The sequence below is a fragment of the Pseudorca crassidens genome, chromosome 15 (assembly GCF_039906515.1).
Source record: "Pseudorca crassidens isolate mPseCra1 chromosome 15, mPseCra1.hap1, whole genome shotgun sequence".
NCBI lineage: Eukaryota > Metazoa > Chordata > Mammalia > Artiodactyla > Delphinidae > Pseudorca > Pseudorca crassidens.
In genome coordinates, this window is record NC_090310.1 from 73,238,126 (window position 1) to 73,355,890 (window position 117,765).

At 48.4% G+C, this 117,765-nt stretch overlaps 3 protein-coding genes and 1 long non-coding RNA gene across 10 annotated transcripts; 2 read left to right on the forward strand and 2 right to left on the reverse strand.

The window, feature by feature from the left end:
• Window positions 1-276: 276 nt before the first annotated feature.
• Window positions 277-61,486, reverse strand: JPH2 (junctophilin 2). Of its 3 annotated transcripts, XM_067708198.1 has the most exons (6): window positions 60,042-61,484; window positions 35,636-36,425; window positions 6,023-6,141; window positions 4,266-4,972; window positions 3,521-3,614; window positions 277-2,088 (listed from the first exon to the last, which is right to left on the reverse strand). In XM_067708198.1, exons 1-5 carry the CDS (start codon window positions 60,418-60,420, stop codon window positions 3,534-3,536), a joined length of 2,076 nt encoding a protein of 691 aa, XP_067564299.1. In that variant the 5' UTR covers window positions 60,421-61,484; the 3' UTR covers window positions 277-2,088; window positions 3,521-3,533. The 3 variants fall into 3 exon arrangements, with proteins under 3 accessions (XP_067564299.1, XP_067564300.1, XP_067564301.1); XM_067708199.1 differs by lacking the exons at window positions 277-2,088; window positions 3,521-3,614; window positions 35,636-36,425 and having other exon boundaries at window positions 4,600-4,972; window positions 60,042-61,485; XM_067708200.1 differs by lacking the exons at window positions 277-2,088; window positions 3,521-3,614; window positions 4,266-4,972; window positions 6,023-6,141; window positions 35,636-36,425 and adding an exon at window positions 48,788-52,924 and having other exon boundaries at window positions 60,042-61,486.
• Window positions 61,487-67,588: 6,102 nt separating this feature from the next.
• On the reverse strand, window positions 67,589-78,154 carry OSER1 (oxidative stress responsive serine rich 1). Its single transcript, XM_067708206.1, has 4 exons — window positions 77,998-78,154; window positions 74,232-74,347; window positions 71,178-71,291; window positions 67,589-68,890 (listed from the first exon to the last, which is right to left on the reverse strand). Exons 2-4 carry the CDS (start codon window positions 74,306-74,308, stop codon window positions 68,203-68,205), a joined length of 879 nt encoding a protein of 292 aa, XP_067564307.1. The 5' UTR covers window positions 74,309-74,347; window positions 77,998-78,154; the 3' UTR covers window positions 67,589-68,202.
• Window positions 78,155-78,293: 139 nt separating this feature from the next.
• Window positions 78,294-80,568, forward strand: LOC137207867 (uncharacterized). Its single transcript, XR_010935339.1, has 2 exons — window positions 78,294-78,845; window positions 79,397-80,568. It is a non-coding gene; the product is annotated as an uncharacterized lncRNA (long non-coding RNA).
• Window positions 80,569-82,429: 1,861 nt separating this feature from the next.
• GDAP1L1 (ganglioside induced differentiation associated protein 1 like 1) lies at window positions 82,430-115,379 on the forward strand. 5 transcript variants are annotated; one of them, XM_067708203.1, is made up of 10 exons: window positions 82,430-82,529; window positions 92,645-92,826; window positions 93,868-94,009; window positions 94,254-94,293; window positions 99,428-99,620; window positions 100,653-100,826; window positions 103,600-103,697; window positions 104,480-104,612; window positions 113,961-114,632; window positions 114,730-115,379. In XM_067708203.1, the coding sequence occupies exons 3-9, from the start codon at window positions 93,897-93,899 to the stop codon at window positions 114,302-114,304; spliced, it is 1,095 nt and encodes a 364-aa protein (XP_067564304.1). In that variant the 5' UTR covers window positions 82,430-82,529; window positions 92,645-92,826; window positions 93,868-93,896; the 3' UTR covers window positions 114,305-114,632; window positions 114,730-115,379. The 5 variants fall into 5 exon arrangements, with proteins under 5 accessions (XP_067564304.1, XP_067564306.1, XP_067564302.1 ...); XM_067708205.1 differs by lacking the exons at window positions 82,430-82,529; window positions 92,645-92,826 and adding an exon at window positions 93,553-93,691; XM_067708201.1 differs by lacking the exons at window positions 82,430-82,529; window positions 92,645-92,826; window positions 94,254-94,293 and having other exon boundaries at window positions 93,730-94,009.
• The last annotated feature ends 2,386 nt before the right edge of the window (window positions 115,380-117,765 follow it).

Below are 117,765 nucleotides of genomic sequence, written 5' to 3' on the forward strand. Positions count from 1 at the left end.
AAAAAAAAAAGGCAGGCTCTTTCTTCTACTATATGCTGCTTAGGGAATCTTCTGGAAGTCTGCTTTAGAAACCCAGGGTCTGCCTTAGAAGGTCTGTGGCCTTTGGGGCATCCCTCCAGAACTGAAGCCCTTCAGCCACCCCTCAGGAGGTATTATGGGAACTGTAAGAGAGAGACAGGGCCTGGACCAGCATGACCCAGGGTCCCGGGCCTCTCTTCTCCTTCAGCCAGTCCCTCGTCCTGAGCCCACAAGCAGACACTGCAGCCCAGCCAGAGCCTGTGAGCAGATGCAAGTTTATTATGGCACAGACGGCAGCTTCCTGAACCCTCACCCCAAACACCAGCCCCCAAACAAGGCCCCGGGAGGGAGCTCTGGCAGCCAAAGGCTTATCCCTGGCCCCGAGCCAGACCAGAAACCCTCGACAGTGACCTCAGAGCGGAGGCCTGGAGGCCGTCAGCCCTGAGCAGTGCCCCCAGCCCACCCCCCTCATTCCCTAGCTGTCCAGAAAAGCCCACACACAGAGGCAGAGCCCTTGGAGGATGGGAGAACCCACGGGCTCCTCTCCGCGGAAATGCAGTCCAAGGTTCCAACCACGCCTCGAGACCCCAGCGGTGCTTGAAACAGCAAGTGTGAAGCTGGAGGGAAGGTTCCCAAGTATTGAGGGAGGAGGGGAAAGCCGACCCCATCAGAAGCAAACTCCAGGTCAAAGAGCTGCCCCGGAGAGGCCAGACCACAACGCCCCAGCCCCCAGGGGGCAGACAAACAAAGACGAGCAGCTGCCCCCTCCAGCTCTGCTTAGGTGCCGTGGCCGCATCCTTTCCCCCGGCTCAGCTTGGAGGGGCCTGGAAGACCTGCCCTCCATCCTCCCCGGGGCAGAGGCCACAGCCCTCAGCCTCCCCCCAGCTGCAGCCAACACCAAGGCCCAGAAGGATCAGCATGGTACAAAACATCTGTTAACGGGCTACATGCAAATACCATCTTCTGCCAAGCAAGCCGCGGGGCTTATTATCACAGACTGTGCCCAGTGGGAGGCCCAGACTTGCTCCCCTCTCCCTGGGAAACGCTGGCTGACAAGCACCTGTCTTCACACCTGCCCGAGAGTCAGCCCCAGTGAAATCTGCCTGGGCTTCCATGCTCACGCTTCCCCGAGCCTGCGGTGGCCCCTGGGAGCGGAAGCGGACAAATCAACTCACGGGGCATCCCCGGAGGTTTGCACCAGCCCCACGGCTCCTGCAGGGCGACCCCTTCTCCCCCCTCAGCATCCTGGAAGCCCCACATGCAATGCCAGCCCCAGGCTCAGGTGCACTCAGAGACAGGGCCATCCTCACCACCCCTTAGCCCTTCTCCCCACCCCCACCCCCTGGCCACCTGCTCAGTGGCTTCCCAGCCAAAGGCCCCAATTCCTCCCGTCTCTCCCTCTTCTACTGGTCCAGAGGGAAGCTAACTGGACCAGTGGGAGGAGACAGAAGCACTGTATCCTGGGATATTCAAATGGAACATGTCCATTTCCTCTACTGTCACCCAGAACATCTGTAAGCAAGGGACAGAGTGTGGACGGGGTCCGGACTGCGATGGGAAGGGCCACTGGGCTGTCGGAGCGTCTCCCTCGCTGGCCCACCGCAAGGATCTTGTCACTCCCTCCACTTGCCCGAGAGGCTTCAGCCCAGCAGCCAGAGGATAAAAGAAAGCAAGGGAGGGTAGAAAGAAGGCGACTGGGATTTTAACATCCTGGTTTGGTGACTTCTCCCAAAACACAGAAAAGCCCGGGGAGGGGGTGACCCAGGGGTGAGGCGAGGGAGTGGATGAGGATGGGGGACGGAGCAGATCAGGGTGCTCAAGACCAAGGCTCTGCCTTCAGGGCTTTCCCTGCCACTGGGCAGAGAGCTCCCGGAGGGTGCTCGGCCCTTTCTCTCCCTCTGGGCACCGCCTGCGTCGGGCATGGGCGCCACGGGAAACCTCCTTAAATGTCTGTGGTGTGGATGCGAGCTGGACCCCCGGCATCCAGGTCCAGAGTCCAGTCCTCCTCGGCTGCCCTGCGGGGCACTGCAGAAAGATGGGTCCACGCGTCCTCAGCAGGAACTCCTGGCTCTGCAAAGATACGGCAGAGGGTCAGGCGAGGGAAGGAGGGAGCGGGGAGAAGGGCAGGGAGGCTGGGGCTCAGCCAGGCTCCAGGCAGGGTTCAAGCCTCAGGCCTGATGCTCTCTGGGGCAACATCTCCATCACCACCACCAGCCCCACCTCCCCAAGCCCCCAGGGCAGCCTTGCCCCTTGGCTCTGACTCAGTGGGACCAGATACAAGTCCCGGAGGCCTCGCCTGGCCCTTGCAAGGCCCCCCGCTGGCTGCTGCCTCTGCCTATTTGCTGTCTCTGCCTGTTCCCTTTACCTGGGACACTCTTCCCTTTCTTCCTCCTCCCCCACTGCCATCTGGCTCGCCCCTCTCCATCCTTCAGGTCAGGAAGTTGGCAGTCCCCACCGCAATCATTCCCAGATCCCCTATGAGACATGGACCCTGCCTAGCTCAGCATCCACCCGCACGCCAGCACCTACCAGGCTAATATTGTCACTGGCTATTTACCCAGTGACAGGACAAGGATTCCTTCTCCTTCTCCTCTGGGACTGAGTAGGAACCTCCAGCCCACACTAAGCTAGGATCAAGGGAGGGGGTCTCTGGTGGAGTGGGGGAGGGCAAGAGGCAGAAACTCTGTTAGCATCACCAAGCACAGGAATTATAGTGTAAAGGCTGGTCCCGGCAGGAGAAAGATTTTATTTGCCTTGTAGCTATTTCACCCTGAGACCAACCAGGGCCTTTTTCCTTCACCCCAGCCCAGCCCACTTCCTTTTCCCCCCCGGATCTTACCCAGCCCCTGAGCTCCATCACAGGGAGAAAACCAATTGATGGAACCAACTGACTGACAGCAGGGTCTCAGGAAGAGAGGACTGAGGGCGGGGGCGGGGGGTGGGCAGGTAGAGGGTGGGAGCAAGAGAGAATTGGAGGACAGAGAGAAGAGGACCCGGCCATGCCAGGTGGCCTCAGTCTAGACCTGCGGGGGTCTGGGGGGATGGAGTCAAGAACGGTTTTGCTTGACCTTTAAACTGCAAGACTTACATAATGAGCTGTAAGTTAAAGGTTTACTCTCATGTTCACCCCCATTCTTAGGGCAGGAGTGAGTCCCTGCTGAATCCTTAGATCCCAGCGAGCAGGTGCTCAGTAAACGGTGCTTAAATTAATGATGTGTTAGTGAATGACTGAATGAATGAAGCCCCCAGTGCTCACCTGACAGAGATCCGGTGCTCTGCGAACGTTGAGCTAATGAGGGGGTGTATGTGTGTGTGTGTCTGTGTGAGGGTGTGTGTGTGTGTGTATTGTGTACTGGGAAGAGGTGATCTCTCAAATCCACACTCTAGGTCCCTGCCTCTGCTGGGGGACGGGCCTCAGTTAACCACAGGATGGTCCGCTCAGCAGGCAGCTGGCCCTTACTCTCCTCCCCCAGGGGCTCCCATCCCCTCCTCCCAGCCGCACCTGGTGGATGAGGTCAGGTCAGGAGGTGAACGAAGAGGATGGCCAGGCCAATGTTAAGCAGAATCACCATGCAGATGAGGACGGTGTTGGGGACCTGGGAACAGTGGAGAGAGGCTGCCTGAGTCCCCGGGAGAGCACACCCCCACCCTCTTGCTCACTGCTGTGCCCAGCACCGGGACACACCATCAGCGCTGGAAGGATTCTTGGAAATAACCAAACTGCTCAGGGTCCTGAGAGGGGCAAGAACATATCCCAGAGCACACAGTGGGCAGAGCTGGGCCTGGAACCCAAGAACACGGCCTTCCCCACTGCTAATTCCTCTGGGGCCACAGCTGTCAGTCCCTCAGAGCCCAGCTTCAGTCTTTGGCGCTGCAGTTCCTAGCTCCCAGCCTCCTGTAGCAAGCCCAGCGGTCCAGGACCCAGGCCCCCCACTGGGCCCCTTGCTGCCACACCTTGCAGCTGAGGCTGGGAGCCTGATGGACAGGGGCATCCCACCCCAGCCGCTTAGGACCCCCAGCCACCTCCTTCTCCAAAGAACTGCCCAGACAGCGGGCACAAAGCCCAGCCCCCTGCCCCAAGGTGGGGGGCTGTGTTGCATAACCGTGGATCAGGCTGCACTTAACTAAGGCCACATCCCGCCTGCCCTGTCCTGCACCATCACCCTCTCCACCCGGCCATCTGCCCCCGAATCCCACTCCCAGCTCCCCCACGCCTGGGGAACCCGACTTCCCACCGACAGCCTCACCTCCTCCACCTCCACCTCCGCCGCCGTCGCCGCCTCCTTCCGAGCCTTCTTCTTGGCCCCGGCCTTGGTCAGCCGGGCCTCCGTCTTGCGGGCCTTGGCCTTGGGCTCGGCCTTGGGGACGATGGGCTTGGGTTCCAGCTTGGCGGGGCTCTCGGGCGCGGAGCCTCGGGGCGGGGCCGCCGTGCCGGGGGCGGCCGGGGACGGGGGCGCCGAGTCGGCCGCGGGGACCTCGGGCTCGGGATCGTCCTCGAAGGGCGGCGGCGCGGGCGGCGCGGTGCGCACGGCGTAGCTGTGGTAGCCCTGGTAGAGCGCCACCTCGGGCTCCTGCGACCGCACGGACGGCGCCTGCAGCGCCTCGATGGCTATGCGCTCGCTGGCGGGACGCGCGGGGCTGCGACGGCCAGCGGCCTCGGACGGCGTGACCGGCCGGCTGCCCTCGCCGCCGGGCTCGCCGTTCCAGGCGCCCGAGCTCAGCAGGCCGTCCTTGGACGCCGCGGCCGGCCGGGGCCGCTTGGGCTGAGGGGGCGTCCCGGCCGGCGACGGGGGGCCACCCTCGGGCGCAGGGGTCTCGCGCTCGTGCAGCTCCGGGCTCTCGCGGGGCCGCTCCGAGAGGCCTGCGGCGCCAGGGCCCCGGTGGGGGGAATCCAGCAGGCTCTCCGAGTTCTCCAGGATCTCCTGGAGCAGCCGGCGCTTCTGATACTCCGGACCTGCCGGGGACCACACGGGGAGGCTGCAATCGAACCCCGGTCCCAGCACTGGATGACCCAGGGCAAGCCGCTCTGAGTCTCATTTATGTACTCAGCCAGCCTTAACCTACGGCCACCAAGTGCCAAGTACTGTTTTAAGCAATTCCCCAATACTAACTCATTTAATCATTTTAATAACCCTATGCGGTGTATGCTATTATTTAGCCTCCATTGTACAGATGAAGAAAAGGAGGCTCAAGAGAGGTAAAAAATCACTTGCCCAGAGTCACTCCGCTGACCAAGGGCAGAGCCAGGACTGGCACTCAGGCTAGTCTGGCTCCAGAGTTTATGCTCTGTATGGTCACACTGGTCTCTTTCCATTCTCTTATCTGAAAAACGGGCCCAATCATACCTATTTCATAAATACTAACGGAAGGATTAATCGGGTGAAAAAAAAAAATGCCTGTAATATGCTGAGCTCAGTGCCTGGCACGTGGTGACAGCTGTTGCTATGACCACCCAAGGGCGGAGGCAGCCAGCCAGGGTCGCTCTTCCTTGGACCAGCAGGGGGCGCACTGTGATGGGAAGCGACTTAACCTCCCAGGCACAGATCTGCGCTCCGCGGTCTTCCATCTAGTCTCCCTTTGGTCTTCCGGCCGCAGCCAGAATGTTTAGAAAATACAAATCTAATCGTGCCACTCACCTTAAAACCCTCAGTGCAGGCAGCACCAGTCCCCCACCCTGATGGGCTCCCACCGCTCTATCCAAATGCAAAGTCTGTATCAGAGCCAGGGGGTCCTCCTTACTCTGCAGCCCCATTTCCCAGAGAGAAGAGACGGGCTGGAGTGGGGGGAGCCTCTGATACCCCGCCACAATCTCAGCATGAGTCCCCTTGTGCCATGCTTGCACCCATCCCATGCTTGCACCACGCTCCACAGATTCTGGAACTCAAAGGCATGCGTGGACCCACTTGAGCATCTCAGCTTTCCAACAAGCAAAGAAAAGGTGTCCACCCCCCCCCAGGACCTCCCCCTACCCCGTCCTGCCCCTCCCCTCCCTGGTTGGCCCTACCTGGCTGGTAGAAGTCTGGAGCCAGTTCCCTGGCCAAAGTGCGGGCAATGTTGGACTCTTGGTTGGCAGCCAGGGCAGCCTGTTCTGCTGCCTCAGCTTTGGCCTTGGCGTGACTTGTCCTAAGGAGACAACATAGTGGAGACTCAGGATCCCTCCAGAGAACTAGTCCTCTGCCCTTCCTCCCCAACCCACAAAGAGACACTCTGGACAGAATTTTCATTCACTCCAGCTGTCAATGAATATTTATTGAGCCCTGTGGTCCAGACTGCTGTGCATTCCCCAGACCACTTCCTCTTCATTCTGGACACACAGATGGACTACATTTCCCAGCCTCCCCTGCAGTTAGGTGTGGTCAGGTGACTGGCCAAAGCATTGTGGGAAGACAGGATTATGCCATTTCCAGACCTGGCCCACAGAAACCCCCCCTGTAATCCTCTTCATCCTCTCTTTTCCCACTGTTGCTGGTAGAATGCAGAGGCCAAGGCCCAGAACAGGGAATTTAACCTCATTTGTGTCACAGATCTTCCTGGCATCTGGTGACACCGCTGGACCCCTTCTTGGAATGTTTTAAAATGCACAAATTACACAGGATTACAAAGGGATGCAATTATATTGACACACTGTTACCAAAATATTTAAAGGGACAAATTTGTAATATAATAATGTATATTCTTCTTTATTAACACTTTAAACAAAATATCTAGCAGGTCTATTAACTACCATAATTTAAAAGTATAGATTAACATAAAGAATATTTCAAGGATACGTGCAACAACAGTAATGTGACATGAAAATATATGAGATTTCTATTAGTGACAAAGTCAGAGATACTGCTAATACTACTGTTGATTTATTGCCAACTTCCATAATTGAAGAAAATACTAAATTTCAGTTAGAGGTTAGTAAAAATAAAGATGTATGGGATCAGGCTGAAGCTGGACTCCAGGTAAGACCACATCCCTGCTTGGCTACTTCCCTGTCTGATTCTGTGTCTCTCACTCCCCCTGGAGCTGCTGTGAAAACTACTGAGAGGCAACACATAAAAGTGTTTAGCCCGGGATGGGGCTTAGTGATGATGATGATGGTTACGATGGTGGTGATGGTGGTGGAGAAGGAGAAGGAGGAAGATGACATTTGTGACATCAAAATCCAGTGTGGAGCCAACAAGGAACCTACTGTAGAGCACAGGGAACTATACTCAGTATTTTGTAATAACCTATAAGGGAAAAGAATCTGGAAAAGAATATATATATATATATAATATGTATATACATACCTAGATATATGAATATATATACACATACATATATATACGTATAACTGAATCGCTGTGCTGTACACCTGAAACTTACATGATATTGTAAATCAACTATACTTTAAAAAATTTTAAAACCGAGTGTGGTACATGCATATCCCCAGACTCGTATTTGCCTGTACATGGGTATGTGTGATTCAAAGATCTAAATTTTCAGAGACACTTCCCTGGAAACCTGAAACCCCAGGTTGGGGGAGGAGGGAAAGGGCTGGGCAAACCCTCAAACTGTGAAAATGTCCTTTTTTGGTAACGTGAGCTGGATGAGGCTTGTTTCCCGGTGCCCTGGGAAGCTGTGTTGCAGGACTCCTCAGGCCAGAATGGCAGCCTCCACACTGAGCCCTGGAAGATTCTGGGGGATCAACGGTGGACCCTCCAGGGCAGCCAGAACAGGGGTCAGAGGGGAGTGGCCACACAGCCCAAGGCAATAAGGGCTGCTGGGTTTAAAGGAAGCACGCTCCTCTGTCCACATCCATCAGTCTGACCAACTGAATACCTTATTAGCTCCCCACGCAAAATGCTTCTGATTTCAGGAATAGCTCCCCAGCTCCCCAGCCTTCAAGCCAGGAATCCCAGCGTCTCCCACACCCCCCTTCCTCATCTTTCAATATTCACAGACAACAACCACCAACTCCTGTCTCTCCTGCTCCCCCTACAGCTCTTGAATCTGCCCATTCTCCTTCCTTCTATCACTCCTCCTGCAAGGTCCCCCACTCCCATCTGTAGCCTCCAGGCTCGCTTCCTACAACCAATGACATGCAGCTTGCTTAACCCATACATCTCCTGGCCTCACCTCTTGCTGAAAATCTTTGCAAGGCTTCCTATTGTGCTGAAAATAAAGTCCAAACTACTTAGGGTGGCCTTCAAGGCTCTCCAAATTCTCGGCCCGAGGCAGCCTTGATGGGGTATATCTGGCAGCTTACCAGGGCAGGCTGAACTGCTGTGGTCCAAAGGCTATCTTCTGGTCCAGTGGCACTCACAGTGTGGTCCATTCACCAACCCCCCAGCCCCTCATCGTCCAGGCACTTGTTGAAAATGCAGCTTTGGGGGCTCCACCCCAGATCTATTGAATTAGAATTTCTTAGGAGGAGCCCAGGAATCTGTATTTTATAAACCTCCAGCTGCTTCCACTGCTCATTAAAATTTGAGAAGCATGCACTAGTCAGAGAGAGAGAAAATCCAGTCTTCTCTTGGGCAGTTCCCGGCCTGCTCAACCCCCCGGGAGCCTTGAGTGGCTCTCTTCAAGCACCAGGATCCCTCCCTGAGTCCAGGTCCTGCTAGGGAAGCGCAGGAACCATCTCTTTTCCTATGACCACTTTGATGTTTCTTGGGGAGGGTCTCCTAGGATGGCTCTGCCCCTAATGGGGAGAAGGGAAGGAGAGTAACTGGGGCACAGGGTGGGGCAGGGATCAGTCACCCTTCTTGATTTCAACAGATTTTCTTTCGTCAGCAGGGTTAAAAATAGGGCTGGTGGTGGTTCAGGGATGGGGCAGGGCAATAACCCAGTGGAAGCACGTCTGAGAGTATCCAGCCCCACCCCTGACTCCTTTGCCCACCCCAGACCCCTAACCGCCCCATTAGATCTGGCCTTGTTGCCCAGGTGTCTCCATCAGGCCACCGATGGCTTCATTGGGCCAAAGGGAGACACCCACAGGATGTACCCCTGACTCCTTTGTTCTGGTTGTTCTCCCCTCTGGAATGTTCCTTCTCAGTCCTTCCACCTCCCAGCCTTAAAGGGCCAGCTCAAGACCCACTTCAACAACCAGATTCATTCATTTCATACAACTTTATGGACTGCCTACAATGTGCTGGGCACTATTCTGGGCACTGTGACTACAGCAAACCCAGTATCCAAAAATCCCTTGTAGAGCTCACATTCTACTGCAGGGGTCAGCAAGTCAGGGCAACAGGCCAGATTTAGCCCGCTGCCTCTGTCCCACCTGTGAGCTAATGACGCTCTTTATATTTTTAAAGGTGTGGGAAAAAACCCAAAAGAGTAATTTTATGACGTGAAAATTATATGGCCTTGAGATTTGCGTCCATATCAAGTTTTATTGGAACAGAGCCACACCCATTTGTTTACTATTATCTAGGGTTAAGTAGTTGCCACCGAAGTCCGTGACCTGCAAGGCCAAAAATATTTACCGTCTGGTGCTTTACAGGAAAAGTTTGCCCACCTCTGTTCTAATGCATCCACTCAACAACGGTCTCTTCTACTACTCTGATTAATAATATTCATCTGTTATTGGTTGAGCACTTTGTGCCCAGCTCTGTGCTATGGCCACAATTACACGTGACTTCAGTGAGGTGAAGTCACTTTCTCAAGGTCACACAGCTAGAAAGTGCACCTGCCCAAGCTCTTCCCCATTACACTGAGCCGCGGCCTTCCTGGCACTAACTAACTGGGCCAGGTGTTCCACGTGCTGGGACCAGGGATGGGGCAAAATCAGACCCAGCAGCCGCCTGAGGAGCTCACAGCTTAATGCAGCCCTGCCAGGTCAACTACGCCACATCTCTGAAAATCAGTGGATGGACAGGGGCGCAGAGCAAAGCCTTGAACTGCATGGGGGTGTGGCTAAGAGGGGGCAGCTCTGGCTAGGTTGTCTGGGGTCAGGTCTTGGCTCTGCTCCTTATACCCTTGGGCAAGTCTGAGCCCCCTGAGCCTCAGTCTCCTCATCTGTAAAATGGGGATAATAACAGCACCTGCCTCAGAGAAACAGTATAAGGAGTAAATGAATAAACAGTCATATGGCCCTTAGAACAGTAGCCAGGACACAGAAAGTGCTATCTAGGTGCTTGTTAATAAAATATATAAGAAGCACAGTTGTTTTTAGACGACTGAAACAAAAAACCTGAATGTACTTAATGTCACTAATTTGTTCACTTAAAAATTTTTCAGAAATCCATCAGAACAAGGAGCCCATGGTAGGTTTGGAGGACAGAGGCAGATAATCAGAGCCCCCAACTCAGGCCGCTGCTAGCCTCTCTGAAGCTGCAGAGGTGGTTGATAAGGGCAGTGCAGCCAAGTCTTCCTGAGGGGATGCTTCAGATGCCACCGCCCTGTCTTCTCCCAAAATAGCCCCTCACCCCTAGCTCTGGCTGGCTGTAGCCGTTTCCCCCCAGAACAATCATGGTCAGAGTAAACTCGAGGAGGAACCACAGGTGGGATGTCCAGCCGCCTGCCCAGATAGCTCCCTGGGAGAAAGTTCCCCTGTCCTCCAACAAGGATGGAGACAAGGGTCCAGTCTTGCCTGGACTGCATTCATTTGGCAAACATGTGCTAAGCCCTGCTGGGAAACTCTTCACCAGAGAGATTAAGGGTACAGGTTCACATCCATCATATTCTGGGTACCTGACCTTTGCTCTCTGGCCTCAGTTTCCTCAACTGCGAAATGGGGTTAATAACATTTAACTCACAAAATTACTGGGAGCCTGAAATAAGATTGCGCAAAAGTGCTTAGCATAAACTGAGCACTTAACAAATATTAGCTATCATTATTGTTACCGTTTTTGTTATTATAATGATGTTTACCAGCAACTCCCTTCCAAAATGCTAAGGACTGCCAAAAAATTGGGATTTAAGTATGCATTTATAGAAGGATATGTCATGAAAACATTGTTTCAAGGTTCACCCACGTTGTAGCATAAATAATACTTCATTCCTTTCTATTGCCAAATAATGGTCCACTGTGTGGATAAACCATATTTAGTTTATCTGTTCAACAGCTGATGGACATTTGGGTTGTTTCCACCTTTTGGTTACTATGAATAATGCTTCTATGGATATTCATGTAGAAGTTTTTGGGTGGATGTATGTTTGCATTTCTCTTGGGTATACGCCTAGGAGTGGAATTGCTGGGTCATGTGATAAGTCTTTTTAACCTTTTGAGGAACTGCCAGACTGGTTCTGAATTGAGTGCAACATTTTACCTTCTTCCAATAACATATGAGGATTCCAATTTCTCCACCTCCTTGCCAACACTTACTATTATCCATTTTTAAATTTTAGTCACACTAGTGGTTTGTGAGGTGCATTTCATCGTGGTTTTGATTTGCATTTCCCTGATGGCTAATGCTGTTGAGTGTGTTTTTATGTGCTTAATGACCATTTATGAATCTTCTTAGGAGAAATGTTTATTTAGATTCTTTGCCTGTTTTCAAATTTTTTGTCTTATTATTGAGTTGTAAAAGTTCTTTATATATTCTAGATACAAGTCCCTTATCAAATATATGATTTGAAAATATTTTTCCCATTCTGTTGTCTTTTCACTTTCTTAATGGTGTCCTTTGAAGCATAGAAGTCTTTAAGTTTAATGATATCCAATTTATCTATTTTTCTTTTGTTGCCTGTGCTTTTGGTGTCATATCTAAGAAAGCTTTGCCTAGCTCAACATCCAAAGATTTACTACTATATTTTATCCCCAGGGTTTTATAGTTTATTTCTTACATTTAGATCTAGAAACATTACTTCTAATAAGAAAAAATGGGAAATAAACTAAGGGTTCGTACCTCCCTAGGAGATAGGCACCACAACCATTTTACAGATGAAGAAACTGAGGTACAGAGAGGTTAAGTCACTTGCCCATTATTATTATAATGAACATTAAGCCAGACATGGCCCCTGCTCTGGAAGGATGTAGAGTCTGGTCAGAGATAAGACAAGGTGAAAAGTTTTGAGAACAAACAGAAGGCTACAGGGCAGGAGAAAGCCCATGTGGTGGGTTACATGTTCATAATTTGTATTTTGTTATTTTTATATTATATATTATAAATATATAAAATATGTAGTAAAAATAATATGGTTTCATCATCAAAATTTGGAAAATAAGCAGATGTTTTTGAAAAAAGAAAAATTGCTGTTAATATTTTGGTATTTTGAGGTGGTTAAGAACACTGTTTTTGACTGTGGGTGGCTTACATAATTCTCTGTACTTTGATTTTTTTCCATCTGTAAAATGGGGTTATGAATAGCCCCTGCCTCATAGAGTTGTTGGGATTATAGAGTGAATGTACATAAGGCATTTAGAACAGGACGTGGCACATAGAAAGCTCTATGCAAGTGTTTGAAAATTTTAGAAAGTGAATTTGTTTTAGCTGAAGTGGAGGGGCATGGGTTTTGAGTCTAGGGGGCTGTGCCCCCCTTCAGGCCCTAGGTAGGACCTCCCGACCTTGGAAGCCCAGCCTGAAATCCCCAGGCCATGGCGGTGACCTGTTCCAGATCATGTTTTACAGAAACCTTCCTCCCCTTCTTGAAAAAGAGCTGCCAGCCCAGCTGGGAAGGGGGCTCACACTCACCATGTGTGGGTGGGTGACACCCCTTCCCCCCCTCAGCCTCTAAGGGGGAGGCAAAGTAATGAGCTGCTGTTTACTAACTATGTGCCAGACACCTGATCTTTGTGGTCGGCTGAATAATGGCCCCAGAGATATCCAGGTTCTAATCCCTGCAACCAATGAATGTTACCTTATATGGCAAAAAGGGCTTTGCAGATGTGATTAAATTGAGGATCTTGAGGTGCAGGAATTATCCTGGATTATACAAGCAGGTTCTAAATGTAACCACAAGTGTCCTTATAAGACGGAGGCAGGGGCAGATGGGACCACAGGAGAGGAGATGATGTGATGTTGGAGCAGAGACTGGAGTGATGCCCTTTGAAGATGCAGATAGGGCCCCAAACCAAGGAGTGGGGGCAGCCACCAGGAAGTTGAAAAGTCAAGGAACTGGATTCTCCTGTCAGCCTCCAGAAGGAACCAGCCCTGTCAACACCCTGACTCTATTAGCCCACGGAGACTGATTTCAGACTTTTGACCTCCAGAACTGTAAGACAATAAATCTGTGTTGTAAGCCCCCAAGTTTGTGGTAATTTGTCACAGCAGCAACAGGAAATTACAACCACCTCTGTGATCTCATGTCATCCTCAAGACAACCCACTGTACAGGAGAAGAAAGGAAGGCTCAGGAAATTATTTGCCCACGGCTCATAGCTAGTGAGATCCAGAGCCGGCTGGAACATGATTCCAGATCTGTCTGGCATCAGAGCCTTTGCTGACCCACGCATCTGCTACACACTTCAGTTAAGCCAGAAGAGCCCAGCAGCTGGGACTGGCCACAACCACGCCTCTTCCCCCCGGGGCGTGGGCATCCCTAGCGTTCATCCTGCCTATCATAGAGCCCAGGGCTAGTAGTTACCAGCAGTGATACCCTCAACTTCTCCAAAGAAAGGTTAGTCAGTTGGAACCTGGGAATTGCCTGGCTGTGTGACTAAAGTCTGGCTGTATTTCGGCAGCCAGTGAAGTGACAGGGAGGGGACCTCAGGCCTTGCTCCTGCCGCCGCCCACATAGGACTGGGCCCTGCAGTCCAATCTGGAACCCAGGTCTCAGAAGTGAGGCCTTTTCTGGATGAGTTGGCTGCACAGGGAAACTTCCTTTTTAAAAAGTCTACACCAGGGACTTCCCTGGTGGGCCAGTGGTTAAAAAATCCTCCTTCCAATGCAGGGGACGCGGTTCGACCCCTGGTCGGGGAACTAAGATCCCACATGCTGCGGGACAGCTAAGCCCACGCAACGCAACTACTGAGCCTGTGCGCACTAGAGAGAAGCCCGTGCGCCACAACTAGAGAGAAGCCCGCACGCTGCAACAAAAGACCCTGCATGCAGCAACGAAGATCCCATGTGCCACAACTAAGACCCGATGCAGCCAAATAAATAAATAAATATTTAAAAGTCTACACCAGATTTTAAAATCACATTTTATGAATTATGAAAAGAGTAACAGTAAAGCAACAGCGCTGGGAACCCACTGTGCTAAAACGATAGCTATGTTAGCTTTTGAGCCTTCTTTTCTAATCTTTCCACGTGTACATCTATTTTTTAACAGAGCTGTGAACACAATAAAGAGTCAATTTTGAGGGCCAGTTTTTAAGAGCATGGAATCTGAAGTTATGCTACCCAGGTCTGAAAACCCTGACTCAGACATTAGCTGTGTGACCTGGGCAAATCACTTAACCTCTCTGTGCATCCATTTCTTCTTCTGAAAAGTGAGTGTGGCAGGAAGATTTTTCAGATGCCTCCTGGTATTCATACCCTTATGGGATCCCCTCCCCTTGAGTATGGGCTGAACTCAGTGACAGGCTTCTAACAAAAAGACTATGGCAGTGGTGATAGGATATCCCTTCCATGACTAGTTTACAAAAGATGGTGACTTTGCTCTTGCTAGCAGACTCCTGCTGGCTTTGACGAAGCAAGCTCCCACGTTGGGGAGGCTCACGTGGCAAGGAACTGAAGGCAGCCTCCCGCCAACGTCAGCAAGGAGCTCAGGGCCTCAGTCCAATGGCCCACGAGAAACTGGATCCTGCCAACAGCCATGTGCGTGAGTGTGGAGTGGATCCTTCCCCAGGGGAGCCTTCAGATGGGACCAAAGCCCCGGCCGACACCTTGACTGCAGCCTCATGGGAGACCCTGAGCCAGAGGACACAGCTCAGCCACGTCCTGATACCTGACCCACAGCAACTGCGAGATAAGAAAAATGTGTCGTTTCGTGCTGCTATGTTTGGGGATAATTTTTTAGGCAGTGATAGACAACTATTACAAATTTGGATAATAATAATGCCTACCTCATAGGGTTGTTATGAAATTTAAAGGAATTAATATACAGAAAGGGCTTAGAACAGTGCCTTTTGCACTGAGTGTGCACTAGAGAAGTTTAGCTTTCACTATTATACATTTTTCACTCACATAATTTTTCACGTTTCCATAGATTGATGTTTATCACTTCAGACTGCTCAACCTTTTTTTCTTTAGAAATTTAACATCTACATATTTTTGTGCTATAGCGCTTCCCCTCCTGGGAATCTGGCCAACTGACATACTCAAATTGTGCAAAATGACACACGTACAAGGGTATTTACTGCCATCCTGTTTGTAATAGCAAAAGATTGGAAATGAAGCCAAAGCAAGAAGTGGGGAAGTAGTTGATTAAATTATGGTGTAGTCATTTGAAGAACAATTCTTGTTGAGTGCCTACTGTGTGCCAGCACTGTGCTCAGATATTGGCATGTATTATTTCATTGAATCCTCACAGTGTTCTCTAAGGTAGACATCACTACCAATTCCCATTTTACAGGTGAGAAAACTAAGGATGAGAAGGTTAGATAAGCCACCCAGCTCACACAGTCAATAGACGGGGAAAGCCAGGAATTCCAGTGTGGTGAACACCAAAATAAGATTAATGTTAAATAATTTTTAATATGAATGTTGGAGTTTTCATTAATATTGGTGTCAGATGACCTGGTTTCAAACCCCAGCTCCTCCATGTCCAAGTTGTGTGACCTTTTCCAAGTCGTGGAACCTCTCCAAGTCTCAGTTTCACCATCTGTAACTTGGGTTAATAATAGCACTTAGCTGCCCCTAGAATTATTCTGAGGATCAAGTGAACTGCGGCATGTGAAGGGTACACTCATTTGATCGTGACAAGTATTTACTAAGCACCTACCGTGTGCCGGGTCCCGGGCTAGATCTAGGGGTACAGCAGTGAACAGAAGAAACTCACCTCCTAGAACTTACAGACTAGCCTAGCATGCCTCCCTGTGCATAGTGGGAACCCCATCAATGGCAGCTGCTACTTTTGTTACTATTACTTAGAGAGTGATTCTTCCCCCCAAGGGGTGGACTTCCCACCTGGGTCTACTGGGATCGCCCGCAGAGAGCCCACTGACCTGGCTCTGGGTGTGCTCTGCTCCCCGCCTCAGCCCACCCCGCCCACCCGGTGAGCCAGCCGGCCGTGGCATCCCACAAGGCCCAAGTCAGCAGACATCTCCTGTCTAAATAAGGACAAGGCGCACAGGAGAGCTTTCTGTGAGCTGGAGGAATGTTGACAGCTGAGCCCTCCCGGCCCAGCACCCTCCCCAGCCTCTGGCCCCTCCCCAGGTGGTACTCCGCTGCGGCATTCCAGTTTTTCCCAGAGCAGCCCCCAAGGTCCCTGACACCCCCCTTCACCCCCCAGGCTGCTCTGAAAACCGATAAGGAGCCTTAGGAAGGAATTCCAGGCAGCTCCATCTGCTCCTGAGGGCTGGCACCCCTGCTGCCACACGGGGAGGAAGAAACCGCGGGGAGGGGCCAAGCCCGGCCCCAGCCCTGGAAAATCACATCCCTTGCTTCGAAAAGCATTTCCAGAGATTTTATTTGGCCTCAGGCGCTGTGTCAGGTGTGAGGGCCCCAGAGGAGATTCCGACCACGTTGCTGTCTTCCTCTATCCCCAAACCATGTCACAGCAGTCACGACTGAGACAAGTCCATGGCTCCTGGTGGGGTGGGAAGGGGGAGACACATCTAGCCCAGAGCACGGGCTCAGGGGAGACCTCTTAGAGAAGTTCTTGCTGAGGCAGTGGCTGAACGGGGGAGCTCTGGCACCAGGTGACTGGGGTTCCCATCCTAGCCCTGCTTCTTCCTAGCTGTGTGACCTTGAGGAAGTTGCTTTACAGTTCTGTGCCTCCGTTTCCCCATCTGTGAAATGGGAGAATAACAGCACCAACCTCACAGAGTTGGGAGAACTAAACGCGTGGGTATTTGCAAAGTGCTTAGAGCAGTAAGGGCGGGGGGTGGGGGGTCACGTCCTCAGGATTTGTTTAGGGTGACCGGAGAGCTTATCATTCAAACCAGGGCATCTGAGGGTGAAAGGGGGTCTGTTTATAATTATACCCAGCATGATCCAGGGCGATCTCAGGCACACGAGGCAACGTGGTCATCCCAGCTTTGACCACAACTAAGGTGCCAACTGTCACCGACAGCGACTGTCTGTCACCTTTGTGAGCCAGCCCTGCAAGAGATGAACACCATACTCAACACACAGCAGGTGCACACGAGAGCTGCTGAGGTTTTGTTTCCAACAGATCTGACTCTCAGATTTCCCAGGAAGAAAAAATTACCCTTACGATGAAGACATGTAAAAACGAGACTTGAGCTAGAGTCCAAGGAAGAAATTAAGGATTTCAATGCATTAGTTAAGAGATATTTATTGAGCTCTTTATGTGGGTCCATGCCTAGGCCCCGGGGTGGTGGGGTGAAGGGGGAGGGGAAAGAGGTGTCATAAGGAAGCAAAATAAAGAAGTAAAGGATTCCATGCCTGGTGACCAACCATGGTTGGTCGGGTAACAAGGAAGCATTTGGAGACAAGATTCAAGATAGAACAGACACCATCAGGGAGGGGTCAGGTCTTGGGTGGGCCTGAGGGATGTGCCAAAGGGAACCGACCAAACGCAGAGCAAAGGCAGAGAGGTGGGCAGGAAGGGGGCCTGGGGCTTGGGAAGGGCATGTCCTGATGGCTAAGAACCAGGTCTTGGACCAGAATCAAGGGTCCAAGTCCCATCTCCACCCCTTATGCACTGGCTTACCCGTGGCAACTCACACGATCTACTTCGCCTCACTTTCTGCAGCACTAAAATAGAGCAAAGGATACCTTCGCTCTTCAGGGCTGCCCGGAGACCAAATGAGATGCCTGTGAAATTCCGTTCAGTTAATGGCACATTGCAAATGTAGAACGCTAAATGTAGGACGTACTACAAACGTAGTACGCTCCACAAGGAACAGATTCTTGTCTGTTTTGTTCATTGATGAATTCCCAGCACCAAGAACAGGGCCTGGCCCACAGCAAGTGCTTATTAAAAATTTGCTGAATGAATAAATGGCAGCCATTATGACTATTATTATCATAATTATTATTCAGTGATAGGCCTGGCTGAGCTGGAGCAGAGGAAAATAAAGGAGCTTTTTACAGATGTGGAAGCAGGCCGAGACAGGTGAAGGGATTTGCCTGAGGTCACACTGCCAACAAGTCACAGAGTGGGATCTGCCTCCGTGGCCGGGCTCTTCAACTCTACCTCCTCCCATCTTCCCTGCCTGCCTGCCTTCTATAGGCATTCCCTGGGTGCCTACTAAGTGCAGGCATCTGATAACATAACAGGGATATGAAGAAACTTAAAATCAGAGTTCTGGCCATAAGGCGCTTATAGACCAGTAGAGAAAACCTATAGGAAAATAATCTAGCTGGGAAAGTTCAGACTTTTTAAAATGGGAAACCCAGAAGAAGAACAGACATGGTAAACTTGCCTGCAGAGGAGACCTCTGAGCTACAGCCTGAAGCAAAGCGGGGATGGAGAATCAAGGCTGATACTAAACATGACTGGAGATGGCCCAGGCAAGCTCTTGACAGGACACGGGTAGCTGGAGATCAGCCACTGTGGCAGTGTCTACACCATGGAAACTGGCAAACTCAAGGAAGCAGGGTTCTCCATCTCCACCCGCCACCCACCAGACCCTCCAAGAGCTGTTGAATCAGCACATCACTTCACAGAATAGACATGAGCTAGAAAAAAGCTAACTGTCTCAGCAGATTCAGATCCTTATGTTTTATCTCCTACCTGGGCAATTTCTCTCCCCTCCCCCTTTGAAACACAGATTACTAGCTTTTTTGACAAAAAGCACTTGAAGTCTGCCATCTCTGATCTCAGGATCTCCCCTCCCTATTTATCACAGGACAATTCTCGGAGTGGGTCTCAGGCGGCATCTGTGGAAACCTGCGCTTTGCTCTGTGAAGGAGTTAGGGGAGCTGAAGGGGACCCCCTCCACGCTGTGCACAGGCATCCTCTCTTCTTCCTGCATGTAGTCCTGGGAAAATGACAAAGTCTTATTTTAAATTCTGAGGCTGTGGGCTTATTTCCATGTCTGTATGAGCTAGTCAGATGGAGAAGAGAAGAAAGAAGCGAGGAAAGGGTGGTCTGAATAGAGGGAACTGCAGGAACCAAGGCACAAAAAGGTGTTAAAACACACACAGACACACAGACAGACACACACCAAGTGTTTACGAAGCTGAGAAAAGTTTAGCCTGACAATGTCATGAGTGAATGAAGAATTAGGACGGAGGCAAATGATAAAGAGCCTCGAAGGCCACGTTCACTAAACATTGCTGAGACTAGATAGCAGTTCACCAAACCCCTTTCCTCTGCTTCCTGGGCACACACCCGGACTGTTTCCCAGCCTCCTTTGCAGGAAGGTGTGGCCACATGACTAGATTCTGGCCAATGGAATGTGAGAAGACATGATGTGCCCTACTTCCTGGCCAATAAGAACCTTCCACTGCCTCTTTGCGGGTGTTTTTCCTTTTCGTTGGCTTGATGCAGAGAGCACTATGATCTTGGAAGCCGTATGTTGAAGATGGCAGAGCCACAAGATGGAAGGAGCCTGGGTCTCTGAATCATGGCTTGGAGGAGAGCTGCCCGCTGAGAAGGGTACCCATTTTGGATTTTACATGCGTGAGAAATAAACCTGTGCCTGATCTGTTCTGTGTCTGTGTGTTTAAATGAAGGGATGGAAGAGGATGAGGAGAGTAGCAACGGTACTCCTGTGCTCTTCCTCTCCAGTCTGGGGGACTCCTGTTCCAATGTTCCACCAGCAAGCTTCAGCCCTGAGGTAAACCGTCTGCCACAGGAGAGGAGAGTGAGAGCAGGACATCTGCTTTCCTTGGACAAGATCCAGGAAGGCACTGTTAGTCTCAATGTCCATCCCGCTTTCGTAAGAGCCCCTCAGGCCCACTAATGAATCAGTCACTGCCGAGCATTTAGTGAGTGCCTACTGTGTACAAGGTCTAAGCTTGGGGTCCTCCCATGCAGAACTCCAGAGTCCAGTTGCCCTTCTAAAGACTGGCTTTCCCTCCCTTTCAGGCTCTGGAAAGAGGGAGAGGAGAAATCTGTCCTTCAGGCCAATGACTCAAAAGCTTACTACTGACAGGACGGAAAATGAAAGGTGGTACCAGGACATTCATCAGATAACATTGTTCCTTTAAGATTCAAAGTCAACCATCCTGATTCCTTCAACGAGAAAGTCTCATTTAATGTTTATATACCTTTAGTGAGTCTTATATTCCATTTTTTTTTAACAGAGAGAGAGCAGAGCAGCAATCAGCCTTGATCTGAGCTTTTAGTAGGCAACCGCACTGGGGATGGTTTAACGATGTTTTGCTTCACTGTATTTTTCTCTTTTTCTTGTGCGTATGTTTTTCTGGTTTTCTTTTGGTATTGTCTGGTTGTGTTTTTGTTTTTTCCGCTAACTTCTCTTTACATAACACTGCATTTCTATCTATGGTAATGACCTAAAGACGCTTTATAAAAATAAATTTAGGGAATTCCCTGGTGGTCCAGTGGTTAAGACTCGGCGCTTTCACTGCTGTGGGCCCAGGTTCGATCCCTGGTCGGGGAGCTAAGATCTTGCAAGCCGCGAGGTGCAGCCAATAAATAAATAAATTTAGGCTTAAGAAAGTTAAGGTTTTTTTAAATAGTAAGGAAATAATAATCCAGAGGGTACATGGCTGTGGCACAGCTCGGGAAGGTACATCAGTGACTGGCATTTGGGAAACGCTGCCTTACCCCACGTGGTCACGCATCTGTCCTTTGCCCATGCTGGTCCCTCTGCCTGCTCTTCCGTGCTGACCGCACTAGGCTGCCCTGGCCTTGGTCCAGGCTGAAGTCATCTCCCAAAGAAGCCGTGGTAACAATGTGCATGTGGCTGGGGTGTGGGAAAGGCCAAGCAAAAACCCAATTCTGGGTCTCTGTTTTTCCCCAAAACAAGGCAAGGATGGTTCAGTGTCCCAGGACACGGAGACCAACAGAGGGCAGGGACTTGCACAGGATCATTCAGCACGTCGGGGCAGCCTTCTCACCCTCCTACAATGTGGATGGGAAGATAAGAAGGGACAACCACTACAGAGAGACTTTGACCACTAATTGCACTTGGGGGAATTTATTCTACAGATATACTGATCCATGGGTGAAATAATGAATGTACAGCTTTATCTCACATGGCAAAGTTCTAGAAACTACCTAAACAATCATGTGCAACAACAGGGGCCTGATTAAATAAATGATGATTCAGCTATATAATGGAATACTATGTGGGAGTTAAAATGGATAAAGTTCTTTGGGCTTCCCTGGTGGCGCAGTGGTTGAGAGTCCGCCTGCCAATGCAGGGGACGCGGGTTCGTGCCCGGGTCCGGGAGGATCCCGCGTGCCGCGGAGCGGCTGGGCCCGTGAGCCATGGCCGCTGAGCCTGCGCGTCCGGAGCCTGTGCTCCGCAGCGGGAGAGGCCACAACAGTGAGAGGCCTGCGTACCGCAAAAAAAAAAAGAAAAAAAAAAAATGGATAAAGTTCTTTATTTGGAAAGATCTGGAAAGCTCTCTGATATATACATACAGCAAAGAGAAAAAAGCAAGGTTCAGGTGAATATGTATAATATGCTACCTTTTGTGGCAGAAAGAGGAAAACAGGAATCTCTGCATTCGCTTACATTAGGTGGAACCATGCGAAATTGCTGTTTTGTAGGTCAAACGTTAAGTTTCACCTTAATATAAGCATAAAGTAACTCTGGAAGGAAAAGAAAAAACTGCAGGTAACAGTTGACCAGGGGTGGAGGTGGCAACCAGAGGGGAACAGGGAAAGAAGATAAACTTCACATTTTTGTCTAACTGTGAGGACCTTTTAAAAATGTAAAGGAAGAACTAATGAGGGCTGCTGGTCTCTATTTCCACCCCAGCTGGGGTGCCCAGGGAAAAACTATCTATGCCTGGGCCCTACAGGCGTGGAGGGCTGCCCGGGTGAACCTCTGACCAATTCTCACCGGAAGGACCCACCCTGTGGCATTTCTGACCCTACCTGGTGGGTCAGAGCTCAGAGGACCCTGTCCTTGGCCAGGCTTCTGGCAAGGCTACCTCAAGTCCTGTGGGGTTACGGGGTTGGCAGTGGGCTGCCGTGACCTTGGGGTAATACCCCCTTCCCAGATAGGGTTGCGCGGAGCCGGGGCTGATGGGACGAGCCCATGGGCAGTAATGCGATAGCCCTCACGAGGGATGTGCTTGGCCAAAGGTGGCTTTAGAGACGGATCCTCACTGCAGCCCCTTCCTCCTCTCTGTGGTCCCACTCTACACCCCTCTGGAGACGAGAGGAGACAGGCTCTCCCTGGGGTGACTGCTGGGACAATGGAAACACCCAGGGGACCCGGCAGAGAGCTCCCACCATCTGCGGTCTCTGGTTCCTCATTCATCAACACCGGAAGGAATCACTGAAGCAAGAGGAAGCATAGTTATAATAATAAAAATGACAACTGCCACTACTGAGTGATGGCTGTGTGCCAGGCACTGTGGCTAGTACTTGACGGGACTATCTCATCTTACCCTCACAACACCCTCACCAGTAAGTACTCTATTAATTTCCACCATATTCCACAGTTGGGGAAACTGAGCCTCAGGGAAGTGACCTGTTGAAAGAAACAATGTTATATGACCCTAAAACCCATGCTCTCAATCACTAAATGATGTCTGTGCCTCTGTTTCTCCACCTGGAAAATGGAGGAAGTGATGAGATTTGAAAACAGGGGCTGAGGAAAGGGGCTGGAGACGTTTAGGCCGGTGAAGACTCTCAGAGGCACTAAGATCACAATCTTTACATCTCCGCAGGGACGTCCAGGGCAGGCATTGCTAACCGCTCACGAAATATCCATTCTCTCCTTCTTTCCTCCTAACAGAAGCCTACTCTTGTTCAGGGAAGGCCATGTGACCCACTCTGGAGAAGGAGATGTTGCATTCCGACCTCTGCCCTGGATGTGGAGGTGAAGCTAGGGGCGCTGTGACCACCTTTGAGGACAAGGACAGAAACTACATTCTAAGCAGAGCAGGAGGGAAAGACAGAGGGGGGCGTCCCCCGGGGCATCTTGGAGCTGCCGCGTCAGCCTGGCACTGCCTCTCTGATCTTCTTCTGTGAGAAGATATAAGCCTAGTGCTCAAGACAGGTTCTGTGACCTGCAGCTGAACACGTTTCTAACCCACAGAGTCCCCGAGGGCAGAACTGGGACCAACGAAACAAGAGACAGAGCAGCAGAGCATTCTCCTAGTTTGAGCAAATCTAAAAGCCAAAGCTGTCCAGAGTTGGCCTGGACTGGCTCAAGAGGTGGTGAGTTTCTTACGCCTGGAGACACAGAAGCAGTGACCGAAGGGCCATTCGGCAAGGATGATGGGGAAGGCATTCTGACCTTGGCCGGCGCTGAACCAGATGGCCTTGCGTACTTTTATCATACCCACTTTGAGAGGTGAGGAAAGGACCCCAGGATGTGTGCCCAGTTATGTATGGCAAGGTTGATGCCCTACAGTGACCTGCAAGGCCCCAGCGAGGCAGGGTTTACAACACTTTCAACAAGGAGGGAAACCGTCTACCTCTGTGCCGTCCGACACGGTAGCCATGGGGCCCTTGCCATGTGGCTACTGTGACTGAAGAAGAGCACTTTTAATTTATTTAATTTCAATTTATTTCCATTTAAATTGCCACATGTGTCGGGACTTCCCTGGTGGCGCAGTGGGTAAGACTCTGTGCTCCCAATGCAGGGGGCCTGGGTTCGATCCCTGGTCAGGGAACTAGATCCCACATGCATGCTGCAACTAAGAGTTCGTGTGCCACAACTAAGAAGCTGGTGAGCCGCAACTAAGTTACCTGCCTGCTGTAACTAAGACCCTGCGCAACCAAATAAATATTAAAAAAATAATAATAATAAAAAAATAAATTGCCACATGTAGCTAGTGGCTCCCACATTGGCAGCGACCTGTCCCCTTCCCACCCATGCACTCTCTCCGGCCTTTTATACTACCGTCTTCTCTCAGTCCACGTCAGCCACGCTGGTCTCCTTGCTGCTTCTAGAACATTCCAGGCACATGCCAACCTTGGAGATTTTTCCTGACTCTGCCCTCTACTGGGCTGCTCTTCCCCCAGGTACCCGGTTGGCTAACTGATTCAACTCCTTCATGTCACATATTTAGAAAGGCAATCTGCCCCCTCCCATGTGCTCTAAAATTTATTTATTATGTCTGCTGTGCTGTCTCCCCAGATAGAATGTAAACTCCATGCAGGCCAGGATCTTGAAGTTTTCCTCCCTAAGTGCCTAGAACACTCCCTGGCACACAGTAGGTGCTCAGTACATATTTGTTGAATGTGATTGAAAGCTTAACTGAGTCAAATGGAGGGTGCCTCCCCTTATGAGATGTTGGAGACCTAACATCAGTCATTCAGCAATGCTTCCTGAGCCCCACATACGTGCTGGGTGCCGTGCTGGGTGCTGCCACCTGGCAGTGAACGCAGCCGACAGGGTTGCCATCCTCTGGGAGTATACAAAGTAGTCGGGAAGACAGAATGAGCAGGGACAATTGTCGGGGTGGCAGGTGAGGCCAGGGCACACAGGAAACATATAACCGGGAGCCCAGACTAGGAAAGAGCTCAGAGCTTCCCTGAGGAAGAAACATTTGAGCGGGGTGAGGCCTGATAAACGAGGTGCTAGCAAGATCAAGAGTAAGGGAAAAGCATTTTAGGCACATGGAATAGCACGTGCAAAGGACCATGGGCAGGAAAGAGAACGGCCCTTTGGAGGAACTGAGGCTGGAGGTGAGTGATGGGGAGACTGGCGTGAGATGGGGCTGTTGTGGTAAGCTTGAGCCAGACAGGAAGGGTCTTGGGGGCCAAGGCAGGGGAATCTGAAATTTCTCCTAAGGGCAGACACCCCTGCTGCCCACATCACAGCCCCTCAGTCTACCCCCACTTTCACCCATTGCTTTGCAGGACAGTTCCACGTACAGGAAGATGCCCCTGGTACTGCCAGGGTCCCACCCAAGCTTCCCGAGTTCTACCCAGAGCCTGCTTTCAATGCTGCAAGAGGCCCCTTCACCCCGACCCCAAGTGCAAGCACACCCGGAAGTGCAGTGGATTTATGCCCCTGGGGGAAATCTTCAGTGAACAGGGGACTGGAGCCAGTGGATAATGCTTTGCCCACCTACCACCCCCACCCCTGCCCCATCCTCCAGGTTCACAATCTCGGGTGTGTTCTTTACCGAGGTCCCAGCCCAGCCCAGTCCCTGTGGCTGCCGCGATGCCTCGATAACACACATTTATATTGGCTTTTCCTTCTTCCCTGTCTCACTCTACCCATCCACTTCCTCTCACCTCCTCCTTCCTGGAGTCACTTCCCAAATCAACTTCCTGCACCCAAATCCTTGTCTCAGGCTCTGCTTTCAGGGGAAACCAAACTGAAGACGCCATGAAGGTTTTGCTTACTAGAGTGGCGTGGTCACGCTTAACATTTTAAAATCTCACTCCAGCTGTTGCATGGAGAGTTTAGGGCAGAAAGAGCTGATAAGGGGCGCTTACAGTGGGGCAGTGAGAGGTACTGGTGGCCAGCTCTGGGCTGGAGAGAAGAGGCTGGAGATTCTAAGGGATCCTTGGTTGCCCCTCAAGCCCAGACGCTCGGCAGCAAGGCGGGGTGATGTAGAGGCTTGGCCCCCGCCAACCTGTCAGCAAGAACCAGCCTCGCCAATTTCCATCCCGCAATCCCCACCTGGCTCCAGAGACCGGTTACAAAGGCGCTATTTTTAGAGAGCTGGGTGTTTACTTGAAGGATTTAAAGACTGGGCTTTATTTTTAACTCCTCTCCCAATGGCAGGGACTCACTGGTGTGGACTTAGGAAGTCAAGCGGAAGTTGGACTGGGCTGTGGAAACCCAGGGGAGGGAAACAGCCTGCAGTTGGGGAAGGACGAAGCTTGGAGGAAATGCCTGCTGTCCTCTCCGAGTTCCACCCGCCTGACTCTCTGGGTAAGAAGAACGATGATAAAACTGGCCTCTCCTTACCGAGCACCGAGACCACATAAAGTCCTCTACACACATCATCTCATTTAGTCCTCATCACGACAGTGAGCCAGGCTGTTACTGTCCCCATTCTACAGACGAGGAAAGTGAGGCTTAGGAAGGCCCAAGGACACAAGGCCGGCAAGAAACAGCGGGATTCGAACTTCAATTTCTCCACCTCCCCATGCTTTCAACCACTCTGCCATACAAAAGCATGGCCAGACACCAAGGTCAAGGCACAGAATATCAGACTGGCAGGATAGTAACCTAAAATGTTGGAGCTCAAAGACTTTCTCTTCCAGCAGTGGTTAACGGGGTAGAGTCCAGATCAGAGAATTTGAAGCCCTGCTGTGTCAGTTACTCGGGGACTTTGGGCTAGTTTCCTCATCTGTGAAATGGGTTAATATAATAGGTAGCACCTCCCTCATGAGGACTAAATGAGATGATGCATATAAAGGGAATCAGCACAGAGCCCGGTACCCAGCAGTGAGAACAGGGCCCTGACCTGTGCCCGGCCCCCCAAGTGCTTGATCCTCTCATATGCCCAAGACTGGACCTCTCATGATCCCCATCTTAGAGATGAAGAAATGGAGGGACAGGAAGTTTGTGGGGAAGTCACTTGCCTGCAAGGCTAGCAAGTGTCCAGGACCAGAACGCAGGCAGCCTGACCCTGAGTCTGAGGCCTCAAGCGCTTACCCTATGGTCCCCACCGTTATTCTCACTGTTACCGTTATCCCAACACCCTGTGTCCAGGCCCTTCTGGTGATGACCCCTGAGTCCCTGGCACTGCTGGGGCTCAGCTCAGGTGCCACGGTCAGGGCCAAGCACTGGCTTCACATGGTCAGACCTTCCACTGGGACATGGGGAAACCCTGGCATTGGAGGAAAGGGGAATTTTTCTCCCAAAGGTGCAGGCTGTTTGCCTGTCTGTTCTCTGACTGCTGTTTAGGCTGAAGTATCAAGCTGGAAAGGTTCCAGAGTCAGACTGAAAGCACAGTTTACAGGGCTGGGGGTGGGGAGACAAAACGCTCCTTTCTGCCTCCCAGAGACCTGTCCTCTTCCTGGATGACCTATTAAATGTGACCCCGAAACCAACTGAGGTTTCAGAAGAGCCTCCCACACTCTGCCCCCTGGCCACGCTCCTCTCACTGGGTTGCTGTCCCTGTCTAGGCCTCAGTTTCTCCATCTGTAAAATGAGCACATTGGGCCATGTCCTTTGACCGGCTTTTTCTGAGGACTGATGGGAGTGATGCTGTCTTTTCTCTGCTTCTCCCCTCTCCAAGCTTGGAAGGCCTGCCTCCCCCAAAAACACTGCCTCACAGTTTGAATATCTCCCGCTGCCAGGGACCCAGGCAAGATCTTCCCTCTCCATAGACCACTCGGCTCAGAGTCACAGCCTTAGAGTCACAGCTGCCTCATGTATATCATGAGAATCCAGCTCTGACAACTCAGGAAATTCCATTCATCCCAGTCTTCGGTCTCTGGGAGCAAAGGGATTTTGTCCATCTGGCAGTTCTTGAAGGACAGATGTGATGGGCGGCAGGAATCCGGGGCTGGGGGCCTTCCCAACATTTTGAGGCCACCCCCTGAGAGTTTAATCCCCCCGGTGGAACCGCATATTCAAGAACCTCTGGAGGTGAGCCAGAAACAGAACAAGGGAAAACTTTTGCCCCTGTGGGCCTGGGCAGTGGACGGTGTTCACGGAACACCTGACTGTCCTCAAACAATTTGGCAAAGATGCAAAAGAAAGATAATCGTGGTGTTGGTGATGGTGTGAGGAAAACCGCCCTCACACAACTGTACATTGTTGATGGGGGTTATGAATTTGGTACAGCCCTTTCGGAGATTAACTGGGGTTCTGCTAATAATTAAAATGCACGTTCTTTTTGACTCAGCAATTCCGCTTCTAGGAATTTAATCCATAAAAGTATATCTGTGCAAGCAGGGACAGGCAGAGACATGGGGACACTGCAGCAGGCTAATGACTTGACACGCCTTGCAACGACTATTCTTAAATTTCTATTTAAAAAAATATGGAGGGGCAGTGGGACCTTTGACAGGGGTGATTTGGAGTTTTGCTTGTTTGTGTTAATCCACTCAAGAGTACCATAGACCTTGTCAGGGGAGAACACAGAATTTACATTTTGACCGTGAACGTCAAGAGTCAGTCCCTTGCCAAGACCTGGGCTAACGGCATTATATTTCCAATGCATTCTGCTGATGCTCAAATATCTCTGATAGGATAAGGTACCTGGCTGAGCCATCCCTTTAACCAGCTTCACGAGCAAGAATATGGGCCAAGGATGTTCACTGCAGCCTCGTTTGTAATTGTAAAAACATGAGATGGTTTCAGTCTCCATCAAGAGAGATCTGGCTAAATAAATCATGGTACATCCGAACTGTGGAATATAATGCAGTCGTTAAAAAGATTAAGGCAGTACGTGCATAAGATGAAAAGATCTCAAAACATGTTAAGTTTAAAAGCAAGCTGAAAGGCTTCCCTGGTGGCACAGTGGTTGAGAGTCCACCTGCTGATGCAGGGGACACGGGTTCGTGCCCCGGTTCGGGAAGATCCCACATGCCGCGGAGCGGCTGGGCCCGCGAGCCATGGCCGCTAAGCCTGCACGTCCGGAGCCTGTGCTCTGCAACGGGAGAGGCCACAACAGTGAGAGGCCCGCGTACCGCAAAAAAAAAAAAAAAAAAAAGAAAAGAGAAAAACACAAACCAGAATAGGTAAATGGAAGGATGCTATAAGTGAACTGTTAACAATGGTTACTTCAGAGGTGCAACAGAGGTAGAAGTAGAAAAAGGGTTTTATTGCTTTTTATCTTCTATTATTCTGAATTTCCTTAAATTTTAGCAAGTATGTTTTTCTGAACAATGTAAAAAAAGAAAAAGAAAAAAAAGAGGAAAGAGAGAAGTTCACTGTATCTCAAGTGGCAGAAACTGTCCTGGATAAGATCAGACTCTGGGGCCAGAATTATAGTTCTATCACTTACTAGCTATGTGACTTGGAGCATGTTTTAACAACCTCTGTGTGCCACAGTTAGAATTAGATGAGTGAATTTAGCTAAGCATTTAGAACAACGCCTGCTGCATAGTAAGTTCGAAACTCCTTAACCTGGCATTCAAAGCCATCCTCACCTGGTGCTAGGCTGCCTTCCCGGGCTCATCTCTAATCTCTTTCCCCACCCACACCAGCCCTGCCAATGACTCATGGCTTCCCAAACAAACCACACACATTCCTACCTCTGTGGCTTTACCTGGAATGACCTTTCTCTCCCTCGTCTCCATCTGCAAACTCCTAAGCAGAGTCACCTATCACCTGCAGGGAATCTCCCAGACCACCTCTGGGGCAGTTAGTAACTCTTTGCTCACTTGTCCCTCTAACCCACCACTGACTGTGTCAAATCCCATTCTGTCTTGGCCACTAGGCTGTGAGTCGAAAGTCTTTCTTTTCAATAATTGTACATATTTTGAAGTAAGTTGATTTAAAGATAGAGATTAAATTGAAAAGCAGAGGTGATACATGGATATAGCAAAAATTGGGACTCTGGCATGCACAAGATGCAAGTTTGGGAAACAGTTGTAGGGACTGTGAGAGAAGACAGAGGCTTCCCTTGGGGTGATATGATTCTCAGGGAGACTCAGATCAGTACAAAATGATTCATCATAACCGGATTCATTGTAACAGCGTATATCTCCTTGCATGCCTTCAAAGCAAAATCCATTTACATGGGCTATCTCTTTTACTCTCTGCAACAGTACTTTGAAAGAGAATTAACATAATTCCCATTTGACTGAAAGGGAAAGTGAGACACAGGAAGGTGAGGTAACTTGCTTAAGGTCACACAGCTTGTAAGTAGCTGAACCCAGATTCAAACCTGGGTCAGTTCAATGCCATAACCCAAGCTCTTAGCTACTTACCCGAGAAATTCACCTCCCGGCAACTCACAAAGCCAACTCTAACCCTGCATTCAACTTGGGAATTTCCAGGGTCAATCTGGGTGTGTGTCTGTGTGGGGGGGGGTAGTTTGAAATGGGGGTGGGGAGGTGTTGGAGCAGAGGACAGACCAATTCAGGGGGCCCTGTTTTCAGGGCCACACTGATGCCACCCTGGTCAAAAACCTGAGATGTTCCAAGCCTCACACCCTGGGGCAGCTGAGATCTCCTGCAGGCCAGCCCCTGCCTCTGCTGCAGGGGCACAATGACAACAATAACAACAAGAATCCTAGACAATGACAAGAGAAGCTAACATTCATTGAGTCCTGCTTCCAGCCCTGTGCTGAGTGCTGCATATGCAGTCTCTGATTTAACCCTTGTGAAAACGTTTTGAGGTAGATACCATTATTCTCCTTTTAGACATGAAAGAATTAAAGTCTGGAGAGAAGATGAAATTGAGCCAGCAAGAGGCAGAGCCGGAGCCCCACTCTGAACCACTCCCTGTGCTCCTTCCAGAAGGGAGCCATTTATCAGGGTGTTGTCATGACAACCAGAAAAGTTTAGCCACCTCCCCAAATATCCCAGCTTCCCTCCACAGCCCAGTATCCACGACCTTAAGAGGCATTACAAAAAGAGTTCGTAGTCACAAAATCAGGAACCATGAAGCTAGCTCCCCCCTTGATCACTCAGTGACTATGGGTATCTCTTTATCCTTTTCTGTACCTCAGTTTCCCCATCTGGTCAGTGAAGGAGTTGGACTATCTCCTTAGGGCCCTGAATGGGTCTAGAGCAACACTGTCCGAGAAAAATATAACGTGAGACACACATGTAATTTTTTTTACTTTTCTAGTAGCCACATTCAAAAAATTTAAAAGAAATAAGTGAAATTAATTACAATGATACATTTTCTCTAACCCACTATATCTATTTATTATTACTATTATTATTATTTGCGGTACGCGGGACTCTCACTGTTGTGGCCTCTCCCGTTGCGGAGCACAGGCTCCAGATGCACAGGCTCAGCGGCCATGGCTCACGGGCCCAGCCGCTCCGCAGCATGTGGGATCTTCCCGGACTGGGGCACGAACCCGTGTCCCCTGCATCGGCAGGCAGACTCTCAACCACTGCGCCACCAGGGAAGCCCATAACCCACTATATCTAAAATATAATCATTTCAACCTGTAATCAATATAAAAAATTATTACTAGGTTACTTTACATTCTTTTCTTACTAAGTCTTTTTTTTTTTTTTTTTTTTTTTGGCTGTGTTGGGTCTTTGTTGCTGCGCACGGGCTTTCTCTAGTTGCGGCAAGTGGGGACTGCTCTTCATTCAAGCCTGCCGGTATGCAGGCTCCTCTTGTTGCAGAGCACGGGCTCTAGGCATGCTGGCTTCAGTAGTTGTGGCGCACGGGCTTAGCTGCTCTGCGGCATGTGGGATCTTCCTGGACCAGGGCTCGAACCCTTGTCCCCTGTATTGGCAGGCAGATTCTTAACCACCGCACCACCAGGGAAGCCCCTCTTACTAAGTCTTTGAAAGCCAGTGTGTATTTCACATTTGCAGCACATTTCAATTCACATGAGCCACATTTCAAGAGCTCGACACACACATATGCCTAGTGGCTACCATATTGGACAGCACAGATCTAGAATCATTTTCAATCCATCGCCCACTTTAGAGGATGAGACTTCTCAGCTTTCCCCTCCTCCCTGGGAAAGCTGTCCTGATCCTAGACTTTGAGCTGATAGCTTCCATGTAAGCCCAGGACAGGGAGCCTGAGGCCACAATAGACAGAAACCCTAGGCCTGCCTGGGCCTGAAGGCTGCTGGGAAGGCTTTCTGTTCTCTGCAGCCCGAATACTCACCAAAGCCCCCAGGAGAAAGACAACCCTGCTTTTCCTCCTAACCCCAAGATGACCTTAATTGGAAATTCAATCTGAGTTTAAAACCGAGTAAGGCAGCTGCCCCCCACATGCCACCAGCCCCGCGGGCATCCAGGATGAGGAATCCAAATCTCCCCTACACTCCCCTCCCAGTGGCACCGCGCGGAGGAAGCTGGTACCACCTTCTCACTCCAGAGACTCAGTGCCCAGCTGTGGGCCTGGCAGCCTTCTTGGAGGCAGCTCAACACCTTCATGTTCAAGGGCACAGCCTTGGCAGGAAGGACCGGGAAAGCAAAGGGGCAGAGAGGGTCAAGAGTTTGCCCCCAGCAGTGGAGAGCTTGGGGGAATCCCTCCTTCTCTCCAAGCTTCCACTTCCTCACTTTTAAAAGCAAACATGTTAAATGCTGGCAATGACTGCTTTTATTGCTGGCTGCTCTGTGCCAGGCGTTTAACAGGCGTTAGCTCATCTACTCCCCCAAAAAACCCTAGGAAGAAAGAAGATCCAGGGTTCAGAGTGGTGAGGCAACTTGGGCAAGGTCACATAGCAATTCAGTAGAAGAGCCAGAATGCTAACTCTTGGTCTTCCAAATCAAGAGCTTCAGCTCTTACGTAATCTAAGCTCTGCTGTGTCCCAGGGTGGCCCCAGACAGTGCTGGCTTACACCTGTCGTAACTATATACACTTGGCATAATAATTTTAAATGTTCCATTTGGAAGAAGAGACAAATCTTCCGTACAGAAGGATTCCAAATAATGTATGTGGATGCTTCCCCCTCCAAAAGGTAGAGCTTAATTCCAGACCCTTCTCCGTCCTGAATATGGGCTGAACTTGATGTCTGTGTTCCAAAGATTAAATTAGGGAAAGGGGAAAATGGTGACTTTATAGTAGAAGAAGCTGGCAGACACCACCTTAAAGTCTGGAGTTTAGGTAACAGTGAGGTATGAATGTTGGCTTTGATGAATGTATTACTGTAATGAAAGAAGTTAACACTAGAGGAATCTGGGCGGAGAGTATATGGGAACTCTCTGTACTATCTTTGCAACTTTTCTGTAAATCTAAAATCAGTACAACATAAAAGTGTTATGTTTTAAAAGTGCCCCCTTTTACTCATAAAAGTGTCCAAGTTTGGACAATAAATTATATGATCGCCTGGTCACAAGCCTGGCTCTGCCCCTAACCAAGAAGTCTTAAGAAAATTACCCACACCTTCTTTCTGCCTTAATGATACTACCTACGCATACGTTCATGACAATTTAAAGTTTACCAAGTTTAGAGTGGGAAAATGTGCTGGTTAAAGCTTTGGAATCAGAAAGCCAGGGGCTGAAGCCCTGCTTCTCTCACTCGCTTGTCAGGTGGGCTAAATCATATTGTCTTCCTTCTCTGAGCCTCAGTTTCCACATCTGTAGAATGAATTCATCGAAGGACGACAATGACTAGTAATATTGATGAAGTCCTTGCTAGGTGGCCAGCACTGTAGTAGACAATGGGATCTGCTACCCAGTCTCCCCTTCAGAACCAAGGATTTCTTTCTCCCCTCCCCCTGCCCCCAACCCAGCTGCTCAGACTGCTGCCCGCTGTCAGTCCTGTCCAGGGATTGCCCTTGGCTGAGAAGAGCCATCCAGCCCCAGGTCACACCCCTTTCTGGACGTTAGCCTGCATCCAGTGCAGAGGGTGTAAAGATCCAGCTCCCTCACTTCAACTTGGGATAACTTTGAAGGTCATCTGCACTGCAGGCTGCCCCTTGCGGTCGGCTGATGCGTTGTGGAGACTGCACGGCAGCCCGGCATCTCCCTCCGCCCAATCCTGCCGCCTTCCCTTCGCCACAGGTGTTGATCCTGAGAGCGCTCCTGTATAAACTTCCTGCACGCTAATCTCCATCTCAAAGTTGGCTTCCAAGCGAACTCATGCCATGACAGGGCTGTGAACCACTGGACTTGCACTATGTTTCTTAACTCTCAGACCAACCCCATTTTTATAAATGAGACAACTGAGGTTGACTTAGCCAAGAACATACAACTAAGCAATGGCGGCACCACAGATGGGGAAATGGAAGTTCAGACGGGCAAACTGATTTGCCCAGGTCTGAGCTAAAAGATGGTAGGGCCAAGATTTGGCCCTCGGTCTGCTTAATCCTGAAGACCGCAGTGCGAAAGCCTCCAGCCCGCTTCATTCTGAGCCGCCAGCAGGATGGCTACAGGCACTGGGACAGGCTAGTACCTGTCACCACTGTCCCGCCGCCCCCTCTGCTGTCCCCGCAGCTCAGCCACATTTGCAAAATGGGAATAATAATAGTACCTACCCCCTCACGATCTTGTAAAGATTAAATGAGTTAATGTATGTGAAGACCTCAGAATGGTGACTGGCTCATAGGAAGCTCCTTATAAGTATTAGGTTAAAAGAAAATCACATAAACAGCATAAAGTTGCAGCTGTGAGATGTTCTAAGAAGACATCCACGCAGCTGAGTGAGAGGTGGCCTGTGACGGGGGGTTGGGCCTCATCAGCTCTCTATGGGGGTCAAGCTTGACCTGAGCTCTGAAGGAGGAATAGACACTAAGGGGGCAGCAAGAGAAAGGAAGAGCAGTCCAGGCAAAGGAACCAGGAGGAAAAAAAGCCTTCTGACAGGAAGAACCAGAGAAGGATAATAAAAGGCCAGTGTGACTGGTACAGAGAAAAAAATCCAGGTCCAAGGAAAGGGTGGTAGAAAAGGAGGCTGGATAGGAGGGGAGGAACCACCTACGACCTGGCCACTAGCTACCTGGGTGATTTGGGACAAGTCACCTTATCTCTCAATGCCTCATTTAGCTCATCTGTAAAATGGAAATAAAAATAGTACCAATACTATAAAACTGTTAAGGAGACTGAATGAGTCAATACCTGTAACCACTTAAAATAGTGCCATGCACACAGTAGGTGTTATAAATCTTTGAAGGCAACATTGGAACTTTTTCTGAAGTACAATAAAAAGACATAGAGGGGCTTGAATATGGATGAAAGGGTAGGTACTGAATGGATGGAGGGCGGATGGACGCAGGGCTGGCGGATGGGTGGGTGGAGGTGGTTTAGTGAATGGAAGGGTGGATGGATTGTGGGATCTAAGTATGGTTGGGTGATGAAGGCGGTTGGATGGATGCATAAAGGATGGAGAGTTGGATGGCTGGCTAGGTGGGTGGGAGTGGATGTTGTTTCGGTGAATGGAAACATGACTGGGTAATGGGGTGATTGGATAAATGGAGGTAACTGGGTGAATGAAGGTGGCTGGGTGAATGGACGTATGGTTGAATAGGATGGCTGGTGGTTCAGTGGATGGGAGAAGTTGAGTGAAAGTGGGTGCTGGGGATGAGGGGATGGATGGGTGGTTGAATGGGTGCCTGGGTGGTTGGATGAATGGCTGGTGGCTGGATGGGTGACTGGGTGGTTGAATGAGTAAGCAGGAAGTTAAGGGGCTGGGTGGATAGGTGGGTAGACAGATGGTTGTTCACGTTGATATTGTAACGGTTGGGTGAATGTAAGGTTTAAAAGTGAAGGTAGGGGTTGGGTGAATGGGCGGATGGGAGTCACTGAGTGGATGGATGGATGATGGATGGATGTCTGGACAATAGATGAACAGGTGACATGAGATCCCGAAGCACCTCCAATGAACCCTCTATATAGAGTCCTCTATACAGAGTCATGAAGGAGCCCCTGATGGAGAAAGAAGCCGAAACAGGGCCTCCTAGGTTGCCCTGGCTCGGGATTTCTTCCCCAAGCGGGGCACAACCCATCTGCGCCCGCCCCCGGGGTCCTACCTGGAGGCGGCGATCTCGGCCTTCTGGCGCGCGATGGCGGCGGCGCGCTGGGCGCCCTCCACGCTGTGCTCCACCTTCTGGCGGACCTTGCTGCTCTTGAGCGGCAGCACGCGGCGCTTGGTGCCCTTGACCAGCACGTTGTGGCGGTACTTGCCCTCCTCGCGATGGCCGTCAGGCAGCGTGGTGCAGCCGTAGCCGTGGCGCAGGTTGTCCAGCCACTCGCCCTCGTAGCGGAGGCCGCTGGAGCGCTCGCTCACGCCGAAGCCCGAGCGCTTGTCGTTCTTCCACTCGCCCATGTAGGTCTCTGTGGTGGTGGCGTCGATGTCGGCCTCGAAGGGCGCGGCCTCGTCGGCGCCCTCGGCGCCCTCGCCCAGGCTGGCGGTGGACGCGGCGTCGCTGGCGCCCGAGCTGAGGTCGCTCTTGAGGAAACTGACGCGGCTGCGCTGGCTGCCCAGGGACGCGCGCGACTCGGCGCGGCGCATCTTCCCCAGCAGCGCGCCCCGCTGGAACAGGCCGCCGCCCTTGGCCGCCCGCGCCGCCGCCTCGGCGTTGGCCAGGAGGCTGAGCGCGAAGCCACCACGCGGGATGGCGGGCGCGGGCAGCGTGGGGCCGTCGGTGGCCGGCGAGGCGGGCGAGTCCGGGGCCACCGTGCCGTTGCTGTGCTCGCTGCGCAGGGACGAGAGCGACGTGCGCAGCGGCGAGCGCACCACCACGGCCATCCCGTAGGGCACGCTCTGGCGCACGCCGTAGCCATGGCGCATGCCGTTGGTGAACTGGCCTTGGTACGTCCCTGCGGGCGAGGAGAGGGCGGTCAGTGGGGCGGCCGGACGGGGTCCCCGGGGGCGCCGGGGCGGGGGCGGGCCAGGCCCTTGCGGGGCAGGGAGGGTGGAGTGACCGAAGCCTGTGAGGCTCCGAGCGTGTGAGGTTGCGTGAATGAGTGTGGGAGAACAAACGCGTGCAGCCAGAAGTCTGCGGAGTGCTGTGAATATTTCCGTCGGTGGGAACGTGGCGAGGCCACGAGCGTGCAAGATGGAGTGAGGTGGTGTGATGCCGAGTGTCGGTGTGTGAAGTTGTGCGGGAAGGCAGGGCCCCGGGAGTGCGTGCCAGGACACGAGCAGACAGGCCGGAAGGAGTTTGCATGACCGGTGTGAGTATTTCTGTTGGTGGGAATGCGCCAGGATCTTTACTGTGCGAAATCGGGTGAGGTTGGGTGAGTCCGTCTTAAGTGTGAGGTTGTGTGAGCAGATGAGGCTCTGTGAGTGTGCACAGATTTGGAATCACACAGAGCAAATGAATGTGCCAGAGCACGAGTGGTACAACAGTGAGTTTGTGCAGTAGTGTGAATATCGCATTTGTGTGAGTGTAGAAGCTTGAGTGTGCAAGGCAGTGTGTGCACAGAGGGTGACCGAGATCACGTGAGCATGGGACGTATATAAGGTTATGAGAGCATTTGAGGTCTTAAGTATGCAGGAAAGGCAAAGTTGAGTGAGGGTGCAAGACTACTAGAGGATCAAAGAGTGCAAACTTGTGAGCAGGCAAGGCTCTGTCGGTGTGTGAGGTTGAATGCGTGTGCATGGTTGTCCTAGTGTGCAAGGTGACGTGAAAGTCCAAGGTCATGAATGCATAAGATGGTGAGTTTGCATAGCGGTGTGAATGTTGCAGGGCACAGGCGAGTGTGTATTTGTGCAAGGCCATGGGTAGAGGAGACTGTTAGGAACATGCCTATCGGTGTCCTTTGCCTCTGTGAGCTCACGAGTGTATGATGCAGTGTGTACACACTGGAGTGAGTGCCCAGTGGAGGTGACATTATGGGTATGTGTGAGGTCTGAGTACACAAGGCCATCTGAGTGTCAAAGCACAAAGTAATCTGAGACACTCGAGGCTGAGTGAGTGTGTGAAGTTGTGCGCATTAATGAAACTGAGACCGTGTAAGACGACGTGTACGCAAGATGGCGTGTACAGGAAGCTGGTAACAAGAAGGCCTTGCATGTCCATGAGTATGAATACCTGATCTCCTGGGAAATAGAATCTGTGCATGTGGCCACGACGTGAATAGAGAGGCAGCACAGAGTAATGGTTAGGAGCACAGACTGCGGAGCCAGGCTGCTGGGTCCAAACCCTGCCTCTGCCCTTGCTAGCTGTGTAACCTTGGGCAAGTGACTTAACCTCTCTGAGGCTCAGCTTTCTCACCCGTCAAACAGGTAACCATTGCCTCTTACCTCATAGGGTTGTTGGAGGTTTAAATGAGTTAATATTGCTGAAGAACTAAGAAAGAAAAGATATGTGTGATGTGATTTTTACAAAGTTATGCTAGCGTGTGAGGTCACCTGAGTTGTATGAACAAGCTGATACAAAGGTGACAAAATATCGTCGTATCCCACCCCCATCCTAACAGGCTGTGCTCCCCGGGGCTCCGTCCAAAGCCTCCTCCCCACCGTCCCTGGGTGACTGCATCATCTGGTGTTTTTATAACTGCCATCTGTGTCCTGCAGATTCTCCTGAATATATCCCCAACTTCTTCCCCTCTGCAGCTCCACATGTTGCCTTGGAGATGGATGCCCCCAGATGTTACACAGCATCTCCAACTCAACACCTCCCTCACCCCCACACACAGCTGTTCTACCTCCTTGGTCTCTCCGCAGCAGCACCACTGAAAGCCATCTCTCTGCCTTCGTCTTTGTGCCTTTTGTATGTAGAACAGTGCCTGACACATCGTGTTCACTGAAGGGAGGGGGAAATTCAGAGCCGCTGTTTTAAACACAAGCTGATGTGCTGCCCTGGTTAACCAAAAGAACCAAATGGCTTAACAACAAATACCCAGGATGGCTGGTAAGGGACTCTTAAGGTCAACCTGACAGGCATGTTCCCATTCTGACCTTTGCACTGGCTGTTCCCTCTGCCAGGAACTCTTTTCCTACCTATATCCTTCAAGTGTTTGCTCACTGAGGACTACCTGACCACCCTATTTAAAACTACAGTCTGCCTGTGTCCCCACAAGCACCAAGATATCCATGATCTCCTTTTTCTTTTTTTTCTATAGCATTTATCACCTTCTGACATACCATATGACTTATTTATTTATATTTATTGCTTTATTGCTTTTCCTCCCCTGCTAGAATGGAAGCCTTGTGGGTGCAGGGATCTTTCCTGTTTTCTGTTCTGATGTATCCCCAGCATCTGGGACAGTGCCTGGCACATAGAGGTGCTCCAGAAATATTTGCTGATTGATTGGCTTGAACCTGTCCAGAGACGCCATCTCACTGTGTGACCTTGGGTGACTCTCTTCCTTTCTTACAGGCTCAATTGCCCCGTCAGTCAATGACGTGTTGGTGATGAGGCTCTAAGGTTTGGCCTCACTTTGAGATGCTGGGCTTCTAGGAATCGGGGCACTGTGACTCTGGAGGCAAAGGACAGTGAGTCCCCATGACTCCACGCGGCCCGGCCCCTCCCAGCACAGACTGCTCCGGCTCAGGGTCCCACGCCTACCCAGCCCCAGCCCTTTGTGTATGAAGAGACCTCATCAAGGATCACGTACAGTGCGGGGGGTTCACTTACACCTCCCAGCAACCCTGTGAGGTGGGTCTCATGCAGATGCTTATTTACAGGAGAGGAAGTTGGTGATCTGAGAAGTTACTAGACTTGACCAAGGAAGCAGGATCAAAACCCAAGTCTATCTGATGCCCAAAACTCATGCGCTGAGCCCACAGCTCTCAATCCTGGCTGCATGTGAGAAGCTAAAGATAAAATACAGATCCCCGGGCCTTGCCACCTGAAATTCTGCTTTAATTTGTTGGGGAGGGTGTCTGGTGCTTCTGGCCCCTCAGTACGGCAGGCAGGAACAGCCAGGGGTGAGAGGACAGCAGGGCTCACCTCCCTTCAGTGACCAGCCACGAAAAACCAACGATCAGAGAACGTCAACTGTAACAGGGCCAAAGAGAAATGGAGAGAGACAGAGAGAGATGAGAGCGTTGGGCATGACCTCGCAAAGGAAGATGCAAATATGGTCTCCATTTCTTAGGTGGATTGATGTTCAGAGAGGTTATGTGACTTGCCCAAATTCACACAGTGAGGAAGAAGCAGAACTGGGATTTGAACTGAGGTCTGACTCAAGGGGGGAAGTGGGATTATGTGGCAAGTGTAGAGAATAAAGAAATGAGAGTGTGGTACAAAGGATGAAAATGTGAGGAGACAGATAGAAAACTATTATGCTCCATTTTCCAAGTTCATCCACATGGGGACACGTTGTGTGGGAAGCAGGGGGACAGAAAGAAACACAGAGAGAGACAAACTGGTTTCAAACACCATCTAAGTTGGGGAACCTTGACCAAGCTACTTCTTCTGATCCTCAAATTTCCTTACCTGGAAAGTAGAAAAATAATACCTGTTTTCCGGCTTCTTTGGGAGACAACAAAAGATGGAAACAACCCAAATGTCCATTAACTGGAAAAATGGATAAACTGCGCTCAACCACACGATGGAATACTAGTCCGCAATAAAAAGTAGCATGTTACTGAAACACACACCAACATGGGTGGATCTCAAAAACATGCCAAGGGAATGAAGCCGGAGACAAATCATATGATTCCAATGACATGAAAGCCTGGAGAAAACTAAACTATGGTGATAGAAAGCAGATCGGTGGTTACCAGAGGGGTAAGGGGGATCCACTGTGCAGGGGCACAAGGGAACTTGCTGAGTTGATGCAAATGTTCTGTATCTTGACTATGCTGGTGGTTACACAGGTGTAGACGTTTGTCAAGACTGTGCACCTCGGGGAGGTGGGGGTGGGGGTGTGATGAATTGGGCAATTGGGATTGACATGTATACACTGATGTGTATAAAATTGATGACTAATAAGAACCTGCTGTATAAAAAAATAAATAAAATAAAATTCAAAACAAAAAGACTGTGCACTTAAAATGTGTTTTATCGCATGGAAATTATCCCTCAATAAAGTTGATTTGATAAATGAATAATTTGTAAATAAATTTTTAAGGAAAAAAAAAACCCTACCCAGTACAGTGTCCTGCAAATATCCATCAGGAAATCCTGTCCACTCTACTTTCCAAGTGAATCTAGAATCTCGCCACGTCTCACCACCCCCATTGCTGCTAGATGGTAGCCCGAGCCACCATTATCTCCCTAACGCACCTATCAGAGGGGATTCTGTTCAAATATAATAAGCCAGATCACGACACTGCTCTGCTCCTTCTTACTCAGAAAAAAAGTTGAAGTCCTTAGTGACCCACAAGGCCCTACCTGATCTCATCCCCATCACTCCTCCATCCTTACCGCCTCCCATTCTCCCCTTTCCCTCACTTCACTCTAGCCACAGAGGCCTCCTTGCTGTTCTTCCCACACACTAGCCATGGTCCTGCCTCAGGGCCTTTGCATTTGCTGTTTGCTCTGCCTAGAATGTTCTTCCTCCAGATATCTGCATGGCTCACTCCCTCACCATCTTCAAGCCTTTACTCAAATGTCATCTCCCTGAAGACTCCCTCACCACCCTATTTAAAATTATAACCCCCACCCAAGGTTTTTTCTTTTTATCTCCCTTCTTTGCTTACTTTTTTCCTTCATAGCGTATCTAATATTACATATATTTTGCTTTTTCTTTTGTGTATTAACCATCTCTCCTACTGGAATGTAAGTTCCACAAAGGCAGGGATTCCATTCTTTTTTGCTCACTGTTGTATCCTTAGTACCTAGAACAGTATCAAATAGGTACTCAATAAATATTTGCTGAATGAGTGAGTGAGTGAGTGAATAGCATGCACTTTCCAACTATTTTCTTTTCTTTCTGCTCTATCCATCTGAAAACAGGTCTGCGAAATGACCAGAGAGATATTTAATAGTTCCTATAAGGCTCACCGAAGATGACACAGCTAATAAACGCACAGAGTCAAAACTCACACCCATGTCTGGCTGTGCTCCTTCCAGAAGTCTCAGAAGAAAGAAGAAAAAAATATATAAATCAAAGTGGGAAGTGAGTGAGAAAAGAGCAGAGAAGATGGTAAACCAGAGAAAAGAAGGAAGACATCTAATCTCGAGATTGGACAAGTTTGTGAAATTAAACCAACCAGTCTACCTTTGGCTTAAATTTGGCATGAGATGGGCTGACGTGGCCACTTTAAGCCCAGGAAAAACTGAGATTGCAACAGGAGAAGGGCTCTTGGCCTCCAGTTGGGGAGGAAATGGCCAGGCTATATTAGGAAACTTACGAGCAAGTGGCAAGAGGCACAAACACCCAGGGGAGGCTGGGAGTGATGGGGCCCTGGGAAGGGGGAAGAGCCAAGTGCTGGAGCCATCCCCTGCCTGACTCTCTAAGGCAGGACAGTTCTCTCTGGGGACAGGAAGAATGCATCCAAAGAGGGAGAGGAGGACCCACCCACAGCCATCTGGCTGAGAGGAAGCGCTTCCTAATACCCTTGGGGATGATCCCCTCACTGGGACTTGTAGACATTACAGGGCTTCCCACTGACCGCAGGGTAAGGACCAAGGTTCTCAGCAGCCTACAAAGCCCGGAGTGGGCTGCCCCTGCCCACGTTTCCTGACTCTTTTTGAACGGCTCTCCAGTCACACTCGCCTTCCTACCTCAGGGCCTTTGCACATGCTTCCCTTCTTTTTCTTGGTGTGCTCTTCTCTCTCCTCCCCTGGCCAGCTTCTAGTGATATTTCAAGATTCAGCTTAAACCTGACTACATCCAGGATGATTTCCTGAGCCCTTCCCCCTGAGTACTACCACATGATGTCAGTACTTCTTCTGGGCATTGTGTGTAGTAGCAGCTAACTGATTATTATGATCATTTATTCACCTTAAGCCTTCCCTACCAAACTGTGGCTTCCAAGAGGGAAGGCATCATATCTAGCTTATTTGCTGTGATCTCAGCAACTAGCACAGTTCCCAGGCCTGAGGAAGCCGTGAGTTAACATCTGATGAATCTGAGAGGATTTTCTCCTGAATGACACCCTGCTGTTCTTTCAAGGGCAGGAACTGCATTTTTCTTTCCCCTCATGACTCAGCGCATGGTAAGTGCTCAGTAGGGACTGGCAGTGGCTACCGAGAATACTCACATCTAACTCTGGGAGTTACTGGGATATTTGTAAAAGGCTGGTGAAGTCTGTAACCATGGTAAATGTAGTCCTAATATACAGACCAGGCTCCCAAGTTTAATAAAACCTGAATATCGCCTTCTCCCTGCAATTCCCCTTCAGGTTTAGTATAGAATAACCTGGGTTTTAACCTTAACTCTGACACTGGATAGTTCTACAACATGCATAAGTTATTGAAACCCGGTAAGCCTCAGCTGTCCTATAACATGGAGGTAATGATACCTACTTTATATGGTTTTTCATTCATTCCTTTGAATCAGCGAGTATTTGCAGTGCACCCTGCATTCACTGGGCTAGGTGCTGGCGATGCAGTGTGAATAAATAGACGTGGTCCCTGCCCTCGAGGGGCTTGGAGTCTAGTGCCAGCAATAGACTGGATTTAATCAATCATCAGAAATAAACGTTAAGCAGCCCCAGCAGTGTGGTCCAGAGAGATGACGATCCAGATCCTGGTTGGCAGTGGAGTGGGGAGGGTTGGTTGACCAAAGATTAAGTGAACTCTATGTGAGGCAGCTAGCACATAGCAAGTGCTCAATAAAGGCTAGCTTTTTGGCAGGTCAGAGTCTTTGCTCAGAAAAGCTGGCAAAGGATTAACTGGGATTAACTGGGAAGATGAAGAGGAGCCAGGGAGGACAGAGAGAACTCAGAGGGAGAGAATGAGACCAGCTCTGGTTTTCTGCCTAGGTGTGTGTGCTGGTAAGAGAGCGGGCTGGTGGCCTGGAATGCCCGGCTTTCGCTGGTTTGGGAACACCCCTGAGTCGGGCCTCAGAACTTCTGTCCTTGAGAAGAACATTTGGGGGTCTGCTCATCAGTGAGACCTGCCTCCACACCCTCTAAACACACAGGATGGAGGAGTTTCTGGAAGCCACATCTATAGTTTAAGATCCACTTCCCAGGGCCAGAGATTATGACTTTGTTGATGTGGATACTGGAAAGCATCTCAGATGATTCTAATATGAATTCTGTAAAAGTTTTCCACTGACCTACAGTTAGCCACCATGCTCTGTTCCTCTGTTGTAAAACCTGCTAGCTGATGCCCTTAGCACCCTGATGTGCCTGGCCAGCAGCCTATGACCTAGCAAATCCACGCCTCTGTTCCCACATGTGGAACTGTGTGTTTATTTAAGACTGTTCCTAAACCTGTTTACCTCCATTGTACTCATTATTGAAATTTTGTTATTTATTAATATTTGTTCCCTAAACCAATGGACTATGAGTGTACAGAAGAAGAGTCTTACTTCTCCAAACACAAGCTGAATGTTTTTGGATGTTCACAGGGAGACAGTTCCTTAAAAATCGCTCCCAAATTTGGCATGAATGGGATAACTATAAAAGGTTGGAACAAAATTATAGAAATCTAGATGTTTTCTACACTCGGACTACGTTGCAGTGTCTTTAATTTCTTGCTCCATTTTAAAGAAACCAACAGAAACTGGAAATTATAGATGATACGTTACAGGAATGGAAGACAGACAATGGGAAACTCCACTGCCATCATAAAAAAGGCTTTGCCGGGAATTCCCTGGTGGTCCAGTGGTCAGGAGTCTGTGCTTTCACTGCCTAGGGCCCGGGTTCGATCCCTGGTCGGGGAATTAAGATCCCACAAGCCGCGAAGCACAGTCTCTCTCTCCCCCCAAAAAAAGCTTTGCCATCAAAAGATTAGTGAATGAAAAAGACTGAATATCTATACACTATACGTAAATGTGATATAAATGAAAATAAATGTCATAAGATATATAAATCATTTTAAAAATCTTTCTCTGATCTTACTAACATTCAGTTAACCAGCTTGCATTTGGTATTGATGACATCAGATAAGAGGGCTTCTGCAGTTTTAAACGTCAGTGTGAATACATTTGCTTTAACAAAGAGAAAGCAAGGGAAGGAAGACACCGAAAGGGTAATCAAAACTAAGTCTAGGAAAATAAGCAAGTAACCACACGCCAGCACCCTGACGTGCGACTTCCCCATAGGGTCTGAATCCAAGTTTTGGATGAGTTTAGTTAGGGCAAAACTGCACTTTTCATTCCTTCTCAGGAAAAGGATGCCTGTGGCCTGAGTCACTGGGGCCTCTATCCACTACCTGGTCTGCAGGAATCTTCCCAACGTGGTGGGTACTGCTCATCCAGTTCTGACCATAAGAGGCCAAACTGGAGGTGTATAGCCTGCAGAAAATTTTCCTGGCTGTATAACTTAATCATCCATTAAGGCAGGATCTCCAAAACATGTGTTTCATGAAACTGGTGTTAATGTATTTTATCATGGAAAAAAAGAAAAACAATTCTGAAGTCAAGACAGTTTGAGGAGGTTAAATGAAATGAGAGTTTTCCTGCCTGTGGGAGTTTGTCAGAACTCCTAAAGTGCTCCTGGGGACCATGAGTCTCCGTGAGGAGATGCTCGTTAATCAGAAGACCCTTCTTGCAGAACACCTGTCAGGGTTAGTATTCCTTGGAACCCACTTTGGGAAATGACCATAAGGCTCACATCAGTTTAACCTGGTCGGGTCAGGGGAGCAGGTATTATTGTACAGCTACTGTTGGTTGTTGCTTACCCAACAACAATTGTCCTCTTTGCTAATAGAGCCTTAATTTTTGTCCCAGGGTCCAGTATTCCTCCCATGTGACTCAGAGTAAGGTCTCCAATCCAGGGGCAAATCCTGATTGCTCTAAGCCAGGCATTCGGGAATTCTCTGGTGGTCCAGTGGTTAGGACTTGGTGCTTTCACTGCCAGGGCCCAGGTTCAGTCCCTGGTAGGGGAACTAAGATCCTGCAAGCTGCAAGGCACAGCCAAAAAAAAAAGGCCAGGCATTCAAGTCTATCCACCTTGCCAGTGATTGGATTAGACATGAGCATATGAACATGTGATGAACTCTGGCATTGAGACCTGAGGTAAGTCAGCAAAATGTGTGGGGCAAGGGAGACAAGAAAGAGTTCTTAGTTCTTCTGAAGAGATACTTGTGGAGAAACATACCCTCTTTTTCTGCTGGATGTTGTCGCATGTGGACATGACTCCTGGAGCTGTGGCAGCCATATTGGGACCATGAGGGGAACTAGCTGAGAACAAAACTGACACTCTGTGGATGGCAGAGCAAAAAGGTAGCAGGAACCTGGGTTATTGCTGATGCTGTTGTGCCTCCAAATTAACCAGTCCTGAGGCTTGCCTACCTCTGGATTCTTGTTTATGTGTGATTAGAAATATCCTTATTAAACAAGGTCTGTGCTGTCCAATACGGTAGCCATTAGATGCATGTGGTTATTGAGCACTGAATTTAAAAGTTTTAGTACAGGGACTTCCCTGGTAGCGCAGTGGTTAAGAATCCGCCTCCCAATGCAGGCAACACAGGTTTGAGCCCTAGTCTGGGAAGATCCCACGAGCCTCAGAGCAACTAAGCCCACGTGCCACAACTACTGAGCCTGCGCTCTAGAGCCTGCGCACCTCAACAAAGAGTAGCCCCTGCTCGCCGCAACTAGGAAAGCCAGCGCACAGCAACGAAGACCCAGTGCAGCCAATGAATAAATAAATAAATGAATAAAAATAAAAAGATTTAGTACAACAAAGAATGTAAAATATCTCACTAATAATTACATATTGATTACATGTGGAAATTATAATATTTGGGGTAATGGGTTAAATAAAAGATGTGATTAAAATTCATTTCACCTTTTTAAATGTGGCTACTGGAAAATTTTAAATTATGTTTGGAGCCCATGTCATATTTTTGTTGGAAAGGGCTAGTTTAGGTCATCTGGAGTTAGGGTTTTCTGTTACTTGCAGACAGAAAAAAATATCCAAAGAGATACAAGTATTAGCATTCTGATTTTACAGTGGGAAAAACTGGCACTAAAAATGTAAATAGGGCTTCCCTGGTGGCACAGTGGTTGAGAGTCTGCCTGCCGATGCAGGGGACGCGGGTTCGTGCCCCGGTCCAGGAAGATCCCACATGCCACGGAGCGGCTGGGCCCGTGAGCCATGGCCGCTGGGCCTGCACGTCCGGAGCTTGTGCTCCACAGCAGGAGAGGCCACAACAGTGAGAGGCCCACATACCGCAAAAAAAAAAAAAAAATGTAAATAACTTGCTCATGATCACACCAGTGTAGCCGTTGTTGGTGATCACAGTCAAGCATCCTGGCCAGTGCTTTCTCCTCTGTACCTCTAAGAACCTCAGAATACCTCTTACAAGTGAAAGGTTCAGAAACCCTCACCCAAACCTCAGCTTGGAAGAAAGCATGACCGTTTCGGAAACCCAAGGGGAGACAGAGAAGAGACCTGTGGGTCAGACCATGGATTCCGCCTCCAAATACAGAATGAATACTGAGAACACCATCCCCTCTGGCCGGTGACACCTGCCTATTTCTAGGAAACTGTCCAACTGTCAGTGTCCAACTGTCAGTGTCCCTAGGGGACTGAACAGAGATGGAGAGAAAGTAATCAGGAGTAGCTCCTCTCCAGAGGTCCCCACTGCCCATGGAAGTCCTTACCTGACAGTTCAGTGTCTTCATGACCTGGTCCCAGCTCACCTTCTCAGTTTTCCTCCCCAAATCCCCCAAAGCCTACTTTCAAAGCCACCTGCTTCAGAAGCCTACCCAGGCCACCTTCCTTCCTCCAAACTCTCATCACTTCTTCCCACCCATGGCCGCTATCTTGTCTATATATTGTCTATTTTGTCCAACAGCCATCTCTGATCCTTCTCCAAGTCCTCTCACGTAGTCTTAGAAGTTAGTTCAACATCTTTGGGCAGGACCATGGAAGTGTCAACAATAGATTTCAGACAGGGTTTAAGATAGAGCATGGCAGGTAGGGGAGTGAGCGCCAGAAGAGTCCAAGGGTCACGGCTCTTGTCCAGGCACCCTAAATCAGATGAGGTAAACCAGGAATGCACATTGTGGTGAACACACGTGCCCATGCCATGGACAGCCACATAGATGCTCTTGACTATAGGGGACCCATCCCACCTTGATGAAGACCATGGATTCTGTGTCCCAGAGAGAGCAAGTCAAACCTGAGACATCTTTGGGAGCAGCAAAGAATAATGGAAATTGCTTGGGTTTTGGAAACAGACCTGACTCTGAATATCTCTTTAATCTCTCCCCACTTCCCTTTATCTCCACTCCATCCATCTAGAGCAGGGCTGTGCCAATATTCCCTGGTTAACTACAGTAGCATCTGCCCTGGTCTTTGCCTCCCCAGATACCCACTTCAATCCATGCTTCGCTGCCGCCAGAGTCATCTCCTTTGTAAGATGCAGATGTGATCAGGTTATCCCCACGTAAAACTTTGTGACGGCTTCCCAGTACCTTGAGGGAGGATTGTCCCCTAGGAAACATATTCTGAGACTGAGCTTGCATGTGGGTGATTCTGGGGAGAGGGCTCTCAGGGCAAACAGCCGTAAGGAAGGAAGCAGGCTTCAATGAGTGGAAGAAGTCGAACAGCTGCAGCTAAAGCCTCACTGGATCCCGTGGGGATCTCTGGAGCTGGTATGGCCCTCCAGAGTTGTCCAAAATCAAAGCAAGGAGGCTGGGTCTTTGTACGCCTGTATCAACTAGTCCTTAACTGTGGGTTACCCCCAGAGGGAGGTACCTCCTTTTGACAGAGGGCAATGGCCAGCTATGAGCCATCAGCAGCCCAAACTTCCGGCGGCTGGCGAAAAGAGGACCCTGCTCCCGCGGCGTGACTGAGGGTGTCCCACAGCATCTGCTGTAAGGATGAAATTCAAACTCTTCGTTGTGACCCACGAAGCCCTCTTGGCTTGGGCCCTGCCAACCCTCCAGCCTCATGTATCCCACTCTCTCCCCCAGTCTCTGTGCTCCCACCTTTTCTTTTTTTATTTATTTATTTATTTTTTCAGTACGCGGCCCTCTCACTGTTGTGGCCTCTCCCATTGCGGAGCACAGGCTCCGGACGTGCAGGCTCAGCGGCCACGGCTCACGGGCCCAGCCGCTCCGCGGCACATGGGATCTTCCTGGACCGGGGCACGAACCCGCGTCCCCTGCATCGGCAGTCGGACTCTCAACCACTGCGCCACCAGGGAAGCCCCCACATTTTCTTGAACACAGCATGCTCCGTTCCCACCTCCAAGCCTTTGCACTCAATATTCCTTTTGTCTGGCACCATGTGGTCCTCCCATCACCCATCCTTAAGATCTCAGCCTCAAGGCTAAGATCATTTCCTCAAGGAAGCCTTCTCTGATTACCCAACCAGACTAGGCTCACCCATTATCAGCTCATAAACCCTTCTACTTGCCCTTCAAATTATTTATCCCATGTTGTAATTAAATAACTGTCCAATGCTGGTCTCTGCTGTTAGAATGCACGCTCTTGAGGGCAGGGACCCAATGCCTTGCTCACCACAGCATCTCCAGCCCTCAATGTGATGCCCAGAGAAGGCATCCAGCAGATACTGTCAAATGAGTACATGAGTACCTGGCCCTGGTCAAGTTCTTTTTGAGTCTATCTCTGCTCAGCAAAGGAAGCAAAGCAATTTTCCTTGCAGGGTTGCTGTGAGTGTCCTGTGAGTTATCTAGCAGAGACCTCAGACTCTCGATAAATGTTGGCTCCCTTCACTTCGTGGGAAAGGATTGCAGGGTGACCAGTCATCCCCGTTTGCCTGAGATTGAGGGGTTTCCCGAGAAACTTTAATACTTTCAGTACTAAAACCAGGACAGTTCCCAGGCAAACCGGGAGGGTTGGAAACTGGGAGCGTTGGTTGCCCTAAATTTGGGTGGGAAGGAGAGAAGTGCATTTCATATTAGCACATTGTTCCTGGTATGCTGGTAAAACAGCCCTTTGGAAAAACAAACAACCCTGATTCGTGTCGGCCAATTTCCATCATCTAAATATTCCCACCCTGGCCAGTGAAGCTACCAGCGGTCGAACAGCCAGCTTGCAAAATTCCTGAAAACTTAACAATGGGCCGTCATGCACCAGTAGGAGCTGATGCCAGCGCCCCGTAGCTAATACAGACTGTCGCGTTCCTGATATCCACACATGCACAACAGGGTCATAGACAACCTCAACTCGGGGGTAAGTGAGAATATTTCAATCCCAAGAAAGGCACAGCTGGGGTGGACCTTGAAGACCATCTAGTCCAAGGCAACAAGTCATCTGTCACATGGGCTACCACTTCCCCATCCTGTGTCCACAACAGACATTGTTAATCGATCATGATGCTGAATCCTAATAAGGCGGAGCAGTCTCCCCTCACCACCTCTCCGGGCAGCCACAGTCAAGTAGCTGATGTTGCATGTGCGAGAAATCGACTTACCTCCAGGAGTAAGTGTGCTTCAGCCCCTCATTATACAGGGTAGGAAACTTAGGCACAGAGTGGTACAGGGAGCTACCCAAAGCCACACAGCCAGGCAGTAGCTCAGCTGGGACTAAAGAACAGATCACCTGCTTTCCTTGCCCTTTCAATCCTGCTTTGCCTTGAAGAGTTGAATACCCCAGAGTGGGGCAGAATGAAGGGAACTCATTTGGGATCTGAGCCTAGATTCTGGGGGACTCTCCTTAGAGCCCCCAAACTCTCTTTGTACCCTGAAGGCTTCTTAGCATGTCAGCATATAAACGTTTATGTGTTGCGGGGAGAGCACTTCTGAAAAACTTACAAAGTTGCACATGCCCATTGCATAAAATTCAAACAACAGAGGAGTATTTAAAATAAAAAACTCTTGTATTGTCTCCCCAGAGGTAATCACTGTTAACAATTTCAGTCCTTCCAGGACTTTTTCTACTTATTTACAAGCCTGTATATATCACAAGTGAACTAAAAGATTAGCTGCTCCCCACCCTAACACCTTCCCCCCGCAATAAATATTTGTCCAGTGGCTCTTGTTTGCTTAAAATGTCTTAGGTTCCTTTCCATATGAGTATAGGTGGGTCTGTCTCTGTCCTTCCCCCCTCCCCCCGGCTGCGCCGTGCAGCATACTGGAATCTTAGTTCCCCGACCAGGGTTCGAACCCACGCCCCCTGCAGTGGAAGCTCAGAGTCTTAACCACTGGACCACCAGGGAAGTCCCTGTCTCTGTCTTGTTTTTTTTTTTCTCTCTCTCTCTCTTTTTAAACTTTTTTTTTTTTTATTGAGGTGTAGTTCTGCCTCGGTCTTTTTAATAGTTTTCGTACTTCCTGGCATGGTCTTATGAATTAACTGAACAGTCCCTTTGGGTGAGCATATAGATGCTCTTCCGTTTTTCCTGTAACAATCCCAAGGCCTTGCTCTCTGGCTCGCCTGCGAGGTGGTCCCGAAGTCCCTTCCTGTGGCCCCCAAATGCTACCTCCCATCAAAGCCCCACTGTCTCTAGTTTCGCAGGATCACCAACAGGGGATTAATCAGGTGACACTGAGCGGATGCTGACAGTCCTGGGGCCTCGGGGGAAGCATCTTTGCCAGGCCCTGGGTCAGCTCAACAACGCTGAGGGCCTTGGAAGCCAGAAATAATTGAGTGTGGGGGAGGAAAGGGATCAAGGGGAGACGGCCTGGGCTCAGACCCCCCACTGGTTGCTCAGGGCTCCGACCCCCCACTGGTTGCTCAGGGCTCCCTGTCTGTGTGCACGCCCGCCCACAACCCTCACGCCCACGTGCCGTGTTTAACGGGCTTTGCTGACTCTCAGTACACAGCACCGAGCTCCTGACCTTCCCTCTTCAAACCCTCACCCTAGCTGAGCTCAGGGCAACGCCATCCTTTGTGGCTCAGGCCAAAGCCTTGGAAGCTTCCTTGACTCTTCTTTCTCTCACTCCCCCTATGCAATCTATCAGCCCAATCTTTCGGCTCCAGGTTCAAAACAGACCCAGAGTTCGACCACTTCTCCCCACCTCTGCTGATCCAGGTTGAAGGTCCAAACCATCGTCATGTCTCATTGCAATAGACACACTAATTGATCTCCCTGCTTCTACCCTTTCTGCACCACATCCTTGCCTCCAAACCGTCTCTGAACACAGTAGCCAAAGGAAGCCCTCTAAGCAAAGTCAGAGCATGTCACTTTTATAGCCCGCATTTTTCTCAGGGTAAAAGCCAGATACTTACAATGGCCTACCAGGCCCTGCGTGAACTACCCTGTACCACACCTTCCCGGCAGGAGTATTATATAGGGGATGCTGTGTCCTTCTCTGTACATCCCAACAAAGGCCCCTATTTTCTGGTTGTCCTGTCATCAATGATGTGAAATTTGATCACTTTGTTAAGACGGTATTCACAAAGGATTCAAATTTAATTAAAAATAAAAGTAAGAAAAACATTGTGCGTGCCACACAGAGCATTTCCTGCAGGTTGCGGCCCCCCCTCAGGCCTCAGGGTGCGGCCCCCATTCTACACGGTTCAAACAATGGTCAGCTGCACATGCTTGAATACCTCCAGGCACAAGGTGCTCACTACTCGCCTAGGGGGAGAGGCTTCTGGAGTTCCCACTGCCCCTGGATCGCCCTCTCGATTCTGCCAGGCGGGTCCGGGTCAGTCGACTCCCAGTTATGCAGGAGTAAGTAGGGGCCTTGGTCTTGACCAGACCCAAAGCCCACCTACTCTGTGGCTCTGGCTTGGGAAAGGAAAGGAGAGAACAGGGGCGGCCCTCTGGTCTATGGCAGGAAGCAAGTCTGTCTCCCTCACCCCACACCCCGCCCTCAACCAGGGACCTTAGAAAATGAGACTGGACATTCCTCACAAAGGTGTGGCAGCCAGGGCTGGTCCAAGCAACAGCTGCTGAGGACATGAAATTAGCAGGCCCTGGAAGCAAGCCAGCTCGATGAATGCCAAGGGCCTGGCCTTGGACAGGGGTACGTCTGGGGAGATTTGGCCAACTGGACACATGCATCCCAGAAAACAAGGCTGCAGAGAGGACTAGTGACATCCACTTCCCTGTCTCACTGAGGGTCCACTCTGCTCCCCTGGAGTGCCGGATAAATGCTAAGAAGCTGCTGTGACAGCAGCCCAGATGACTATCATGCTGACCCCCTGGCTGTGAACTGGGACATGAGATTTTCAAGATGAGGTTAAATTATGCTGATCCTACATTCGAAATGGAATCATGCCTGACTTGGGTTCCATCTACACTGGCAGGACCCAAGGCAGAACTAAGCAAAGTCTTGGCTTATTTAAGTGCTCCAAAATCAAAAGCTAGGTTTTGTACTGAAATATTCTTCCCCAAACGGAGGCAGGTGTGGTTCAGGCCATCCTGAATTAGTTCGTCCTTTGGACTGTGAAAGAAACACAGAAAAGAGAATATATGTCTCAGCATTTCCTCTGTGCCAGGCATCCTGCTAAGTCCTTTTTATGTATTATCTCATTTCATTGTTTCAATCGCATTTTGAGGGAGATTTTGACATCCCTAATGGAAAAAAGGAAATGGAAGGTGAAAGAGATCACATGATACGCTTATGTTTGTAGACTTAAGAAGTGGTCCCACTGGGATTTGGACCCAGATCTGGCTACTCTAAGCCCCAAGTGTTTAAGTAACACAGGCTTCCTTTAGTCCCATCAGATTCTCTTAGGACTTCTACACTTGAGTTTTAATAGCAATCAAGAAATTCTAAATTAAAAGACATTCTTTTTAAATCTGAAAAACAACCCCCCCAAAAAAAATCCCACCAAAACTAAGAAATTAATTTAGCAAGGTGAAAGGATTGAAAAAGCAGTGAACAATTGGAACAATGAAATTTTAAATGCCATTTATAATATCATAAAAAAGTAAAATACTTGTTAATTTTATCAAAAAAAAAGTGCAAGACATTGAAAACTCTAAAACTTTGCCGAACAAAATTAAAGAAGACCTAAATAAATAGGAATATATACCATGTCCATGATTGGAAGGCTCACCGCTGTTCAGGTGTCCATTCTCTCCAAATTGATGTGTAGATCAAATGCATTTTTTCTGTAATTATTTTACTCATAATCACACAATAAATGAATGGAACGAATGCATCAGTATGAACAATGCAGCACATTTTTAGAAAACTAACTAGGATCCAAGAAAATGGAAAAAAAGAATTTAAAAAGCAACATGACACTTTCCATAGATGGGTCTCTTAAATTCTCTAGTGAAGAGATAATACAGTCACTCCTTTACAAATTGCCTTTGGTTCTTATGCTTATCTTAATTGTGAAGTTGTGCTGAATATACTTCAGCAAACTCCATCAACTGCATTTTTAATCAAATTTCCATCAGGCATTTTTAGTAGAAATTGACAACCTGATTTTATCATCTATATAGAAATGGAAATGATCTAGAATAACCGACACGGTCTTGAACAAGGAGAGCAAAGTTGGAGGATTTACTCTGATTTAAAAACTTGTTTTAAAGCTCCACGAACCAAGGCAGTGTGATATTGGCACAAAGATAGACACATAGATCAATAGAAACGATATTCCTTTGCAGAGCAAATATGTAAAGAAATATGGGGGTTAAGTTGCTTCGTGGAACCCATATCACAGGCCCAGATAATGTGACATCAGGTATTATTCAGGCCTCTAGCCTGGCAAATTCATTTAGCTCCCGTGTTCAGAGTCAATTGGGCTAAAATGAGCTTAAGTCATCAGCTTTGGGAAGGATAAAGAAATCTGTATCCAGAGCATAGAAGGTTGTGTTTTTGACCCAGGTCTCATACTTAAACATAAAAATATCAGTGTTTCAGTATGTAATAATAATAATAAGAGCACTAACCACATGCCTAAAACTGTTCTAAGTATTTTAAGTATTTCAGTGCATCATTTAATTCTCTCAACAAGAGAGAACAATAATTCTATCAATAATATCTCATAAAAGAGAAAAGAGCAAGTACAGCATATAGGAAGAGAAATATTGTTTCATGATGATTTGCTTCAGTTTTATGTTTCTGTGTGTGTGTGCATAGAATTACAGTGGGAAATACATATCTTAAGGTGGGCTGTGGTCATAAAAATTTGAAAGCCGCTAGTGTAGTAGATGAGAGAGTTGTTAAGAAGCCTCAATAATAAATTGGGAGACTGGGATTGACATATACACACTACTATATATAAAAGAGATAACTAATAAGAACCTGCTATAAAGCACAGGGAACTCTACTCTGTATTACAGATTATGTATAGTCTGTAATGGACTATATGGGAAAGGAATCTCTAAAAAAAAGGGTGGATATATGTATATGTATAACTGATTCACTTTGCTGTACACCTAAAACTAACACAACATTATAAATCAACTATACTCCAATAAATATTTTTTTAAAAGACCCACTACTGGGCATATACCCAGAGAAAACCATAATTCAAAAAGACACATGCACCCCAATGTTCATTGCAGCACTGTTTACAATAGCCAGGTCGTGGAAGCAAACTAAATGCCCATCGACAGACGAATGGATAAAGAAGATGTGGTACATATATACAATGGAATATTACTCAGCCATAAAAATGAACGAAATTGGGTCATTTGTAGAGACGTGGATGGACCTAGAGTCTGTCATACAGAGTGAAGTAAGTCAGAAAGAGAAAACCAAACATCATATATTAATGCATATATGTAGAATCTAGAAAAATGGTACAGATGAACCGGTTTGCAGGGCCGAAATAGAGACACAGATGTAGAGAACAAACACGTGGACACCAAGGGGGGGAAAGCCGGGGTGGCAGGGTGGGGTGGTGGTGGGATGAACTGGGAGATTGGGATTGACATGTATACACTAATATGTATAAAATAGATAGCTAGTAAAAATATATATATATAAAATTATGTTAAGGAAAAATAAAAAATAAACCTCACTAATATAATGAACGTATGATTCTTAGCACAGAGCCTGAGAGATAAAGACTAGTAAAGACTCCATAAATGGTAGAGACAGTTATTACTATTGTCACAGAGCCTGATAAAAACTAGTAAACACTCAACAAATGGTCAAGACCATTGCTACTACTGTCACGGCCAGCTTCATGGGCATTTAACCGGTGTAGTCACACAGGACCCTGCTCAGAAGGGTCCTGAACATGGCTTAATGCTCTCTTGTCACCATCTTGAAATTCTTACTGATTTTGAAGAAGGGGCCCACGTTTTCATTTTGCACTGTGTCCCTCAAATTATGTAGCCAGTCCTGATTATTTTGTATAGTTGTCTGTCATTTATTAAAATACTGATTCATCATATGTATAAAATATTTAATTATCACTTACAACGATCAAATGCCATCTCTGCCTCTTATCAGCTAGAGGACCATGAGAGAATACTTACTATCTGTCTCAGTTTCCTCTTCTATAAAAGAGGGGTAACAATAGTACTTCCCCGTAAGGTTACTGTGAAAGTTTAAATAACATAACACATGCCACGTATCAAGATCAGCACCTGGCACACCCTTCCTACTCCGAAAATGTTAACTATTATTATTATTAACTTCATGAAAAAAAGGCAACCTTGGGCTTGGTTTTTCCTACTGCACATTTTGGGGAGGGGATTATTGAACTAGACCCATGGTTCTGGAATTTATCTGAGCACCAGATTACTTGGAGAATCTGATGGCTCTTTGAGGAAATACCTCCCAGAAAAACACAGAGAGTCCACGCACATATGCACACATCTTGCCTGCAGTTTCAGGCCATTTATGGGCCTCTGAGGCCAAGGCTCAGGCCCAGGTCAAGATCCGAGGAAAGCAAAGATCACTAGTTGCCCTTCTAGTCCTGGAGTCTGTGGGTCTCTGGGGAGGAAACTGCCAGGCAGCACGTTACTACTTAAGGACCTGGTGTATGCAGGCTTTGGGCTTTTAAGTCAGCAGCTATTTTTAGCTTTGCTATATATGGCCAGGGGAGGAATGTGGGGCTATAGGCAGGGGAGGGGGTGCCAGGAGGCTGAGGGCAGAGTTTGGGAGGCTGGAGCTCCTTTGCCTTGACCACCTTACCCTTCCCACCAAAGAATTGGAGCTTAACTTCCAGCCAAAGCAACAAGCATGGAGAAGAGAGAAGGTCTGTGGATTTAGGAGTGGCAGGGGCTTCCGTGAAGATGCCAGGTCAAGTCACTTTAGAACAGTGATATTCATACTTTTTTGACCGTGACCTGCAGTAAAAAATATATATGTTTGAATCATGACACAATCATAAACACAATTTTTTGCCCATGATGAATAATTGATTAATCTACCATGAAATCATGAAAATAATAATGTGCGAATTTTCTATATTGTTGAATTTAATTTAAAGGGTCATCTTTTATTCCTGATTAAGTACTTTGTGTGGAGATATTAGTAGACGGTAATCATCAATGTAGAAACACAGACATTTTAATACACACACAATATATATACATATATCCATATATGTATATATATACATATATCTCCAACTGAACAAACATTTCAGGAAACAATACTTTATCTCATTCTCTATGAAACACTTTGATATTTTCTATTCTGTTCTGTTCTATTCTATTCTTTCATTTTTTAAAATGCAGGTCATGACCCAATAAATTGATTTTGCCAATGAGTCAACATCTCCAGTTTGGGTTTGGAGCAGGCAGACACCTGTAACATTGGACTGCAAGGTAAGGTAGGGAGTGGAGGAAAGGGGACATATTATCGCTTAGCTCAGTACTTCTCAAAACTGGGGATAAGATGAAGGTTTCAGCTTGATATCCGCTGGATGGCAAGCTTTGGACCTCAGAGTCTTTGTACACTGTTCTCTCCACCTGGAGCACGCGTCCTCCACCCTTGTCACCTGGTTCACTCTGGTACTTCAGAGCTCCACTTGTCACTTATTCCAGGAAGCCTCCCTGATTGCCTCAGTCTGGTTAGCTGCCTGCTTCTTGCTCCCTTAGTCCCTGGCACATCCCTGCTTGGCACCCAACACAATTTTTTCTTAGATTCTCTGGAAGGCAGGAACCTTTCCCATCCTGTTCATTTCTACACCCTCCTCACCAGCCGCCCACCACCCACCCAGTGTAGCGTAGCACTGGCTTCCTAATAATCACTCAGTAAATATTTATTGAATGAACTGATGATAATTAATAGTAATAATGGCAACTACACATTTATCGCATGAGAAATCTTAGGAGAGATCAGTATAAATCCATTTTAGGGATGAGGAAACTAAAGCTCCAAGAGATCAAATAATATGATGGGGGAGGGGAATAATCCAGCGTTGCCTGACTACCAATGGTACCTAATTACAGGATCTTATTTGTCCACATTCCCCTCAACACTGTCCAGGATGGGGCAAAGGGCAGGTCCTTAACAACCCCTGGGAGACCTGATGACAGGTTGATTAAAGAGATTTTCCGAAGCAGTGGCCACATCTAATTTTGGAGGGTTGCACTCGTAGGAGAGGATCTATGAGGTTTCCAGGCCCCCTGGATGTGGGGCTGTCTCATTCGGGAGGAGAGTCTGGGCTTCTGACAAACCAGGGAGGCAGGCCTTCCAATGACACACCTTTCTAGGCTCCTGGACACACTTAGGCTAAAACCCAAGGCCCTGCAAGTGTGTGTTACCTGGCCCATGCCTGCCACTCCAGCGGCAGCCCCATCAGCCCGGCCTGTTCCGCTCAGTCACGCGGATCCCGCCGCTCCGGTGTTCTTGCTGTCCTCACCCATGCCGAGCCCAGTCCTGCCTCAGAGCCTTTGCAGTCGCCATTCCCTCTGCCTGGGATCTTCCCTCCCTCTCTAGTCCTCTCCACCCTACTTCTCAGGAACTCCCCATCCAAAAACATCACCCTCTTCCTTCTCTGCTATTTTTTCATAACACTAGTAACTTCTGGAAATTGCATATATGTTTGTTTTCCGGTTTATTTCTGTCTTCTTCACCAGACAGGGAAGTCCCTGAGGACTATGTTTGCTCACTGCCTTGGCCCCTAGGACTCACTGTGGGAGGGCGCCTGACACATAGTTGGTGATCCATGAATGAATGAATGGGTTTCCCCCGTTTTAGACATCTTGGGACATCGGCCTCTAGTTTCCCAGAAATGTGTGTCCCTGCGACTCACATCCAGGCCCGCAACACACACAAACCGTGGTTTGGGGAGGGGAAAGAAGGAACTTTCAGCACGTGCGTACTTGCACCATTTTGCATGGATAACTGATGTCCAGCAAGCATGCAAGGATTATCTCCATCTGGTAATTGGAGAATCTGAAGCTTGCTCTCTGCTTGTCCCCAGTGTGTAGTGTAGTGTCCGGCATAAACATCTGGTGAACTTAATTGCACTGAATTGCAGAGGTTCCGCAAACTGCTCAAGGTCACCAAATTAGGAAATGTGGAGCCAGATTTTGTTCAATTCCAGCCAGGGTTGCGTGGCCGCCATAGTGCCATAGAAACTCCAGGGACACAACCTGTTAACATCCAGAGGCATTCGAGGGTGGGCCCTCAGACATTCACCAGTTGGGAGCCCAGTCAGGAGCCCATCCTGCACCTGAGGCCATTCTCTATCTGCTTCTCAAACATAATTTTCCCATCAAGGTTCAGTTCAGATGTCACCTCCTCGAAAGCATCCCCTGATCTCCTCAAATCTAACTTCTCTTTTCTGCCTCAGCACTCTGTGAATACTTGTGTATAATTGTTTGTCCACAAGCCTATCTTTGAACCCATGGGATGTATCTTGTTCCTCTTTATATCGAACCCTTTTTACAGTGCCTGGTGAATAGGTGGTACTACAGGAATATGCACTGAATGAAAGGATGCTTGGATGGATGGGTGGATGGATGGATGGATGGATGGATGGATGGACAAATGGGTGGATGAATGAATGACTGGAAGAACAGATAAATGGATGGATGGATGGATAACTGGGTGGATGGAAGGATGAATGGATATGTGGACGGATGAATGGGTGGATGGATGGATGGATAGATAGATGAATGGTTGGAAGAACAGATAAATGGGTGGATGGATGGATGAATGGATGAGTGGGTGGATAGATGGATGAATGGGTATGTGGGTGGATGGGTGAGTGGGTGGGGGGATGGATGGATGAATGAATGAATGAATACTTCATGATCTATTGATTGAAAATAATTTTCATGGCAAAGTTGACATTAGACACCAATTCTTCTGGAGCATATTCCACACCTGATGGTACACCCAGCATGCAACAGTAGCAGTAGTGTCTTACTGAACGTGTATTTCTATGGCAGGCCTTGCATTAGAAGCACTTCTGCCAATCCTCTCAATAGCTCCGTTATTGACCCCACTTTACTAACAAGGAAATAGATGCAGACAGAGGCGGAGCCGCTTGCCCGAAGCCACACAGCAGATAACGTCCTGGCACCTCTGATCTGGTGCTGTACTGACCCTGGATCTTCCCACCCACCACCCATCTTCCTCACCCTGCCTGGCCCCTCCCCCAGGTCCGCAGGCCCCAGGCTGGGCTCACCTCCGTCTGCATAGGTCTCCGTGCCGTAGCCGTCCTGCAGGCCATTGTTCCAAGTGCCCTCATACTTGGCACCGCTGCTGCTGCTCTGCCGGGTTCCGTAGCGTCCCTTGAAGCCGTGCGTCCACTCGCCCTTGTACAGCCAGCGTCCCTTGGTCTCTATGCCCAGCCCATGCCGTTTGCCCTGGCTCCAGTATCCCTCGAAGGTGTTTCCGCTGGGCCAGGTATACACACCCGCCACTTCAAAGCCAAAGTTCCAGGAGCCCGAGTATTCGCCCTGGCCCTTGGGGCCCGTGCACAGTCCGTGCCCGTGGGCCTTTCCCCCCTCCCAGCCCCCGCAGTACGCCCCGCCATCATCAAAGTCAAAGCGGCCCCCGCTCATCTCATCGTAGCCCCTGACCACCTCACCGTCCTCCAGCTTCGGGGGAGAGGGCAATGCGGGGGGGGGCAACGACTCTCTCCAAGCAGCTCAGGGCCGCCCCCGCCCCGACTCACTGCGCCCCTGGAGGGGGTAAGCAAGATGCCACCCGAGGCTGAAGGAACCCAGGAGCCAAGTCAGCACTGGGTCGGCTGGTCAGTGCCATGCCTGGGAGGCCCCCACTCACTCAGCCAGAGGAAGGCTGCCAGCTGGGAAGGAAGTGGGAAGGAGAGGTTCAAAGTGTCCACGGAGTGTCCCAAACCTGGCTTCCATGGAGTCAAAGGAAAAACGGTGTGATCCCTTTAAGAAGTGCAGTGAAAGGGGTGGGGTGGAGGGGTCCCCAGTCCGTTTTCAAAGAGGAGAAATTCCCCCTCGGTGACAACCCCCAGCCCGAGGCTGAATTCCTGCAGCCGGCTGGCCCCCTTCTCCTCCACCCCCGGTGGGTGTGCAGGGCTGTGATTCTCCCACCCCTGCCCCGCCCCTCTCCAATCCTGCCCTCCTCCTGGGATGGAAAGGTCAGTGTTGCCCTAACAAGGCCATTGGAGCTCAGAAGCTGCTCCCAAAATAACCCCCTGGCCCGCCCAGCCTCCTTCAAAGTGGGAGGGGTATTTCAAACTGGGCTAGCGCTCCAGACTCAGGGAGTGGTTGGAGGGATGAGGACGGGAAGCTGAGAACTAAGCGTGGGCAGCTGGGGAGCTTTGGTGGCTTTTCCTCTCTTGGGTAAGAGCTCCCTTCCACCTTCCTGGTCCCCTGAGTCTGCAGGCAGGGAGAGGAGAGGAAGACCGGCAGAACACCCGGTCCCGGAGCACTTAGAATCCCCCAGAGCATAGAAGTTAGCATATCTCAGCCCCAGCACCACTCACATGCCCCCGCAGGACCTGGGGCTGTTCTAGCACCACTGCCAACCCCATAAAGGAATCTGGTGACCTAAAGAGAAAGGAACAGGGCGTGGGTTCACGTATGCTTTTGAGAGTGGAGGAGAGAACTCAGGAAGAGAGGTGAGGTTCTGGAGACAAGAGTTGGGAAGATAAAGCGAGTCTGAGTCTAGTACAACCCCAAATTCCCTCCCTTCCCCCCAACCCTGGGAAAACCCTGGAAAGAACACAGTGCAAGAAGCATGGGCCACGGATCACTCCCTTTCTCTCTTCTGACGGGCAGGGAGACTGCCCTCCTCTCTCTAGTTCTGAGACAGTGTTTCTGGTTGTATTGGAATGAGGTCGTCTCAGAAATACTCAAGGATTGTGATTCTTTTTTTTTTTAATTCCCTTTCCAAGCTCTCTTTTGCTGTGCTGTCCTAAGAGCCTGGGAGGCCAGACTTCAGAAAGCTCTTGGGGCAGGGTCAAGAGCAAAGGGACTGACCAGCACTCAGGTTCCCACCAAAATCCAGTGAAAGGGACAAATAAATCTCCAAGACGAGAGGCAGTGGCCAAGGCTAGAGACTGAAAATTCCAACTGAGCCCAGGGTTACCAGGAACACGGAGTAATTCTGGAAAAGGTAGGAGCCACCAAGCACAGGAAGCTGTGTGTGTGTGAGATGGGGGAGGAGGAGGATAGAAATCACCAAAAAAGCAAGCACAGAAGTGACCTGAGAACATTCAACTATTATTATCTGACTTCAGACTAATCCGTCATACTCCAAATCCCATGATGACTTAGGCCACTTAAAGTCACTGTAGAAGATGTGTTCTTGTCTAAGGAATGGATAGAAAAGCCTCTCTCCCTTCACCCCAGCTGATCCTGGTTCTTACCACTTGGTTCCTTCCTCGTTCACAACCCTGTCTTAAAGAGCCCTTCTCTGCCCACATTTCACCCCCAGGTAGAAACACCCAGCCTCAGAGCTCTCTACTGCTGGTTCTTTGCCAAGCTGACATGCAGCAAAAAGCAGTAGATAAAGACTGTATCATCTGGGTTTTGACTCACTCCTCCCGCGGGTTGACCGACAGCCTGCTTGCACAGTTCACAGCTGAGAGCACCTCAGTGCTGCCCCTAGAGAGTTCTGCTGTTGCCACTTCTGCTGGGTCTTTGGAAAATCACACGTTTCTTTCCAGCTCTGCTCTCCAGGGGAGAGGAAAGAGCATCTCAAACTGGAAGCCAGAGGGAGTTCAATACCCTTTGTAGTTCAATGCCAGCCAAATCACCAAAATCCTGTTCTAAGGCTGGTGGCTACTGTGTTCTAGGGAGCTGTTCAGCCTGCATAAGTGTAGCCACCGTACAGCTCCCTACGGTGGTTCCCTACCAAGGGTGGGTACATGTAAGAATCACCTGTAGAACTTAAAAACATGAACAGAGTCCCACCCCATCTCCAACCTACTGAGTTAGATTGTCCTAGGAGAAGGCTTGGGCACTTGCATTCTTTTTAAAAGCTCCTCAGATGAATCTGACTCTCATCCCTGGTTAAGAACCACTGTGGGGGGAATGGGGGGTGAGGATGAATTGGGAGATTGGGATTGACATATATACACTAATATGTAAAAAATAGATAACTAAAAAGAACCTGCTTATAAAAATAAATAAATAAAATTTAAAAAAAAAAACCCACACACAAATGGGGAGGGGTTTAAAAGTCATCTTGTCCAATCCCTATCAATATATCCAGGAGATTTTTCACAGAACTAGAGCAAATAATCCTAACATTTATGTGGAACTGCAAAGGAGCCCGAATTGCCATAGCAATCCTGAGGAAAAAGAACAAAGCTGGAAATAGAACCCGCCCAGATTTCAGACTATACTACAAAGCTACGGTGATCAAAACAGTGTGGTACTGGCACAAAAACAGACACATAGATCAATGCAACAGAATAGAGAGCCCAGAAATAAACCTACGTACCTATGATTGATTAATCTATGACCAAAGAGGCAAGAATACACAATGGAGAAAAGACAGTCTATTCAACAAGTAATGCTGGGAAAACTGGACAGACACACATAAAAAAAAAAAAAGAACCACTGTATGTTTTCAAATTAAAAAACAGTTTCTTAATGATGTACAAATTCATGCATCCACTTACTTACCATCGGCTGTGTCAGGTAGATAGTTGTGGAGTTAGATTTGTGTTCAGATCCCAGTTCTGCCCCTCACAAGCTGTGTGACCTTGGACAAATTGTTAATTTCTCTAAGCCACAAATTCTTCATCTGTAAAAGTACCTATCTCAAAGGATTCTTGGTATGAAGGATAATAGTATCTACCTTATATGGCTGGGTATTATGTGAGTTAATGCTGTAAAAAGGCTTATAACAGACTAAACACCTAATATCAATATTAGGTATCAATATCAAATATCAATATTATCCTCACATGACAAGTTGCTTTTCAAACTATCATGATTAATAAAATAGTCACCAAAGAGGGAAGAATCACCCCCTAAATATTAAGTATATTGACACTGAAGCACTCCTTACTCTTCCCAGTACATGTTTACTCAACGTTACCCTGTGGTTTTTCCTTTTTTAAACTGATAAACTGTGTTATTGGTAAAGGGACACTTTGATTTCTTAAAAGTTTAAGTAAATTCTTTGCCAAATTTGGTACTGGCCTTACGTGACCAGCCATCCCTTTTTTGCATCTCCCTTTAAACCAGTGAGTTTCAAGGAAAGGGAGACCCCTTGTGGCCACATGTGCATTACAACAGATTTTTCTTAGGAATACCAAGTTCTTTCAAACCAAAGAGAATGGTCTTGGGATGAATTTTAAACTGTTTTTATAGGTAGCTATCCCATTCTCTCTTTTTCACAGGGTTTTTCTCACTCCATGGTTCTGTTCTTTGGTCGGAGGGGGCAGTCACTTGCTTCCTCTATTTCTTTCTCAACTTCTCAAGCATGGCTTCTTCCTAGGGAAGGTGGAGAGGAGAGAACTGAAAATGCAGAACAGAGAAGAAATGCACACAGGTATCCGCTTGAGTTTCTTCTCAGCCATCAAAGACTTAGCTGAAGAAGGCTCACCTCCCAGACAAGTTACCTGGCTGGGTTATGTGCCTTCCCACATACTGGCTCCTCCCTCAAACTATGAGCTGTTTGAAGCAAAGATTACCTTGATTCCAAAAAAAAAAAAGTGCATGAACACCTCCTAAGTGCCTGCCTGGCACTCTGGCTCCTCTTTGCGTGCGTGGCACCCGCACATACTGGGTGTCCTCATCTTCCCTTCCGCGCATTATTTGGCAACTGACCACTCCCTTCTTGAGATGCTTTTTCATTCGACTTCTAGGGCTCGTCTCTTGGTTCTGCTCCTGCCTCACTGGCTGCTACCACTCAAGTCTTCTGCTGGTTCCTCCTCATTCCCCTGATCTCTATACCTTGGAAATGGCCCAGAGTTTGGTCCTCTGACTGATTATCATTTACTTCCTAGGTGATCTCCTTCAGTTGCAGAGCTTTCATTAACAGCCACATTCTGATGGCTCCTAACTTTGTATCTCCACCCTGTACCTCTCTCGATCTTCAGTCACATAACCAACCTCCAACTCAGCATCTCTACATGATATCTCATAAGCATCTCAGACTTGAGAAGATCAAAATCAAACTCCCAAGGTCTCCTCCCAGATCTGCCCCTCCAGCCAACTCCCAGGGTATGAAAACCTTTGGAGTCATCCTTAATACCAACGCTTCTCTCACACCTTATATCCATCATCTCTACCTTCAAAATAATCCCGGGATACGTCTTTTCTCCCGCACTGCCAAGCGTCCGAGCCACTAGAAAGCACTGCCTACTGCAGGAGCCTCCTGACGGCCTCCTTCTCTTCCTTCTCCTGGTTTCCCTCTTAGTCTACAGAGCAGCCAGTGCTCTTTCTAAAAGACAAGTCTGATATGCCTCTCCTCTCCTCCAAACCCCCTCAAAAGCTCCCTATCTCTTTAGGAGTCAAAGCCTTTAGAATGGCCTCTGAGGGCCTCCACGATCTGCCCCTAACTCACACTTCTGGACCTCGCCTGCTTCAGGCCACAGATATCCTTGCTGTCCTCTGCCAGGAATGCTCTTCCCCCAAACATCCACATGGCTCACTCCCTCACTTTCTTCTGGTCTCTGCTCAAATGTCACCTCACAGAAGCTTCTCTGATCACCCCAATTAAAATGGCAACACCCCCCTCCCCCCCCACCCCAGCCCTTACTCTCTCCTAATCCTTCTCTCTCCGTTAACATTTTCTGCACTGAGGACATGATGCTGTTCTAGTCCCAGCACCTAGTATAGTGTGCCTGGTGTGTTGTCAGCACTCGATAAATATTTGTTGAATGAATGTTCAATAAACAGTTATTAAGTAAAGGGACATGTCAGGATGCCACCTTCCAAAACATCAGAGTAAAAATTCCTCAAGCCACGATCTGAATCCATTTTTCAGGATGCATTTGACAAACACTGGTCCCATAAGTTGCACTCACAAAAGGTCAAATGTTCTAATCAGGGACACATTAAAGCTGGCCCATCTGGGTGTGAGCAGAGTAACTGAGGGCTTCAAGATTCATGTTTTGAGGAAGATTTTGACTGAGATGTAAATGCTTACAACTCCTTCCTGCAAATCTGGAATGCCTAAGCTTTCATCCAAGTTTGGATTTCTTCAACAGGTTACTCGGCCATTGGAACTTGGTACTTTTCAATCCTGACACCCCTCCTAACAACCTTGTATAAAAGGAATGTGCATGATTCATCATTCTCTGGTGACTGTTCTGTTAATATACAGAATTAAGTAAATAACCAGATCACTGGTTTGATAAGTAAACTAAAAAGGACTTAAGAGACTTAGGAACAATTTTCATTCAAGTAACATGTTCAGCCCAATTTGCTCCACTTCTCTCTAGTAAAAAAGGTGAAGCAAAACACTAGTTGTGGAGGTCAGGGCTGGGGAGGTAGGTAGTTTTACAACCAGAAGCTCTAATAGCCTAGGATCAGTGGTTCTCAAAGAGTGGTCCGGGAATCCACTCCACCAGGCTATCTGTGCAGTCAAAACTATTTTCATAATATTAACACAGCATTTGTCTTTTTCATGCTCATTCGCTCACAAGTGTAGAGTTTTCCAGAAGTCATACGACATGGGATGTCACAAGAGATTGCAGAAGCAAATATGAGAATATAGCTGTTTTCCATTAAGCCCAACATTAAAGAGATTTGCAAAAACATAAAACACTGTCACTCTTCTTACTAAATATTTGTTTTGGAAAAGTTGTTTTCCGATTAAAAATATTATTTATATTAACTTAAATGGATTTGTGGATTCTTCATTATTTTTAAATGAAGTAATAGTCTTAAAATTTCTTAGTTTTAATTTCTAATATGGTAAACACAGGTAAATATAACCCACATAAACAAGAGCTCTTTGAGATCCTCAAATTTGTAAAAGAGTCCTGAGACCAAACAGTTTCAGAACTTCTGCCTCAGTTATTTGAAATAGTGCACCTTCTGTTCGCATTAAGAAAACTGTTAAGTTTCTAGCACTGTGATGACAAGGCTCTCTTGCTCCAACCAGAGTCTTCAGATATTACTAAATTCATACTAAACTAGTAACTAGCTGGGGTCTCTCACTACTTAAGTTCAGGGCTTTTCCAGTAAATACCCTTCCCACCTCTCCCAAGTACAAATCACCTATTTATGAAGCCCAAACCCCACTGTCATGAATCAACTCCACATTAGTGGGATGTTTTAGTGAAGAGTAAAACCTATTTTGTGATCAAAATAAAAGTGCAACAAACTTTCTGTTAACACGTTAAAATGGCTGGACAAATTTTCACTAAATTTGATAGGTACGCTTAGGATGGTCTGAATTGTTATACGGCATACATAAAATTCACTTTGGAGCCACCTGGAAAAGGAAGGGATTAATCCTCCAGCTGACACTGAGGACAGATTTTTTTTACCAAACTTTGGAGGGAACTGTGGGGCTGGTTGGCCATTAAATACTGGATATGGCATGTATAAAATTCTCTTTGGGGGTTGCCAGGATAGGAGGGCAGTACAAAGAGATAATATCCATCCAGAACATTTGAAACTGAGGTATGAGATCTACACTGCAAGTGACTGAAACGTGCCATATGTACTAAAATGCCGGAGATGGAGAAGACGCACAGCAGTTTCAAATATCACACCCCCTCCCCCAACTGAAGCAGCCCCACTCCAAGTCACTTCTCACGTAAGAAACTTCATGTGACATGTCTCAGGGTGAAGAGCACCAGCAGGGGTTTATTTAGTGATGGTTAATGATTCTCTCAAACAATATAGGGCAGGCCAGCTAGTTTATTCGTATTGAATCTAAACCTTAGATCTCTGGCTTAACAATAACACAGGAAACCTTTAAAGACACAATAAATCTTGCGTTAAATCAGAGCTGGTTTAAACCAGTCATAAAACTTCTAATACTCTGGGCTGGCAACTACAGCATGACAAATGTTCAGTCCAGGTACAAAACCACATTTCATTCTCCTTGGCACCCAAATCTGAAACAGATCTGAAAAATGCTGAAAAATTGTTTTTCAAAGGCTTTCACCACAGGCCCACTGCTACCGGTCAAGCAGTCATTTCTTCATCCCCCAGGAACAGTTCTAAATGAGAGGGACTGTTCTTTTGATCGGCTTGCCTTGGTGGGTACGTAAGAACTCAGAGAGTTAAATTTCAAGAATGAAGATTAACTGAGATGCCAAGAAGTTTTTACTGCAAGCACAGTGAGCAGAAGGAGATGTCTCCTCAACCAAGGCGGCCGCAATGTCTGCCGTTAACTAAGCTCTCCGACAAGCCTTCACTGGTTAAAGCACAGTAATGAGCTTCTTGCTCTCAGGTGTACATCATTTCTGCCATGTGGGACATTTTCTTGGGAATATACAAGTAATATTCCATGTAGCCTGACAGGTCCTCAATGGTCACGTCATCCACGAAGACTCGAGCTTGCTCAGAACAGGAGCGGGGGGAGCCAGACAGAGTTCTCGTGTGAAGCGACTGAGAGTAGTCCTCCAGCGTGGATCTTCGCTCTGGGGCTAAGGGAGGGACGTTCTGCAGGCCTGAGAAGGAATATACCTCCATATCATGCCACCGCTTACACTGGCACTCCTTGCCTACGCATGCACATGGCTTGCCCTGGTTTAGCCTGGAAACAGATTGGAAGTCAGAGAGATCATTGGCCTTGAGACTTGCTTGGGAGCCCTGGGGAGCATCAGAGGAGTCTTCCTCCTTACTCTCTGATGGGAGCCTTGGAACCGAAGTTCTCAAAGGCTCAATAACTGCCCCTGTGTGATGAGTATCGAGAGAAGCTGAGCATTCTCCTGCACTGAACTCTTTCGGGGTTGCAATTCCCAGCCCACTGCCGCCATCAGGGGAGTCCGCCTGGCTTCTGTGCTTGAGCTGGCTGCTCGAGGAAGCAGCTATTGTACTGCAATGTATAAACTTTGGAGGATGAAGGACAGGAGACTTAGAACGCCGACGACGCTGGGTCCTCACTGCTCCTCGTGAAGACTTCCTTGTAGACCTAAGAGGAAAAAAATGCACAAGAAGATGTTGGAATACAGAGGTCTCCTAAAGAGATTCTTTAAGATAGTTGGAAATTTGCCACCTCTCTGGTTTATGAGTCTAAATAAGTTTCCCCCAAAGAGATGTGCCTATCTATTTTCAAGCTGCCTAAGTCTCTGTGTCTCAAAAACGTCAATATCTCCTTATTACCAAGGTATAGAAACAGGAGACGTAAAGGGGAGTTTTAAATCGCACTTCTTGGACGAACATTTGGCGCAGAATACCTGTCTGCCCTGCCCAACCCTTGGCTTGGGAACCTCTGACCAGTGGGTCTGGAGAAGCACCCTGCACAGACAGCTTAGACTGATGCTGTTAAAACCTCAATGTTGTGCTCCACGCCCTGAATGCAGCACAGCAGCTTCAGTACCCTGCGGGGCTAATGCTACAAACAGCCACTCTGCCGTGATTACTCAACAGAAGAGCAGATTTAGAATTCATTTCTATCACAGCTGAAAAACAGATTTAGACTCTCTGAAGTTTTCAGATATTGGGAATTATCAGACATACTGTAACATTTTATAAAATTTTAAATAAATAAGAATTGAGGGAGTTCCCTGGTGGTGCAGTGGTTAAGAATCCACCTACCAATGCAGGGGACTCGGGTTCGATCCCTGGTCCAGGAAGATCCCACATGCCACGGGGCAACTAAGCCCGTGCACCACAGCTACTGAGCCTGCGCTCTAGAGCCCGCAGGCCACAACTACTGAAGCCTGCGTGTCTAGAGCCCGTGCTCCACAACAAGAGAAGCCACCGCAATGAGAAGCCCACGCACCACAACGAAGAGTAGGCCCCGCTGGCTGCAACTAAAGAAAGCCCGCGTGCAGCAAGGAAGTCCCAACGCAGCCAAAAATAAATAAATAGTAAGAAAAAAAAAAAAAAAAGAATTGAGCAAAGAGAAAAAAGACTCAAAATTGCCAAGCAAATTTGAAAACAGAACCAAGTAGAACTTTAAAAACTTTGTAACTGAAATTAAACTAAATAGATGGGCTAAACAGCAGAACACATACAGCTAAGAAAAGAAAATACTGGAGGATAAATCTGAATTATTTACAACAGAGGTCAGCAAACTGCAGTCTCTGAATCAAATCCGGCCCCCTACCTGTTTCTGTACAGCCCATGGACACTGCTCCCATAGGCTAGAACTGTGAGCCAGGCAGACATGCCTGAGGACCCCGCTTTGCCCCTGTTCTTCCCTCCACTCCCTGTGCCCGTCTTCCTGGCCAGCAGACATGTGCATTACACCACGGCCTGGGGCCCTCACTGGCTACCATCTACATGTTGGGGCTCTGCTGTCAACAATCGCTAGGTACTGAGAGGTAGAATCTCAGTTTGTACCAGGCTCTCTGGAGGAGAGAGGGTGTGCTGGAATCTGGGTGCCACTGAGGCAGAGAGTAAAACTGATCCTGGCAATGCTCCCTCCCCACCCATCCCACCAGGCTCATCATTTCAGCCTCAGACTGTCTCAGCAACTGAACACAAAGTGTGTCCACCAGCCAGAATGGTGAACATCAAGCAAACAGGGCAGGGCAGGGCAGGAGTTTTCTCCCTTTTTAAGTACCTACAAAATATCCCTGGATCTCACCTCTTGGCCTCCAAAGCCTAAAATATTTATTTTCTGACCCTTTACCAAAAAAGTTTGCCAACTCTTGACCTAGAAGACAGCACAGAAACTTAAGAGATTTGGAAAAATGTAAAAGTTAAGAGGTATGTAAGACAGAATAAAAAGTCTGGAGTCTCTGAAAGAAAGAATACAGTGAATGGGAACACAGGTAATTTTTTAAGAGATGATGGCTGAGAAATTTTCTGAATTGATGCAATAAGAGAATCTACAGATACAAGAAGCACACACTAAAGCAGGACAACTAACTGGAGAATACCAAAAACAATAGGAATACCTTAACAGCAGCTAGAGAACTAGGCAGATTATTTCCAAAAAAAAAATTATTTGAAAAAAGATCCTATAAGTAACACATTTTTAAACTTAATTTAATGGACATATATAAAACCTAAGAATGATTAAAGGAGAGCCATTCTTCTCAAACACACATAGAACATTTATAAGAATTGACTACAATCCAGGCTATACAGCAAGTCTCAGCAAATTCACAATGAGAAGAAAGGGTCTTCTTTAACTGGTGCATCTTGGGTTCTATATCATAACACTCTTTTCTGGATACTTAGGAAAGAAAATTCAATAGTATGTTAAGATGTTGGGATAAAAATCATCTGCAATGAGAAGCTCTTACCCATGCCAACTGTCTTTAGATGCACATGTGGTTTTAGGTTTGGTATCATCCACTGCTGTTCTGACTGATGCTCTGACACTTGTGCCTTCTCCAACAGACAGAGATGCTACGGACCTGAAGACAAGAACAAAGTTTACTGCTTAGAAAACCATGGAAGGAGGAGAACATATTGCTCTCACCAACCCAAATGCAACTTGTATTAATACCTTTATTATCTTTCTAGTTTGGGTTTCTCAAAAATTGCTCAGCTTTTAGTGTAAATTTTCCTCCGAAACCAAAGTTGGAGTATCCCTAAGAGCTCGCAGTTGCAAAATCATATGCAAAAGAATGATTCTTAAGTATAACCAGCAGTGGGATATAAATAGACTTTTAGGCTGTTTATCTGGGGCAGATCAGGCCTTATGTCCAGGGAGAATGCTAACGACAATGACCACTTACTTTATATGGGCAAACCAGAGCCATGGAAACTAAGCTTAGGAGCAAAAACTTTAGGAGACTCAATCTAACTTTAGGAGACTCAATCTAAATAAATACTTTTTCAAACAGTATACAACTTATACAAAAATATTCTAATTTTTACAACCAATAAACTTGAAATATTACTCAGAGCTAAATCTCTGCAGTTTAAAATTACATAAGTAACATGGGTTCCCAGTAAAGATGAAAAAATTTAAAAGAGAGAAAAGAATCATCTATGATCTCACAACCCAGAGATCACCAACATTAACATTTAACATCAACTTCTTTTGGAACTTTTCAATACACACATACATACACACATATACAGGGCTCCTACTATACATGCTGTAGTCTTGATAAATATCCTTTAGAAAGAGACAATCTACTAAGTAAAAAGATGTTCACTAAAATATAGTTTAAAATAAACTTAAATGTCTAATAATAGAAAATAGTGTACTATATAAATTATGGCCAATCTGTACAATGGAATATTAGGAATTTATTAAAAATTAACTGTGCAAAGAACTCTTAATGACATGGGAGAATGTTTATAACATAATATTATGTTATGCTTGTAACGTAAGAGAAAACAGCATGGATAAACACCTGTACGTATATTATGACCTCAACTGTGTAAAAAAAGTGAATGCTGTTATTACAGATGATCTAGATATTAACTGTGGTATTGGTAAATTGTGATTTTTTACTTCCTTTTTTATCCTTTTTTTTTTGTGATTTACCCATAATAAGCATGTATTATGTTATAGTCTGATGAAAAGGACTATGTTGTTTTACAATAAATATATAAAGATTTGTCCTGATAAGACAAATACCATTAGAAACCAAAACCTGTTGAACAGGATCATGCTAAATTCCTGGCAAGGCTTGGTTACTTTATGAGTCAGTACCTCACATGTTCCATTCGTAAATCAGCAACAATACAAAACAACTAGAAACGTATGATACACTATACAAGTCTTATTCTGCTTAGTCACAGTAATGACTCACCCCTTGTATTCTTATTTGGTTTTCTCAAATGCTCTGCACTGCTCCTTCTCTTTCTATAACTTAACTCAAAGTAGAGCGCATGCTACAAATATATAATATTTGACCATATATTGTACAGACATTTTGAAAAGTTTTTTTTATGTTCCAAGTAAATTTTAGGGGCATGGAACTAGCTTAATTTTATGCTCCAACTTCTTAAAACACCAGGAAAGAAGTCTGTATATCAAGAGTTATATAAATTTATACACTAAGGGATACATGTACGTGTGCATTTATACATTCCTAGCATTTTCCTGATTAAAAAATATTTATTTCTATACCAGAAATCACAAAGGAATACACTATGACTGCAATCTGGAACTATTTGTTTTTCTGCTTTGTTTCTGTTTCCCAAAATAGCTTATAAAGTACTAATCAATTCTAATGGCAAGATGACCATATTGGAAAATCACTAGGAGAAGATACTTATTTGAAGTATCATGGAAGCAAATGTAAGCACCTGTAACAGCTACTGTGCAAATCTATTAGCATAAATTCTCTCATTTGGTAGGCCAAAAATAGTACTAGCAATAAGCAGATAGCTATAACGACAACTAACAACTATTTAATTTTACATGCACCAGGTACCGAATGCATTTCTTCATGTTGTCTTCAAGGTACCATATAAAGGAATGGTTAAGAGCAGAGGTTCTGGAGATAAACTGTCTGGGTTCAAATCCTGGCTCTACCACTTCTTACCAATGTGACCTTTTGCAAGTGACTTAATTCATCTGTAGCTCCTCTGTAAACTATATAGTATACTCTGTAGTATCTATCTTCTAAGTTGGTAGTAAGGATAAGATGATGTGTACAGAGTACTTAAGCCAGTGTCTAGGGCATAGTAAATGAATAATAAATTTGAGCAATCATTATTTACTCCTTGCTGTGGAGTGTTCAGTTTCCATTCATGAAATGAAATATTCTTATATCCATTAAAACTTTGAGATTTCTTCTGGCCTGGGGCAAAGAAGAGGGATGAAAAGAGTCCTGCATAGAACATTTTGCAAAGGGTGAAATATTAACATTCAGACAGCAGCTGGTCTGCAGGTGCTCTAATTAGTTTGGCCAAAGGGTCCAAGATTATTGATCTCAGTGACAGAACCCTAATGAACAGGTTTCCACAGTGATAGGGTCAGCAATCAGAGCCCATGAAATCGCAATGTCTGCAGAGATTCCTACTGAGCCAATTCACTTTTAGTGAAAAATACTGTGATTCCCTAGAGATGTATGAGGAACTCTCTGATGGGACACTGCCTAATGTTTGATTAAAAAGAGGTGGGGGGAGGGGGAAGGGGAACCCTCCTCAAAGTTAAGAAGAAGAACCCCCAGCCTTGGAGTACAAATGAGCACCTACTTTTCAAAATTTAACAGAAGAGTTTCTTTTATAAGTAAAACAATGCTGTACAGAATTTGGTAAAATGTCACACTATTAACATTGACACCTTCTACAAATAAAAAGAAATTTTAGAAGAGAAAGAGCTCCCCTGAGGAAATGTCTATTTAAATCTAGTAAACAATTCCCCAATAATATATTCCATATTTAATTACCCTGATGCATCCACTCTTAATTTCTTGAAAGCAGTTTGTAGACTCTCCTCCTCTCCATCCTTGGCTTCAGATTTCATTGTGAAAGTTTTACACTACTATCGATGTTCCCGTTAATACTAAAAAGAAAATAAAATGAACAAAGTGAAAACAGGTGAGTTCAAACATATACTTTTGTTAAAATCTATATTTCTGATACTACCATTGCTTGTTAGGGGGAGAAAAAGCAAATTTCTACTTCTAAAAGGAAGTTTCAATGACTAGGAAACTGTAGGTTTTATTTCTTAAGAGAAGACACATGAAATAATACAGAAAAAGTATATTTATTATGATGGAATTTAAACTGTCCAAATACTTGATGCCAATATCCTATTACACAGTTTTGGAAACTACGTCACCTAAAATCTGTGTTTAAGTATACTTTTTAACAGGAGGTGAAATCTCTCCAGTTGTAGAAGTCTAGAAACCTACAGACAAAATGACCTCTACATCAGAAATATAAGGGAAAAGCTCAACATATAGAACTCTGAGCTTTAAAACACTACTGAGGGGACTTCCCTGGTGGCGCAGTGGTTAAGAATCCGCCTGCCAATGCAGGGGACATGGGTTCGAGCCCTGCCCCCGGAAGATCCCACATGCCGCGGAGCAACTGAGCCCATGTGCCACAACTACTGAGCCTGCATGACACAACTGCTGAAGCCCACATGCCTAGAGTGCCTGTGCTCCACAACAAGAGAAGCCACTGCAATGAGAAACCCAACGAAGAGTAGCCCCTGCTCACTGCAACTAGAGAAAGCCTGCGCGCAGCTACGAAGACCCAACGCAGCCAAAAATAAATAAATAAATTTACTTAAAAAAAAAAACACTACTGAGTGTTTGTCTCATCCAGCTCTAAACATTTCAGGTAAGAATAACTTTGTGACACATGATAGCATTTCTCTAAAGCAATCCTGACCCAGATATCAATGTTTATACTCATATTAATATTCATACCCACGTATCAAGATGTTACCATTACTAAGGCAGGATTGCAAACAAGTTTCAATGATACTGCTTACTCCACACTCAACCTTTGTTTTCTTTAGCTTCAAATATTTTCTTACAAGAATAGATGAACTATACTTGCAACTCAAAAACAAACTTAAAACAAAATTAGCTAAAAAAAGAGGTAGAAAGTAAAGGAAAAAACTGAAATTATTCTATATATGTGCCTTTAAATGATCTCCACTTAATCAACTAGCTTGATTAACCAAAGTTCTCCATTTCTTCTACCCTGATTTTTATATTTAAACCAAAAAAAAAAAAAAAAGATGGGAGAGAGACCAACCAAAGCAACAAGAGATACAATAGAGAAGTTAATAAATTCTTTGACTCTAGTCTCCCATTTTTTTTTACTCGGGGTAAAAAATTTCTTAATACCACATCCTGAACAAAGCATAAATCAATCTCTATAAACATATCACAGGGAATCAGAAAGAAAAAAAGTAAAACAAAAAATATAAGATGGGGAATTTTTGAAGCGAAGAATTCACTTTACCTTCTCTATTTCCAGAGTGCCCTTAGGCACCCTCAGAGGGAGCAGTGCCTCTGTGGATCCTTGGATCCTCTCTGATTCTATATCTGCTCATTTCTCAGGGGTGGGTTTGATGTTATTGTGAGACCTCTAATATTCTACAGGTCACAGTGTCATAACATGTTTGATATAATGTAACCATGTAGTACCAGTGGCAAAATTAAGAAGCAAGTGATCAAGACTATTTGTTTCATTTATTAATGTGTAGAAGGTATTTTAGGCAGATCTCTGGGGAGCACTGACAACAGTGTCAAAAGAATTCAGCTAGCTTTCACCTCAACTTCTTAAGACAAAAAATTTAAATACACTCCCCATATGTATTTTGCTGGTTTACTTAACCAGTACATCAATTTGAGGAAACATTATCAGTTCCACATTTCACTGGTTCTTAATTCTTCAGGATTCAGAGGAGGACCCTCTCCCAGATACACAATAATGTCCTATATACTTGGGGAGAGGGGTGAGCAAAGATCACATATTCTATTATTTTTGAAGCTCCACAGCATCTAAAAAGGTGCTTCTGTAGTCTATAAACAAATTCTTCCTGCTGAAGAATACGGGGATACAAGGGAGATACAAGCGAGAACCTGACACCAGGACTGTGAACCCTATTCCTGTAAGGACTGGAATCTCATTCCTGCCGTAACACTGTGCTAAGATGCTCTGCACCCAAACATGGAACTTTTAATTACACAGTGTTAACTTAACATTACTGCAGGTGACCTCTAGATGTTAATACAAACTCAGCTAATATTCTTGTTGACACACTAAAAGATCCATCAGTTAAAAACCAAAACAGACCAAAATAAAACTGGCTACAGAGTAAAACTTTAGGAATGAAGTTCCAACTAAACTAGTCTCAGACTTCCAGCATTTTGATTACTCACCTTTTCCTTCAGTTATATTAACCCAGGGCAAAGGTGAATCTTAGGCATGACCGCAAGAGCTAAATCAGAGCATGTCTGTAATTACAAAAAGGCTTATTATGCTCCTCCCTCTTCCCAGCTTCCCATTCACTCAACTCAAGAGCTGTACAACTAACTCCGGGAAACATGTACATGATTTGCCCTTCTTCATTAATATTAAATTTGTGGGAGGCATTCTTGCAGTTTTTATTGCTCTAACTTCTTGAAATTGAACAATCCCCCCAAAGATCAAACTTCTACTTTGTTTTAAGTCAAATCACATGGGGCCTCGGATTTTCCCTAACCTTTCAGAAAACACAAAATTCTTTTAAGTTCCTCCAACAAAAGGGCAAATTCCGGATTTTCTCTGACTTTCAACGAAGAGTATGTCTCACAATCTTATTTACATCTTGCAGTTTTAACCAATACCTCTTTGAACCTCAAGCCTAGGTCCAAATTTCCAGGACCCTGAAAAGAGCTGAGAACGATCAATAAAGGATCTGCGCGCAAGAGTGTCATCACAATGTTAAAGATTTAGAAAATTTCCCTGCCCACCAGGAAGTGTGGAATCCGGGGAAGAAAATCGCGTCCAGCAACTCTGCAAGACGCAAACAAGACTAAGTTGCAACAATCTGCCCCCGAGACAAAACACGTTCACGCTTCTCTCTACTCACTCAAACCCCTACACTCTAGGTGCAAGAGCACTATGTTAATTCTTTTTACCCAGAAACTGGATCGGTCGTGCTTAAACATGGGGAAAAAGGTCGGGACCTGGGGGGTTCGGAGAAAGGGGAGCTGTCCAGGGCCCTAGCTGTGCCCGCCCGGGGTCTCCCGCTGGAAAGCTGCTCCTTGAGGATACTCCCCGGGCCAGAATGAGAGACTTGGGTCAGGCCAATAGGCAAGGGATGCAGGAGGAGGCGGGGGCAGAGCCGAAGAGGCACACAACGAGACTGGGGCTCAGAAACTAGCGGGAAAGGGCGGGAAAGGGCAAAGGGCGGCCGAGAAAGGCGAAAAGAGGAAGCTACGGACGAGAGGGAGAGGGCGGAGGCGAGGGACGGGGCGGGAGCAGCGGAGGCGGGAAGGGGCGAGAGAGCGGAGCTCGGGCAGGGCCAGGCCGCAGCAGCGGAGGGGGCGCGGAGAAGCGCAGGCCCTGCCCGGCCCAGGCAGCTAGCGCCGGGGGAACAACGCGACGCGAAGCTGGACGGCCCAGAGGAAGCCGCCCGTGGCCAGACCGGGCCTGGAGGCCGAGACGCGGTGCCGCAGCGTCTCCCCGTCACGTCTGGGCACGCACCTCCTGGCGCCAGGGGCGCTCCGGTGAGCCAGTCTGGTCACTTCAGATCGTCTCTCCCCGATCGCGGCGCCTGACTGACCCGGATCTAAATCCGCGGATGGGGCGACCCGCGCCTCCGGAGTCGCACTGCGCCTGCGTCACTCAGACACGCTCCCCGCCCCCTGTTCGTGCTCCTCCCACCCCAGTGACTAGGCAACGCGGCAGGCGGTGGCTGCGCAGGCGCGGGGCGATGGCCGCGCCTCTCAAACGCCTGACGCCCGCCCCTCGCGAAGCACGTGCTCCTGACGTCATTTCCTGTTTTTCTCTTCATTAGTCCCGCCCTCCGCAAAGGATTCGCTTTGGAACGGGTTTTGGGGTGTGCCTGCTTCCTCCTCTCGGTCAGGTGAGTGAGTGGGCGTTGTTCTTCGTTGTCGAGCTGCCTCCGCTTCCCCGCGTCTCCTTGTGCTTGGTGCTCCACCTGGAGTCAGCGAGGCTGCGGAATTCTGCTGGGTGAGGCCGGAGTGGGGGGATTTTCACAGCGACGGAGCCCGTCTGAGCGCTTGGCCCAAGCCTCCTCGATGCTCGAATCTGGACGGCCTGCGACATCTCCAGGGCTCCGACACCAGCCCTGGACTCCCGGGGATCTTCCAGGGCTGCAGAGAAGCAACGAAGTATTGGACACGGTCAGGACCGTGAACGTGACGCCGGAATTGGAACTGAAATGCCTTCGCTTTAATACGCCTGTTGTTTGACTTGAGGCAACTACGTTTCCCTCTCTGGGCCTCATTTTCTCCCTTCCGTTAAGTGAGGACCTTGGACTGTTTCAGCGAATCTCGTTTTTTTCAGGCATGGACTCCTTTGAGAATCTGGTGAGAACTGTAGAACACCTCGACAGAGAAGCGCACATGCATACTAAATTTTGCAAAAAGTTTTGGACAGTCCACCTAAGTAGGTTATTTTTAGGGATCTTTTCCATTTGTATGACTCTGACGGTTGCTCAGACGGCAGGCAGAGAAGGGGTGGGCTGAGCAACAAGCTGCCACTCCCTCCAACACCGAGACTGGTTCTGCTGCGCTAGCTGTGCCCCTCCTCACTCACCACGCCCCAGCTCCACGTCTGCACTTCTCAGAGCTTTATAGGAAAAGATGGCTTTCCTCAGTAGAATGGGCTAGAGTTGGTTACGGCCCAACCTTCGTGTGAGGTTGTCACCTGAACCAAAACTTGACCCTCCCACTCCCCAATACCTTAGCTGTAATCACCTAACTAGATAGGCTGCTGAGAATAGCTTAGTATATTCAACTTAACTACAGCCAGATCTTGGAATGCTTGGCCCATGCCTGGGAATGGAATCTGCAGGTCATTGGATAAGGTTGTTAAAGCATGTCGCCGGTAAAACATTTTAAATCCTTCTTGTTCATAGGAGAGGCTCAGTAACTGACAAGGGATGAAAAAAACCTATTGGGACTTACCCGGTGGCGCAGTGGTTAAGAATCCGCCTGCCAATGCAGGGGACAGGGGTTGGAGCCCTGGTCCGGGAAGCTCCCACATGCGGCGGAGCAACTAAACCCATGCACCACAACTACTGAGCCTGTGCTCTAGAGCCCGCGAGCCACAACCACTGAAGCCCGCGGTGCCTAGAGCCTGTGTCCGCAGCAAGAGAAGCCACTGCAACGTAGAGTAGCCCCTGCTTGCCGCTAGAGAAAGCCTGCGTGCAGCAATGAAGACGCAACACAGCCAAAAGTAAATAAAATAAATAAATTTATTTTTTTAAAAAAAGAAAGAAAAAGTCCTGTTAATTGTGAAGTTCCAGCATCAAACCTAATGATGCTAATAATGACTACCCTGTACTATGCAGCAGCCATGCACATGTTCACACATTTAATATTCCTGTGTTTTTACACATTTTACAGATGAGGATGACTGGGACTCAGATATTAGGTATCTTGTTCTAGCTCCCGTTCTATGTCACACAGTGCTAGGAAGTGACTGAGTCAGGATTTAAACAGTCTCAAAAGCCTGGTCACCCACTGCTGCCCATCTCTCAACATCTCTTATAAAAGAATAAGCAACAGGAAAGTATTGGGATTTCCCTGGTGGTCTGGTGGTTAGGATTTGGTACCTTCACTGCCGTGGCTGGGGTTCAATCCTAGGTCGGGGAACTGAGATCCCACAAGCTGTGTGGTGTGCCAAAAAAAAGGGAAAATGTGCATTTTTTCCATCGGAAAATGTCAAGGGAATTTCATCAAGACCAAATACATGTTTTTAAGCTGTCATTTGAAAGTATTCCTTCGGGTAAAACCACACATCCTTGAGGGCAAGGACTGCATCTAGATCAGTTGAATTCCCAAAGCCTAACACAGTTCCTGGTTAGTTAGTTCCTAGGTACGTACAGTTTTGGTGAATTCTTCATTTTACCTTATTTCCACCCATACAGCGTTAAAATCCTAAAAACTGAAACGTCTTCAAATGCTTTGTTTTAGGTAAGCATGTCTCCATCATAAAGTTGGGTGCTTTCTGAGGATGTGGCTCATTGATCGGGGAGTATTTGGAAGGCGAGAACCTCTCGGGAATAAAGTCTGTTAACTCACACTACCTGATGTGGCCAGAAATTTCAAGTCATTAGATATAGGCCTGATTCACTGTGTGGTACCTCATGACAGAATGAGAGAGAGAAGCCACAAAACGTGACCTGAGGGAACAAAAAGCCCGATCTGCGCTCCTACATCAGTGACACAGGATCTTTCCAGCCAAAGAAAAAGCCCTGAACTTACGTGGAGACTATATTCAGGAACTTAATGCACGTAGTAATGCCATCTAACCAGAAAGCTATGGTAGCTGTAAAATTCCTTTAACAGTATACTTCCTTCTTGGTACATGAACCTTATAAGTGATTGAACAGAGGAAACCTAGTTCCATCAAATTATACTCAAAAGCAATCAATTTATATAGGAAGGTAACTTTTTTTTTTTTTTTGCGGTACGCGGGCCTCTCACTGTTGTGGCCCCTCCCGTTGCGGAGCACAGGCTCAGCGGCCATGGCTCACGGGCCCAGCCGCTCCGTGGCATGTGGGATCTTCCTGGACCGGGGCACGAACCCGTGTCCCCTGCATCGGCAGGCGGACTCTCAACCACTGCGCCGCCAGGGAAGCTCCCCACTGGCTTTTGAGACCTGTAACTGGGGGCTTTTGGCTCCTTTGACAGTTGATTTTAGCAGCACGGCCCTTCACAGCAGTCTCTTGTTTGGGGAGGAATAGGCGAGAGGTGGGGAAGTGGAGATTAACTGTGTTTTCCTGTCATTCTATTCATAGCCCCCAAACCTATTATGATCTGTTAGTTGATAGTTGCCTTCCTCAAATATTGGCTCACAGAAAGGGGAGGGAATGGGAATTTCGGGATGCCTTGATAAGTGACCTCACTCTATCCCTCTAGGCACTGGTTCTGGTTAAATCTGCAGCAGCTTGAGTCCCAGGACTCAATCCTCAGAGCCTGGAGCGGGGATGGGAGGCTTTTCCTGGTAACTATTGATCACCAGCAGGGGGAGCGCGAGGATCGCAGATTCTCTTAAGTGTGATTAAAACCCTTTACAGAGTAGAGTGGGTTTTCAAAACTGTTGAAGACTGATAGTTATGAATCACTTGCCTTCTAACTCAAATTTTCATTCAACTTTGCAATTTAAACTGTATGATGACATCAGGAAGGTATTAAGGCCAAGAATTAGAATCAACCAGTAAAGCTACAGAAGAAAAGAATCTGTAAATGGTGAGGACAGGAAGGGATTATTGAGAAGAGCTACTGGGGTGCTGGTAATACTGTTTCTTGATCTGATGTTGGTTATAGGAATGTGTTCAGTTTGTGAAAATTCATCAAGCTATAACACATAGTATAGGTACATTTTTCTGTATATGTATTAATTTCAATAAAATGTTTTAAAAACTAAAAACAAAACCTCTATGTATAACACAAGATATGTATTGGATTAGGGTGACTGTTCTTTTTACCACATAAATCTTAACCTTATCGGAGTCACAAGACCCTCTGAAAAAGACCCAAGGTTAAGAACTTTTGCAGCAGCAAAATGGAGAAGAGGAGCTAAGCATATGAACAGATAGTTCACCAAAAAAAGAAATACAAACATATGAAAAGATGCTTACTTTCAGTCTTCAAAAAAATGAATGCTTGTTAAAAGTGCACAGAGATACCAATTGTAACCTATCGGGTTGGCAACAATTCCAAACTTTGAGAGCACATTCGGTGGGGTTGGAGGTAGGGGGTGGGCAGTAGGCAACAGGCTCGCTCAGATATTACTGGAGGGATTGTGAAATGACAAGTCTAGGCATCCACCCTGTAGATGACATTTGTAGATCCATGCAATGACTTATGTAAAAGGTTAGCCATTGCAGCATTGGTTGTAAGAGCGAAAAGATTGGAAACAACCCAGATGTCCATCTGTACAGGACCGGGCACAGAAACCGTGGTGCGGCTCCATGCAGAAGCGCTAGGTAGCTGGAAACAGAGGAAGCTCTTTGTGGACTGAGGAAAGCTCTCCAAGATACAGTAAGTAAACAACAAACAAACAAAAAACCAAGATGTGAGCTAAGAATATATATTTGTATTACTTGTGTGTGAATAAAGAAACACTGAAAAGGTATACAGGACAGCAAGAGAAGCAGGTCAGAGCATGGGGGGGCGGGGGAGCCAGACTTTGCACCGTGGACCTTGGGTTCTGATGTTTGAATCCTGAAGTATCTTACCTACGCCAAACAACAGCCGCGGCAGGTTTAAAGAGCCCTGCTCTGAAGCTGTTGAGCTAAGCTTCTAGGCTCTCATACTTGTTATATCTGCCAACTGCGCAATGGCTGGGTTTGGTTTTTTAACTTTGAATGAAGCTGTGTCTTGATGAGAGTCTTCAACTTATTCTGCATTTGAGCTGCTGTGTCACGGTTTCCTGGCTCAGACTCAACTCCCAAGAATTCTTTCCTTGCCCTGCCTGTGTTCTAAACCAGTCTGCCGCCCTCTCAAGGGTTGACATCTACCTATAATTCATGAGCATCTTATTCTGCCTGAGGGAAGAGGAAAAGGTTTCACCAAAAGAGTGCTCCTGTGCCCTCAGATGCCATCTGAGACCTTGGTCTTCGTCCGTTCACCTTTGCCTGTCTCTACCGCCATTCTTTTCCCTTCCCACCTCCTTAAAGTGTCTTCCCTCCAAGACAAGCCCCCACTGTAACGTCACTTTGGTTCCTGTCTCTTGCACCTTCTCTGGAAACTCACACCATTTTTTCTGTACGTGCAAACATACATCATGTCTTCTCCTGTATTTAAAAAAACAAAAACAAAACAAACAAAATAACCCCACAAAACCCAAACCCACAAAGCCCCTTTCTACCTGGATTCCCCCTAAGTTCCCGTCCTTTTTCTCCCCATTAGACCATAGTCAGTGTCTCTCCTTTGATTCTCATTGTTCAGTCTGCTGCAACCAGACTTCCATCCTCACTGAAACGCTTCTGGCCAAGGGCAGGAGTGGCTTCCTTGCTACTGAATCCAGCAGCCCCTTTCTCAGCTCTCACGTTGCTTGAGTTCTGAGCACTGGCTGACGCTGGTCGTGGCCTCCTCAACTCACTCCCCTTCCAGCTTCTGTGATCCCTGCGCCCAGGGCCCTCCTCGCTGCCTGTCCTGCTCCGTCTCCTCCCCAGGCTCCTCTTCTGCTCGTCTGCGGTCCTCAGGCCTCGCCGCACCATGCTTCTCACCTCATTCACTCCCTGGGTGAGCCTGTGTCAGAGAATAGAGAAATCCACTCTGACTAGCTTGAGTGGAAAAGGAATTTACTGGAAGGATATCAGAAAGCTCACTCAACAAAAGGGAATGCTGAACAGCCAGGCCTCATCAGACTGGGGACACAGCCTTTGCCAGGGCCCAGGAATTCGCAGGCAGCCCCTCGCCATCAGATGCCACACGTTTGTGATCCCTCCACGCCGCTCTGCACAGGATTCAGGTTCTGAGGGGAGAAGCCCTGGGTGGCCCTGCAGCAGCCGTCAGCCTTTGTCCCCCACTACCAGTACCCGGGGACGACCACTGTCAGCATTTTGTCGCAGTGCTGTGATGTGCCTAGGAGCCAGGCTGGCTCTGTTAGAAGTCCGGCTTCACCACACCCACCCCTCTGTGTGGCCTTGGACATGCTGCCCAAGCCCCTGTGCCTCCATTTACTGCTCTGAAAAATGGGGGTAATGACAAGACCCACCTCAGAGGGCTTGGAGAGGATCGAGTGAGTGATTTGATAGGACGCTGCCAGGTTCCTGGTGAGTGTCCAACAAATGTTAGCTGCTATTATTATTATTATTTTAAATGTATCTATTTTTTTAATTATTATTTTTTTGGCTGCATTGCACAGCATGTGGGATCTTAGTTCCCCGACCAGGGATCGAACCCGCACCCCCTGCAATGGAAGTGTGAAGTCTTAACCACTGGACTGCCAGGGAATTCCCTAAATATATGTATTTTTATTGCTGATAAACTATGTATACAGTTTTATATTCTGCTTTTTTTTCATTAACTATTGTAAGCATCTTCCATGGCACAAAATATTCCTCAAAAACATTTTTTTTTTTTTTTGGCCGTGCTGTGCACCATGCGGGATCTTAGTTCCCTAACTAGGGATCAAACCCATGCCCCCTGTAGTGGAATTGTGGAGTCTTTTTTTTTTCTTTAAATTTATAATAAATAATAAATTATTTATTATAAATATTATTATTTATAATAAATAAATTGTTTTTGGCTGCGTTGGGTCTTTGTTGCTGCGTGTGGGCTTTCTCTGGTTGCAGCGAGCGGGGGCTACTCTTCGTTGCGGTGCGTGGGCTTCTCATTGCGTTGGCCTCTCTTCTTGCGGAGCATGAGCTCTAGGCACGCGGGCTCAGTAGTTGTGGCTCGCAGGCTCTAGAGCGCAGGCTCAGTAGTTGTGGTGCATGGGCTTAGTTGCTCCGCAGCATGTGCGATCTTCCAGACCAGGGCTTGAACCTGTGTCCCCTGCATTGGCAGGCGGGTTCCTAACCACTGCACCACCAGGGAAGTCCAGGAAGCACAGAGTCTTAACCACTGGACTGCCAGGGAAGTCCCCAAAACATAATTTTAGTGACCAAATTCTAGTCCATTACTTATATTCATAATTTCTTCTGGAGTTAACCATTCCTTTATTTTTGGACAGTTGTGTCTGTGTGTGTTGTATATGTGTGTGTTTGCTATAATAAAGAACTCTGAAAAACAGCACATACTGTGTGATTCCATTTATATAAAGTGCAAAAATAGAAGTAATCGATGCTGTTAAAAGTCAGGACTGAGGTTATATGGTGGGGTGGGGGGCAGAAGTCACTGGAAGAGTGCAGGAGAGGGGCAGCCTGTGGTGCTGATGACATACAGTTTCTTTATCTGGGCGCTGGGCCCATGGGCCCGTTCTAGTTGTGAAAATTCATCAAGCTGTATTCTTAGGACATGTGCATTTTTCTGTATGTATATTATACTTCAATAAAAACAAGAATAAAAATGAAAAGAACTCTGAGCTGAAAAATCCTTGTTTGTGTGTATATATACACATAAAAACGTGTGTGTATATATATCTAAGAATGATTATTTACTTAGAGTAGAATTTTACACCTGGAACACCTGAGTGAGAAGGAATGAGCTGTTTAAAGTCGCCAGTAACGCACTGATAAATTGCCTAAAAGAAAGGTTATCAGCCATTCACACACTCAGGGTCCACCTCCCTACACCCTCTCCAGCAGTGAGATGATCTTGTTTAAGTCTGCCTGTTGTAGCTGTCTTTCCTTTATAAGGTCACTTTTATTTACCACATTTCACTGAGATGGTAGGAGATGGTTCCCTGCCCAAGGTGCTTCTGCATATGTTACCTTTTATAATGTTAATAAATTAACTGAGGAGTCCCATAAACCCTGGATAGACATATTAACTTGCTTCCTGCCAGGACCATTTTCCCGTGTGTGGAAGTATAACCCGTGGCGCTGGTAGTACATTGGGTTTTCTTGTTTCCCTGTTCCCCCTGCCCTAAGATGTTTAACGCATGGCACCTCTTCCTGGGGACAGCACAGTTCCCCAATCCCAGTAATAGGCTCTAAAGGAACCTGGCTCAGGTAAGTTACAAGCTTAGATGGACAGACCCATTAATCTGAACTCTGCATGTGGCCTTCTCTTCTCAATATACCTGGCCAATCTTTGTCCATATTTCAAATTCAGATTTCCATTCAATGTACTGCTCTCACTTGCAGTTACCCTAGCAGTGTTATTCTAACCTCACAGAAAGAGAGCTTTGTTAAAATGAACTACTGTTTCTAAGTCCTTTATATTTTGCAAAATGCATTCACACACGACAGCTTGAATCCCCAAAACAATTCTGGGAGGTAGGTATGTTTATCTCCATTTTACAGTTGAGGCCCAGAGAGGTGAAGCCACTTGTCCAGCTGGAGATTGTCAAGGTCAGATCTTAAATCCCTGCTCTTCCTAAAGAGAGAATTACTTCGGGGATAGGAGAACCCGCTTTGGTTGAAGGAATAATTGCTGAAGAGGAGTTGAGGATTAGAGGCCACAGAAGGAGTGCAAGCATGTTAGGCCTGTGGTTATGAGAGCCTGTGGCTGGACCTGCTCTCGTTATTATGGGGCCCGGGGGTGGGGGTAGGTCTCTGGGACTCCAGAGACCAGGGCTGCCTCTTGCTCTCTCCAGGGCCCCCATTTCTACCGCTTCCTGCTGCTCAGCCCTTGGGCAAGTCACTGTACTCTGAGTCTCAGTTTCTCCACCTGCAAAATGGATATAACTACCTCTCTCTGCCAATTTAGAAGAATTACTTTGAGGATCTGGTGAGATGGGGCATATGATGCTGCCCTGGGAATTTTATTTTATTATTTATTTATTTTTGGCTGCTTTGGGTCTTCTTTGCTGTGCGCAGGCTTTCTCTAGTTGCGGCAAGCAGGGGCTGCTCTGTTGCGGTGGCTTCTCTCACTGCGGAGCACAGCCTCTAGGCACGCGAGCTTCAGTAGTTGTGGCACACTGGCTCAGTAGTTGTGGCTCGCGGGCTCTAGAGCCCAGGCTCAGTAGTTGTGGCGCACGGGCTTAGTTGCTCCGCGGCGTGTGGGATCTTCCCGGACCAGGGCTCAAGCCCGTGTCCCCTGCATTGGCAGGCAGATTCTCAACCACTGTGCCACCAGGGAAGTCCCGCTGCCTTGGGAATTTTAAAGTGTGGGGCACAAGGAATCCCTTAAGCCGTGTCAATTGTGCTGAGGTTGAAAAACCCTGACCTACACCTTTGCCAGTGCTGGATATTGCCATTCTTTTTAATCTTGCCAATCTGGTAGTTCTAAAAATGATACCTTATTTTACTTTGTACCTCTTCGGGAGAATGGAGTTATTTTTACTTCCTCCTTAATATATTATTTGATTTGTTTGTTTGTTTTTTGGCCGAGGCTCACGGCTTGCAGGATTTTAGTTCCCCGACCAGGGATTGAACCCAGGCCCCAGCAGTGAAAGCGCCGAGTCCTAACCACTGGACCTCCAGGGAATTCCTTGCAGTTGTCATAATGAACATGTAATATTTTTGTATTTTTTTGAAAAGCCATTAAAGGCTTTTTAAAAAGCTATACCTCTTTGCTGGTTCGTATGCAGTCTGTTCTTAAGGTTTGATCGTGTAAGTGCCTGCTTGTTTTTCCCTGATAAGGCGTAGCAAGAAATCCTCAATGTGGGCCTTGAGAAGCTGTCAATATTTCAGGTTCAAGTCCCCCATCCTCTGGCTTCAGAATTTCTCCATTTCTCTTCCAAAGTACCTTCTTCCAGCAGACACCCAGGCCCAGGAGCCACCTCCGAGGATCATTTTAGTCCAGAGACACTCCTCACCACAGACCAGGGCTCCAAGACAAAAGCTTTCCCAGGCTGACCTTAGGGCACCCGAACACCTGCCATGGACTCAGCTGCCCAGACGCCAGGAAAAATAAAATCCTCAGGCTCCTTTCTTAGCTGTGAAACCTGAGATCCATTCACCCTGTGCACCTCCCAGGCATTGCAGCCAGCCAAGGCCATGGGGCTTCTGCAGAACCTGGGGCTGCTGGTATCAGCTCTGGTGCGTCAAGGATGTGCTCACATTTCCCTCCTCTGGGTCCTGTCCAAATGGAAAAGGGCTAGAGCCCTGCCCCAAGCCCAGCCCAGCATGGCAAGGACCCCTAGAGACGGGTCCCACTCCTTTTACTTGGCCCAGAGCAAGCCATAGCCAGCCTGAAGGAAGTGTCCATGGAGGACTGGTTGGTATTACCTGGATCCTCCTGAGAAAATGTCCCATGTGGCAGAAATGGCGTAGGCTTGCCTGAAGCCTTTGCAGACTTTCAAAGTGGGCAGGCAGCTCCTCCTGGCCCAGGGCCAGGCAGGCAGGGCTTCTGCCCGTGGTTCTATGCCTTTGATGTGCAGCTCACTGTGGCTTTACAGGAAGTAAGGGCAGATGTGAGGCCGCCTCGTCTAATGGCTCTGTCCACTCTCTGGAATCCACACAGATCCATTCACACAGTGGGATGGAATGTCCACCCTGTGAGGCCATGGATGCCTGAGACGCCCCTGCATTGTTGACTTAGAAAGAGAGAGAGAAAGAGAAAGAGAGACTTAGAAAGAGAGAGAGAAAGAGAGAGAGAGAGAGAGAGAGAGAGAGAGAGAGAGCGCTGTTAAGAGGCTCCCGGAGGGAAGGGAAGGGAGTGATGTGAGGGAAAGAACACCCACCCACAAGTCAGGGCCTGAGTTCTGCTCCTGCCTGGCTCTTTCTCTGGGACACATAAACCACTTTACTTCTTTGGGCCTCAGCTTTCTTGCTAATCGGTTATGGATGGCACTAACTCTTTTCCAATTTGCAATTTTCTTAAATAAAAACATTGTCAATTAGATAAAGCTGGCTAAAATAAGTGAGAGATTTTAAATGAAGTTTAGAACCAGTCCAATTCCTGTTGGTTAGTTTTTCTTATTCAAAAGTAATAGTTGCTCAGAACAGAAAAAAAAAAAAAGAAGATACAGCCAAGCAAAAAGTAGTTCATAGAGAATTCATAGAGAACACCCAGAATTCCACCGATCCAGAGACCGTGCTTGTTGGTGTCTTGTTGGGATCCTTCCAGAAAAGAGGTTCTTAACGTGTATTGGTGGATGGGCTTTGGGGGAAGAGAGCCCCTGAATGATTTAACAAACCCCCCTCATGAGCCATTTAGGATGTTTCCATTATTTTACCATTACAAAGAATGCCGTGCAGAGAGAAGCCAGATGAAAAAGAATTAGAACTTAATGAGAAAACAAGAAGAAAAACAATCTAAACACCTGACAAAAATGCTTTAAAGGGCACAAAAGGAGTGCACAAAAATTACCATTCAGAGACAAAGGATTAGTGCTCATTTTCATCCATTTACATTTAGGTCAGCAAATATTTACTGGGCAGATGCTGTTACATGCCAGACCCTGTGCCAGATGCTTCCCACCTGAAGAAGAGATCTTCTTCAGGTGAAGCAACCAATCCCACGGTCTGCTCCTCAAGTCAATGCCCAGCATCTGTGATGTCCTGCCCTGGCAGGAAGGGCCTGCCAGCTCCCTGTTGAGTCATTGACCTGTGAGCATGCCCAGACCTTCCAACAAAGTATCCGTGAACAGATGGCCACGGCATGGGGGCAGCAAGGCCCAGACCTTTGAGGACAGACTATGCTGGTGACACTAGAAAAGGTTCTGCAGCCTCAAGAGGGGATGAGTGGGGATGGAGAGAAGCTGAGTCAGCCCTGACTGGAGGATATAAACTGCTGTCCTCCCTGCAAAAAGCCCGTGTGCCTGAGAGCAGTGCTTTTCCCACTCGTGTGTGTTGATCTCCTGGGGGTCTTGTTAATTGTGGATTTCGATTTAGCAGGTCTAGGGTTGGGCCTGAGATTCTGCATGTCTTACTAGTTCCCAGTGATGTGCTGATACTTCAGACCAGACTTTGAGTAGCAAAGCCCTAGGGCAGTGGAATCACAGTCTCCTGGAAGAACTTTAAAAATATGGAAAGTTTGGGGCTTCCCTGGTGGTGCAGTGGTTGAGAGTCCGCCTGCCGATGCCGGGGACATGGGTTTGTGCCCTGGGGACACGGGTTCGTGCCCTGGGAAGATCCCACGTGCCGCGGAGCGGCTGGGCCCGTGAGCCATGGCTGCTGAGCCTGCGCGTCCAGAGCCTGTGCTCTACTGATTCAGAATCTTCTGGTCCATTTATTCAGTAGTTCTCAACCGGGACTGCATGTTAGAATCATTTGAACAGTTTTTTAAAAAGCCGATTCCCAGGGTCAAGAATCACGTGATAGCCTCCCTTCTTCCTTCCCTCCCTCCCTCCCTCTCTCTCTTGCGGCTTTAGTTTGAAAGTCTCCCGCAGGTGACTCTGATGACCAGCCCAGTTTGCTTGGGGACCAGAGGCAGTGTTTCTGAGTCCTGGCCGCACATCAGAGTCACCCGAGAGCTTTACAACATGTCGATATCAGGGCCCCTCCCCACAGACCAATTGATTGAGAATTTCTAGGGGCTGAAGCCAAGTGGTTAGCGTTTCACAAAGTTCCCAGGGTGCAGCCCCAAGGGTAGAGACTGATATAAAAATCATCTTGGGATTCTCAGTGGAAGTACAAGTTACCACACTCTCTGCCGAACATTCAGTTCAAGGTCTGGGGTGAGGGCCAAGAACCTGTATGTTTAACAAGAGATGCTCATGAGATGGCAAGTTTGGGAAACGTTAAGGCAGAAAAAAGATCCTTGGGTTGGAGTCAGAAAGACAGTGCTCCTGGCTGTGTGACTTCTCACAGGTCACTTAGCCTCTCTGAGATTTGTATCTCCATTGATAAACCAGAGATGACAATAACTGCCTGAGGCAGGGATGGATAAGATCTGTTTACCCATCCATAGGACAGTTGTTGGAAAGTGGCTGCTACAGGCCAGGGACTCACATACCCAGCTCTGCTTTGCATTTAAGTGGGGCAGCCACAGGGTTCTGTCCAATGGAATGTGAGCAGAGTGAGGAGTGCTCACCTGGTGTTCTGCTCTCTCTTTACTATCTGCCCATAAAGATCTATGCCCATTGGATATCAATGCCTGGGTGATCTTGGAAGCCTGCAAAGGCAGGTTGACAGAACCCCCTGCCACTCCCCCCACCGGCTGCTAATTGGACTTAATGTGAGTGAAAAAAAACTTCAACTGGGTAAAGAAAGTCACTGGGATTTGGCAGTTTAGCTGTTACAGTAGCTAGTGCTATATTAACTAACACACTGCCTCGAGGATTGTGGCAAAAACTAAGTTATCAAAAGCAGAGGCTGCAAACAAACTACACGAGGGCTTAGCTCTGGCTCACAACTATGTTTGTTACAAGACCAACTTGGGGTCTATGAGTCGCCACAATCCCCACCACACCCTGTGGGATCATACCTGGCCGGCCTCATATTTACGGCATTTATGGCATTTCTCTGATCTCTGTGGCTTCCTGAGTCAGCGGGCCCTGATGTAATAGATGTAGAAGTTAGATGTATTCGCTGTTAGGATTTTTCACAGTGAATTCCTTTAGGTGACTTTTAATTCCCAGGAGAACCATTCATCCTGCCCAGAATTTGGAAGCAAAATCTCCTGAGTGATCCTTACTGGCTGAAGGATGTCGTCCAGCCCCACCCCACCCTGTGACCATTTCAGCATCTGTTCTATGGTGGTAGCAGGAGGAGGAGAAAAGAACTCAGGTGCTGGGACTTCCCTGGCGGCCCAGGGGTTAGAACTTCACCTTCCAATGCAGGGGGTGCAGGTTCGATCCCTGGTCAGGGAGGTAGGATCCCACATGCCTCTTGGCCAAAAAACCAAAACATAAAACAGAAGCAATATGGTCACAAATTCAATAAAGACTTTAAAATTGGTCCAAATCCAAAAAAAAAAAAATCTTTAAGAAAAAGCAGCAACAAAACCTCAAGTGTATCTGGGGATCAGGTAGACGCGGATCCCAGCTCCAGCTCTGCTGGTTCCTAGGTGATGATACGAGGTGAGACATTTTCTGTTTGCCGAGCCTGTTTTCCCCTCTGTCAAGTGTGGACATTAATACTCTTCTTGTGGGATTTCTGTAAAGGACCTGGCTAAAGGTCCTGAGATGACCATGTTAATTCCTCCCTCTTTTCCTGTAGTGTGGGGACCAAGACCGGCTTTGCCCCCAGTAGTAAGGGGAAATCCAGTAGTATCTCTTTTTTTATCAACTTTGAATTCTTTTTTTTTTTTTTAATTTATTTTTGGCTGCGTTGGGTCTTTGCTGCTGTGCGCGGGCTTTCTCTAGTTGTGGCGAGCGGGGGTTGCTCTGTTGCAGTGCGCGGGCTTCTCATTGCAGTGGCTTCTCTTGTCGCAGAGCATGGGCTCTAGGCCCACGGCCTTCAGTAGTTGTAGCACACGGTCTTCAGTAGTTGTGGCATGCGGGCTTCAGTAGTTGTGGCACGCGGGCTCTAGAGTGCAGGCTCAATAGTTGTGGTGCACGGGCTTAGTCGCTCCGCGGCATGTGGGATCTTCCCAGACCAAGGCTCGAACCCGTGTCCCCTGCATTGGGAGGTGGATTCTCAACCACTGCGCCACTAGGGAAGCCCCAACTTGAATTCTTTTGAAAAGATACAAATAATGCGCTTCTATTGTAGGCATATTAATCTGCTCTGGCTGCCATAACGAAATACCGGAAATTGGGTGTGGCTTAAACAACAGAAATGTATTTTCTGGAAGCTGAAAGTCCAAGATCAAAGTTGCCAATGGAGGGCAAACTGAGAAGCTTATTTTCCTGGTGCATCTAGTTGCTCAATGATAAATAACACATTATAGCAAGGTAAGCAAGGATATATTAAGGAATTTTATGTGAAGTTCCCATGAATGTTTAGGATAAACTATGTGTCAGCAAAGGCATTATGGGGCTCCTCTAGTCATGCCTCAGTCTCCTGGGGTGAAAGTGTGACCTTGGACCAATGAATGACTTGACATCGCTGAGCCTCACCTCCCTCATGTGGAAAAAATGATTGCCGTGCAGGTGAAATGAGGTGATGCACGTGGAGTGCTTGGGTTGATAAATGCTCGCTGTGCTGTTGTGCACATTACTGTCATGTTATGACCTTATGGCTAAAAACAGGCTCTGGGGCTGGCCAGCCTGGATTCGAATCTCAGCTCCACCACTTTCTAGCTAGATGGCCTTGGGCAAGGCCACTTAGCCTCTCCGTGCCTCAGTTTCCTCCTCTGTCAAGTGAGGCTAATAGGATTATTGTGAGGGTTAAATGAATTGACGGTGCCTGGACACACAGGAGTGCTATGTAAGTGTTTGTTCAATAAATCATCATGTGTTCCCTTCTGCCCTCAGAGGTCCTTCTGGAGAAAAGTTAGAAAATAACAGCTTCAAAGAGAGACGAGCTATTTCCAGACACTGATTTATAAAGGAATGTATTTCTATAACACCAGTTGTCCTATTTGCCTTTTAGAAGATTTGAGAGGCAGAATGCGTTTATAATGGTGGAATCTTCGGCAGGTGGCTGGCCAGATTCGAGCTATCTGGGGGCATGGCCCACTTCCCTATGGCTCCTGGTGCCCTTCCACCGAGCCTGACCTTGGACTGGTGGCTTTTCTGGCACGGGCCAGGGGTGGGCCAAGGGGAGGAGGAGGAAAGGAGCTCCCGGGATCCCCCTCGCCCCTCCCCCACTCGCCCAGTGAGTAATGACATTCACGGGGATGGGAGGGAGGGAGCGAAGGAGAGGGGCAGGCTCGGCGAGGCCATGTGATGCTGGGCGAGAGAGAGCCGCCACCGCCGGAGCCTCCTTCTTTCTTCCCTCTGATTTCGGGCTGTCATGGCGACCCCCAATAACCTGACCCCCACCAACTGCAGCTGGTGGCCCATCTCGGCGCTGGAGAGCGATGCGGCCAAGCCGGTGGAGGCCCCCGAAGCATCCGAAGCGGCCAGCCACGCCCATTGGCCCAAGGAGAGCCTGGTTCTGTACCACTGGACCCAGTCCTTCAGCTCGCAGAAGGTAGAGCCCGGAGGGAGCAGGGGAACCCGACCCATGCACCAGGAGGCTTGGGGGAGGGGATCTGGGAGGGCTTAAGGGGTCTGAAGACCTGGTGAGAGACTGGAGGGTAGAATCGGGGGGGCTTCGGGGCCCAGAGGATGGGGGAAGCTGGGCTGCCCTCCCGGGAGGTGACTGGCGCTGTCTTGGGCCCCAGGAGCACCGACCCTAATTCTAGGAACACCCGTTCTGCCTCTTTCCCTCCCAGAAAGACCCGGTCTGTTGAAGAGCTGAGAAGAGAGACAAAGGCAAGGGGAAGGGAATGGGCACTGCTGGGAAGGCGGCCTGTCGGAGGGGGCTGCTGCTGCGGGGAGGGGGGAGGGGCGCTTCCTGGGGTCCAGCCTCCGGCCCCAGTAGTCCCATCGCAGGCCCTCCCCCCCTCCCCCCCACCCCCGCGCTGCTGTCCCCATGCCACAGGCCTGCGGGTCAAAGCTCCTCTGCCCTTCTGCCCGGCTGGGGGCCTTCTGATTGGGGCTTGAAGGGTCTGACCCTAGCCCTCCCTCCACCCCACCCCCAATCCTGAGCTGAGAAGGAAGGAGTTAACCCATCTCCTCAAACCAGCTCAGCTGGCCCGTAAGGTCTGTGCTTTTTGCTCTTAAAGGCACAGACGGCCACACGGTCCCATCTCAGACTCAGGGGAGCTAGAAGGCGGTTGGGAATGCAGCCTGGTGTTGAGTTATCGGGGTTCCCGCTTCCTGGGGGTGAGGTCCAAGCACTGAGCCTGCAAGACCAGGGGCCTCTAGGAGCGCAGTCTCTCACCCTGGGCTGTCCTCTCTGTGGGGTACGAATTCAGCACCATGGCCAGGTCCCAGCAGCCGGTCCTGTTGGAGCCTAAGGGTCACCCATTGCCTGACCCTTCGACTTCTCTTCTCCCTGGAAGATCCTTTTGTTCCATTCACTCATTTTCCAGATGGAGAAACAGATTCCTTAAAGAGAAATGGCCTTGGAACCAGGCTCTTTGGTTTGATTCTTGGTCTAGGCTCAGTTCCATCATCTGGAAAATGGGATAATAATAACAATAACAGCAACTTCTTCTAATTGCAACCCCCTCTCAGGATTGCTGAGGGTTGTTGAACAGGCGGTACTGCTTAGTGTTCTACACTGGCACTGGTCAAACTTGAGCATACATTACTGGTTCAAGCACAGAATACTGGGTCCCACCCCAGAGATTTTGATTCAGCAGATCTGGAGTAGGGCCCAAGATGCTGCATTCTAACAGGCTACCAGGTGAGGCTGATGAAGCTGGTCCACTGATCCCCCTTTGAGTAGTTCCTAGTTTAAAGTACAGACTATGAGGCCAGAAATTCCCCAGCAGGAGAGCCATCTTCTCCAATAATTCACCATGGAGTTTTCGGCAGGTCACTTTGCTTCCCTAAAGTCTCAGTTTTATAATCTGTAAAATGGAGCTAGTGGCAGTACCTTCTTCAGAAGGCTATTGTGATGGTGAAATGAGATGATGCACAAAAAGTGCTGATCGCAGTGCCTGGCATGGTGTCAAGGCTCTGTTCATAACGGGTGTTATGATATCACTAAAGTGCTAGGTAAAGGAGGGGTTGGAGTTAACCAAGGTCATGCTGGGACTCTTCTGTACATGCATGCTGAACACCTACTGCATGCCAGGCTCTATACAAGTTGCTGGGGGGTTTGGGAATGAATCAGACTGACCTCCAGATGCCAGGATGTCCTCCTCCCCAGAACCTCAGGAGCCAGGCCCCAGTGACCAGGAGGTAGGAGGGTGGCCCTTCCCCTCACCATTTCCTGAGGGAGCCTCCTGAATATTCCTTATTCAGCATGAGCTCAGGGCTAAGGTGGCCCCTTAGTCAGGGATGGGACCACCCACTGCAATCCCATTTGTGACCAAACCTCTGACTAAGGCAGCCTAGCATTCTCCTGCCTCTCCTGCCAGGGCCTTCCCCTTGCCCAGGGGCCTGTCGTGGGTTCTAGAGGCAGTGTAGCCTGATGGAAAACACATGGGCTCTGCAGTCAGATGGTCCTGGTTCCAGTCTCATCTTGAGTGCTTACTGGCTGTGTGACCTTGGACAAGTCACTTCACCTCCTCTGTGCCTCAACATCCTCATCTGGAAAAGGGGACGTTTACATCCAACCCTGTAGGATTCCTGGGGGACTGAAAGGACAGGGACATGTGTTAAGTGTCTGGCACACAGTATGGGCTTAGCAGGCACATTTCCTTCTTTCGCATCAGTCCTAAAGGGCCTTTCCTGCATGCAGAGGGCCCTCCCAGACATGGCAGAAGGGAAGTAAATGATCTCTACCTGCCACCCTGGCCTTACTTTTCAAGCTCTTGGGCACTGGCGCCCCAGCCCTGTCCATGCTGCCCTTGACCATTTACCAACCCCTCTCCCACTCCCAGGAGGTCCACAGGCGAGAACTGCACATCTCACTACTCCTCTGCTCAGAAGCCTACAGTGGCTCACAAGTCCTTCCAGGAAAAAGCCGGAGTCCTCATAATGGCCTCAGGCCCTACTGCAGGATCTAACCTTGCCTGGGTCATGGACCCACTCATCATTCGGGGGAAGCCTATGGACTTTTCTCAGAATAGTACTGTTAATTGAATAACATCAAATACATAGGAGTATTAGATTAGAAGGAAAAGCAATCATACTGAAGTAAAGCTATTGACATATTTTCAAAACAAATTTGTTACATAATAGTATGTGTTTCTGCATTAACCCATAGTATCACATGACCTAGTGGCAGGACTAATAACTACTGTAATGTTGAAGTCGTGACGGATGTAATTGCAGCAACTGTGAAGTGATGAAAATATCTGATTCCTAGCAGTGACAATATTACAGGCACTGCTAACACCACCATGCTTTGTTGCCTACACTCATAATTGAAGAGAATGCTAAGTGTCAGCTTGACATGACTGAAAATAAACCTGTAATTTTCCCATCCTAGTTTGAGGACTCCCTGAATTTATTCATAGACCCCTGGGTCTAGGAGTCTCAATTAAATGTCCCTGTGCATGACCCTTTCTGACCTCCTCTCCTTTTGTCACCTCCATCCATCCTGCTCCAGCAGGATGGCCACCTCACCATTTTTCAAACATGTCAGACACGCTCCCACCTCAGGGCCTTTGCACTGGCTGTCCCCTCTGCCTGGATCCCTGTGTGGACTACTCTCTCTTTGTTCTTTGCTCAAATATCACCTTCTCAGAGAGGCTTGCCCTGATGGGTCGCCCTACTTAAAATTGCCACTTGCTTCCCTGATTCCCTGGCACCCCCAATTTCCCTTACCTTGCTCTATATTTTCTTTTTTCCGATGAGCTCACTGTCTTTTGACACACCGTCTCATTTTAACTGCTTCTCATCTGTCTGCCTCCACCAGAATGTCAGCTCCCTGAGGGCAGGGATCTTTGTTTCGCTCACGGCTGAGTCTTGAGTACTTAGAACAAGACCTGGCACAGAGCAGGCACTCAATAAATAAGTGTTGAAAAGTGGCGGACTTGTAAGCCATAAGATGTTACATAAAAAAGGCATTTGATTCTGCAGGCCTAAAACTGGTGTAAGAAATAAAGCTTATTAATTTTTTTAAAGTATTTGTGATAAATAAACTACGACTCCGAGACTCTAAGTGTCTTTTACAAAGTCACACGGCAACTAAGTGGCTGGGCAGAGACGCCAGCCCAGCCCATCACAGTTTTCTCATAAACAAGGGCCCGGGTGAGGGGGGACAGTACCTAGCCATGACAATGAAGCCCCAGTGGGTGACTTTCAGGCACCCACAGGAGGGATAGTTGGCCCAGAGTTGGCTGATGTCTGGTCACACTGAGTGGTGACCACCTAAGTCTGGCGCAGTTCCAGGAGGCAAAGAAGGCAGATGGCCTTGGTGGCCGCGCGCCCTCCCCCGCCCCCTCCCCTGCAGGATGGCACATGGCTCTGGCCTGCAGCTCAGCTAGAGGAGAAAGTCTCCTTGGCTGCTTGCTGGTGTGATCCTGAGGCAGCTCCAAGCAGGACTGTTGTTCCTCTAAAGACAGTCCCCTCCCCAGGCAGGAGCCCCACCAGGAACCCTCACTGGAGTTCAAGGGCAGTGCCCAGGGAGCGGTCCCTGGGAGCAGAGGCCCTGCCAGGATGGGAGGCCAAACGTCTGGACCCGCCAACGGCAAAGGCCTGATTTAGTTTCTGTTTCCGTCCGTTCAGAGATCCCAGCTTGACCCAGACGCTGGGTGGCTGGGCAGAACCTGCCAGGAGGATGCCAGGGCAGACAGGAAGGGAATGGGAACTGCCACCTAGGTATGTACAGGGGTCATCGATGCTTAACAGGAATAGACCTTTGCCTCTCTCTGGGGTGCCCTCTCTTTCTCCTGGGCTGCAGCTAGAAGTAGGGGGGAGCATGTAGGAGTGGAGCTTGCCATCCTTTTGCTGGGGGACCTTAGACAAGTCTAGCCTACTTTCTGAGCCTCAGTCCACAGGCAGGGGATAGTTGGGCTAGGTGATCATTAACCACCTGCCAGCTCAGAACTGTCAGGAGGCTCTCTGTTCGCATCTACCAGGTCATATGTTTGTCTGGGACCCCCTGGAGATTAGGGAAAGACTCAGGAGGGGCCAGGCCCAGGACTCCCTGGAAGGAGCCCCCAGGGCAGAGAACACTGGTCTGAGAGTCAGGAACCATTGCTTCTTTTAGATCTACTGCTAAATTGGCTGTGTGGCTCTGGGTCAGTTAGTCGCCCTCTCTGGACTTTCGTTTTCTCATCAGCAAAAACAGGAGATAGTCTCTGCTCTGCCCTCCTCTGGAAGGCTATTGTGAGCATCCAACCACCAGATGGGAAGGTGTCTGGGGACAATAAAGGGCTAGGCTGATGTTGGCAAATTATTTTTCACTTCACTTTGTTTCTCAAATAATTTGAGAAATTTTGCTACTGATCATGGTGATGATAAGAATTTCTGCAAATTTCATGGCCAGATTCACATTTGGAGGCCAGGCTGAGAGTCCAATCCTGATAATGAGAATTATGAATAAGCACTAGCTATATACCAGACACTGTGTTGGTGCTACTATTAATACTTCAATTCTGCAAATAAAAAAACGATGAAGGCCAGAAAGTGTAACGAATCCGCCCAAACTCACACAGAAGAGCCAGAAATCCTATCCCAGGTACGTCCAGCAGTGACACCCAGCCCCGTAACCACCAGGCAGCTCTGCCCCTTGTCCCCAGGGCAGAGCTGTGTTCCTCCCACCACCAGACCCCGGGGATGTATCCCCCATCCCGTACCCCAGGGGCCCAGGAGTGGGCTGGAAGCAACACGGTCCCCTCCAGTGTGGGACCTCGGACCTCCCTCCCCGCACGCCCCGCCCCCCCTGGGCCGAGTGTCCCTGTGTGTCCGCCCGCCTTCCCCGCTCTGACCCTGGCGCCTGCAGGTGCGGCTGGTGATCGCCGAGAAGGGCCTGGCGTGTGAGGAGCGGGACGTGAGCCTGCCGCAGAGCGAGCACAAGGAGTCCTGGTTCATGCGGCTCAACCTGGGCGAGGAGGTGCCCGTCATCATCCACCGCGACAACATCATCAGCGACTACGACCAGATCATCGACTACGTGGAGCGCACGTTCACGGGAGGTACGGCGGCCGCGCGGGCCCTGACAGCGCCCCAGCACCTTGGGAAGCCTGGGCAAACCCCGCGGGCCCGGGCTCCCCCACAAGGAACCACGGGCTACAGGCAGGGCTCAGATGCCGCCCAGGAACCGCAGAGCATGGCCACAGGTCCCTGGGGACCCCACAGATCTGACCCCCCCTCCCCGGTACTGAGGGAAAGGGCGTGGCCCAGACACCCCCCTTGGAGCGGCTGGGGCTATAGCCTCCTTGCCAGGGGACTCTGGAGTCACAGGCTCGGCCACAGACACTCTGGAGCCCATCAGGCGTGAACGGGACCCAGACCCCCTTCTAAGTCCCCACAGACAGGATCCAGATCTCCCGGGGATGCCAGGGCTCGGCCAGGACCCAGCCCCCTGAAACCCTGTATGCATAGTCAGGGCCACAGGCTCTTCCGGAACCCCCACAGACATGGGCCCGGATACCCGAGAACTTTGCAGACATGAGCAGGGCCCGGCACCCCAGAACCCCACAGAACCCTATGTCCTCCGTCCCTACTTCCCTCCCTCTGGCCTCGCTCAAGTCCAGAAGCTCGGTGCCCATGGCAGAGGCTGCAGATGCAGCTGAGAGATCAGGGCCCGGACATGCACTGTTTTAAAAGAACATGAATTAGTTGCCAACATTTAAAAACCAAGGAGAGTTCAATTTCAAACATCCAGGTTTCCAGCTTCTCTCCAAGTCTGGCAACACTAGGCCTAGAGACCCACCTGGCAACAAGCCCAGGCAGGTGAGGAGTTGCCCCTCAGGGGACGGCTCGGCAGGGCTCCAGTGAGGAGAGGTAGGCGGGCAGGATCACTAGGGTCCCTGTCAGCCTGCTGGGGACTTTCTCTCAAGAGTCAAGGAAAGGGGATGGGCCCCAAACTTCTGGACATGTCGCGGTTCCGGGATGCTGAGGTTGGGGGATGGGATGCCAGAGGCTGGCCTCTCTGAATCAGGGGGGCGGGAGGCCCGACACAGGGCCCTGCGTGCCGCCGCCCAGCCCCCGGCCATGCCCCGCAGAGCACGTGGTGGCGCTGATGCCCGAGGCGGGCAGCCCCCAGCACGCGCGGGTGCTGCAGTACCGTGAGCTGCTGGACGCGCTGCCCATGGACGCCTACACGCACGGCTGCATCCTGCACCCCGAACTCACCGCCGACTCCATGATCCCCAAGTACGCCACGGCCGAGATCCGCAGTGAGTCCCGGGGTCGGGGTCGGAGTGCAGAACCCTCAGGGTAACCCGGTCTTCGCCCACCTCCTCCCTCTTCCTCCCATTCCTGTATCTCTTACTCACTTTCTTCCCTTTATCTCTCCTCTTCCGCCTTCTCTCCTCTTCCCAATGGATATCCCTCTGCCTCTGCCTCTCTCTCCATCCCTGTGTCTGTCTCTGTCTCTCACTCTGGCTCTCTCTCTCTCTCTGGCTCTCCGTCTCACTCACCCTGTTTCGAGCTGAATATGTCTTTCTCCCTCTCTGGCAGTCTCTCTCTCATTCCCTTCTCCTGCCCCCTCCTCTTGTCCTGCCATCCCATACAGAGGCCATAGGGCTATCTGTCCCCCTAGAGGCTTGCCTGTCCATGGGAGCTGGGACACCTCTCCACAGGCATCTCAGCCCCAGACACCTGGGGTTGGCAGCCCAGGGTACTGAGTGACATCAGGACTGGCATCACCAAGGAAGATTGCCCAGATATTGCCAGGCCCCGGGCCTCTGAGTTCTGATTCAAGCATCCCCATATACTGTCCTAACTGCCAGCCTGATTGTGCCCACAGCCTACTTTATCCTTTCATTTTTTTCAGTACTCAGTAAATAAGTGTTGGATTAAATCAGATTATCCATCAACAACTGTTTACAGACTTTGGTCCAGGCTCTATGCAGACACCATGGGGTCCAATATACAGATGAAGCATGATGATTCCAAGTAGATAATAGGTGCTCGGTAAATGGTCACTTCCTCTCTCTCAAAGGAATGAGGCTTACGTCCAAGGGTGGGCCAGGTTGTGGCACTCGATTTTGTCTCTTTAGAGTGCCCTTGAACAGGACTCAGGACATATTTATATTGTCCTGTCCCCACTGAGTCAACAACATTTAACAACATTTATGAAGTCTCCTATGACCCAGGCCCTGGGCAGGGGGCTGGGGACAGAAGGGGACTGTCACAGCTTCTACCCTCCCAGGGTCACAGTTTCATGGAAGCAGAAAGACAAATGACCAGATGATTACAATGCAGGACTAAGTAAATTTGAACAACCTCTCAGGAGGGCAGTCTGGCCCTCTATATCGAATATTAAAAGGCCCACACTTTGGAGACTGTCCTGCAATGACACTTGGATGTGTGCACCAAAGAAGTACGTACAAGGATATGCATTGCAGCATAAGGGGTAATAGCAAGAGGCTGGAAATAACCCAGTTGACCATGATTTGGGGACTGGGTAGATAAATTCTAGCACATACAAACAATGAAATACTGTGCAGCTGTTAAAAAAAAATAACAGGCATGTGGAATGCTCTCTAAGATATATTAGTAAGTAGGGAGAAAGTGAAGGGCAAAAAAATGCATCTAGTGTACTATCATTAATATATGTAAAGGGATCGAATGGATACACAGGTGCTTGCAAACACAAGGAGTATTTCTGGAAGGACGCATGAGAAGATTGGGAGAGCAGAACTAAGGGACTGCAGGTTGAGAGGAGAGAGATTTACTTTTCACTGTACGTTCCTTAATATTGTTTGAATTTTTAAACAAACATGCATGTATAATCTATTCAAAACTAATTGATTTGGGGACTTCCCTGGCGGTCCAGTCGTTAAGACACCGTGCTTCCATTGCAGGGGGCATGGGTTTGATCCCTGGTCAGAGAACTTAGATTCCGCATGCCACGCAGTGTGGCAAAAAAACAAACAACCCACATTGATTAAAATTTTTCTAACCTAGTACCAATCAGTGTTATGATAAGGGGAACATAGAGGCAGTGGGGCCAGAGAAGATGCCCATCCCAGTCCAAGAGATGTCCAAGTGGGGCTGGGACCCAGGGGAGAGGGCAGGCCAGGTTTGGGCCCCACCACACACCTGGCCCATCATGTCCCATACTTACTGGCTAAGAGTTCCAGAGAAATCCTGCCCCAGTCATGGAACAGACCTCAGGATCTTATCCCACTTAATGCTTCCACCTCCTCTTGTAAAACCCACAGCTTACAGCTAGACTTTTAATGTCAGATTATAGGACACTTTGTCTCTCCCATTAAGTATAATTCTCAAGGTGCTGCCTTGAGTTCCATCATTGACCCACATTCCATCACCCAGGCCTTTTCAGCATCTTTAAAAGGCCAATTTCCCAGGAAAGGTGATCAATATGTCCCTGAATCTTCAGGGAAGTTGCCTCACCAGAAGTGGAAGTTTCAAGACACCAAGCTCTCTTATAGTTTTTTTAAAACAAGTTTTTCCCTGTGGATTACAGTGAGTGAGCTCTAGACTGAGAATCGGACAGATCCTGATTCAAAATCTGCTTGTCATTTACTAGTGTGGAATTTACTAGCCTCTCTGAATCCGTTTCTTCACTACAGAAAGGGGTGAGGGAGACGTTCACTGAAGCATGAGCTTGTCCACATTTAGGGTGATATTCATTTCCGGCAAACTCCTACTCATCCCCTAGAGTCTCCTCCTCAGTGAGGTTTCTTGACACCTTGTGCCCCAGGCAGGTGGCCCTCTGGGTCCCACAGCATTCTGTTCACTCTTCATTAGAGATTGATCATGCTATGTTGTAGGTATCTCCTTTATGGTCTAGGGCAGGATGGCATCTCATCCATCCCTATGTCCCAGCCTGTAATGACATAGTGTCTCCTAGTTATGCCTGTTGATATTGTTACTTCCTGGACTACTGTTTGAATGGGACCTATTCCAAGTTGTTGGGGGGAAGGGAAAGGAAGAGCACCAGGTATCAGAAGAACGGGACCTTTCCTATTCTCTCCCCAGGACATTTAGCCAACGCCACCATGGACTTCATGAAATTGGACCATGAAGAGGAGCCCCAGCTCTCTGATCCCTACCTTTCTAAACAGAAGAAGCTCATGGTGAGTGACCCCAGGCCTGCTCATTCCCCTTTCCCACCATCTTTTCCATGGAAAAGAAGAACTGGAAGAAGCTGGTTCTAAGTAGAGAGTCAGCTGATGACATGAAACGGGAAAACCACTGGTTTGCTTTCCCAATCCTGTCTCCTCTGTCATTTACTGGCCCTTTGACCTTGAGCAAGTCACTGTCGCCCTGGAGCCTCACTTTCCTAATGTCTTAGGTTGTGTCCCTAAGAGCAGAGCATTGGACAGAGGTTCTGGGGTAAGCGAGGTATTGAGGGAGCGCTCTAAGGAGAACCCAGTAAGGATGAGATAGGATGAAGAAGGGGCTAAGTTCACCTGATCCCACAGGGAGCTCTGGAAGATAAATGGTGCCACAAAGTCGATCCACCTTGAGACAAAGGGACAGACTTTTATACCCTTATATCAGCCAATCATTGACCTATTTATTTCCCAAGTATTTCCAGGAAACTCCTCGTTGGCTGAGAACAATTCTCTGGAGAAGGGGAAGCTGTGAGCCACTGTCAACCAACTCTCATGGCAGCTGGTGTATGAGAGTACCAGCCCCATGAAAGGGATCTGGCCAGGACAGTCAAGCTCACAGGACTATTGTGAACACCAGATGAGGATGCCTTGTAACAGTGGGGGTATCCTATACACTTAAGGGGATATAAGGAGACTGGGTTTGCAGAAGGGGATTTGGGCCAAGAGTCTTCCATCCCTGGTCATCCTTGCTCTATTGAGGCCAACTCAGCTCCTCTAGCACCTGTCTGTCCTGCCCCCAGGCCAAGATCCTGGAGCACGATGATGTGAGCTACCTGAAGAAGATCCTGGGGGAGCTGGCCATGGTGCTGGACCAGATCGAGGCTGAGCTGGAGAAGAGGAAGCTTGAGAACGAGGGTGGGTGCCAGTTCTGGGGTAGGTGAGTGCTGGAGCCCATCCAGCCCACTCTGTCCATGACAGTCCCAGCATCTTTCCCCTCAAAGATCTTAGAGGACCATCCAGGTGGTTAGGATCATGGGCCATGGAGTCAGAAAGACCTAAGTTTAAGTCCTAGCTTGGCCACTTGCTAGTTGAATGACCCTGGGCCAGGTGCTTCACCTCCCTAGACCTCAGTTCCCCATCCATAAAATGGAGATAATAATAAGACCGACCTCAGAGAGATGCTGAGACACTGCATGAAATAATATATGTAGAATACTTAGATCAGCGCTTAGCACACAGTATTTAATAAAGGCTATTGAAGATGATGATGGTAATGGTGGTGGCGATCGCTTTCCACTACACCATCTCCCCCTTCCCCGACTGAAGGATGTATTATGGCTCCTTCATGCTGTAGGAGCCAGACATCTAGGCTCACCCGGACTCTCTGACCTTGACTCTTTCTGTTCTCAAGTGCCTCTCTTCTCTGGACGCTGAGCATGCCAGCTACATTTCCACCACCACACCTTAGCTCCTGCAGCTCTTCCAGCCTGGAGTACCCTCTCCTTACCACTCTGCTCCTTTTTGCATCTATACACCATCCTTGCCAGCACCCTTCTTCAAATTTCATTCGAGACCTTCCCATTTTGCTCTATTTTAGGTACCCTGTTAGTCTGGTCTCCTCAACAATGCAAATTTGTGGAACCCATTCAACATGCACTGCTACACTCATAGCTTCACACACACGCAGAGATGTCTGTGTAAGTGGGAAGGCTGTGGAGCACAGTGTTCTAAAAGATGGGTTTAGAGTGAGACAGATATGAGTTAGGGTCCTAGCTTTGCTGCCTATACCGTGTGACTTGGGCAAGTTCCTTTCCTTATTGGAGCCTCAGTTTCAACCTCTGTGAAACAGGATGGTAATAGTAGAATTTAAAACCTAAACTCCATCTTGTTGAACTCTTTAAAAAATGAAAAACACTCAGCACAGCGCCTGGAACATACCAGTTAATTACATATGACAGGTAAAGGCACGTGCATTCTCCAGGTGAGAAAACTAAGGCTCAGAGAGATAAAGTGACTCACTCAAGGTCACACAGCTCTTAAACGGCATAGTTAGGGTAAGAACAGGTTCCCTCTCAATGGGTCCAATGTTCTTCCAGCATTTCACAGCTGAGGCCTCAAGCAAATGGCACACACAGATACATAAGGTCCTAAACAGGAACAGTGTCATGCATGCTGAAGCCAGCTGCCAAAAATCCTTTCTAGAAAAAGGCAGAGTACGGCTAAATGAGTAAAAACAATGCATACCTAAAGAAGGAACTTTCTCATTTCTATCAGAGAGGGTGCTGGAGAGGGGCCATTACAGAAGAGTGTTTAGGGGCCAATGGAAGTAGCTGGACCACATGTTGCCCATCATCCAGCAGGTTAAGCCAGGCTCTTCATATGATGGTGGTCACAGGGATACTGAGAGCAGCAAGAGAGCAAAGCCCCAAGGTGCAAATATGTTTTAAGCCTCTACTTGTGTCACATTTACGAAAGCCCCATTGGCTAAAGCAAGTGACATGGCAGAGCCAGGATTAAAAGGGTAGAGGGTTGGACTCTGCCTCTTGATGGCAGAAGCAGCACAGCCTTTGCAAAGGGGCAAGCGTGCAGGAATGGGAGGAATTTGCAGCCATGTTTGCAATCTACTCAGGGGTGAGGTGTTCTGATTTTACAAAAGTACTCTGGTTGCTGTGAAAATGGATTTCAAGGGAGACAGAAGCCCAGATGAGATGGTGGTGGCTTGGACTGAGGCGGTGGCAGTGGAGATGGGGAGGCATGAAAGGCTTGAGAGGTATTTTGGAGATAAAATGGGCAGGAACTTGCTGAAAGGTCGAGGGTATTAGAGGGAGTGGAGTAAAAGGGGATAAAGGAATCAAAGATGACTCATGAGGTTTTGGTCTGAGCTACTGAGTGGTACCATTTCCTGATATGGGCAAGGGGGACCCAAGAGTTCAGGTTTTTTTTAGATTCCGCACGTAAGTGTCACCCCCAAGAGGGGATGTCACATAAGCCATTAGGTATTCTAGTCTGACTTTCAAAGGAGAGGTCAGAATTTGGAGGTGGACATTTGCAAGTCTTCAGCATACACACGGTGATTAAAGCCGTAGAATTGGATGATGTCGCCTAGAGGGCAGTGGAGAGAGACAAAGAGGAATCAAGACCTGCTTATTCGTTATTTATTGCTCATAACAAACTGCTCCCAAACTCAGCGGCTTAAACAAACAAACAAAAAGCATTTGTCGGGCTTCCCTGGTGGCGCAGTGGTTAAGAATCCACCTGCCAATGCAGGGGACACGGGTTCGAGCCCTGCTCCGGGAAGATCCCACATGCCGCAGAGCAACTAAGCCCATGCGCCACGACTACTGAGCCTGCGCTCTAGAGCCTGCGAGCCACAACTACTGAAGCCCGTGAGCCTGGAGCCCGTGCTCCACAAAAAGAGAAGCCACCGCAATGAGAAGCCCGTGCACTGCAACGAAGAGTAGCCCCCACTCGCCGCAACTAGAGAAAGCCCGTGTGCAGCAACAAAGACCCAACACAGCCATAAATAAATAAATAAATAAATAAATAAAAACAGGCAGCAGGCTAGATTTGAGCTGAGGGCCATAGTTTTAAAAAAAAGGGAAAAAAAAGCATTTGTCATGTCACACATTTTCTGTGAATCAGAAATTCTGGAGCAGCTCGGCTGAGTGTTTCTAATTCAGGGTTGCATGATGCAGGGATACATGCATGATGCATCTATCCCTCCCCCCAACTCTTCCCCCGTCTCTAAGTCAAGCCGCTGGCTGGGGCTGCAACACCCTGAGCTGAAGGGTCCACGATGGCTCATTCACGTGGGTCTTCACTAGAGGTGTCAGTTCCCCACAGCTGTTGGCCGGAGACCTCAGCTTCTCACTACATGGGCATCTTATTAGGGCTGCTTGAGTTTCTTCACAACACGGCAGCCGGCTTTCCCCTGAGCAAGTGATCCCAGAGAGACAGAAGCAGCAGAAGCCACATGATCTTTTTCTGTCACTTCTGCCACATTCTATTCATCTGAAGCAAGGCATTAAATACAGCCCATATTCAAGGGGAGAAAAATTGGGCTCCACCAAAGAGATAAGTATCAAGTAACCTATGAGCGTATTTTTTTCTTTTTTTTTAATTGAAGTATAGTTGATTTACAACTTTATATTTATTTATTTATGGCTGCTCTGCACGGCTTGCGGGATCTTATTTCCCCCACCAGAGGTTGAACCGGGCCCTGGGCAAGTGAAAGTGTGGAGTCCTAACCACTGGACAGCCAGGCAATTCCCTACAACATTATATTAGTTTCGAGTGTACAGCGTAGTAATTCAGTATTGTTACAGATTGTACTCCATCAAAAGTCATTATAAGATAATGGCCATAATTCCCTGTGCTATACAGTGTATCCTTGTTGCTTATCTATGTTACACATAGTAGTTTGTATCTCTTAATCCCATACCCCTAATTTGCCCCTCCCCCTTCCTTCTCCCCTTTGGTAACCACTAGTTTATTTTCTCTCCCTCTCTCTCTCTCTCTCTCTTTTTTTTTATGGAAAGGCATTTTATTTTAAATATAGCAGTGTATACATATCAATTCCAAACACCCAATCTATCCCTCCCCGCAACGCTTCCCCCGTCTCTAAGTCTGTGAGTCTGTTTCTGTTTTGTAAATAAGTTCATTTGTATCATTTTTTTTTAGATTCCGCATATAAGCGATATCATATGATATTTGTCTTTCTCTCTCTGACTCACTTCACTTAGTATGATAATCTCCAGGTCCATCCATGTTGCTGCAAATAGCATTATTTCATTCTTTTTAGTGGCTGAGTAATATTCACTAGTTTATTTTCTATATCTGTGACTCTGTTTCTGTTTTGCATATACATGTGTTTATATTATTTTTTAGATTCCACAGAGAAAGACAAGCACTGTTTCGTATTTTAAAACTACCACATCTGCCCTGAGGCTCCCCCTCATTGAGAGAAGGGTAAAGACAGACGAGCTGGCAAAGCTGATGAGACACGGTGGCCAGTGAGGCGTGAGGACTCTTGTGTCATAGAACCCAGAAAGGATTGTGTTCTAAGGAGGGAGAACAGTGTCAAATGCAGCTGAGAGGCTGAATAAACCAAGGTTAGGAAAGCATCCCTTGGGTTTTGTCCCATGGCTGTTGGTGGTGACCTTGCCACAAGCAGTTTCACTGGAATGTAAGGGCAATGGCTGAAGAGTGAATGGGAGGTGAGGCGTGAAGATGGCTAGTGTAGACAACCCTTTTGAGAAGTTTCGCTGTAGAGGGAATAGAGAAATGGGGTGGTGCCTGAAGAAGGCTGTGGGGCAAAGGGAGGAATGTTTTCAAGATAGGAGATACAACTGTGTTTTCAGGCTGATAGAAATGCCTCAGTGGAAAGGAGAAATCAGTGATGCAGAACCAATGAGGATTGAGAGCGTGTGCTTCAGGCAGGGTCCCCAGGGGACACACAGGGCACCCTCAAATTGGGTAAATCAAAGAGGCCTTCATAAGGGGACTGTTTACAGATGTGTGGGTGGGACACAGGGAAACCACAAGGAAAAGTGCAGTACCTGGACCTCGGGTTGTGAGCGATGGGGGCAGTTTCAGGAACCAGAACAAAGAGGGCCACCTGACAGGAGCTGTGACTTTCTGGGTTCGATCCCTGGTCGGGGAACTAAGATCCTGCCTGCTGCCTGGTGTGGCCAAAAACAAACAAATAAGCAAACCAACACGGCCAGCCTGTGGCAGCCTGCAGAGAAAAAACTGAGGGAAGTAAGACTCTGACCTCACCCTCGCCCACCATCCTATCTCCCACCTCTGCTCCCCACTGGCCAAACACCCCTGGAGCCAGAGGGCACGGAGTCCCATCAGTGTATCCGTCAAGTTGGCCTCCTGGGGGGCGCAGAGCAGTGTGGGGAGGGGAGGAGAGTGGCTCTAGAAAGGGAAAGGGAGCATGTGCAGCGTTGGGTGGGTGCAGAGGACCACGGAGGGCCTGACCTTGAGCGTAGGTGGCTCACACCCTCCCTTGTGTCAGCAGGTGGTAAATGCAGGGGCCTGGCATTGTGGGTTTCACGGTGGGAGGTAAGGGCTTTCATGTCTGAAGGTTCCTGTTTTCTGAATGAAGCATGAGGTGACGTCATCAACAGAGAAAACCACCGGGTGTGAGGAGAGAAGATGAAAGATGTGCGTCTCTCTGCAGGGGGCGGTGAAGCGAGCATCCCCCAGAGCTGCTACAGGACTGCTACAGGACCTGGGCAGGGCTGCCGGCCCTCCCGGGCTTTGTGGTCAGGATTTAAAGTGTAACTGGTAAGGGTACCTGTCTCCAGCACACTCAGCTGGCAGACTTGGAGAAGGCACAAGACAGGGTTCATCCAGGGCTGCGACTTGGCAAAGGGAACCCACAGCTGCAGGAGCGGGGGAAACCGAAGACCTTCTGTTGACATGCCAGGTAGATAGCTACCCGCGCCCGTGGACATTATGCAGTCATGGCTAGCAGTATTTGCCTACAAACAGAAACACAGGAATGGACATACTTAAATAGCGATGCACGCTTACACACTCATGAACATCTGTCTGCAGGCAACCACCAAGTGCATGTGGGCATACCCTTCACTTATGCATGTGGTAATCCCCCCACTGCATGGACACAGATGCCCATGTGTGCAGCTGTCTACATGCTAATACACAACCAGCTTCATGGATTTGAGCAGGCATTCACATGGGTAAACATACACACCATGCAGGATGCAGACACATAGGTCCACACACAGACCCAAATAAAAATGTACCCATTGAAAGAGGCCTACGTGTCAGTGGAGATACATACATATGTATGATGAAGTACTCTCTCAGGTAGATGTCTTACATTTGACAGCAGCTTAGATTTGTTGAGAGACGGTGCCCTGTACTCCCTCTTGTTACCAAGGATAAACTGTTTTTGAACTAGCTAAACCTAGTCCCTTCCCTTGTGTACTTGATGCCATCCACGCTCATCCCTTCAAGGACACCACATCAGTGATTCTCTCCACTCTGTCCTGTAGCATCACCTCCTCTCGGCTCAATCATTCCCATCAACGTGCTGTTTTTTTCTTCCCAACTTACAAAGGCACTCTTTTTAAAAAATAATTAATTTATTTATCTTTTCATTTTTGGCTGTGTTGGGTCTTCGTTGCTGCGCACGGGCTTTCTCTAGTTGTGGCAAGCGGGGGCTACTCTTCGTTGCAGTGCGCGGGCTTCTCATTGCGGTGGCTTCTCTTGTTGCAGAGCACGGGCTCTAGGCGCGCGGGCTCAGTAGTTGTGGCTCCTGGGCTCTAGAGTGCAGGCTCAGTAGTTGTGGTGCACGGGCTTAGCTGCTCCACAGCATGTGGGATCTTCCTGGACCAGGGCTTGAACTCGTGTCCCCTGCATTGGCAGGCAGATTCTTAACCACTGCACCACCAGGGAAGTCCCCCAAAACACTCTTGACCCGTCTCACATTATCGGCATATCCTTCCCATGACAGCAAAGCTCCTTGAAATGGTGACCTTTGCTCACCGTCTCTGATTCCTCTCCTCCCTTTCTTTCTTGGACTCCCTCCCAACCAGGCTTTCAGCGTCAGCATCTACTCCCACTCTTCTTGTCAAGGTCACCAGTCGCCAAATGCAATCGCCAATTCTCAGCTCCTTTTCTGTGACTTCCTGGCAGCGTCTGAAGCCAGCTGAGCGCTCTGTCCTTGGAACACTTTCTTATCTTGGCTTCTGGGACACCACACTCACCTGGGTCGTCTCCCACCTCACCGGCTACTCCTTCGCACACTCCTTTGCTGGTTGCTTCTTGTTGCCCAATATCTAAATCTTGAGGCCCCGAAGCTCAGTCCTTGGTTCTGTTCTCAGCTCTGTCTCCACTCACGCCCTTGATGATGCTGTGCACCTGTACCTCTAACTGCAGACACATCATCTCCCCTCAGAAGTCTAACAGGCATCTGGAAGATTCCATATTCAAGAACAAACTTCTGATCAGAGCCTTCATTACACTTTAGCTCCTCCTCCCCTGAGACCGTGAGCCTCTGGAGGGAAGACATTTGTGTCTTGTCATGTCTTCATGCCCAGCACATACTACCAGATAAACATTTGTTGGATGAATGAATGAACATGAGGACACAGAGTGAAAGGGGGAGGCTCAGGCTGTGAGGGTGAAAGGTATTAGACTCATGGAATTTCTGAGCTGAAAGGAACACCTCTACAAAAGGGCAGAAGCAAGCTTCCCAAGAAAGCAGACCTCACCGGAAGTGGAGAGGAAGGGGAGAGCATTCCAGGCATGGGGTGCAGCAGGGGCAATGGCCCAGAGGCCAAAATGGGCGTGGCTTCCTTGAGGGGAACAGTGGGCAAGTGGGCAATTTGTGAGAAGTGAAGATCAGAGAAGTACTGGGTTGGCCAAAAAGTTCATTTGGGTTTTTCGTAAGATGTTCTAGAAAAAAGCAAACGAACTTTTTGGCCAACCCAATACATTGGAGCTCATCCAACTACTGAAAGGGCTTAAAAGCCACGCAGAGGAATCTGGACATTAATGTGTAGTCACTGGGGAGAATTTCAGGTTGTTGAGCAAAGCAGTGATGAAGGAGACCAAAGGGGCTCCAGAATTTCAAGTCTAGTGTTTCCTAAGTACACAGGCTAATTTTAGATGTCCCGTGACCATGGCGATAACTAATATAAAACCACACGATGAGAATTATTCTCTTTTTAATTCTTTTGATTGTATTAAAGAGTGTTAGTATGATGCTAGTATTTAATTCCCATAAAGGGGTTATGTATTAATACCTGCCCTTTTCTTCAAACAAATAAATAAGTCTTGGGCTCGGGGATTTTGGGCAGGCAGTAGTATCCAGATGGAATTTAATAGCGTTTGTTTTGTCTTTTGTTAAATGTACTTTTATCATTGCACATAGGTTATGGCAAATGATACTCTTAGTGATAGTTTCTTTTCTCATTCATCACTCATTAAGTAAAGATTTAGTGAGCCAGGCACTGTTCTAGGTGCAGGGGATACAGCTGTGAACAAGACAGACCTAAATTCCTGCCCTCATGGAGCTTCCATTCTGGTAGAGGGTGGCAGCCAATAAACAAAATGAGCATGTACAGTATATGGTGGAACACTGGGGAAAAGTTGTATGGAAGAAAACAGAGCAGGGGAGGAGGACAGTGACTGCTGGGATTGGGGTTTCAATTTTAACTGGGTGGTCAGTGAAGCCCCCCGAGAAGATGGCACTGAGCCAAGACCTGAAAGAGGTGGAGGAGTAAGGCCTGTAGCTCTGTGGGGGAAGAGTGTTCCAGGCAGAGCAAACAGCAAGTGCAAAGGCCCTGGGGTGGGAACGTGCCTGGAATGAGGAACTGCAAGGAGGCCAGTGTGGTTGAAGAAGGGTGAGTCAAGGCGGGGGACTTCCCTGGCGGTCCAGTGGTTAGGACTCAGCGCTTTCACTGCTGTGGCCCTGGGTTCAATCCCTGGTTGGGGAACTAAGATCCCGCAAGCCATGGAGCACAGCCGAAAAAAAAAAAAGAGTGAGTCAAGGGGGAAAAAGTAGACTCCTAGGTCTGAAAGGTACCTGGGGGCCAGATCACGTAGGACCTTTAGACCATTAGAAGGGCTTCAGCTTTGACTACGACAGGGGGTCACTAAAGGGCTTTGATCAGAGAGAAGGACATGACCTGACTTAAGATTTAACAGGATTCCTCTCTCTGCTGTGCTGAGAATAGACTCTAGGGAGTCAAAGGCAAACGATAATGGTCGTTAGGACCAGGATGGTCACATCGGAGGTAACATCTAACTTCGGATGTATTTTGAAAATAAAGCTGATGGGAACTGCTGACAAAGTGTATGTGGGGTGTGAAAGAAAGAGAAGAAAGAATTCAACATGGCCTGCGTGGCTTTTGGCCTGAGTGGCTGGAAGGATGGAGGTGCTGTTACTGACATGGGGATGAATGTGGTGGGTTTGGGGGTGACGATCAGTTTTGGACATGTCACGTTTAAGATGCACAGTGGACTCGCAAGGAGAGCTGGAAAATGGGCAGTGGGATATATGAGTCCGGAGTTTAAATACATATATTTGCATTTAATAAGTCAGTTGATTTAAAGAAAACAAATAATAGAGGTAGTATATGCATCTGGCAAAAATCATGAAAGAAGTGCAGGAGTGGGTGACCTTGGGGGAACACTACGGCAGGCAGACAGAACCCAGAGGCGTCACTGAGAGAGGAGGGCGTGTATGGCGGAAGAAGAGCTGACCCTCCCCTCCCCCATCTCCTGTCACTTCCATTCTAGGGCAGAAATGTGAGCTGTGGCTCTGCGGCTGTGCTTTCACCCTTGCTGATGTCCTCCTGGGAGCCACCCTGCACCGCCTCAAATTCCTGGGACTGTCCAAGAAATACTGGGAAGATGGCAGCCGGCCCAACCTGCAGTCCTTCTTTGAGAGGGTCCAGAAACGCTTTGCCTTCCGGAAAGTTCTGGGCGACATCCACACCACTCTGCTGTCAGCAGTCATCCCCAACGCGTTCCGGCTGGTCAAGCGGAAACCCCCATCTTTCTTTGGGGCATCCTTCCTCATGGGCTCCCTGGGTGGGATGGGCTACTTTGCCTACTGGTACCTCAAGAAAAAATACATCTAAAGCCAGGCCCCGGGCTTGGTGTCTGACTGTTGGTGTCTCTGTCCTGTGTGATTCCCAGTGAGCTCTCAGTAACGCACCGTCTCATGCACACTTGGACAGCCCCTCCCACCCCTTGTTTGGAGCAATTCTATCGTCAGTCTGAAAACATTCCATAGTTTAGGAGTAGATGTTGCCACTGCCGTGAGTTGAGGCCACGGTTCTACTGAAGGAGAGAAAGAGTGAGTGGGAGAGAGAGAGAAAGAGAGAGAAACAAACAAAAACACGAATGCCTTTTTTTTTTCGATTCAAGGTCTCAAGATGGAACTGTGGGGACTGGTTAGGATCCAAGGTGAGTCCCAGGTCATTTCATTCACCAGGGCCCAGATTCTGGGAGGTGCTGGGGGCTCGGAGGGCCTGACCCCCGCCTCCCCTTCCCTCTTGCCCAGGGAACTCTTCCACAGGACAAAGCCAACATCAAGACTTGACTCTTCTAAGAGCTACCTCCAGGTGGGGCTGGAGACCTGGAGACCCCACAGGAGGCCCCTGAAGACTGGAAGGGGCTTCATTCTCCTCCTGGAAGTGAACTGAGACAGCACTGGCTGGGCCAAGGCAGTGACTTCCAGCCACAGGCCATGTCTGGGGCCGACGCCATGAGCACACCCTCCCATCCCCTTCTTGATTTGGCCAGTGTGCTCGGTCGGGCACTTTACTGGAAGTCCCTGAAGGCAGTGTCCATCCTCCTCTTCCCACCCGGAGCTGAGTTTTCCCACCATGTGAGGTGGACTTTCAGGAAAAGGCACATTGATCTTCTCTCGGAAGTTCAGCCCTGGCCGGAGCGCAGGGGTGGGTCTGGAGGTGGATGTCCCTCCTCCAGCCTCTGCCAAAGCCATCTCTGTTAACGTCTGCCTTCCCCTTCACTCTCGGGGCTCCCCCCACGCCCTACCATGCCATGCAGGGGGGTTTCTGCGTCCACGCTGCCCGTCCTTGCAGCGTCTCACTTCCCTGTGCCTTTTGCATGTTGGGAGAGGGTCTGGGTGTCACTGCTGCTCATGCTTAGAAAACACTGAAAGCCCCCAATAAAAAGCATCAAGGAGGAGCAGCTGCTTTTCATTTCTAAACCTGTGCTGTCCATCTAGTTCTCGTTTCCAGAGTTTGGGGCCAGAGGGGTGGAGGTACGACGTTGAGACTCAGTGAGTCTGACTCTCGTGACTCTCACCAATGTTTTGACCATTTCACTTCTGGTGAGAAGGAAGAGATGACTGATGGCTGCTGGGGGGCCCAAGGCTGGATCTGGGGAGGCCAGGTCTTTTGTTTGTTTTTTGGCTGCACCGCATGGCTTGAGGAATCTTAGTTCCCCAACCAGGGATCAAACCCAGGCCCAAGGCAATGAAGCTCTGAGTCCTAACCACTGGACTGCCAGGGAATTCCCACGGCCAGGTTTTATCCAATAGGAAAGGATAGAAAGGATGTTAGAGCACATGTCCAGTACTTTAAGGCCCAGCTGTTGAAGAGGGTCATGCGACTTCCACACACGGTCCATGGGTGAGAATTTAATTACCAGGCTTCACCCAGCTGCAAAGGAGGTTGGGAAATGTAGTCTGTGATTGGGCAGCCTATTGCTAAGGAAGGAGAGAACAGATCCTGGTGGACAGCCAGCAGCCTCTGACATAAGGAAGCACTGAATGGGAAGAGGCCCAGGCAGACTGCTGGAGCGAACCATAGACTCAAAGACTCCACAGGCCCCACCTGCCAGTTCCACACGTGCAGAAACTGAGGCCTGGGATGGGCATGTGTCTGGTTTGGTCAGGATCGCACAACAAGTGAGCTAGAGCTAAGTGTCCTTTCCCTGGTCCCTTTCTATCTCGGAATGTCATGGAGAGCAGCTCGGGTGTGGAAAAGAGTCAACATGCGTACGTTTACTCAGAATCCATCAGCTGCTGAGCCTTCTACTGGTGCCACGGAGGGTTGCAGAGATGGACAGGGTGTGGGGCTGAGTTCAGTCTAGTTGGGAAGACAGACACCACCACCGCCAGGACTGCGGTAATGGGCGCCCCCAGTGTTTACAATGCTAAGAAGGTCTATCCAACATTCACAGAAGGATGCCTGTTGGGGAGGACGGTAAGGGCTGCTGAAGGTCATTATCTCCTTCAGCTCATTGGCTGCTCACTGCCAAAGTCACAGAATCATCTGCCCGGGCCATTCGAACGTTATCTCCAAAGACCTGTCTGGTCCTTCCCTAGCAACCTGGGCCCACATTGCCTAAAACCCTTAGTTTTCTCACCTCTAAATGGAGCTAATAATAATAATAGCTGCCATCCTTTGAGTACTAACCAGGTACTAGGAAATTCACATAAATTATGTCTAAGTCTGCAAAGCATAGCTTTTTATGTCTCACTGATGAGGAAACAGAGGCTCAGAGAGTTAGCACCCAAGGTACAAGTGGTAGATTGGATTTTTGGATTCCCTAATAGGGTTATACATCCACAACCCTTGCCATGTGACTTTGTAGCACCTCCCACCGTGGGTGGAGTTTATTCCCTGCCCCATCAGGGTACTGTCCATGTGACCAGCTTGGGCCAGTGGACTGTTAGTGGAAGGACGTGATGGGAGTAGAGGCTTTAAACGTACCATGTGGGTGCCTCAGTGTTCATCACGAGAAGAGCAGGCCCCAGGTAGTTGCTGCCCTTTTCATCTGGACCTTAGAATGAAAGCAGAACAGACTTGAGCCCAGCTTGTGGCCTCGAACCAAGGCCAGCTGGCCCACTGCCTGAAGCAGAGCTCACCAGCTGAGGCCAGCTCATATCTGCAGAGCTGCAGCTACCTGTGAGCATTTTCTGTCATAAACCATCAGGTTTGGGGGTTATTACTGCAATAGCTGAGTAATACAGTAGCAGAGCTGGGATGAAGCCAAAGCCCTTCCTGTTTTCTCTATGGCCTAGGCTGTTGGGAACTACAGCTGAGATAATTCAGTAAAAATGTCAGGCAGCGGGATTCCCCGGTGGCGCAGTGGTTGAGAGTCCGCCTGTCGATGCAGGGGACACGGGTTCGTGCCCCAGTCCGGGAAGATCCCACATGCCGTGGAGTGGCTGGGCCCATGAGCCATGGCCGCTGAGCCTGCACGTCCGGAGCCTGTGCTCCGCGACGGGAGAGGCCACAGCAGTGACAGGCCCACGTACCGCAAAAAAAAAAAAAAAAATGTCAGGCAGCAGATTTAAAAATTCAGAACAAATGCTGCTAGTTGTTATTGATTTTAGTCAATGCTATATTTAAAAAATTATATTAAAGACACCGAGCCATTTCAGGTTATTGGGGACATGTAGGAGTTACAGTGCCCAGGCTTCTGAGAGAGACATTCACCAAGCAAAGTAAATCTCTTCAGTAAAAAGCAGTCCTCATAGGCACTTGATATTTTAAAGTTTAGAACTTATTTTCCTACCCATCATTTCATTAAACCAGTCAAAGACCAATGACGTAGAAAGAAT

Excerpts from the sequence above, each read along its gene's own strand:
- OSER1 (XM_067708206.1), bottom strand. The coding sequence starts at position 74,308 with ATGAAATCTGAAGCCAAGGATGGAGAGGAGGAGAGTCTACAAACTGCT. Across the intron at positions 71,292-74,231 it reads TTAAGAGTGGATGCATCAGG|GTCCGTAGCATCTCTGTCTG; the intron begins GTAATTAAATAT and ends TCTTGTCTTCAG. Across the intron at positions 68,891-71,177 it reads TCTAAAGACAGTTGGCATGG|GTCTACAAGGAAGTCTTCAC; the intron begins GTAAGAGCTTCT and ends TTTTCCTCTTAG.
- GDAP1L1 (XM_067708201.1), top strand. The coding sequence starts at position 93,830 with ATGGCGACCCCCAATAACCTGACCCCCACCAACTGCAGCTGGTGGCCC. Across the intron at positions 99,621-100,652 it reads GGAGCGCACGTTCACGGGAG|AGCACGTGGTGGCGCTGATG; the intron begins GTACGGCGGCCG and ends CATGCCCCGCAG. Across the intron at positions 100,827-103,599 it reads CGCCACGGCCGAGATCCGCA|GACATTTAGCCAACGCCACC; the intron begins GTGAGTCCCGGG and ends TTCTCTCCCCAG.
- JPH2 (XM_067708198.1), bottom strand. The coding sequence starts at position 60,420 with ATGAGCGGGGGCCGCTTTGACTTTGATGATGGCGGGGCGTACTGCGGG. Across the intron at positions 36,426-60,041 it reads GGAGACCTATGCAGACGGAG|GGACGTACCAAGGCCAGTTC; the intron begins GTGAGCCCAGCC and ends CCTCGCCCGCAG. Across the intron at positions 3,615-4,265 it reads CGGAGGTGGAGGTGGAGGAG|GTCCCCAACACCGTCCTCAT; the intron begins GTGAGGCTGTCG and ends CACTGTTCCCAG.